General features: G+C 41.4%; 2 protein-coding genes across 3 annotated transcripts; one reads left to right on the forward strand and one right to left on the reverse strand.

Annotated features, from left to right (window-relative positions):
* Positions 1–1,601: 1,601 nt before the first annotated feature.
* LOC308690946 (uncharacterized protein) lies at positions 1,602–120,091 on the reverse strand. Its single transcript, XM_081365746.1, has 21 exons — positions 119,797–120,091; positions 117,614–117,741; positions 116,109–116,460; positions 114,398–116,030; positions 65,501–65,878; positions 57,034–57,459; positions 56,202–56,636; positions 46,666–47,088; positions 45,521–45,943; positions 44,689–45,123; positions 43,525–43,947; positions 18,819–19,241; positions 17,653–18,075; positions 7,509–7,766; positions 7,166–7,420; positions 6,836–7,078; positions 6,425–6,682; positions 5,567–5,869; positions 3,195–3,443; positions 3,030–3,113; positions 1,602–2,730 (listed from the first exon to the last, which is right to left on the reverse strand). The coding sequence occupies exons 3-21, from the start codon at positions 116,440–116,442 to the stop codon at positions 2,664–2,666; spliced, it is 7,473 nt and encodes a 2,490-aa protein (XP_081221872.1). The 5' UTR covers positions 116,443–116,460; positions 117,614–117,741; positions 119,797–120,091; the 3' UTR covers positions 1,602–2,663.
* LOC308690952 (uncharacterized protein) lies at positions 93,116–100,483 on the forward strand. Of its 2 annotated transcripts, XM_081365755.1 has the most exons (6): positions 93,116–99,648; positions 99,753–99,803; positions 99,936–99,980; positions 100,059–100,123; positions 100,217–100,322; positions 100,415–100,483. In XM_081365755.1, the coding sequence occupies exon 1, from the start codon at positions 93,837–93,839 to the stop codon at positions 97,170–97,172; it is 3,336 nt and encodes a 1,111-aa protein (XP_081221881.1). In that variant the 5' UTR covers positions 93,116–93,836; the 3' UTR covers positions 97,173–99,648; positions 99,753–99,803; positions 99,936–99,980; positions 100,059–100,123; positions 100,217–100,322; positions 100,415–100,483. The 2 variants fall into 2 exon arrangements, with proteins under 2 accessions (XP_081221881.1, XP_081221880.1); XM_081365754.1 differs by having other exon boundaries at positions 93,116–100,322.
* Positions 120,092–144,179: the final 24,088 nt, after the last annotated feature.

Here is a 144,179-nt window from a genome sequence, read left to right on the forward strand (position 1 = left end):
TGTTGCATTGTTCAGACTCTCTGCTGGATGGAGCGACATTTGGACAATATGTATCCTAGTATCTGTGACTCAAAAAATAATGATCTAACCATTGGTTTCAAGCATGAACCTCAAAGAGCCCATAGTTGCTCTCAAATGGTGTTTTTTAAAACACTTTATTGTAGTATTTGTTAGTCTAAATAGATGTGTAAACTTACTGTCTGAACTAGAAAATGAGCAGTTGTAAGTCAAACCCTAAACTGACTCCAAATAAGCACAACAAATATTGTTTTATTGGATGGGATTGAACAATCACTCATAACTCCAAAAATACACATAAACCTGAGATTACATAAACACTGGGAAGCAGTAACTAGTTCCTGCAGCTTTTGTATAAGAATGTCAGAGTGCCACACAATCCTTTATACAAATACATCAGAAAACCCAGAATCTGAGAAGCCAGTTTGTGCTGAAACACCTGCTGGGTCTCTGAAAGCAAATGAAGGTTGTAGAAGACTTTAAAAACAAGCCCACAGACGGTCAAAGTGGAGAAGCTGAATAATTCATTGATGAGCCGATCAGGACTCTCTGCTTCTCCAAGAGTTAAACACAGACTCCCAACAAATGATGCTCGAACAAAACCATCAGAGAAACGTTTCAGAATTGAAAACTAGAATTTAGATTAACAACTTTATTTACTGCATTTCATTTGCATTAACTACATTAACTACATATGTTTTACAATTTTCAATATTAGTTAAAGGTTAAAAGCCTGAAGATGAGAGACGTAACTGCTAAAATCATTCACAACATTTTTAAACACACCTTCTTTTGCTTTTTCAGTCTCACACTCAGCTGGAATTACATAGTAGAGTTTTTTCACACTTAAAATTGAAAAACAAAAAGTTATGGACTTCAAAAAAAAACATCAGAAACTTCAAGCGCAAGGAAATCTGTTCTGGTCACACTGAACCAGCTCTTAATGACCTTACGATGTGTTTGATTTAGAGAAAGCTTCTCAATATTGTGTGATTTTCGTAAATGCAAAAGTACTTTGCTGGTGCTGAAGACCAATATCTTGTACATGAAGACAGATAAAATGAGTTAAAATTATGAAAGTGATTTCATAAAATGGCTAATTGACATTTTGAATCGTTCTTCTAATGAAATGAAACTTTTTAAATCTACAGGCTATGATCTGCAGAAATATAAAACAACGTTTCTGCCTCAAAACAAACCTCAGTGAAGTGTAATATATTAGTGAACACGTATGGAAGACACTTCAACAGCTGCTCATCTCTTTCTCAAAGATGTTGAGATGTTTTATGTTCTGTAAGCTCTCAGTCGTCCTACTGAGATTCCCTCATACAGACACATTCAACATCAACTGAAAAACACTGAGATTGTTTCAGTGATGGGAGCCGTTGTTCCAGCATGTCTGTGGAAATGGAATCGTCATGGCAACAGCGATGATCATAAACTCTGAAGAGGAAAACACAAGTGCCCTTATCGTCTCTCCTAATGTGCATCTCGATCAGATCGTCCTCTGTTTCACTAACTTTGAATATTGTTCAAAAGAACTGCTAAAATCAAATAAATATGTTTAAAAAACTAAGTTCAGTAGCTTTAAATTCAGACATTTTTTATTAAAGTCTAGCATTATATTTCAAAATGAACGGATTCTGGATATGACACAAATACAGAAAATGTCAGATTTAATTTCAATCAGTAACAGTTTATTAAAGCTATAAATACAACACAGGATTGAATGCAAAAGTTGTCAAAAATACATCTGAAAACCAGTCAAGTAACAGTGTGACACCTTGTACGTCCTGTTAACATTTGTAATATTATATTTCAACTGTCTCAGTACATAACATTCAGGAAGAACTAGAAGATATAAAATCTAAATTGAGTTTTACTCTCCTAACTGACCAATCGTTTCAGTCGGAGGAATGAGGTGAGTGTGTTTTCCTGAGTAAAACGTCTCTCTTGTATTCTGTCTGCAGTAAACACTAGAGTTCAGGCAGTCAAACGGTTTCTACTCTTCTTCATGATGAAGAGGAGAAGATCAGGTAACCAATGGTGTAAATACATTACTGTATGTCCTTCAGTTTGGATGTTTTCATTATTAATGAGAGGAAAGTCGTGGACTAATGGTTAGAGAGTCGGACTTGTGACACAATGGTTGTGGGTTTGATTCTCAAACCGGCAGGAAATGAGTGAGAGCGAGGCACCTAAACTGTGTGTGTGTGTGTGTATTCACTACTCACTGCTCCTAATGTGTGTGCACTAACTTGGATGTGTTAAATACAGAGGACAGATTCTGAGTATGGGTTACCAAACTGGACCTTTGTGTCACTTCACTTTCTTTCACTTTCACTTTAACAAATCATTGCTGCCCTCTACTGGAAAGACATTGAAATTGAAAATTAAATATATCAAAAGCATCTTTAACATTCACAAAAATATTATGCCAGTATTTCAATTCGCTCTTTTTTTTTTTTAGGTGAAGTGTGAAACATGAATATGGAATAAAATCTGCTGCTAGATTCATCTCTGGGACTCTGATGGGCCGATTCTTCAAAAGTGTTCACACCTGTTACCTTTTCACGAGCCTCATCTCTCTTGATCTGCATTGGTTGTTTCGCCTGCTTGCTGATTCCAGAGAGAGTTTATTATCATCACCAGATCTCAAATCGTGGGTCTGTGAGGAAGAGCTCTCTGGATTCAATTCTGTTGTTAAAGAGCCTAAAGATACAAACACACATTTATATTAGAAACAGCAGCTGAAACAAACACACCATAATGAACAGAAATCAGATTTGTAGACATAAATTTTTCCAATGTTTTAATTTCTTTTTAATGGATGATAAATTGTAGTAGATAGCAAAGGAAAAGCAGAAACAAAATGGCCTCGAATCAAAGAGAAATCACTTCAACTCAGAGATCTGAGTTTTATTTTTGAGCCTCATGTTTGTTGCTACTGTAAGACTTCAGCTCAAATAACTTTGGATGGGAATGTGATTCTGTGACGTTCAGACACACACCTTACTGTCTTTATGTCACTGTTGTGACAGACGATACTGTAGATTCTCTGAGCCCCAGTGTCAGTGATGCTATTGCCACTAAAACTGCAGATCAAACAACCAAATCAGACAAAATGCAAGAATATTACATCAAACTTTATACTTCTTTGTGTCTCAGTCACTCACTCAATGTTTTGTGCTTTGTGGAGGTTTGGCAGCAGCAGATCCAGGCTGGGATCAGTGAGACGGCACTGACTCAGATCCAGTTCAGTCAGTCCTTCAGAATATTCCAGAATCAGCGCCAGACCTCGACAGACCTGCGGCTCCAGAGGAGTCTGACTGAGGTCCACCTCGTCACCCAGAGCTTGAGAAAGAGACACCGCTTCCTCCGGACTCACATGTGCCAGAAACTGAAGCAGCAGAGATTTATCACAGCTGAAACACACAGAGAAAGAGATGATTTACATTTATATTTATTGTAACGACAATGAGAAGAAACCAACCACAGACTAATTTTCTTCCAGAAAATTAATTCAAACTCTCTACTTCCTGCCGAACAAAACAGAAGATTTGTTCAGAACGTCAAATGATCCTCATCACTCTGGCTATTTAAAAGAGCCTCCCCCCAACACTAACTAAATAGCTGGTCAATACTAAGCTTTGTTGCCAAAACGCTGACTGTTTAAGAGAAAGACAGAGACCAAGGTCTCACACAAGAGTCCTCACAAACCAGAGCCATAAATCACCCAGTCTCCAGAAAGTCTGCTAACCAAAGACTTTTATTGGTTAACTTTAAGGAAGAACTGGTCAACGTTTGATAGTTTTGCAAGACGAATCGGTTCAGAGATGATTACTGCTCAGGGCCCTAACAAGAGGTCACATGACCCCTGTGACTAACAGACCCCATCTTGGTCCCATGAGAGATGAACAAAACCTCTTTTCAGTAGGAACTTTCCATGACCTCCGAGCGGGATGTCTAAACTTTACACACCAAAAAGACTGTACCTACCAAAATCCATAAAACTCATTCAAGAACAATTTTCAATGGACTTAAAAACATCATACATCATTCTATGTGTTTCTACAATACATGTGTCCAATTAATATGCTTTAATCCCATATAATTCATGTAATTGTTATAATTATCCGATGTGTGAATGAAAGTGTGTACTGTTTCATATCAACGCTATTTTACGAACACAACTAGCAAGATGGTTGGAATTAAATCGGTGTAAAATGTTTCATATTCTGATAATTAGAAATCCTGCCTAAAACTGTGGCATCTGGTCTTTTAGTTTCATTAGAGAAACCCCCCAGGGAAGACATGATTTATGACTTTGCAAACAAAGCCAGTGTCTAATTGGTCCGCTCTCTTCAGGAGGGGAGACAAACTTTGAGTTAAAAATCTTGGATTCTCTGTTCGCTCTCTCTCTAAGTTCCTCTCTAAGTTCCTCTCTAAGTTGCTCACTAAGTTCGTTCAAAATGTTCTGATACAGAAGACCTCTCAACGAGTGCAGAACAAAGACGGAGACGGCAGACGATGGTTTTAGTAACCATGTAACGTTAACAGACGAGCAGATCAACCCAAATTAAGATCAGATGGGTTAGATTTATTCAAGCCATCTTACTACTCTCGTCTAAATTTTCTTTTCTTTTCTGAGTTATCATTTCCTTTATTTTCCGTTGTGAGTCTCGGTTCTAAGTTAAGTTTTGCGACAAGACTTCGAGCCACGTTTCTTCTGCAAAGCCAGCTTCAGACAAAGACTTTCAATTCATCCGCCAGCACAACACGTGACTGGAACGCCGCAGACCCAGGCACAAGGAGACCACAGCCGACGAACGAACCCGGGGAAACCCTCTGTTACGCAACGAAGGGAATTCCCAAAAAGGAACGCAAAGACAAGCAAGTACCTCCAGACTAAAAGCTGCACTGGTGTATTTATAAATGTAATAACCTGTCTAAGAAACGATAGAAGGGTTCAATTAATGATTGATGGTTCGTTCAGGTCATGTCTAAGTGCATATGGAATCGTGAGATTTCATCCTTTCACTCTTAAACCCACTCTTTCCTCACTCTCTTCCTTTCTGCAACTCGTATGAATGTGTGTGTGTGTGTGTGTGTGTGTGTTTGTGTTAGACATTAGCTGTATGTGTTAGTATATAATCAATAAAGTATTGTTTGTATTTGAAAAGAGATTGCTTGTGTATGTGCTTATCAAATTTATTGTCTTGAACTTCGATTTAAGTTACCTATGCTTTTACCCTTAATTTATTTCTTAATTTATGGTTAGCTGGGGATTATTCTTTCTTGGCCAGGAAGATATTATATTTCCTAGAGTTAATAATTGGTTATGCTTTCTGTTCGTTGGATGAACTGATAAAATGATCATACTTTTGATTCTGCTACAGTAAATTCTGAAAATAATTAAATTATTAATTATTGTTCATAATTCGTTATGAAAAATAATTAATTATATTTATACGTGGGCGTATAAACGCTACATTATATTAGATTTCTGTCTGTTTGTGTATGAATGTAATCTGTTGATGTTTCTCACCAGAGTTTCACAGCATGCAACACTGGGAACAGCTGGTCCATTCCAGCTCTGTTAATCTCACAGTCCTGTAGAATCAGCTGTGTGTGTGTGAGAGCTCTCTGAATGACTGTGGTCATCACACGGCAGTCCTCAGTGGTCAGATGTAGAGTCTCAGAGTGTGTGTTTGTGGTCAGATCCAGAGCAGAACGGCAGGAGAAGTCCAGCTTGTGTTGCAGGACGGAGAGCAGAACTGAGGAAAACTCCTTCTGGACATCAGAGACACTGCAGCAGCGAAGCATCTTCAGTAACAGCAGCCTGTCAACTCTGAACACACACACACACACACACACACACACACACACACACACACACACACACACACACACACACACACACACACACACACACACACACACACACACATCATCAACACTGAACACAGACACACACACAGTTTTTTGCCCTATAAATTACAACTAACAAAATAATTTGTCTTTAACTAGTTGCAAAATAACGCAAGCTTTTATCCACAAGGCTTTTATATCACACAAAATCTGTTGAATGTAACAAACAGGTCGAGAGAAAGAGGAGAAGAGAGAAAAAAGGAGTTTCTCAAATGAAAGGCTGCATATCTCGACTTTCACGTCATTCAACACTGTTGAAGTCTGTTTCCATTTATAGGATCTTTGGATCTTTGATTGCCATTTAGCACTACATTAAGTCAGAATATATGAAGATTTTTAATATTTATAGTTTTTTTTAAACATATTTTTTAATATCAGATACACTAGACTCCAGTGTTTAAAGCTCCAGAAGGACTGGTAAAGGAGGAACGCAGCCTTCGCATTGAGAAGCCTCTCCAGAGAAAAGCAGCGAGACCTAATGTGGGAGACATGTCTGAAGAGAGGCACAATGCTCTCCAGCTCTTCCTCTGGTATGGAGGTCCACAGCAGGTCGAGTGAAACTGCAGTGCAGTGCTGCAGTGTGAAGCGCAGCGCCGCACAGTGGACAGAGTCCAGATCTCTGCTCTGCAGGGTGATGTAGTTCTTCACTGAACTCAACAGACTGAACACACACTCAACAGAGCCGCTCTCATAGATCTCTGTCATTACAGACAGCATGAAGATAGAGCTCATCCTGTACACACACACACACACACACACAAGTCATCATCATCATCATCATCATCTTTATTATCATTTCTTATTCAGTTCCTTTAAATCTTACCATTCATTTAGAGGTTTTATATAATTTCAAAAGTGTTTTTGAATAATTTATTGAACAGCTTACCGTTTAAACTGAATCCTGTTCAGAAATGGCAGAATTTCCCTGATGTTGCACTGAATGTTGCTCTTTCTGAAGTTCACAGTGATTTGTTGAATTCTGTGCTGCAGGAAATAGTGAAGCTCTTCCCAGCTCAAGGAACAGGAAGTCAGATCTCCGCCCACTTTCTGCAGGAAGTGCTGAGTCAGTTCCTCTTCCTGAGCTTCATACACACATTCAACCAGCTTCTGGAGACTCTCTTTAGATGGTCTACACATACAGAATTCAATGTTTTATTTCTATGCCATGATAAATATAAAGTCAAACACTGCTGAAATGTGTCTTATAGTCTTATACCTGAGAATCACTGGGCCCTGGTGACACAGCAGGACACATAGAGAAACAGACGCCATCTTGTATTCAGTCAGGTTCAAACACTGGACAGTCCAGAGTCTCAGAAAGATGGCCAAACTGCTCAGGACTCTGGACCGCTTCCTCTCTGACAGCCGTTCACCATTCAGATCAAGTGTGAGTTCATTAATAGTGACAGGAGTTTGAACCCTCATTGACCTCAACACCTGCACTATTCTCAGCACCATATCACCACTCAGCCTAAACAAAACAATACACACTGTAAATATTAGCAGGAAAATGAATCAAGATCAACATTTGAGATGATTATTAATAATCCTGTCTGTACCTGAGTGTGTGTATGTGTGTGATGTGTCTGAAGAGAAGCCTTGTTCCTCTTAGAGAGATGGCTTTAGGTTTTAGAGAGAGGTTGAGTCTGTCAGAAGAGAAACGTAAGACTCTTCCCACAGACCTGCAGGTTTTACTGGGTAAACTTCCTTCCAGACTGACGGAGGAGCCGAGAACCTCCAACAGTAAAGTCACCAGCTCTGGATTCTCTCTGAGCTGAACCACTTTAACTAAACTTAACAAACACCACTCAGAACAGCTGAAAAATACAATAAATACTTGATTACAATGACATATGACTCATTACACTTGGAAAAATAAATGAACAATGCATTGTATTTCATGTGTAAAAAAATCTCAAGACTCTTAGGGCCAGTTCACACAGAACATGTTTTTCCATTCACTGCGCTACTTGTCTATTGTTTTTCAATTTAATCATGCGCTACACAGAAGTGTTTTGACCGCTGCGCTCGCGTCTCGCACAGACCCCGTTCTAGGAGTGCGTGACTTGGGGGGAATTTCAAAAACTTAAAAACACTCAATTTATGAATCATTGTTTAGTTTTTCTTTTCTTTTTTTTTTCCAAATTCAGAATGATTCACTTCGATTTCTAATGAAATTGTATTAAATACTAGATAAAATGCTTTTTTTTTTTTAAAATACTTTCTATGAAAAATAAACTAATTTGTTTTTGCATGAAAAGACATTTGAGAGGAACTTTAAATATATGTACAGTTCAAGTCACATGATATTTGTTTACATATACAGTAGACCACAAGACAAGTGATCTGAGGGCGCGCACGTGCATCCTGCTGCAGTTCTTAACGAATGCCGTAGCCAAGGCAACATCTAGTGTATATCTATGCACCAGTCTGCGCACACGTCATACAGCAGGATGCGCGCGCGCCGTCAGATCACTTGGACGTGGCTGTGTTACAAGAGGTAAAAACGATATAAATACTGTTCGTTTTCTCACACAAACCGCTCGTTTCGTGTCTTAGGCCATCAATGTGTACTTATGATTAGGGCTGGGCGATAAAACGATAACGATATATATCGAGATAGACACGTAATCAATATCAATAAAAAACGCGTTTGATAAAACGTTCGATAATTTTTTTTTTCTTCGTCGGAAGAAACCAGAGGTCTGGTCAAGCAAGTCTGGTTGCATGAACAAAGGCACTCACTCTCTGGTAACCTAGCAACGTAGGGGGTGACACGCTAACAGCGTGTCCTAAATACACGCGACGCCGCAACACGCGATAAAAGGTATCTTTTCCATGTTAATCAGAGTTCTCTTACGAGAGTACTCTCGTGTTGCGTAAGCTAGCTTACGCTACGGGAAAATCCCTTTTCTCGAGAATACTGAAGCCAAAAAATTATCCTTAATTTTTGCATTAATTTAAAACGCATTGCTGCACAAGCAGACCTAGGCGAGACAGCTCGCGCGCCTATTGGTTGCTCTGCAGCAACTGCTGCAACCTATCGAGGGACTGCCCGTGACGAAGCACCAATGAGGGCGCGGACGCACGTGCACGTCACGTCCCGCCAGAATGGGCGTGGCTTAAGGCTACATAAGCAGAGTCCAGATAGGTTGTTCTTTGATTTTTCCTCTCTTCAGCGAAGTGGTCACATCACATCGCTGTTCTCCGGAGAAGCCTGCGCCGTCGAAAGAGCCTTCAGCGGGACGAGCCATCTGCTTCGCCGGCCATCTTCTCACCGCTTCAGCCGCCGTTCCTGCTGCGCTATCCGGTGCCTATATCCTTTCTATCTTGTATTTGCATTGTGTGTGTTCGCCCCGCGACACAAACCATCTAAAAGAACAGAGGCGTTGTTTCAAATGCCTTTTTTCTCCACGCGGACCACGCGCTTTCCGAGGGCGGCTGCCCGGAATGCGAGGCTATGGCTACATCGACCCTGCGGGCTCGACTAGCCTCCTTGACGTGGACCCCGCCCCTCCGCTTCTCTCTTCTGGGCCGCGCCGTAAAAAGCGCCATTCACAGAGAATGCCGGAGGCCATCCATGAGAGCGCTTGCATGCCGGCTAACTCCCCGTGTGCATCGCTCTCTGAGTCCCCAACCTCAATCACGGATGGTCAGCGCCGGCCTCTGCCACCGCTCCCACCGTGCTCGGCAAAGTTCGACGGGGACAATGCAGAAGAGGATAGACCCGTCCTCTCACATTTCTCAGTCCCCTTAGTTCAGGCAGCGGGAAATGTCATATTGCAGCTGAGCGCGCGGCCAGCTTTCTAAGCTAAAATTAAGATACAATTTATACAAAACGAAATTCACTTTAAAGAAAGGCTTTAAACAGTTGACATTTTCACAAATTCCAGTGTCCTTCCACACCTCCATCCCCAGTTTGCAAGGAAGAAACAAGCCCCACTGTATCCTTGTGCAAAACGTACACATACATAGGATTTGTGGAATTCTGTGTATAATAATCATGGATGTACTGTTTGAAGATTGACAGGGAGAGGACAAGCATAGCCTACTATTAGGACTGTACTTACAGGTTACAAGCGCCACACTGTTTTTTTATTATTTTTTTCATTAAAAAGTTTGAGTACAATCGGTAAAAAAATCTAAAGTTAGGAACAACACAGCCAAAAGTGGGTATTGAGGATCAACTCCTGCATATTGTAGGCTACATTTTAAACACAAGGGTTATTTCAAATAATATCTAAGGAGTACAGCACATTCACAATTAATTTTCTGTGCGAGAATCACAGTTCATTTTCTTCCTCCAAGCACAGAAATGTACACTTAACTTGACTAAAAAAAATTGACTACTGCCATCCACAGAGTAAATGTAATCCCTTGCTGTCTGGTTTAGATTTCGTTCGTGTGAAGATCCATACGCAGCACAAAAGTCCGGCATCATCCATGAATTCGAAGTACAGGCGGAGAAAGCAGCGTTACCTAGCTACTTCCTATGACAAGACCCCTGTTCCAAGATGGCGGCGGTTTTGACGCATGCTTAGAACCCCAAGGCGACATCTAGTGTATATATCTATGTAAATTATACTGCACTCTTCTCCGAGCTCGCGGCCAGCTTTCTTATGTACAGAAAGCGAACCCGCCCCTCGCGCACTCCTGTTCTATGGTGGGGCTCGAGTATCATGAGTGTTTTTAACGTGAGTTCACGCCGGCCCTGCCCCCGCTTGACTCACATGACACTCTCTTATCTGCTCGTGCTAATGAAAGCTTACGTCATTTCTCGACAACTCTTCGCTCTCAGAGTTCCCACAGCAGAGGTGATTGGAGTTTATTTTGCAGCCAACGAGCCCGTTATACAACCCGCTCGCCTGTACCAAAACGGCGTTTTCACGGCAACGCAGATAAATCTCATTCACGGCCCACATCAATAAAACCGGCTCACGCCGCGTGTGTTTTAAATATAGAAAGGTGCCCGCTTTACAGTGCTCACCCCTACTCACAAACACGGGTCGCTCTGTGACACACACTCACTCAGAGCCCCCGTCAATAAACATAAAATGTGTTCTGTGTGCAGAGAACCCATCAATAAACACAAATTGTGTTACGTGTGTGAAGAGCGCGCGCGCCTCAATGAGCGCGCGCTCACTAGCAAACACTGTATGCTATGTACCACACACAGTGACCAGAGCCTGAACACCATTCTCCCTCTAGCTTTAAGCATAAAAGCATGGGAGATATCCCGGGCGTGTCAGATTGGGTACTGAACACTAAAGAACGAGGCTATTCACTGCAGTTTGCTCGCAGACCCCCACGCTTTCGAGCCAGGGTCGAAACCACGGTGAAAGACGAAGTGGAACACCTACTTCGCACCGAGATTGCGAAAAAAAAGGGCCTATAGAAACCGTCCCTCTGACACAGAGCGAGTCAGGTTTCTTTAGCAGGTATTTCCTCATCCCTAAGAAGGATGGCGGTCTCAGACCCATCCTAGATCTCAGACGGTTTAACAAAACCCTCATGCAGAGATCGTTCAAAATGCTCACGACCAGACAAATTCTTGCGCAAATTCGCCCGAGAGACTGGTTTATCTCTGTGGATCTGAAGGACGTCTATTTTCAGATTCAAATAGCGCCCCATCAATTTACAGGATTTGAGTCTCCAAATCAACTGGACCAAGAGCTCACTGTCTCCCAGCCAGAAAAAATCCTTTCTGGGGACAGATTTAGACTCTGTGTCAATGACAGCGTGGCTGACGTCACAGCGCCGCAAATTCAGCGCTCGGCAGCGCTTTTCAAAGTCGGCAGCATTTTTCCTCTCAAGCATTTTCAGAGGATGCTGGGTCTTATGGCTTTGGCCTCGGCAGTGCTTCGACTGGGCTTGCTTTTCATGCGCCCTCTGCAGCATTGGCTGAAAACGCGGGTCTCGCTCCGAGCATGGACCTCCGGCCGCTTTCGCCTCATGGTGATTCAGAACTGTGTCACAGCACTAAATCCCTGGAAGGTGACAGACTGGTATCAGTCAGGAGTGGATCTGGGCATGGCCTCGAGACGGAAAGTAATCTCGACAGACGCCTCCAACTCAGGTTGGGGCGCCCTCTACGAGGGCAGGCCGGTGTTTGGCCTGTGGGCAGCCACAGAAAGGCGCCTACACATAAACTGTCTGGAGATGAAAGCGGTCGAGAATGCCTTGAGATATTTTCTCCCTTTTCTAAAGGACCACAATGTCCTAGTCCGTACGGACAACATGGCTGTGGTGTCTTATATAAACCGTCAGGGCAGTCTCAGGTCATGGAGCCTCCACAAGCTGGCAGAACGCCTTCTTGTATGGGCCCAGCACAACCTGCGCTCGTTAAGAGCATCACATGTTCTGGGTTGCCAAAATATGGGCCCGGACATGCTGTCCAGAGACAATGTTCCCCCCGGGGAATGGTCCCTGCACTCTCAGGTAGTCCAGTTAATATGGGACACCTTCGGCAGAGCGGAAGTCGACCTCTTTGCGACGTCAGAGAACGCGCACTGCCCAATATTCTTCATGAAACACAGGGACGCGCTGGCCCACGACTGGCCCAGCCGCCCGCTCTATGCGTTTCCCCTCGATCGCGCTGCTACCACAGGTAATCAAGCATGTCAGGGAGAGCGAATGCTCTGTGCTCCTCGTGGCACCGTTCTGGAAGAACCAAGTTTGGTTTCCAGAACTGATGCAACTGACGAGCAAGACCCCGTGGCCGATTCCGGTGAGGAAAGATCTCCTCTCCCAGGCCAGAGGCGCGATTTGGCACCCACGCCCCGACCTGTGGGCCCTGCATGTATGGGCCATCAACGGGTACCCGCTGATCTCCCAGCGGCAGTGTTGAACACTATCACTCAGGCTAGAGCACCCTCTACGAGAAGGCTCTACACCTCTAAATGGTCAGTGTTTTCCGGCTGGTGCTCGGCCCGAAACGCAGATCCACAACGCTGTAGCGTTACGGAGATTCTCTCCTTTCTACAAGGGCTGTTGGACGAGGGCAGGTCCCCGTCCACGCTCAAGGTATATGTGGCGGCCATAGCTGCGTTTACGAAACCCTTGCATGGCCGGTCACTGGGAAGGAACGACCTAATTGTCAAGTTCCTGAGAGGAGCTAGGAGGCTAAATCCTCCCCGGCCTCCTCCGGTCCCAGCCTGGGCCCTCTCCACGGTCCTGGATGCCATGAAGGCTGAGCCCTTTGAGCCCCTTCAGTCTGTGGATCTGCGGTATCTTTCCCTTAAGACCGCTTTCCTTTTGGCTCTCGCCTCAGTTAAGCGAGTGGGTGACCTACACGCGCTCTCCGTGAGTGCTACGTACATTGAGTTTGAATTTTCTCTGCCTCGTTAGGGCACTGAGAATATATGTTGAACGGTCTGCTGCTTTCAGACAGTCAGAACAGCTCTTCGTTTCGTTCGGTGGCCGCACTAAAGGGCTAGCCACGTCGAAACAGAGCCTATCCAGGTGGATAGTTGATGGTATTGCTCTAGCTTATAGGTCTAAGGACCTTCGATGCCCTCTGGGCATCAGAGCGCACTCCACCAGGGGCGTGGCCTCCTCGTGGGCATGGTCCTGCGGGGTCTCACTCCATGATATTTGTATGGCGGCAGGCTGGGCCTCCCGGTCTACATTTATAAGGTTTTATAACCTGGAGGTTCCTGCCTTACAGGCTGAACTGCTGTCAGTCTAACATAACATGTTCTGTGCGTTCGAACTCATTTCGACGCAGACTGTTATCAAGCATGTACTGTCACACGGAAACTAGATCGACAGATCAGACTTCCCTGACTGTGATTATACACTCACATCTGTCCCTTCGGCTCAGGTGTCTGACAAGCAGTTATTAATCATTATTAGATTCAGCCCATATATGTCTATCCTGGCTGTTCTACTGTATTAAGCACCCATTCCCCACACTAGAATGGTTATTTTTCCTGGGCCCACCCCCCAGTCGGCCCAGATATTACCACTATTATGTGTGTCCCCGGGCACGTGCCCTTGGAAACATATATGTGGATCCTCTAGCACGCACAGCGTTTTACATTGGGTTCATAATGACATTTATTACACTTTTTTCCATATATAACGTGTAGCATCTGGACTGAATCACGATGACCGATTGAATCACGATGACCTTCAGAAAGCTTTTAACCTCTTTGGACTTCATGTAAATCACAGGTCTAGCGCCGATGAGTCTGGATCCAATTGTCCCCATTGTCACTTTAGTGTCCTGGCAGAGGCTGAACAGAAACACCTTCGTGAGCTTCAAAAAGATCTGAATCAACTCAACTTCCCTCTCACGCCAGTGTAAGACTGAAAATACTGGTCTATGGGACAAAATGGCCCTGCTGGCTAATTAACATTCGACCTCCCCATATACAGCCTGACTTTCTCTCAGAAACAAAGAACTCACACAAGAACATGGTTTAATGTGAATGTTTATCATTGACTTTTATGCTTTTGGTGTCATTTGAAATGTCTCAAAGTGAGTGGTACAGATATCTCATATCCAGATAGATCAAATAAAAGGAAATAAGGTTTATAGAAGTTTAGAGAACTGGTTTAGAGATAAGGCCAGATAAGGCAACCCCCCTTCTGTGGGATAAAAGCCATTTGAGGGTGGTGTCCCCCATCCCCCATATCACCTGGTCAAAGGAGGATAAAGGAAGGTGTGCTGGCTCTCTCGGGTTCTCTTCTCTGGTGGACGCAGACTGGTTAGGTGGTCTCTCTCTCTCTCTCTCTCTCTCTCTCTCTCTCTCTCTCTCTCTCTCTCTCTCTCTCTCTCTCTCTCTCTCTCTCTCTCTCTCTCAGGTACAAGCTGGGTAAGATTCTTTGGTGTAACCATTGTATAATCATGTTCTAGATATTTGAATTGATTGTGGAATTGATCTCTGATATCTGAAATATTAAATTGTTACATGGGATTATTCTAAATGATTTTGACATTGTTCATTTAATGGTTAAAAAGAATAGTCAAACATTCGCTCACTTTTAGTGAGGAGCAGATATTATTAAAACCTTTCATTTATGGAGTCAGATGAATTAACGAGTAAATATATTATTAATATATTGCATTTAACCAACCAATACTTTGCATGAGAAAAGGACAGTAACACGTGATAACCTTCCGCGCTGGTCGGACGCCGGACTTTGGGCCGATTTAGCGCGAGTTTACACCAGGAACGAAAGAACATGTGGCTTGGAAACTAGAGAAACGCACCCAATATACAGAGACATTCTTTCCATTTAACTCATAATTAAGTCATCCCAGAATGTATATGATATATTCCTGTGTGCATGAATGTCCCCAGCTTATATTAGCCTAGTTACAACTTTCTAGTTGTGTTAGTTAAACTCTAAGTGCTTATAGTCAAGAGTAAGAATGTTTCTCTGCTTTGATATCTTCCAGACATTTCTTTCTTGGTATCGAAATATTCCTCTCATTACACCTTAATTAACGATGTATAGTGTGTTACAATAAAATGTATAATACTATTTTTACCATCCTTTGTAGTAAAAATTACCAATTCTGACATCATCATTAAACATGCAGATTGGCTGTCAGAAGGAGACGAAGAAACTCTCTCCCGCCAAACATACTATTGGTCATTTCAGCCAAAATAGGTGTTGACGGATTAATCCTTAAAGGACGGTGACAATAGCTCATTTTCACTCATTCCTTCTTCCCTGTCCGCTCTTTTTCCTGTCCTTCGGATGAGACCACATCTTCTTGATTTTCAGCAACTTTGCTTTCAAGTTAACCTTTTAAACTTCCCACGAACGACGCGCCCTCCGGAAGAACCCAAAGAACACTTCAAGCTCACGAACCACGAGGATACACACACACACACACACACACACACACACACACACACACACACACACACACACACACACACACACACACACACACATGCACCAAAGAATAAGTGCAAGTATTATTTCTAAGACTTTCTAATAATACTTTTTAATAATTTTGCTGGCTCTCAAAGATTAACTCTCTCTTTCTTGCTTTACTTTTCATTATTCTGTATATATGTATTCTTTATTTAAAGTGTAGTTGTATGTGTTTAGTTTCATTTATTAAAAACCATTATACGCTTGATTGTCTCTGTTGCTGCTCACAGATCATAGTCACTGAAATGTTTGATCTTTAGCCACAAGCTTTTATACTGTTGAGTACTTTAGTTAGTAATCTAATAGAACAGAAAAAGTTATTATTTATGGCCAGAAGAATAATCTTTCTTAAGAGTTGATAAGAAGATCGTACTGTCGGTTCTGTGGACGAACATATCAGTCGATTTGAAATTAATTCTGTTACAAGGTATTCTGAAAGCTGATCTAGCCTATCTATATATTCATATTTTTATTATAATCCATTGTAATTAATTATCCATTTATATATTTATAACACATATATACATACAGACCCTTTCCAAAAAATTAGAATATGATGGAAAAGTTTATTTATTTCCATAATTCCATTCAAAACGTTAAACTTCCATAGATTATAGATTCAGGGCCCACAACTTAAACGATTTCAAGTATTTAGTTGCTTATTTGTACATAATTTGGGCTTCCAGCTCATAAAACCCACGAAAACAAGATTTAAATTTTTTTGAATATTACATGAAATCACACACTAATTACACAGTGATACCATGGTCATTGAACCAGGTTTTGGTTCTTTTGGCAGTGTGGGCAGGTGCAAATCCTGCTGGAAAAATGAAGTCAGCATCTCCATAAAGCTTGTCTGCTGAAGGAAGCATGAAGTGCTCTGGAAATGTCCTGGTAGACGGCTGCGTTGAGTGGACAGCACAGTGGACCAACACCAGCCGATGACATGGCTCCCCAAACCAACACAGACTGTGGAAACTTCACACTGGACTTCAAGCATCTTGGATTGTGTGCCTCTCCATTCTTCCTCTAGACTCTGGGACCTTGGTTTCCAAATGAGATGCAAAATTTGCTCTCATCAGAAAAGAGGACTTTGGTCCACTGTGCTTTATTAAATCCAGAGTCAATGCAGCCGTCTACCAGGACATTTTCAGAGCACTTCATGCTGACTTCATTTTCCAGCAGGATTTGCACCTGCCCACACTGCCAAAATAACCAAAACCTGGTTCAATGACCAGGGCATCACTGTGTAATTACTGTGTGATTTCATGTAATATTCAAAAAAATTTAAATCTTGTTTTCGTGGATTTTATGAGCTGGAAGCCCAAATTATGTACAAATAAGCAACTAAATACTTGAAATCGTTTAAGTTGTGGGCCCTGAATCTACTGTATAATATATGGAAGTTTAACGTTTTGAATGGAATTATGGAAATAAATAAACTTTTCCATCATATTCAAATTTTTTGGAAAGGGTATGTACATGTACAAATACATGGGCTATGTATTCCCTTTTTTGGGCGATTTAAATATTTAGGCAATAATAGATTACAACACATTATGATATATATTAGGTTTTATATATATAAAACCTAACCCCTTAATATATAAAAATATTTCCTTTTTGAGCTAATTTGCTACAAATGTTAGTTGAGGTTTCTAGAACCAGTCAGTTTAATTTTCCTGACTATTTATACTCTTAGAATAAGTTTTTTTCAATCAATTTTACACATTTCTGCATCCAAAGGTAAATATAAAACTTTTTTTTTTTTTTTTTACATGTTGAGCAATAGGCTGTACAATATCTTACCTCAGCTGTGAGATGTAGGACAGACACTGAAGGAAACTCTTCATTTTACTCTCTTCCTCTGAACATCCTCTCAGCTCTACTGGTTTCTTCTCTGTCTGGAGTTTCAGCACTTCCAGGAGGACGGAGGTCTTTCTCTGTGAGAGATCTATGATCCAGACATCAGGTAACTGGAAAACTGACTGTAATGCTGGAAGGAAACTCCTGCCTGTTTGAGTCTCATATTTCTTCACATGTGAGCAAAGATCCAGCATGAAATCACACTGTTTAATTCTGTCAGTCTCTTGATAAGGAAAAGATCTGTAGGTGCAGACTGATGATAACAGTTTCAGCATCTGATCTCCTGTCTGTGTCTCAGTCTCTGCTGCTTTAATGAAGAGCCTCAGAAGAAACTTTGCTGCATCACCACTATTCCAATAGTGAAACCTGTTAAAAAAAAAAGTTGTATGTGTAGCAATTCATCTCAAGGGAAATATAAATATTTAAATATAAATTAAATATAATGAATAATTAAGTGTCTGATTGGTCCAGTCGGCACATATGAATAGACATTTCACAGATCTCTGAAGGTCACAGCGTCACACACACCGAATGAGAAGTGCAGCGATGGGTCTTTAAAATTTAAACACATTGTTCTCTGAGTGTACGAACACCGGCAGTGTCACTTGACGTCTGTCCGCGCGCACAGATAAAACACTGTCCATAATCCTGACGCACCAATGAACATAGTTTTTAATTCAATTACATTAAATTTGTCGCAAATTGTTGCTAATGTACAATACTGACTTCACCATGTGCTGAAAGATACATTTAGTTTTGTATTCATAGTTTTACAGCTTGAATAAACTCTAAACATGAATAAAGTCTAAACATATTGGAAAAATGTATAATAAACGTAGCCCTTTCCAATCTTCATTGCCCTGTTGTGCCATTGCTATTAATAAACTAAAGTATAGTATATTAATTGAATTGAAAGAAAAATAGAAAAAGGTTCGGTCACTTTTACAATCTTGTACTGTACATAACGCAAATATGTTATACTTTTGTTGACTTTTAAAATTGAGCTTGTAGGCTTAAAATGTGCGCAGATTCAAACCGATTCAAAATACAGTGAAGTGAAACTGATGGAGAAGTAGGTATAGTAAGTGAATATCCAAAAGTTCAGGTACCTCAGCTGTGAGATGTAGGACAGACACTGAAGGAAACTCTTCATTTCACTCTCTTCCTCTGAACATCTTCTCAGCTCTACTGGTTTCTTCTCTGTCTGGAGTTTCAGCACTTCCAGGAGGACGGAGGTCTTTCTCTGTGAGAGATCTATGATCCAGACATCAGGTAACTGGAAAACTGACTGTAATGCTGGAAGGAAACTCCTGCCTGTTTGAGTCTCATAGTTCTTCACATGTGAGTAAAGATCCAGCAGGAAATCACTCTGTTTAATTCTGTCAGTCTCTTGATAAGGTAAAGATGTGTAGATGCAGACTGATGATAACAGTTTCAGCTTCTGCTCTCCTGTCTGTGTCTCAGTCTCTGCTGCTTTAGTGAAGAGTCTCAGAAGAAATCTGGTTTGAACACTTGCATTCAGATTAGAGAATCTGTAACAAAATGGAAATGAGAAATGTGAATAAATTATCACAGAACTTATTGTACTTATGCTGTGACTAAATAATACACATTAAAATAATGTGTTGTTTGTTTCCTTTTTTCTGTCACGGTTCATGAATGCATTTGTTTCCTGCTTGTCTAGTGTTATGTTGTTATGTGTGTGTGGGTGTGTGTGAGTGGGCGTGACTGGCCATCATAGTCTGATCAGCGGTTCAGCTGATCTCATTCACGGCGCCAGCTGCAGCTAATTCACTCACCTTTAAATACTCACCCATTTCTCATCTTCTTTGTCAGATCGTTGTTTGAGGTTCTCCGTGCTGTGTGTTGTTCTGCTCCTGTTTGGCGTTTCCAGTTTCGCGCTTCGTTGTTCCTGTTCCGTGTCTCTGTGGATTACGTTCTTCGTCTGGATCTATCAAGTCAAGTCAAGTCAAGTCAAGTCAAGTCAAGTCTATTTGTATAGCGCTTTTTACAATGCAGATTGTATCAAAGCAGCTTCACAGTATTAAATTAAAATAATACAACAAGGTTTGTTTCTAGTGGAATTTATTGATTGATAAATTAAATTAAATATCCCCCCCCAAAAAAACCTTGGGAGAACCCAGGCTCAGTCAGGAGCCAGTTCTCCTCTGGTGTTTATGAACTAGAGACCGGAATTAACTGTAAGATTAAAAAATATTATACGAATGCCTGGCTGAAGAGATGCGTCTTTAATCTAGTTTTAAACTGGGAGAGCAAGTCTGAGCAACGAACAGTATCAGGAAGGCTATTCCAGAGTTTTGGAGCTAAATATGAAAATGCTCTCCCTCCTTTGGTGGATCTGGATATCCTAGGTATGACCAAAAGCCTCGAATTTAGTGATCTTAAAGAGCGCGATGGATTATAGGGCGATAGAAGATCCGTTAAATAGACTGGAGCTAAGCCGTTTAGGGCTTTATAAGTCAGTATACCTTGTAGTTAATACGGGACTTTATAGGTAACCAATGTAGTGATGTTAAAATCGGTGTTATATGATCATATTTTCTTGATCTAGTAGGAACTCTAGCAGCTGCATTTTGGACTAACTGTAGCTTGTTTATTGAGGATGCAGGACAACCAGCTAATAAAGCATTACAGTAATCTAGTCACGAGGTCATGAACGCATGAACTAACTTTTCTGCATCAGAAACTGATAGCATATTACGTAGCTTAGCAATGTTTCTAAGGTGGAAAAAGGCTGTTTTTGTAACATATGAAATATGATTTTCAAAAGACAGGTTGCAATCTAGTATAACACCCAGGTCTTTTATTGTAGAGGATAAAGTAACAGGACATCCTACTATGTTAAAGTTGTATTGTGAGAGGTTTTGTGGGTGGTTTTTTGAACCGATGATTAGTACCTCTGTCTTGTCTGGATTTAATAAAAGAAAATTACGCATCATCCAGCCTTTTATATCTTTAACACACTCTGTAAATTTGGATAATTTAGCGTTTTCATCCGGCCGTGATGAAATGTATATTTGAGTGTCATCAGCATAACAATGGAAACTAATTCCATGTTTCCTTATAATATTTCCAAGTGGCATCATATATATTGAGAATAATAGAGGGCCTAACACAGATCCCTGCGGCACTCCATAGTTTACTGGAGTTATGATCGATTTTTCTCCATTTAAATAGACAAAATGGTAGCGGTCAGATAAGTATGATCTGAACCAGCTTAATGCTTGTCCTTGAAAACAAGTATAATTTTGTAGTCGATCTAAGAGTATTGTGTGATCTATAGTATCGAACGCAGCACTAAGATCAAGTAAAACTAATATTGAGATACAGCCTTGGTCAGAAGCTAAAAGTAAATCATTTGTGATTTTAACAAGCGCAGTTTCAGTGCTATGGTGCGGCCTGAAACCAGACTGAAACTTTTCATAGATGTCATTTTCTTGCAAGAAAGAGCCCAGTTGAGCGGACACAACTTTTTCTAATAGTTTAGACATAAATGGAAGATTTGAAATGGGTCTATAATTTGCTAGGTTATTTGGGTCTAATTGTGGTTTCTTAATGAGTGGTTTTATAACTGCCAATTTAAATGTTCTTGGAACATGACCTAAAGATAAAGATGAGTTAATAATATTGAGAAGAGGTTCTTACACTATAGGTAACACTTCTTTCAGTAGTTTAGTTGGTATAGGATCTAATAAACATGTTGTTGTTTTAGATGAAGTGATAAGTTTGACAATATCCAATGTTCTAGAGCAGTAGTTCTCAATTCCAGTCCTCGGGACCCCCTGCTCTGCACATTTTGTATGTCTCCCTTATTTAACACACCTGAACCAGATCATCAGCTCGTTAGGAGAGACTCCATGAACTAAACTGAGTGTGTCAAAAAAGAGAGACATACAAATTGTGGAGAGCAAGGGGTCCCGAGGACTGGAATTGAGAACCACTGTTCTAGAGAGAATGGTGCTCATAGTGCTAGTTAGTTCTTCTAGTTCATCTGTTGGTTTGGGTTCAGGCAGCAGCTGAGACAGATCAAATAAGCAATTTGAGAAATTATCTATGGTGGATGGAAGGATTGTTCTGCCTAATCGATAACGCGGCGCAGCATGACATATTACAGCAGTACGCAATATGCAAGTTACCATGTAATGGTCAGTAACATCATCACTTTGTGGAATGATATCTATATCGGTTGGATCGGTTCCATATGATATAATTAAATCGAGTGTATGATTAAGACGATGAGTGGGACCAGTGACGTTTTGCTTGACCCCAAAGGAGTTTAATAAATCTGTAAACGCAGCCCCTAACGCATCATTTGAATGATCGATTCGAATGATCGAAAATGATCGATCGTATGTTAAAATCTCCAACAATTAATGCTCTATCGACGTTGACCAATAGATCTGAGAGAAAATCTGCAAACTCTTAAGAAATCACCGTAAGGCCCTGGTGGTCTATATACGGTAGCCAAAGCTAGAGATAATAGGGATTTTTTTCTTACATCTGAAAGCGTAACATTTAATACAAGTACTTCAATCGAATTAAACTTGTCACCTATTTTCTGGGTAACATTAAAGGGATAGTTCACCCAAAAATGAAAATTCTGTCAGTAATTACTCACCCTCATGTTGTTCCAACTCCGTAAGACCTTCGTTCATCTTCGGAACACAAATTAAGATATTTTTGATTAAATCTGAGAGTTGTCTAACTCCTCCATAGGCTTCTAAGGGACTGAAACTTGCTGGCCCAGAAAATGTATTAAAGACATCGTTAATATAGTCCAAGTGACTCCAGTGGCTCAATCTTAAGTTTATAAAGCGACGAGAATACTTTTTGTGCGCAAAAACAAACAAAAATAACGACTTTATTCCACTTTTCATTTCCTTCTCTCTGAGCCTCGGGTCTTTGCACGTAGTGTTTAAGCGTAGCGCGTCTGTGTTGCACGTCACCACGTAGGTGGTGGAAGTGGAATAAAGTCGTTATTTTTGTTTGTTTTTGCACACAAAACGTATTCTCGTCGCTTTATAAACTTAAAGGGCACCTATTATGCAAAATTCACTTTTACATGGTGTTTGAACATAAATGTGTGTTGGCAGTGTGTGAGCAAAACCACCCTAGAATGATAAAAATCCACCCAGTAGTTTTTTTACTATCTCAATAAATCATAAGCACTGTCTCAGAACACCCTGTTCTAGATTTTCCTCATTGTGACGTAGAAATGAGCTAAGCCCCACCGACGTGATTTGATTGACATCTGGTTTTGGCATAGACCCCGCCCTCGGTGATCTGCATCCTCCATCAACGACAGCCGGTAATGTCTCCTAAGAAGTGTGTTGTGGGATGTAAGAATGGACATACTAGTCTTCACTGACATCAGAGCCACTGAAAACGCAGCGGATGGATTTTATTTATGAAGAAAAGGCACCACTTAAACTTCCTAAATACGAGATTCATTTTCTGACTGACTGTTTAGTGTTTAGTGAACGAGGGTCAAAGTTAATCCTAGAGTGTGGATCGTTGCCTACAGTTCGCGATCCAACGTCACCTCCAGAAAAAGTAAGTGTATTTTATGATTTTTGAGCAAATAGTCATTTCAATCGATGTCAGCAAGTTCAACAACAAATGCGTCTAAAGCTATTTATTGTCGTCGTCATAGGATGTCTCAACAAACAACGTCAGACAGTTTTATGTCACGTAGGCATTTTTTGCAGCATTTACAAATGTAAATAAATTAAGGTCTGCTCTATCTCCATAGACAGTAGGCTATATAAACGTCTATCTCCCTCCCCTTAAGAAATAAATAAAAAATTCGTTTGTACTTCACAGTAGTGTGTGTGTGTGTGTGTAGTTTAAAAAAATTGCGCGAACGTTATCACAGTTCGTGTGTGTGTGTGTGTGTGTGTGTGTGTGTGTTGCACATCCATAATGGCAAAAGGGATGCGATTAAAACTTTGTAAGTACAGAAATGTATCAAATAACCATTCCGATACGTTTAGTCCATTCTCATTCGTGTTTATTCTGTGCCGGAGTCTCTTCATCATCTAGGTCCAGCAGCAGGGCGGGGATATGCAGCTCATTTACATTTAAAGTGGTACACACAAAACAGCTCTTTTTAAAACAGGCCCCAAAAATGACATTTTCAAATGGTTATAATAAATTAACTGTGGCGTATTTTGTGCTGAAACTTCACAAATGCATTCTGGGGACACCCAAGACCAATATTACATCTTCTAAAAAGGGGCATAATAGGTGCCCTTTAAGATCGAGCCACTGGAGTCACTTGTACTATATTAACGATGTCTCTAATACATTTTCTGGGCCAGCAAGTTTCAGTCCCTTAGAAGCCTATGGAGGAGTTAGACAACTCTCAGATTTAATCAAAAATATCTTAATTTGTGTTCCGAAGATGAACGAAGGTCTTACGGGGTTGGAACAACATGAGGGTAAGTAATTACTGACAGAATTTTCATTTTTGGGTGAACTATCCCTTTAAAGGAGCCGTATGTAAGATTGTGGCCAAAACTGGTACTGCAATCACTTTCAAATTACTGTAGAGCGGTGTATCCCCTCCCCCTCCCCCCTGACTCGGGGTTGCCAGATAGGCTGCAGGATCCAGCATGAACGTTTGTAGCTGCAGCTGTGGTAACTAGAGCTGAGCTGGCAACCCGGATGCCGAAACACTACTGACTTCGTGATTGGTAGATAGGTGGAGGGTGGCGCTTCAGGCCAAAACACAACATGACAACATCAACATCAGTTGAGGGCTGCAACTTCACTTTTTAAATGACAATATCCTGGCCGGACTAACTGTTGTCAGTGATATAAGTATTTGAAATGAACATGATTTCTTAATATCTAGTGACATATCAGGGCCATTTTATGATTAATTGAAATACATTTCTTACATACAGCTCCTTTAAGAACATCTTTATAAATTGTTGCAAAACCACCGCCACGACCAATCAGACGGGGCTCATGCTTATAACAGTACCCTGATGGAGTAGACTCATTAAGACCGAAATAATCATTTGGTTTAAGCCAGGTTTCAGTAAGGCAAAGTACATCGATGCTATTATCTGTGACTATTTCATTTACAATAACTGCCTTAGGTGTGAGTGATCTAATGTTTAGAAGACCTAGCTTTAGAAATTGTTTTTGTTCACTAATAGCGAGATTTTCTGTTTTCATAACAATTAGATTTTTTCTAGATCCTGCAGTAAATTTATTATTTGATCGCACTAAACGAGGAATAGACACAGTTTCTATGCAATGTTCTACACTAGTATTTATATCAATTAAGTTGGCGCAGGAGAGACTGTAATTTGGACTTTTGGTTACTAGTCAAACGGTATTTAACATCTTGGAGATGTTATCAGACAGAAGATCTGCTCCGATTCTACTTGGGTGTAACCCATCAGCACGGAAGAGCCTAGGACGTTCCCAAAACAGATTCCAATTATTTACAAAGAGCAGTTTCTGCTCATTACACCATGACATTAACCATTCATTTAGCACGAATAATCTACTGAACTTTTCATGCCCTTGTCGGTACGTGGGAAGCGGTCCAGACACAATGATCGTTTTTTCAGGCGATGTGCTGCGTACCGTCTCGATCAGATTCCTGAAGTCTTTCTTCAGAACCTCCGTCTGCCGCAGCCTGATATCGTTTACTCCCGCGTGCAACACGGCGGCTCCGTCACGCACGTCACCGTTCAAGATCTCGGGTACCCGCGCGGCGATATCGAAAACAAGAGCACCAGGAAAGCAGTGACTACGCACCTTACTTTTGCCTAACGTAGCGTGGACATGCCGGACGATGGAATCGCCGATGATCACAGCATCGCGTTCCGTTTCACGAAGAGGGGAGAAGCGGTTCTGGGTGGAGATCTCGAAAACCGGGAAGGGCGAAGAGATTCGTGCTCTGGTCCTGGCCCGCGTCTTCCGCCGCGGAACTACCCAGGCTTCGTGGTGGCGTGTCGGAGCCAGAGTGAATGAAGCCATGGCTGATCGTGACCTGGGCGCTCGGGACCAATGCTGAGAAACGCACGGAGTAGACAAGGTAGGGGTCAGCGGATTACTAATGTTACTCACTGATTTGTGTGCATCGGCGCGTGATGTTTCAAGAGCTAAACGCCGGTCTCTCATCGACGCATCGGCACGTGATGTTTCAAGAGCTAAACGCCGGTCTCGCAGCACGGCTTGTTTCTCTAAAAGGTCGCGGATCTGCTTTCCACAGCTTCTAGCTCAGACTGCACTGCGTGCAGCTCGAATGTGTCCTCACCTGCACCAAAAGGTAGACAACATACATCTGATATATTCGCCATTTTAACAGATGGACAGTACGTTAGCAACGACGCTACCAGTGATGCTATCAATATTAATACTAATTTATGACTGAAGTCTTGGATATAATCCGTCTTTTTAGTGGTACGGGTGTAATGTAGACACACGATAAGCGAGAAAATGTTAGTTTGTAAGTGAGTGTGGAGAAGACGCGTTCAGCCGTGATCCACAGGAGTAACCTATAAGAGTATCCAATGTTGGATCACTCTCACCGCCATTCACCAGCGCACTCAACTCACCTTCTCACCAGCACTGTGTTGACCATTGAAGTCCCTGCGCTACCAGCCTACATTCCTTATCGAGACTCTTATATTCTCCATATTCAATAAAGAGTTTACTTGCATTTGCTTCCTGTCTTCTGTCATGACAGAACGATCTGACCCACCAATGGAAACAGCAAGTAATCCATCAGCATCGCTGGAAGCATTTCTTAACAGCAGCATCCGTCGAATGGATTCCCAGGAGAAGAATCTTAACGACACGGGTCGCGCTGTACAGGCTTTGGTGGCGCAGGTGTGCGAGCTCACCCAGCAATTCCAACTCCTGCGAGCTCCCACTGCGCCGCCAACGCCGGCCGTTCCCCCCACACCACCAGAGAGCCTCTCCCAGTCGGAGTCATATTCAGGTGAACCCAGTTACTGCAGAGCTTTTCTAACACGATTCTCCATGCATTTTTCTCTCCAACCCAGGACCTTCAACAGCGAGCGAGCCAAGGTCGGATTTGTCTTGACGCTGCTGACATGGGAGAGCCTCGCTATGGGGAACGGCAGTGTGGGAGAACCAAGATCCATGCTGCGCCTCATTCCAGACACTCTCTGCTGAAATGAAAAGAGTATTCGATCGGGCCGTTGCAGGGAGAGAGGTGGCCAGAATACTTGCAGACCTCCGACAGGGAGAGAGATCGGTTTCTGACTTTTCTATCGACTTCAGGACCTTAGCGGCAGAGTGTCAATGGAACGAGGAGGCGCAGTGGGACATGTTCCTGCATGGGTTGGCTGACCACGTCCAGAGGGAGATCTACGCCCTGGACCTTCCGACATCCCTAAATGGACTGATTGAGTTGGCCCTGAGAGTAGATGCTCGACTGTCCCAAGTCGAGCGACGGGCTCTGCCCAGCCACACTCCTGGGGGAGCTGAGGGTCCACGATTCAGCGGCGGGGACGCGGTCAGCCCCGTCTACGATCATGATCCCATGCAGGTAGGGCGAGCTCGGCTTTCCCGGGAGGAGAAGGAAAGGTGGAGATCCCAGGGCCTCTGCCTCTACTGCGGTGGAGCAGGCCATTATGCTTACAATTGTCCGGTAAATGGCCAAGCCCGATAGTAAGTATGAGGCTACAATCGGGTGGGATCTCTGCCGAGAAGACCTCATCCACATCTACGCTCCTCCCGGTAAGACTGAGATGGTCAAACAACACCCACTACTGTCAGGCACTTCTGGACTCGGGGGCTGAAGGTAATTTCATGGATCACACATTTGCGCACAAACTTCTGATTCCCCTCAAGCCACTCACACACAAGATTGCTGTACAAGCCCTTAATGGTCAAGAACTCCCCACCATTTCATTCACCACTGGAGATATCACCCTCATCACGTCTGGCAACCACTCCGAGATCATCTCTTTTTATATACTGGACTCTCCTCTGGCACCCATCATCCTCGGTCACCCCTGGCTCATCCATCACAACCCTAGAGTGGACAGGCAACTGAGAACTGTCTTGTCGTGGAGTAATAAATGTCATGAGTCTTGTCTTCTGTCTGCCTGTCCGTCTGTTTCGGTCTCTGTGTTTCAGGAGGAAGCAGTGGATTTGTCTAACGTGCCTTGACCTGAAGGAAGTGTTCAGTAAGTCTTGTGCTGCTTCTCTTCCTCCGCATCGTCCCTATGACTGTGCCATAGATTTACTGCCAGATAAGTCTCCGCCTAAAGGCAAGTTATATTCACATTCTGCTCCAGAAAGGGATGCTATGGAGAAATATATTTCTGATTCTCTAGAAACGGGGTTCATCCGCCATTCCTCTTCTCCAGCGGGGGTGGGGTTCTTTTTTGTGGGTGTTACGTTGTCAAGCCTAATGGGATTAGTGTTTGTGCTGCTTTGTGTGGTTGTGTTTCTGTTTCCTCTATAGGTCACGTGACGTCCCGCCGACTGCTGATTGTGGGTGGGGCAACTGCTTTAAAGACGCCTTGTTTGACATCCGCTCTCTCTCTCACTCTCACTTCCGATCCGTTTCAGGTGGCAGACGGAGCGTGCTCCGAGGTGTCTCGTGTGATCGGCCCGTTATGCCTCTTTATGGAGTCTCTCGTGTCGACTTCATGATCGGGTTTCCCAAGCACGGTCCCAGAGGGGAATGCACGTTTGTTAGATTTAGTTTATAACTTTATTTAGAGCTGGTGGTAATTGGTGATGGGTTTTTACGTTATTTAGTTTAGGATTAGTTAGGGTAGCAGTCAGAGGACCCGGAAGACTCACGGAGAACATTGTCTTTTGTTTTCGAACGGGAGGCAGGCAAGTGTTATTTCTCCGGTAGACGTGTGCGCAGGGTTTTCTTTCTGTTTGTTTTGTTACTTTCTTTTACCACCATGCTCTGCTTATGATAAACTTTTCATCATTTAAATAATTTATAAATAAATAATTGATGCACCGTCACTGAATTTCTGTGGTCTTTATATGTTATGATGTTCCATTTCAATTAATTTAATGGGCTCGTAACATATAAATGGGGGCTCGTTTAGCCGGGTGTTGAACCATATTTGTCTTTTTTTTTTTTGCCAATTGTTTTTGAATAAGTCCGATTTTCCCTTTGTGAAAATCTTTTTCTGTGGTGGTCGCACTGCGTGCTGTGAGTGCGCATTAGTTTGTTTTGATCGCCCTTTGCTCTTTTTGTGCCGTAGATTTTCGGTGATTTTTTTTTTTTTTTTTGTGCATTTCCTTGACTTTTCGCTTGTTTAGGGAATTTTGTGTCACTCGCAATGTTTGATTTAGACGTGTTTATTCTTGCTCCCTCAGATGATATTTTGTTAACTGTAACGCGTGATGACCTTGTTAGAATCGCTGGCCACTATAAGCTTGAGGTGAGTGGTAGCCCTTCCAAGGCTGAGCTTCAGGATAAGCTTATTGAAGATTTGCGAGAACTTGGAGTGTTTTGGAAAGTGTCTCCTGATGTATCTACGTCGCCTGATCAGAGTAAACGTCTTTCTATTGACTCTTCACCTTCACCTAGTAAAGCAGCACTAGAATTGAAACGTTTACAGTTAAGAGAAAAGGAAATTGAATGGGAACGCGAAAAAACTAGATTGGAGGCTGATAGACAGACAGCACGAGAGCGAGAAAAAAGAGAACACGAATTGAGATTAAAAAGATCTTGAATTTGTGCAGGCATTACGAATTAAAGAACTTGAGCTGAAGGCCCGTGAGGCTGGTGTTTCATTCAAGCCAGATCAATTTGATATAACTCGTAACATTCGCCTCGTTCCACATTTTAATGAGAGCGAAGTTGATAAGTTTTTTGCACATTTCGAGCGCGTAACGTTGACTTTTAAATGGCCCAAAGAAATTTGGACCATGACGTTGCAATGTGTTTTCACTGGAAAAGCACAGGAAGCTTATTCCTTTACGGTCCGACGTTATTCAGTGGGGGCATTGTTCCAATGTGGCTTGTCATCTAGGAGTTAATCGCACAAAATTTTTGGTTAAGCAACGATTCTGGTGGCCACTTATGGCTCGCGACATTCACAGTTTTGTTTTGGCTTGCTCGGTTTGAGCCACTGGTAAGACTTCCAATCGACCCCCAGATGGGTTACTTCAACCGCTGCCGGTCCCTTCGAGACCCTGGTCCCATATAGCGCTAGATTTTATTACCGCCCTCCCGCCCTCTCAGGGCAACACGGTAGTTTTGACCGTGGTGGACCGGTTCTCGAAGGCGGCCCATTTCATTCCCTTGCCCAAATTACCTTCAGCCAAGGAGACAGCGTTGACCGTCGTAGATCACGTCTTTCGCTTACATGGCCTCCCGACAGACGTGGTTTCCGACAGGGGACCCCAGTTTGTGACCAAATTTTGGCGAGAGTTTTGTAGATTGCTGGGAGCGACTGTCATTCTGTCCTCAGGGTTTCATCCCCAGAGCAATGGTCAAACCGAGAGAGCCAACCAAGATTTGGAAAGAGTGTTGCGATGTTTGGTCTCCAAGAATCCATCCTCATGGAGCCAACAACTGTCAATGGTGGAGTACGCCCACAATGAGCTACCAGTGTCATCTACGGACCCATCTCCGTTCGAGTGTAGTTTAGGGTACCAGCCACCAATTTTTCCCAGTCTGGAATCCGAAGTCACGGTCCCCTCCGCTCACGCCTTCGTCCAGAGGAGTCACCGCACATGGACTAGAGCCCGTGAGACTCTACTCCAAGTGGGGGCGCGCACCAAGGGGGCGCGCCTCCCGTATACGTCGTTGGTCAAAAAGTGTGGCTTTCTACCAAGAACATTCCTGTCCGCTCCGTTTCTAATAAGCTTGCTCCCAAATTCATTGGCCCGTTCACTGTCACCAAGATCATTAGTCCGGTGGCAGTCCGCCTCAATCTTCCTCCAGCGTACAAGAGAATTCATCCCGCCTTTCATGTATCAAAAATAAAGCCCGTGTTTCGTTCTCATATTAATCCCTCCCCCCCACATTTTCCCCCAAATATATTTGAATTAGTATTTACCATCTTACTTTTTTACTTAATTCTTAAAATGTTTAATTATTGAACAACATTATGTGTCCTGAAATGATCAACTTACATTTGAGAATATTTTTCTAAACTCAGCAAAACGTCTCGGGTTACGACTGTAACCCTTGTTCCCTGAGGAGGGAACGAGACACTGCGTCGTTGAAAACGACTCTTTGGGGACGCTCCCTTAGCGTGCGCCTCTGAAGTATGAATGAAACTAATCCAATCCTGATTGGTGTTGCGTCATGACATAACATGTGACGGCATAACCGGATGCATAAAAGTGACGCTGGCGCACACACACATTAGCCTCGCGATGAAGCAAGCTGCTCCTAGGCATCGAGGGGCGTGGCAAGACGACGCAGTGTCTCGTTCCCTCCTCAGGGAACAAGGGTTACAGTCGTAACCCGAGACGTTCCCTTTCGTTAGGGAACTCGCACTGCATCGTTGAAAACGACTCTTTGGGGAACGAATGCCCACTAGGCCACGCACCAAAAAAAAGGCCTGCCCTAGAGTGAAACTGATCTCAGTCACTCAGCTAGGACTAGAGCACACGTGCACCAGGCGTACAAGGGAGGTGCAGACTAAAAAACCTGATAAAAGTGTGCGGGGTAGCCCAACCGGCTGCCTCACAGATCTCCTGGAGGGGCACTTCCGAGAGGAGGGCCCTAGAGGAAGCCATGACTCTAGTAGAATGAGCCCTTACAGCCAAAGGTGGAGGCAAATCGTGAACCTTGTAGACCTACTTATGGTTTGTTTGGCCGGGAGCCCCTTATTAGGTGACCCAAAACACACTACAGTAGGTCCGACCTCCTCCAATTAGAGGACCTCTCAAGGTAATACTCAGAACTCTGACTGGCAGAGCAAGGAACCTCTCCTCTTCTGCTGACACATGTGGTGGAGGATAAAATGCTTGCAGGACCATGGACCTAGCCATGTTAGATTGCACTTAAGGCACATGATTTTTTGTCAAGGTCTCAGATGCAGGATGGCCTTAACTCCGCCCGGGGCAAACCCCAAGCAAGTTGGCATTAATGCCAGGGCTTGGAGATCTCCCAGTCTCTTTAAAGAAATAGCTAAGGGAAAGGCTATCTTGAACGTGAGGTTCTGGGCAAAGCCGACTGAAGGGATTCGAAGGGAGCCAGGGATAGCCTTTCGAGAACCACCACCAGGTACCAGGAAGGAACCCTGGACCTGACTGTCAGTCTCATCCTCCATGTACCATGGAGAAATAGTATGACCAGTTGGTCCCTCCCCAAAGGCCCAACATTCAGTGGTGCATGGAACGCCTCAATGGCAGCCATGTACACCTTACGTGTGGACGGGGAGAGATTCACAGAGAAACGATCTTGAAGAAACTCCAGAACTGAGGCCACTGGGCAGTTAACTGGACCTAAATCATGTTCTCTACACCAAGTGGAAAAACATTCCACTTGAGGCCATATAATCTCTTAGTAGATGGAGCCCTAGAGATAAGTATGGTTTCGACCACCCCAGATGATAGACCAGCATCTAGGTACTGAGCCCCCTCAAAGGCCAGACCCACAATTTCCACAGCTCCGGGCGAGGATGGAATATAGTGCCCTCCGCCTGAGACAACAGATCCCTCCTCAGAGGAATCTGCCATGGCGGAGTTATCAGGAGTAAAAAATAAGACCGAAAACCATACTCGGGCCGGCCAAAACAGGGCTACCAGAAGAAGACTGATGCTCTCCTGACAGACCCTCTCCAGGACACCCGGGAGCAGAGCGATCTGGGGAAAAACGTACAGGCGAAGCCTCAGCCAGGCCTGTACAATGGCATCCAACCCCAGCGGGGCTGGATGAGTGAGGGAGAACCAAAGTGGACAATGGGACGTCCCTCGAGACGCAAACAGATCCACTTCCATTGGTCCAAACCTCTGCCATATCAACTCCACCACCTCTGGATGGAGTCTCCATTCCCTGGGCCTCAGCCCCTGCCTCGACAGGATGTCTGCTCCCTGATTCTGAACCCCCGGGACATATATTGCTCTTATAGATAATATTTTCCCTTGGGACCATAAAATAATCTGATGCACCAATCTGGATAGAGGGCGCGATCTGAGTCCCCCTTGTCGGTTCAGATACGCTACCACTGATGTATTGTCCGAAGGAAGGATGTCTGGGAGGAAGCTCCTCTGAGCCCTTAACACAGCCAACATTTCTAGGAAATTTATATGCCAAGAATGATGATGGTCCTGCCACAGACCCTTGTGTAAGGGGCCTCATGTGAAGAAGGCCCAAAGGAATTATGTTGGATGCTGCTGCCATGAGGCCCAGCAGTCTTTGAAATTGCTTTACAGTGATGGCCTGGCCTAGCTTTATCCTTGACACCATGGCCAGGATGGATTCGATACGTGCGGGAGACATACGTGCCTGCATCGTAACCGAATTCCATACCACGCCCAGAAAAGTAGTTTTCTGAGCTGGTTCCAACGCACCTTTCTTAGTGTTGAGTCTCAACCCCAATTTCTGAATGTGGCCAAGAACGACATCTCGATGCCGAACTGCCATTTCTCGAGACTGGGCCAATATGAGCCAGTCATCGATATAATTCAGAATACGGATGCCCTGAAGCCTCAGTGGAGCCAGAGCTGCATCCATACACTTAGTGAACGTGCGGGGAGAGAGTGCTAGGCCGAACGGAAGAACCCGATATTGGTACGCTTCGCCCCCAAAGCGAACCTCAGGAACCTCCTGTGACATGGAAGGATGGAGACATGAAAATAGGCGTCTTTTAGATCTATCGTGACAAACCATTCCTCGGATCTGATTTGAATCATGATGATGGGAATAGTGAGCATTTTGAACCTGAATCTCCTCAGAGAACGATTCAACTGCCTCAAATCTAAAATCGGCCTCAGCCCGCCATCCTTCTTTGGAACTACAAAGTACCGGCTGTAAAACCCGGACTCCCTGTCTGGTAGGGGAACACTTTCTATGGCCCCTTTATCCAGTAGAGTCTGTACCTCTTGTTCCATAACCCGAGCCTGTTCTGGAACCACTGCAGTCGGTACCACCCCAGCAAACTTAGGAGGTCGGTGACCGAACTGCAGTCTGTACCCATATTTTATAATATTCAGGACCCATATAGATGTATTCGGAAGGCGTAGCCATTCTTCTACAAAATCTACCAAGGGAACCAGCCCCTCGAGACTGACCTCAGGTGTTTTTCGAGCACTATTCTCGACCTCCTGAAGCGGAGGACCGGCAGGAAAAAGTCGAGAAAGATTTTGTGCCCATAATCGGTGCTCTGTTGCAAGCTTTTGGGGCGAACGCCCAGAGGGGAGGCTCTTTCGGTTTCGTTCTCGACATCCTGAAGCGGAGGACCGGCAGGGAATAATCGAAAACAGTTTCCGATGTGCGGACACGAACACTGCCTGGCCACAAGGCTTTTGGGCGGGCACAACAGCGTGCATTCGCTGAAAACCGATGTGTCCCGAAGCGCACTTGACGCTGGATACAAACATCGATTTCCTGAGGGCTCCGCGGAGAAGCGATTCTCGCTTGTCCCTCCACGGGGGGGGGGCAGCCATCTTCGTCTCGTTTTCGATATCCCGAAGCGGAGGACCAGCAGGGAAAAATCGAAAACGATTTTCGACGTTCACTGCTCATCATTTTAATTCCTCAGAATTAAATGCAGCCATAATCACCAGACAATACTGTTTTAATATTTATTTATACGGTCTCGTAATCTACACGCTGCCTCTGCAAATGTGAGATTCAAGCCGTTAAAATATATTTGGCTTTCATCCCTCGAGAAGAAAGTCAACAGGTGCGAGGTTGAAACATCCGACAGCGCACGGATGCAGATATTCCTCAGTGAACACTACCAGCACCCTCAGGAGCTGACTGTGAATGCCTCGCACCCAAACAGTATTATTTCACAGATCGCGTGTGTCCCTTTTATTGCAGACTCGTAATCTACACGCTGCCTCGGCAAACGCGAGATTCGAGTCGTTAACAATATATTTGGCTTTCATCTCTCGAGAAGAAAGTCAACAGGCGCGAGGCTGAAACACCCTCAGGAGCTGACTGTGCATGCCTCGCACCCACACAGAATCTTTATTGCAGAGTAGCCTGCAATCGTACTGTAATCTACGCGCTGCCTCGGTAAACGCGAGATCCGAGCCACTATAGATTCTGTATTGCAATGCAGACTTTTAATCTACGCGCTGCCTCGGTAAACGCGAGATCCGAGCCACTATAGATTCTGTATTGCAATGCAGACTTTTAATCTACGCGCTGCCTCGGCAAATGCGAGATCCCGGTCACAGAATCTTTATTGAAGAGTAGACCCGTAATCTACGCGCTGCCTCGGCAAACGCGAGATCCGAGCCACTAGATTCTATATTGCAATGTAGTGGGACAATTCTTATGGGACAAACAACACCAAATAAGACAGACGGTTTAACAGAGAACGCTTGCTGAAGAGCGAAAGCTAATGTGTGTGTGTGCCAGCGTCACTTTTATACATTCGGCTATGCCGTCACATGTTACGTCATGACGCAACATCAATCAGGATTGGATTAGTTTCATTCATACTTCAGAGGCGCACGCTAAGGGAGCGTCCCCAAAGAGTCGTTTTCAACGACGCAGTGAAAGTTCCCTAACGAAAGGGAACAATGGACTCTGATGGCACTTTTCCACTGCATGGTACGGTACGGCTCGGTTCGGTACGGCACGCTTTGGCACTTTTCCACTGCATGGTACGGTACGGCTCAGTTCGGTACGGCTCACTTATGGCGCATTTCCACTGCATGGTACGGTACGGTACGGCTCGCTTTAAATGGTACCACCTCTGTTGAGGTTCCAAGCGTACCGTACCGATACTAAAATGTGATGTGAAAACACTGAAGATCACTGATTGGTCAGACAGAATCGTCATCGTCACTACCAGTGTCATATATTTGCGACACGAGACCATGCACGAGACAAACCCGCTAGATTTAAATAGCCAGTAGACAACAACCAACGCTGTAGTTTCTTGCAGTTAAAAAGTTTCTTGCAAACTGTTTCTTGCAGTCAGGGGCGGCGCCGGATAATTTTTAACGCATGTGCTGAGGGCACACACACACACATATGTGTGTGTATATATATATATATATATATATATATATATATATATTTTTTTTTACATTTTTTTTTTATTTATTAATAAATGAGCAAAACTTGGCCACAAAATATTTAATATTCAATTATTTTAATGATCACAATTAAAGTTTTAATTTTATTAAATTGAACAAGCGCAAAATTCAGCATTCAATCAAATATTCAAAAAGACTTAATAATAATGTTATTTCTCTCTATAGGCGCGTTTACTACGAATATGGCGATCGTCAACTTCATCTTTGCCATGCACAGACACTGACAGAAAACACTATTTTATAAATAAAAATCAGTGCACGCGTCCCCGGATTTACAAATGCACATCTTGCTTGTTGCACGCACATTATGCTGAAATAACGAGATATTATGTTGAAATAACATTATTATTAAGTATTTTTGAATATTTGATTGAATGCTGAATTTTGCGCTTGTTCAATTTAATAAAATTAGGCCTATATATAGCCTATATATATAGGCTACTATTAATAAATGAGCAAAAATATTTAATATTCAATTATTTTAATGATCACAATTAAAGTTTTAATTTTATTAAAACGCGTGCACTGATTTTTATTTATAAAATAGTATTTTCTGTCAGTGTCTGTGCATGGCAAAGATGAAGTTGACGATCTTAATAATAATGTTATTTCAACATAATATCTCGTTATTTCAGCATAATGTGCGTGCAACAAGCAAGATGTGCATTTGTAAATCCGGGGACGCGTGCACTGATTTTTATTTATAAAATAGTGTTTTCTGTCATTGTCTGTACATGGCAAAGATGAAGTTGACGATCGCCATATTCGTAGTAAACGCGCCTATAGAGAGAAATGCACATAATGGATTACATAAGAGAGTAGCCTATTTCTTTTTGTTTTGAATTATTTAGTTTAAAGACATTTCAAGCTTTGTGTATTTGAGGATGAGATGCGCTCCAGTTAACGTACAATGCAAGTGACCGCTCGGGCGCCTCAATGATTAAATTGTCTATTTTTCTTCATATTTATTCAATCCAGGCAATTGTTTGATGAAAAAATTATAAAAATTAAGATACAATTTATACAAAACGAAATTCACTTTAAATAAAGGCATTATACAAAACAAAACTTAAAGGTGCCCTAGAATGTGAAATTGAATTTATCTTGGCATAGTTAAATAACAAGAGTTCAGTACATGGACATGACATACAGTGAGTCTCAAACACCATAGTTTTCCCTTTCTTATTTAAATCTCGTTTTTGAAAAACACCCCTGAAAAACAGGCGAATCTCCACATAACACCAACTGTGATGCAACAGTTGGGATCATTAATATGTACGCCTCTAAAAATTTGCATATGCCAGCCCATGCTCAGTGCCAGGCGGAACTGCGCAGCCGAATCATCAGAAGTTCTGCAGGTGAAGAAACAAGCGAGGATCATAGGGAAAATGGCAGATCTATCTATAATCTGATACCGCTACAGTTTAATTCGAAGTTGTTAGTTGCTCTGCCCATTTCACCACGGACTGTTTTTCTAACCTGGAACATATATCAAGCAGCCAGGCTTCTCTTGGCGTCTCAAACGGACGAAGGGGGCAATTTCAACTAACGTTATATTCCCGCAAGCGGTAAGTAGTGATTTTATTAACAATAATTTACACTGTGTTATCTAGATCCAGCGCGATATTGTTTTTTCCTCGAGAGACATCGTGGCTTGCAAACGAGCGAACGAAGCATGGCAGTTGCTCAGTGTTTGGATGTACAAATGAACACAAAAGTATTTTTTTAGTTTCTTCATCCGAGCCTCTGGAGAACCAGTGGGTTATGTGAATTTCTGATGTGTAATTGTTCAAGTTCAGACAGATAATCTTTCTCTCAAAGTCGTTCAACACTGTTTATGCATCAGTAGATCGCGTTGCAGTGATAAGATCTTCATTCACGCGATCAACAGGCTGTCATCTGCTCAATGCTGGAATAGATCTAAATACTTAAACTTCTCATGATTCGTTAATCCCGATAGCTGTAATAGTAAAAACGTATAAAAGCTGTAATAGTAAAAGTTTTCCAGATAGCTCTACATGTAATGCCAGATATTTCATATGCAAGCATGTCAGCCAATCACAGCAGAGGGCAACAACACTGAAGTCTCACAGCAGACACGCCCCTTCAAACAGAGTGTTCAATCCAGGGAATGAAATCAGGCTAGGAAATATGCCTTTTATTTCTAAATTATAACAAATTTTGATCTAAAAAACATACTAACATTATAAGGGCACCCCAGGAAACATTATAAAATAATAAAATAATCCATTCTACGGCACCTTTAATGAAGTGGTCAAAATTATGTCTGACTCGCTCCATGTCTCTCTACTCGTGCTGTTCATTTTTAATAATCAACATAGGCAGATGGAAAAAAAGAACAGGGCCCGGTTTCCCAAAGCGTTCTTATCTCTAAGTTGTTCTTAACCTATTCCTTAACCTCTCTCTTAACCTTATGGCACGATTCCCGAAACGTTCGTTCGCTAAGTATAGCTTCTGTAAGTCACACTTTCGTAAGGTTGGTCTGGACCACTCTTAGCTTTACCTTATCACTGTTGCAGGTCTATATGAATATAATTCTGAAGTTTTAATACACCCAGACAGTATTAAATTAGGCTAATTCAAGTGTTTTCATGCAAATGTAAGAGGTAGGACATTAGGACCCAGTAGACACCACCTCAGAGCGCGTCATTGCTCAGCCGGCTATTTAGTGTGACGTAGTCACAGAGCGACAAGCCAAGCTAGCATTCCAGCATAGTGTGTCGGTACAGCGTGGGGAATGAAAGCACCAGGATCGATGGTTCAAACCAGTAGTGATGGCCAGATCGAGGCCTCGTGAAGCAAATGAAACAGTTGAACCAAATGTGCCATATTGTTTCGAGGCTTCGAATCAATCCGACACCCGTCTCAACGGTGACACCTAGTGGTCACTTGCAGGTGTTGATCTGAAACAACCTTGACGAGCCATTAAAAAAAATTTTTTTTTTTTTTTTATTATTATAATTTTCTAATATGTGAAGCTTGTAACCTATAGGCTCCTCACTGTGCATAATGTTATTTTGGTCATGAAAAATGAATATTAATAAAATAAATCAAGCCACAATGTCTCACTTTTTTAGAGATTTTTATTCAAAAAATATTAATTTCTCTGGCCTACTTCTTTTTTTACAGATAATTTCTCCAGCCTTTGAAAAAATCCTCTCACAAGGGACACTTGTTGCTGGCATACAAAGATATTTTTTAGCAAGGACATACAAATGAGGAAAGATTACTGCTCTCTCTTTCCAGTAAGTTAGTGGATCATGAGTTCTGGGCAAATATGCATCGTTGATGTATTTTTTCACTTCCACTGTGGCATCAGCTGCAGTATATTGGGTACTCATATGTAGACCTATAAAATGTATATTCACACAATATTATATTATATTATATTCACATTGAAGCTATTTTTAAAATGATTGGCAGTTGTGATTGGGACATTAGGTTGTAGGCCATTGGGCTATGGACTTTATAAACAGTGTCCCAAAAGGTTGTAATTATATTTCAATTATAATTATATTTCAAACAATGCATACATTGCATAGATGGCCCAGCAGTGTCAGTAGCAGGCCTAGGTAGCCTACAGGGGGAATGCCATCCTCTGCACCCTGCAAAATGGCAGGATGAGTGCTCCTCAAATGGTGCATCATGGATGATGTATTGTTGCAGTAGGCTAGATACCGATCACAATACACACATCTCACTTTATTTGGGGTTTCTAAATGGAAATGCTCCCACACCACAGATGTACGGCATCTCTTCTGGGGAGCCTCCATTTTATCTATCTATCCAAATCAATCTATCTATCTGAATCTATCTATGTATCTAGATATGTATCTATAATCTATGTATCTATATATGTATCTATCTATAACATATGTATTTATATATGTATCTATAATCTATCTATATATGTATCTATCTATAATATGTATTTATATGTATCTGTAATCTATCTATATGTATCTATCTATTAATCTGTCTATATGTATATCTATGTATTAATGTGTCACTATATACTCTGTCTGTCTCTAGCATCAGTCAATGTGTTGTGTAAATTTAAATGTAAGCCTAAATTGCCTATAACTAATCAAATTGCACTATGTCACTATATCACCAAAAATCCGCTACCTCAAAGTCAAACTCCTCTCACAAAAACCCACGAGGTCAAAATGCGTTTATTTCACTTTTATACAGATGTGCGATTGTGTGGTTTGTTCCCGACCGTGTCAATCAAACGCTGATTCGGCGGACCACACCTGATGAAACACTTAGTGAAACACTTCGAGGCTTCGTTTGGTCATAGTCACGTGACATGGGTGTTTCGAATCACGCTTCGGATCAGTGTTTCGACACATCTGCGCTTCGGGATCTCGCAAAGCTTCGGAACGACGGTTTCGCGTCAGCCATCCTTACAAACCAGTGCTTTTGTCATTGCTTGAGGCTGGAGATTGGCCAGTGGACAAAACGGTTGTTCTGGGAAAAACTGTTGCAGGTACCAAGTTAGATTATGAAATGTTGTGAATGATCGTAAAAGCTTGGTATATTGATTTTGTATCTTCTGTCATAGTAACACAGTTTGAGATTGTGGTGAGGATGCATCCTATTCTGTCACGGTAACGCAGTGCGATTGTGGTGAAGACGCATTGTGCAAACATTTGTTTGCTATTCAGGTATGAACATGCCTATAACTATTGATTGTATGTTGTTACAAAAGAAACCTATTTCATGACATTTTATTATTGTTACAGGACGTGTGTCCAGTCACTGTTTTTCCTATTTAGTTTTAGCTATACAAACTGCCTACCATAATTTGTACGACTGTTTGTCGAACGCCCTAGGGGTATGTGAAGAGGGAGAGAGAGGGAGAAGGTTTGGTTTTTTTTTTTATATTGTATGTTTGTTTTTTTTTGTTTGTTTTGTTTTTGTCTTGACTCTCTCTGATAACTCATGTATACATGGTGAGGTTCTTTTAATTGAAATACTTGGGTAATGTGTAGTTTCCTAAAGGGACAAACGCCTGCAGTGTTGTGTATGAAGTGAAGGGGGGATATTGCTGTGAATCACGTGAAATATTTAACTGGGTTGTTTCACCTGTGTATTCTTCTTAAATTATTTATTAAGAGTGACGTGTGGTGTGCTTTATATTCAGACACGTCTCAGGGGGGAAACTCCGTACACACCCTTAACCATTTGGTGTTTTGATTGAGAGAAGTTTCATAAAGTATTACAGTTGTCTTTTAGAATTGTTTGTATAATTGAACCATTGTGAAATAAATAAATGTGTATGTTTTGACACACCAGCTTCCATCTACGTCCTTTAATTAGGGTGGCTTGCGTGCCACCGGGTAGTTCTTTTGAACTGACTATTTTATAATTATGGGTCTTTGATTTAAGTAGTATTGAGAATATATAAGAAAACCCCTGGTGGTTACACAAAGAATAAAATTGTCATTACACTGATTGTTGTTAGATTTTTAATCATATTATTATACAATATTATTAATTTAATTAAAACGCTCTTTTAAAGGCCAGTGAAAGCATAGGCTACTGTCAGTTAAGTCCTATTCGGACGCTAATATTGTCTCTCATGGGCTCGTCCGGTATTTTAATCATTTACAGGGGTAAGTCGGTGATTTTAGTGCCGTCCGAATCCATAATATCAGTGTTTTTCTCACCCAACCCTCGTAAAAATCCCTGGCCAAATCAGTACCTTCTGTTTTTTGACAAACAGGTCGTGTGGTAATTTAATTGCCGTCTGAATCCACATCTCTGAGTTTACAAGAGATTCAAAATTCACGGTTTAAATCCTTTTTGATCACTGCCGAGCACCGTACGCAAGATGTAAACTTTTATTACTGAAATGCTGGAAAGTATTTACAAGAACAATATTTCATCGCAGCTCCACCTCAGCGAACAAAAATGGGAAAGAGAAGAAGGCACGTAAATGTTTGAAAAGGTTATTGTGGCAGCAATATACTGTATGTTACAATTTTAAAATATGTAGGCTAGGCTATTATAGGCTATTATAGTTTGGATTATTTTTTATAATATCCAATAATCATAATAAATTGCAATTTCAACTATTTCTGAAGTGCTTCATTTATAAAGATCACCGCTTTCTCACATAAACAGCCCCTGCACGAGAGAATAATTGATTCTCGAGCCATCGATATTAAACAATTCAGCACCATCGCCACGGACAGCGCCGGGTAACGTCGCACGTAAGAAGGCATATCTTAAGCAGCTTCCTAAGGTATGGTTCGGGGAACACACTTAGGAAAATAAACAACTTTGGTAAGATATATCTTTCGAGCTTTCTTAGCGCGCTAAGAGTGAGCATTATCGGGAAACCGGGCCCATAACATTAACTAAATGCGCTTTTTTAATGGCAGTAGGCTATAGTTTAAAACAGTACATTAGGCCTAGACTCTCTATTTGTAAAGATTGCTGCACATTCATTTAATTCTGAATTTTGCACACACAAGTTGAAAGGCATTTGTTCAAATCAAGTTCACGGATAATTGGGCGTGCATTTATTAATCATTATGATACTAAAATCATAACAAAGTAGGCTATGCTATGTACAAAAAATCAGATGAGCCCAGAATATGAACGCAACGTTTAATTACACGTTAAGAATTTTCCTTCCATATAGTAAACCATTATAAGAACGTTTAATTTAATTTAAAAACATCCACAATGCCGAGAATCAAGAGCACCATCCCCTGTGTTGTGCGTTTGAAATGTGGCGCGTTTACGATGATGTCATGGAGGTAGAGGCGGCAACTATAACGATCAGTCCCACCCAGTTTGAAGCGGTAGGCCTATTAACTGCAATGGAAAAGCAACCGAGCTAAAGTGAACCGAACCGTGCCGTACCGAGTCGAGTCGTACCACGCAGTGGAAAAGCGAAGCGAGCCGAACCGTTCCGCGCCGAGCCGAACCGTACCGAGCCGAACCGTGTCGTACCATGCAGTGGAAAAGCGCCATTATCAATTGATCAATTATAAACTACTCCAAATCATTTTCATCTATTTTCTATGCTGTTAAAAAGTTGTTAATGTCTCAATGATTTGTATTAAAATACTTCATTACATAGCCTACAGTTATATTCAGAGAATAGCATTTCTATTATTTTGATTATACCAGACAATGGAAAAAACTGCTAAAACCAAACAATTAATGGAGAAAAATGTACTTTCAGAATGTAAGTTACACATTTTTTTAAATAGTAATTAGTTTTAAATAGTCAAATTTCTCAAATGTTTCTGAATTTGTCCTTACTGATTGTAATATAGTATTTTACATATAGATGTGTGCATTGAATTGTTTTGTGAATTCAAAACTTTCACTTGCTGTATTACTGTAAAAATCAACATAGTAAATTAGCAATGTATTTCCAAATAACATTCCAATCCAAAAAATACATAAACATTTTTTTTTCTCATCAATGCCTTCCTAAAACATGTTTAATGATAATAATAAAAAAAGAGATAACATCATGAATATCAATGTCTGGGTCTCTGAGGGTTAAATCAACAATCAAAAGCATGTAAGTTCAGGTACCTCAGCTGTGAGATGTAGGACAGACACTGAAGGAAACTCTTCATTTCACTCTCTTCCTCTGAACATCTTCTCAGCTCTACTGGTTTCTTCTCTGTCTGGAGTTTCAGCACTTCCAGGAGGACGGAGGTCTTTCTCTGTGAGAGATCTATGATCCAGACATCAGGTAACTGGAAAACTGACTGTAATGCTGGAAGGAAACTCCTGCCTGTTTGAGTCTCATATTTCTTCACATGTGAGCAAAGATCCAGCATGAAATCACACTGTTTAATTCTGTCAGTCTCTTGATAAGGAAAAGATCTGTAGGTGCAGACTGATGATAACAGTTTCAGCATCTGATCTCCTGTCTGTGTCTCAGTCTCTGCTGCTTTAATGAAGAGCCTCAGAAGAAACTTTGCTGCATCACCACTATTCCAATAGTGAAACCTGTTAAAAAAAATGTTTTATGTGTAGCAATTTATCTCAAGGGAAATATGAATATTTAAATATAAATTAAATATAATGAATAATTGTGTGTCTGATTGGTCCAGTCGGCACATATGAATAGACATTTCACAGAACTCTGAAGGTCACAGCGTCACACACACCGAATGAGAAGTGCAGCGATGGGTCTTTAAAATTTAAACACATTGTTCTCTGAGTGTACGAACACCGGCAGTGTCACTTGACGTCTGTCCGCGCGCACAGATAAAACACTGTTCATAATCCTGACGCTCCACTGAACATAGTTTTTATTTCAATTACATTAAATTTGTCCCAAATTGTTGCTAATGTACATACTGACTTCACCATGTGCTGAAAGATACATTTAGTTTTACATTCATAGTTTTACAGCTTGAATAAAGTCTAAACATGAATAAAGTCTAAACATATTGGAAAAATGTATAATAAACTCAGCCCTTTCCAATCTTCATTGCCCTGTTGTGCCATTGCTATTATTAAACTAAAGTATAGTATATTAATTGAATTGAAAGAAAAATAGAAAAAGGTTCGGTCACTTTTACAATCTTGTACTGTACATAACGCAAATATGTTATACTTTTGTTGACTTTTAAAATTGAGCTTGTAGGCTTAAAATGTGCGCAGATTCAAACCGATTCAAAATACAGTGAAGTGAAACTGATGGAGAAGTAGGTATAGTAAGTGAATATCCAAAAGTTCAGGTACCTCAGCTGTGAGATGTAGGACAGACACTGAAGGAAACTCTTCATTTCACTCTCTTCCTCTGAACATCTTCTCAGCTCTACTGGTTTCTTCTCTGTCTGGAGTTTCAGCACTTCCAGGAGGACGGAGGTCTTTCTCTGTGAGAGATCTATGATCCAGACATCAGGTAACTGGAAAACTGACTGTAATGCTGGAAGGAAACTCCTGCCTGTTTGAGTCTCATAGTTCTTCACATGTGAGCAAAGATCCAGCAGGAAATCACACTGATAAACAGGATCACCCCACTCTTGATCAAAAGGGAAGGTTTTGTAACTGCACACAGACGACAGCAGAGTAGAGAATCTTGTTCCTGTAACTGTGACATTTTCTACAGCAGCAACACTGAGATTCAGCAGAAATTTCACTACAGACTTCATCATTTCTTTATTATCATAGAACCTGATAAAATACAGAGAAATAAAAATCCCGTTAATTTATGACAACATACAGCATTTATAAATCAACTATATAGTGCACAAAAACAAGTATTCTGATAAGTAAAAACATAAAAGCAACAATCATATAAGAGGACAGAATCTAGTGACATTTATTACACTTTTTTCCAAGGTCCATCCATATACAGTCTAACGTTAGTTGAGGTTTATTGAACGAGTCAGTTTAATTTTCCTGAATATTTTCCAGTTTCTCTGTGACCCTTAGAATTACACAATTTTACACATTTCTGCATACAAAAGTCAATACAAAACAATTCATTTTTTTAATGATCCATTTAATACACAAAGACCTACTCCAGCTTTTTTAAACATGTTGAGCGAAAGGCTGTACAATATCTTACCTTAGCTGTGAGATGTAGGACAGACACTGAAGGAAACTCTTCATTTCACTCTCTTCCTCTGAACATCCTCTCAGCTCTACTGGTTTCTTCTCTGTCTGGAGTTTCAGCACTTCCAGGAGGACGGAGGTCTTTCTCTGTGAGAGATCTATGATCCAGACATCAGGTAACTGGAAAACTGACTGTAATGCTGGAAGGAAACTCCTGCCTGTTTGAGTCTCATATTTCTTCACATGTGAGCAAAGATCCAGCAGGAAATCACTCTGTTTAATTCTGTCAGTCTCTTGATAAGGAAAAGATCTGTAGGTGCAGACTGATGATAACAGTTTCAGCATCTGATCTCCTGTCTGTGTCTCAGTCTCTGCTGCTTTAATGAAGAGCCTCAGAAGAAACTTCACTGCAAGACTGAAATTCAAATAGCCAAACCTGCTTCCAAAAGAAAATTAAAATGTTGTATGTTTAGCATTATATTTATTAATGAAATATAATGAATAATTAAGTGTCTGATTGGTCCAGTCGGCATGAATAGACATTTCACAGATCTCTGAAGGTCACAGCGTCACACACACCGAATGAGAAGTGCAGCGATGGGTCTTTAAAATTTAAACACATTGTTCTATGAGTGTACGAACACCGGCAGCGTCACTTGACGTCTGTCCGCGCGCACAGATAAAACACTGTTCATAATCCTGACGCACCAATGAACATAGTTTTTAATTCAATTACATTAAATTTGTCCCAAATTGTTGTTAATGTACATACTGACTTCACCATGTGCTGAAAGATACATTTAGTTTTACATTCATAGTTTTACAGCTTGAATAAACTCTAATCATGAATAAAGTCTAAACATATTGGACAAAATTTATAATAAACGTAGCCCTTTCCAATCTTTCATTTTGCTCTGTTGTGCCATTACTATAGTATATTAATTTCATAAAAAAAAAAAAAAGAAGTTTGTTTACTTTTACAATCTTGTACTGTACATCATATAATGTAAATCTTTTATAGTTTTGTGGACTTCGAAATTGAGCTTGCAGCAAATTGCAGGCATAAAATTTGTGCAGTTTCAAACCCATTAAAAATACAGTGAAGTGAAACTGATGGAGAAGTAGGTATAGTAAGTGAATATCCAAAAGTTCAGGTACCTCAGCTGTGAGATGTAGGACAGACACTGAAGGAAACTCTTCATTTCACTCTCTTCCTCTGAACATCCTCTCAGCTTTACTGGTTTCTTCTCTGTCTGGAGTTTCAGCACTTCCAGGAGGACGGAGGTCTTTCTCTGTGAGAGATCTATGATCCAGACATCAGGTAACTGGAAAACTGACTGAAATGCTGGAAGGAAACTCCTGCCTGTTTGAGTCTCATATTTCTTCACATGTGAACAAAGATCCAGCAGGAAATAACTCTGTTTAATTCTGTCAGTCTCTTGATAAGGTAAAGATGTGTAGATGCAGACTGATGATAACAGTTTCAGCATCTGATCTCCTGTCTGTGTCTCAGTCTCTGCTGCTTTAGTGAAGAGCCTCAGAAGAAATCTGATTTGAACACTTTTATTCAGATTAGAGAATCTGTAACAAAATGGAAATGAGAAATGTGAATAAATAGAGATATCACTGAACTTATTATAGCTGTGACGTGACTAAATAATACAGATTAAAAGAATGTGTTGTTTTTTTCCTGTTTTCAGCTCACATTGTTGTAAACACTTGAGAGCATCAAATTAGTCATTAAATACTGACAGAGTAATTGATACTTTATAATGAATACATTTTCCCCTAATATATTTTTTAAGTATTTACCATCTTACTTTTTTACTTAATTTATAGAGTGTTTAATTATGGAACAACATTATGTGCCCTGAAATGATCAATTTAGATTTAAGACTAATTATTTAAGCTCAGCAAAACAATGGACTCTATTCAATTATTGTCGCAGCACGCAGGTTTGCCTATCCTTTCTGACTGTGTGTGTGTGTGCGCGGTGTCTTTGGTCTGATTGCCTGTCAGTGTTGCCTAGCTACCAACTGCGCTGACAAGCTAATCAGATCGTTACCGTGTCCTATATGTAGTTTTGTGTTTGCCGTTTTCATTGTCAGATGGTTCTGGTGTTCACGACTTGTCACATTGTTCTGTCAGTATTTCTCAAATCTCCAGTTCCTGTATGTTTGATTCCTGCTCGAGTTTGGATTCTCTCTGCTCTGATCATTCTGGGATTCTTCTCTGCGTTGATCAGCGGGTTCCAGCCCATTGCTGTCTCCTCACTGCCAAAACCTGATACCAATCCTGCATCACTGCATCTGGCCTTGCTTATTTTTCCGTTTACCCAATAAACTGTCTATTGCATTCGCAACTGGATCTTGTGTTCTCTCGCCTGACAGTTCTAAACTACTCCAAATAATTTTCATCTATTTACTATGCGCTGTAAAGTCATTAAAGTCTCGATGATTTGTACTCATCTTTCCCTCAGGTAATTTTGACCCGGAAATTTTGTTTTATTTTTATTTTATTTATTTTTTATTGAGTGTTCATCGGAGGGGTCCAAGACCCCAGGACTTTTGTCGCACTAGAACCACGAATAAAAAAAAATCTAATGGATTCAAGGAGTTTTGTGGTTGGAATTAAAAAAAAAGTAATAAATCCTTCCCTCGCGGGTCAATTTGACCCCCATAGCAATGAATGGAATGCGAGGAATGCTTCAGTACACATAGAAAAACATAAAAATGCTCAAAATTAAAACAAAAATGGTACAACTTTACTAAAAAAATATTTTATAATGTCTACATCTGAATGCATACTGAGGAGAAACTGACTTTAGATCCCAGGGGAAACAGCTCATTTACTACAAATAGTGCTATAAGGCCATCTAGAGTCATGAAATATCATGTTATATTATTTTATTTTTCCAAGATTTTTTGAGCTGAATTAAAAGGGTTAGGCATGAAATTGTGAGTTATTTAGAATTTAAGTTGAAAGAATGTGAGGAATGTTCTTAAATGATTAAATTACTATTTATCTATTAACTATAGTAATTTAAAGGTAAATAAAGTTTTTTTAAAAATTGCATTAAAAAAAACGAAGAAAAAGTATAATTTTAGGGCTCGGGGCATTTTGACCCGCAAGGGAAGGATTTGTTACAAAACACGAGAGAAGGATGAGGGTTAAAATACTATATTACATAGCCTACAATTATATTCAGAGAAGAGCATTTCTATTATTTTGATTATACCAGACAATGGAAAAAACTGCTAAAACCAAACAATTCATGGAGAAAAATGTACTTTCAGAATGTAAGTGACAAAAGGAGAAAGATGCTATTTGGTTCAACAGTCATGGACAGATTCTTTACCTTTTATTTTGTTTATTTCATTTTTTTTTTTTTTTTGCAGTTTTTTAAAAAATAGTTCTTAGTTTTAAATAGTCAAATTTCTAAACTTTTCCTGAATTTGTCCTTACTGATTGTAATATAGTATTTTAAGTCAAGTAAAGTCATCTTCATTTACAGTATATTTGTAAGAACTGATTTTCCTGCTAAAACAAAATGCACCCTGCAATAAAGCCATAAAATGCACCCTGGACAGCAGACAGAGGACAAAGGACATCGCCTGTCCAAACTGTCCTTCTTCCTTATCTCTGCATCCCCCTCTCTCTCCCCCTCTCCCTCCTCTTCTCCCTCCTCAAGTCACTGAAAGTAGGCTACATTAAGAATGTCTATATATATGGTGTATCTTGTGAATATGTTGTTTTTCCTTTTCATGTTTGGTATCATTTTAAGTGTCTCAGTGCGATTGGTAAAATGGTCTTAATTTCATTGCAGTCATTGGTTTAATGAGAAAGATTGAGAACTTAGGAGAATCCTGTTTCTCCTCTCTGGGTGATACTGTATCTCTTTAAGATATCTCAAGAAACCAGGTGATACCCCCCTGGGGTAACATGGATTGGCCCAAACAACTCTAAACAACATTTGTATAACCCCTTTTGCTCTGTTCTGGTTTAGGGGTGACTCCGGATAGTCGAAGATTCGATGCTTCGATTGGAGGAGCCTGATTCGACTACCGATCTCACGGTCGAATCTTCGCAGAGGTGTTATCATGCCACTTTGGTTATATGAGGCTGCTCAATGTCTGATTTCACATAGAACTAACTTTTCTGTCAATACGTATTCAGCCTATGATAATGTTGTATATAAAAATGTGCAAAAAAAGAAGCTTTTAATAAATATTTTTTAACGTGCGTGAATAAATCCAAACACCCCGTGACAGATTTAAGTTTCACTTTCAATCCGTGACCGACAGAGGAGCGTCTTCGCGGCAAGGATTTAAATCTTTAAATGTCTGGGATAAGAAAATCTAAAGTGTGGATGGATGTACACCATCAGAAAGGATATTCTCCAAGGCTGGATTTTGCATTAGGAAAACCCTGATCGCACTTCTGCCGGCCAACGTAAACAAGTTTCACGCAAAGACTGGGTTTCACGTAATGTACTTTATCCGCGCGCACAATTTGAAAAGACTCCAACGGACACAGACAGAGTGAAAGACTGGATTTGTTCTCTCGATCAGGTAGGGTACAAGTGATTTCAAAACTTTTGAGCCGGTTCTAATTTGATTTTCGGATGCTGTGAACATTTTTAGCTAAAACGACTGCCTCTCCAGTTTAGCATTTATTGTTAAAAAGACAAAGTTGAAAATTCTGGCTACTATCGTTATTTTAATAATTTCTTTATTTTTATTTTATGTATTAATCTGTCAGGGTTATCTAATCTATCTAACTATTTGTGGCTTGTGTTTTGAATGTTCCCCTGCACTTTAGGCATTTTGCACACATTTGCTCATCTTGTGACTTGATTCTGATTTATTTCTTTTTGTATTTTTATTTATTAGAAAGGTATATTCTGTTCTAATTTAATTTAGTAAATTCATTGTTTATTTTTTCGGTGCATCTATGTTGTGCTGAAGGCTGAGCCTGCTCGCACAGGTAATTTAGCCGATTTAATTTGATTTGCATGTGAAATGTAAATCCTGTCTGCAGTGTGGCTTTTCTGGAGTTATTTACGTTATTTCTTAGTTTTTATTGATCCAAAATGTTTTTATACATTTTCTTCTATATCTTTGTGATTTTCTGTACATCGCGGCTTTGAAATGTTAAAGCCCCGCCCCCATCACATGATTCGACTATTAGTCGACTATAGGCAAGATTTGACGATTCTGATTCGACTATGAAAATCCATAGTCGGGGACACCCCTAGTCTGGTTATTTAAGGCGAGGGGACAGAGCAATCTTTGGGACTCTTTACCAGGAACCCCCATACAGTGATGTTTCAGTGTTTTCCTGTTGGAAAGTCCTGACACACTAGCCTGGGTGCCAGCCCGAACCCCGCCCACAAAATTTTTTGGACGGGAAGTTCGGTCTGGACTTGATCCGTTGAGGAGTAATAGAGCTGGTAAGTCCCGCCCCTTCCGTAAAACCCCGCTGGACCTCAAAGTTGAAAAACCGTCAATGCAAGTGAATGGGAGAAAATAATTATTTTCTGGTCCCGTTTGAATTGTGCCATGAATGTGAACGTTGTCTGTGAATTTTTTATATAACTTTTCGTGTAAAGAATGATACAATTTAGCGGGTAGAAGTTTGATACGGTTAGACTTTGTGTGAGAGCACTTTGTGGACTACAACTCTCGACGCGTTTGAAACGTCAACACCACTAGCACACGGACTAGCTCACGGACATGGGCGGATCTACAGGGGGGCAGGTGCCCCCCCACTCTAGAGCCTTGCCCCTCCCAACTTTGATGATCCAAAAACTGTACTTACAAAAACAACCCACCACTATGTCCAATACATTTACCAAAAGTGAACAATTTAATTTTTAATTTTAAATGTATTATTCGCCCCTCCCCCCTGCCCCTCAAATACTTGCGTCCCTCAAACGTGCAGAGCGGCGTTCGCTCAGTCTGGCTCACACACACAGCAAGTCTGCTGCGGTGCGGTGGTCCTGCAACCCGACTAGACTGAGCTGCCCCTGACAGAGCCTCTGAAGGTGAAGTGAGTTTCCCCAGGTGTAGTTTAAACACACGTTTAACTTAAAGTTACATTTGTAATGAATGTATTGTATGCTAAAGACGATTCAGCATCAGCAAAAACAGCGAGTCTATCACGTTGGCCAAAATCAGCGGTCAAATCGCTCCCTCGTGATTTGTAAGAGCACTCTTCCCTTTGATTAGCCTAATTTTGATTTTAAAGACAAAATCTTGTAAAGACAAGAACAGCTTAATAAAAAATATAAAATATTGAGGGGCAGCGCTAGGGCTGGGCTAAGGGGGCTTAAGCCCCGAATGTTTTTAGTAAAGCCTCGAATATTTTGTTCAATTGTCTTTCTCACAGAGCAAAGCAATTAATCAGAAAAACAAATGTGAATAAGATTACAGCGGCCGCGATTACCTAATCATGAACAGTGCATATTACATTTTTATTTATATTTTTCCCTTTGCATTGAAGGTACTTTTGACGTGCTTTTGCAGCGTTGAGCATTGTAGCCAATCACAGACATGTCTGTTGATCACATCGGCCAATCAGATGCGTTTAAATGAGTCGCTGTGCTGAAGATGTGTTTTGCGCGAGCTCACCGAGTTCACGTTCGCAAACCTGTCATTATTATTGGCAATAAACTTAAGATGCAAATAAGAGATTCACTTGATATTATTATTGATGCTGCTCTGATGCACTACATTACCCAACGCTCTGTTTGTTGTTAGGAAGACTAAAAGTTCAGCGGTCTAGCTCATCAATGTCAAAATGATTAAATAAGTTAACGAATGCCTGGTAAAATGTAAGTAGAATTCTTTATATATATATTTGACTGTTTTACAATAGAAAAGTTCAACTACCGAGACAAGCAACGTATATTTTGGGCTTCGTGTGCACATCTAAACGATCAAATATGTCAAAATGGCTGTCTTGGACATTCACTTAAACAGTTTATTATACAGTTTATGTCTTAAATGGGCGTTAATAGTTGGGAGAAAATATGATGCGTAATAATGATTAGATCTGCATTTGGTCTTAAAGGGGCAGCAGTCTAATAAACATGCTGACAATTGCTCCATTAATGTGAATCAAACAACAACTTTTATAACTTTAATCTTTGATAAACTATGCAGTGTTATTTTAAATCTGACTTTATTAGATGTATTTTTAGCCCATATTACTCCTGAACAGTAATGCCGACATTACTGAAATTAAAGCACTGGGTATATAATTTGTATATTTGTTTAATTGTATACTTTTTTTGTTTGACTATGTGTTTGTACTTTGTTTTTGGTGTCCTATGTCTTCTGAATATAAAACACAAAAGCCTGCACCCTTCTGCATAACATGCATGTTTTATTAGTTTTGTTAAAGCATTGCTTTTTCTTTTGCTATAGATATTTATTTTACATTTCAAAATATAAAGCAATATTAAATGTGTTCATAATAGTTTTTCCCCCTTTTTTTTTTATATAACAAAAATAACCGATATAGAATACTGTTAAAGTACTGGATCGATAAGGAGTATTGGTAAGAGTAGTAATACCGTTAAAACCTTAAAGATACCCATCCCTATTGGCAGCAACGAATTAAAAGTTATGGCCAATTTAACTGTGATTAAATTCAGTATATATACGTCTGCCATATGTTGCCACCCCTCAAAAATTCCTGCCCCCCTCTCGCCACCCCATAAATATTTTTCTAGATCCGCCCCTGCTCACGGATCCCGCTAAACATGGCTGTGTCTTTGGTGCACTTCACCACCTTCTTTCAGGGAGAGGACAAAATCGTTGAAGTTGGTGAAAACCACGGGTAAGTCAACTTTATGGGGTGACGTCACATAGGCGACATGTAGTCTTTCTCGTTATGTCTTTTCCACAACTGCTAGCCGAAGAATCATACCATATACTGTCAAACTCGTAACATGAAAAGTTATATAAAAAATTCACAGACAACATATGTTCACATTCATGGCACAATTCAAACGGGACCAGAAAATAATTATTTTCTCCCATTCACTTGCATTGACGATTTTTCAACTTTGAGGTCCAGCGGGGTTTTGCGGAAGGGGCGGGACTTACCAGCTCTATTATGCTCGGCTCCCAGAAGGCCGAGCCAATCAAATTGCCAGGGCGGGCTTTAATCGATGATGGACAGATGATCTGCGGTTACGTAATCACCCACGGCATCAAAGAGCGCTTGGGTTGAATTAGTTTACAACAAAGATGACTGCCGACAGATGAGAATTGAGATTTCACGAGTTCACACTTACAAATAAGTCAGATAGAATAAATGCGTATATGAGATTTCACACAAATAAGTCAGATAGAATAAATGCGTATATGACGTGCTGTCCGAGGAGAGGGCTGTGGGCTCGGTAGCCATACTCCCCCCGTATTTCTGAGAACAAGCCAAGACAAGAGTGAGGATTCAGGGTGGTGGAGTGGAGGGATGCTGAAAAACTGTCAAGGAGTGTTAGGTAAGTTGACAGAGTGAATATGCTTCCTCATGCTGATAGATAGGGGTAACGTTAGACATGGTATTGTTTGATGACAAGTTGATATTTGATTGATTATTTGTACGTGCTCCTCCCGAACTTTGTTTATGAAACATCATGTGTAGATTCCGCCATCGCGTCTGTTATAGAAGATATCCACAGCGCATTCATTTTAAAAGAGGAACAGAGAGCCGCAACATTTTGTTGGCTGAAAATATGAATGAAGAACATGCGTCATTTACTCCGTTGCTCTGATTGGTTGTAGGTCTATCCAATTGAGTGCAGAGTTGTTGTTTTTTCCTGGTTCGGTTGAGACACGCCCCATAATAAAAGCCCTATGGAGCGGTATCAGACTCACATTCTGACTAGAATATGGGTGCTTCTCAATATCCCTCCTCGTCTCCTCGCTCCTCCGTCCTCCATCCTATGACCCGGAAACCGATCGAGCTCAGCCATCTTGAAGGACATCTCAATTCTCTAAATGCATTGCAAGGAGTCGAGGATCGAGGAGTGAGGAGGCTTCCTGAGGAGTCATAAGCGAGGATACACAGGTGTATCCTATGAGGAAGAGTTTTATGGACTTCAACGTGACGCACGTATAAATTCTCCTCCCCCTTCACATCAGTCACAATCATTTTAATTTATACTTTACCTTTGCAGTTTATATAAACCACACATCTCACATCATATCTAGCTTTATTATTATTTATTATGAATTTCTTAAATAAACAAACTTCAACAACATAAGGGCAGATCCTCTGAGCGCTGCTGATGACGCGATGAAGTGACGCTCACGTGATCAAGTATTCCAATGCATAAAAAAAAGTTACATTCGATTCCTCCATCCTCATTTTCTTTCCTTGCAGTCTTCCCTCGCATCCTACAGGGGGTGGAGCTGAGACGCGAGGAAAGGAAGCGAGGAAAGGAAACGAGGATGCACGAATAAGAAATGAGAAGCACCCTATGAGTATGACGAAGTCAGGCTACTGACACACCACAGTGTGTCTCTGTCAGGAAAACATTACTTACTTTTAGAGTCATCTTTGAGTTAATGATGTCATGTATTTTTCTGAATTGGCTTTTAATCATTTACCTCTGTAATTGGCATGATACATTTTTACCTGACAAATAAATATTACATCTTGATTTATTCTGAAGTTTTCTAAAATCATTATTTTAGTAGACTATGAGGAGGCTGGTGCTACCGCAGCTCTGTGTCCAGGATATGTCAAACTAAAGGCGCATATGAATGGAGCAGAAGGCACGTCATCGGAAGACCTTTTGATTTCTGTCTATCACTGACTTGGCAAGTTGTACGGAAGTGGCTAAATAAACTACACTTTTTTGTATGCGTGAGCAGTAGGCAACCGACTTAAGAGGTAAAAGCAAACCCTGCACCCTCTGATCAAGATCAGACTGGCGAGGCTGTGTCCGAGAGATCCACGTAAACCCGGGGCGTGTGACTCTGTGCGGCATCGGGTCCCTTAGTGAATTAATAACTGAAAGTATGGGATACTCAGAATCAAAGATCTAAATTAATTCATAATCAATATTTATGACTATTTTCTAATCAGAAACACGATCTAAATTTGATTATCATTTGAAATTGGAGTCAGATTAACTATAGAGCTAAAATAATATTAAAACTAAATTCCAATAAATTAAGTGAACTTCACTGTGCTGAAAAGACATACACGCATTAAACCTTCGCCAGGCCGTTGGATTCCGTCGTTGGGCCAATGGATGGTCCTTGCACTTTTAACAATGTAGATTGTTCCAAAGAGGTTTTACATTGATAATAGGACATTAAAGTAACCGCCATTGTTTTGGCTTTATAGCAGCTCTAGAATAAAGTTATTGTCCAGCTAAAGTTAGTTTTGATTGATTCACTTCCGTCGCAACGGTCATTAGTTATTAACTTAGGGGCCACTAACACGACACCGTTTTTACCCACAGATGTGTGCATTGAATTGTGTTGTGAATCCAAAACTTTCACTTGCTGTATTAAAAATCAACATAGTAAATTAGAAATGTTTTTCCAAATTACACCCCAATAAATACATAATATTTTTTTTCTCAAAAATAAATAAATAACCTCACGAATATCAATGATTTCTGTCTATGAGAGTTAAATCAACAATCAAAAGCATGTACGTTCAGGTACCTCAGCTGTGAGATGTAGGACAGACACTGAAGGAAACTCTTCATTTCACTCTCTTCCTCTGAACATCTTCTCATCTCTACTGGTTTCTTCTCTGTCTGGAGTTTCAGCACTTCCAGGAGGACGGAGGTCTTTCTCTGTGAGAGATCTATGATCCAGACATCAGGTAACTGGAAAACTGACTGTAATGCTGGAAGGAAACTCCTGCCTGTTTGAGTCTCATATTTCTTCACATGTGAGCAAAGATCCAGCAGGAAATCACACTGATAAACAGGATCACCCCACTCTTGATCAAAAGGGAAGGTTTTGTAACTGCACACAGACGACAGCAGAGTAGAGAATCTTGTTCCTGTAACTGTGACATTTTCTACAGCAGCAACACTGAGATTCAGCAGAAATTTCACTACAGACTTCATCATTTCTTTATTATCATAGAACCTGATAAAATACAGAGAAATAAAAATCCCGTTAATTTATGACAACATACAGCATTTATAAATCAACTATATAGTGCACAAAAACAAGTATTCTGATAAGTAAAAACATAAAAGCAACAATCATATAAGAGGACAGAATCTAGTGACATTTATTACACTTTTTTCCAAGGTCCATCCATATACAGTCTAACGTTAGTTGAGGTTTATTGAACGAGTCAGTTTAATTTTCCTGAATATTTTCCAGTTTCTCTGTGACCCTTAGAATTACACAATTTTACACATGTCTGCATCCAAAGGTAAATACAAAACAATTCATTTTTTTAATGATCCATTTAATACACAAAGACCTACTCCAGCTTTTTTAAACATGTTGAGCGAAAGGCTGTACAATATCTTACCTTAGCTGTGAGATGTAGGACAGACACTGAAGGAAACTCTTCATTTCACTCTCTTCCTCTGAACATCCTCTCAGCTCTACTGGTTTCTTCTCTGTCTGGAGTTTCAGCACTTCCAGGAGGACGGAGGTCTTTCTCTGTGAGAGATCTATGATCCAGACATCAGGTGACTGGAAAACTGACTGTAATGCTGGAAGGAAACTCCTGCCTGTTTGAGTCTCATAGTTCTTCACATGTGAACAAAGATCCAGCAGAAAATCACTCCATTTAATTCTGTCAGTCCATTGATGAGGAAAAGATCTGTAGGTGCAGACTGATGGTAACAGTTGTTTCAGCTTCTGCTCTCCTGTCTGTGTCTCAGTCTCTGCTGCTTTAGTGAAGAGTCTCAGAAGAAATCTGATTTGAACACTTTTATTCAGATTAGAGAATCTGTAACAAAACGGAAGTGAGAATTGTTAATAAATAGAGATATCACTGAACTTATTGTAGCTATCAACAACAACATTTATTTATAAAGCACATTTAAACACAATATAGATTGATCCAAAGTGCTGTACATAGTACAAAGCAGGTCTACACTATGAAAAACAACAACAACAACAACAATTACAGGTTTCCAAAAGCTATAGAATAAAAATGCGTTTTAAGAGTAGATTTAAAAATGTCCAAAGAGAGACCATTCCAAAGCTTGGGCCCAGCCACAGAAAAGGCCCGATCACCCTTTGATTTGTAGGGACATCCAGACACATTTAAGAGCAAGTGATTGGAAGATCTACAGTAAGTGCCCTAGCAGGACAATATGGCACAATAAGATCACTAATGTACCGTGGTGCACGCCAGACAACACCTTATATACAAACATAAGGATCTTTAAATCAACTCTGAATTTAATGGGAAGCCAGTGAAGGGATGCTAAAACAGGGGAAATATGATCCCTCTTTTTAGACTCAGTCAAAAGTCTTGCGGACGCATTCTTTTTTTCTTTTTTTTTTTATAGATTGGACAAACAAACAGAAAGAAGAAAGGTTTTTAACATACATGACACAAATTTTTTTTTTTTTTTTTTTTTTTTTTAAGTACATACACTATATTACATTCAAATCACATTTATAATCAGTGCATTTAACTGTTGTCCTACCATAACCTTTCACCATGTTTTAGTAAGATTTAGTAAGATTTTCCACAGACTGATAACGGGCTTGTACTGGCTGCAGACTGCTGAGCTGGGATACAGACTGGTAACGGGCTTGTGCTGACTGCAGACTGCTGGGCCGGGACACAGGCTGGTAACTGGATTGTGCTGACTGCAGACTGTTGGGCCGGGACACAGGCTGGTAACTGGATTGTGCTGACTGCGGACTGCTGGGCTGGTCCACAGACTGGTAACGGGCTTGTACTGGCTACAGGCCGCTGATCTAGGACTCAGACTGAGAGCTGGTTTGTGCTGACTGCAGGCCACTGGGCTGGTCCACAGGCTGGTAACGAGCTTGTGCTGACGGCAGACTGCTGGACTGGTCCACAGACTGGTAACGGGCTTGTGCTGACTGCAGGCCGCTGGGCCGGGACACAGACTGGTAACGGGATTGTGCTGACTGCGGACGCATTGTGCTGATTGCGGACGCATTCTGAACAACTTGCAATCGAGATAGTGAAGATTGAGGGAGACCAGAATAAAGAGAGTTGCAATAATCATAGATTCATCTATGACCTGACTAAATAATACAAATTAAAATAATGTGTTGTTTGTTTCCTGTTTTCAGCTCCCATTGTTGTTAAACACTTGAGACAGAGCATCAAATTAGTCATTAAATACTGACACAGTAATTAACACTTTATAATTAATACTTTTTTCCCTAATATATTTTTAAGATGGTAAATATAAGTATTTACGATCTTACTTTTTTACTTAATTCATAAAGTGTTTAATTATGGAACAACATTATGTGCCCTGAAATGATCAACTTACATTCAAGACTAATTATCTAAGCTCAGCAAAACAATGGACTATTCAATTATTGTCACAGTTTGCAGGTTTGCCTATTCTTTCTGACTGTGAGTGTGTGTTTGTGTGTGTGTCTGTGTGTGTGTATTGCCTAGCTACCAACTGCGCTGACGAGATAATCAGATCGTTACCGTGTCCTACATGTAGTCTTGTGTTTGCCGTGTTCATTGTCAGATGGTTCTGGTGTTCACGACTTGTCACCTTGTGTTTGATTCCTGCACGAGTTTGGATTCTCTCCGCTCTGATCGTTCTGGGATTCTTCTCTGCGTTGATCAGCGGGTTCCAGCCCATTGCTGTCTCCTCACTGCCAAAACCCGATACCATTCCTGCATCACTGCATCTGACCATCCTGCCTTGCTTATTTTTCCCTGTTTACCCAATAAACTATTTAATGTATTTATCGTCTCGATTACCAATGTAACCCTCGTTCCCTGAAGGAGGGAACAAAGACTTAGTCGATCGTACCGACTGATGGGATCACGCCAGGGAGCTAGTTGTCTTCGATATAGTATACAAATCAAGCCAAATGAGCTTTGGCAGGTGCGCAATCCACGCCCCACCCTGCAGCGCAGGTATAACAGGGAAGTGGATGCCCCCACCATTCATTTTTTTCGATGAGGAGCCGAGCGGAACCCGGTCAGCGGTGGTCCGGTAATAGTGAAAAGGGGATACATAGCAAGCCGACATGAGCATGCTTGACTCAAGGATGCCCTCTATTTGAAGAGAGCACCTGAGAAGCTACTGGCTCAACACATAAGCTATAAAACATAGCAAACGTATTAGGTGTCACCCAACCCGCAGCTCTACAAACATCTGCCAGCGACACTCCGAGTGGAGTGGGCATGCAACCCTGGGGGACAAGGTACCACCTTGGGTATCGTATGCCAAGATGATGTCATCCACTATCCAGTGGGCCAGCCTTTGCTTAGAGACTGCCTTCCCTTTCTGCAGACCTCCGAAACAGATGAAGAGCTGATCTGAGGTTCTAAAGCTTTGCATTCTGTCCAGATAAGTCCATAAGGCGAGGACTGGACAGAGAAAAGCTAGGGTTAAGTCTGCCTCCTTCAGGGGCAGCGCTTGCAAGTTCACCACTTGATCTCGAAAGGGAGTAGTGGGAACTTTCAGCATATATCCGGGCTGAGGTCTCAGTGTCACCTGAGAGTCAGCCAGCCCGAATTCCAGGCACGATTCGTCTACCGAGAAAGCGTGCAGGTCCCCTACCCTCTTGATAGAAGCCAGAAGAGAACTGTCTTGAGAGAATTTTTAACTCCACTGTCCGCAGGGGCTCAAAGGGAGGTCTCTGAAGTGCTGTTAACACCAGAGATAGGTCCCAAGAGGGTATGGAAGAGATGCGAAGAGAGTTCAACCTCTTTGTTCCTTTAAGGAACCTGACGATCAGATCGTGCTTCCCCAGGAATTTCTCACCAACTGCATCGTGATGTGCGGCAATAGAGGCAACATACACTTTGAGGGAGGAGGGAGACAGCCCTCGCTCCAACCCCTCTTGCAAGAAAGAAAGCACCGATCCGACCGAACAAACTCAGGGGTTTTCTCCGTGAGAAGAACACCAATCGATGAACAGGTTCCACCTCGATGCATAAGCCAGTCTCGTGGAGGGGGCTATAGCAGAGGTGATAGTGTCTACGACAGCTTGTGGTAGACCCCTCAGAACCTCCACTTCCCATCCAGGGACCAGACCTGGAGTCTCCACAGGTCTGGACGTGGGTGCCAAATGGTGCCCTGCCCCTGAGAGAGAAGGTCCTCCCTCAGGGGGATGGGCCAGGGAGGGGCTGAAGAGAGGAGTATGAGTTCGGAGAACCAGGTCCGGTTGGGCCAATAAGGGGCAACTAGCAAGACCTGCTCCTCTTACTCCTTGACTCTGCACAGTAACTGTGGAATTAGGCTCACCGGGGGAAACACATACTTGCGTAGACCCGTCGGCCAGCTGTGTGCCAGTGCATCCACACCGAGAGAGTCCTTGGTTAGTGAATAAAACAACTGGCAGTGGGTCGTTTCTGGACAAACAGGTCTACCTGTGCGGCCCCGAAACAACCCTAGATCAGCTGAACCGACTGGGGGTGGAGTCGCCATTCCGTAGGCTTTATTTGCTGTCGTGAGAGCCTGTTGGCGACATGATTGAGCAGACCTGGAATATGAATGGCACGAAGCGACCTCAGATGCTTCTGACTCTACCAAAGGATGAGACAGGCGAGTTGTGTCAGATGACGTGAACGTGCACCACCTTGCTTGTTGATGTACGACACGGTCATGGTATTGTCCGATCTGACCAGTACATGCTTGCCGAGCAACGGCGTTTTGAGGCGTCTCAAAGCAAGTAGTACCGCTAACAACTAGAGGCAATTGATATGCCAATGTAGCTGAGGATCTGTCCAGCGTCCTGCTACTGCATACCCGTTGTGCGTGGCCCCCCAACCTGTCTTGGAGGCATCTGTGAACACCACCGCATGCCTGGACGCTTGTATCTTGGACACACTGGACCGGAGAAACTGGTCTGACCAAGGTTGGAAGGTTTTCCGGCAAGTTTGAGAAATTGGCCCTCTTTCCACGCCCTCCATGGGACCCAGGCAAGAAGCCAATGCTGAAGTGGTCTCATATGTAACAACCCCAGTGGCATGACTACCACTGTGGAAGCCATATGCCCCAGGAACCTCTGAAAGTATTTCAGTGGAACCACCCTCCTGCTCTTGAACATATCCAAGCAGTTCAGCATCGACTGGGCACGATCCTCCATTAGACGTGCCGTCTGTTTGACCGAGTCCAACTCCATACCGAGAAAAGTGATGCTCTGCCCGGGGGTGAGCTTGCTCTTTTCCCAGTTGACCTGACGACCCAATAGACTGATATGCTGGAGCAGGAAGTCTCTGTGTTCGCACAACTTTTCCCGCAACTGAGCCAGTATCAGACAATCGTCGAGGTAGTTGAGGACACAAACACCCTGTTCTCTCAAGGGAGAAATGGCCGCCTCCGCGAGCTTCGTAAAGACGCAGTGGCAAAGGGTAGGACTTTGTACTCAGGAACGGCCTGTGTCGCGGCAAGATGGAGACGTGAAAGTACGCGTCCTTCAGGTCTACCGCTGTGGACATTGCCATACCGATCGCGCAGGTTGCCACACTTGTGCTCCGAAGAGCCAAGTCGGTTGCCTTACAGAGCTCACCCATGAGCTGACAGTCTGGCCTACCCTTTTGTACGTCCTGGAGTGTTTTAGCCTGAAAAAGCTGCAACAAGGCCAAGGCGTGCATAGAGGCGGTGGCTTGCCCACAGGCTCCATAAGCCGCGTCTGACAAAGCAGACAACGACTCCAGAGCCTGTGAGGGGAAACACGGTTCTCCAGAGCCGGATGTAGCGGCCGCCGGACACAGGTGTGCCAGAACAGACCGCTCCACCGGAGGGATCGCCGTATAACCACTCGTCGCGCCGCACTCAAGGGTAGCGAGGGGGGAGGAGCCATCCTGGTCACTTAAGGCAGAAAAGGGTGCCTTCCATGACCTGGTTAGCTCCCCATGCATTTTGGGAAAGAAAGGTACTGGTACAGAAAGGTACCTGTACAAAGGTACAGAGCCCGACCCGCTCCAAGAAACCAATCATCCAGCCGAGACTGAGCGGGCCCGGGCGGAGGATTCCACTCGAGCCCGACAGCCTTGGCGGCCCGTTTCAGCATAGCTGACGACTGTGGATCTGACTCAGGCCATGCTGTACAACCCAGGGGGGACAGCACGGGAGAATCGTCCCCGACAGTATACAGCTCGCCCTCAAATGTAGTGGTCGGCATCCTATCCCCCTGGTGAGTTTCCAATGGAACGTCTAATTCACCCATTACAGATGAATCAGTGCGCTCAACACTAGAATCCAAAGGTATCGATGTGAAGGAGTTGTGATGAGTCCACAGGGAATAATCTCCGGGCGGAGCCTCAAACACAACTCTGCGATCACCTGACTCACACCACCCGCGAGGGAGTGGCGCAAAATCAGGGACTCTACATTTGTGAGCGAATGAGAGTCTAGATCTCAACACCGAGATATTTTTCACACAGAAAACATGCACCATCCACAAAAGCTGCCTCAGCGTGTTGTACGCCCAAACACGCGACATAGAAATTGTGACCATCACAGAGGGCTAGGGAACGACCACATCCAGCAGCGCACAGGTGGAAAGACATCCTTCGACCGGAGAAGAAAGATGAAAAACTCACCCATGTTTACTTCCTTGAAATAATGCCCTTCACCAGTGCTGGAGCACACAGGGATGTCCGCGGCGACACTGACGGGGAAGCACTCACTTTCCTCGCCCTTAAACCGACCGTCAGCCAACAAACACAAAGGTTGCTGTGAGAACAGCAGTTAAGAAATTCAGAAGCTCGTGATCACCGCTGCCACACGCTGTAACGTCAGCACTGGGAGAGCCTCAAACATAAGTGCCGACACACACAGGCTTGTTATTAAAGTACACTTCCAGAGATATCGACATAACCGATCGCTCCATAGCGAAAAGAATGAATGGTGGGGGCATCCACTTCCCTGTTATACCCGCGCTGCAGGGCGGGGCGTGGATTGCGCACCTGCTAAAGCTCATTTAGCTTGATTTGTATACTATATCGAAGACATCAGGCTCCCTGGCGTGATCCCATCAGTCGGTACGATCAACAGTCGTTGAGAATAGTTCGAAAGTTACCCGACTGAAAGGGAACTAACTTTAGGTCCCAGGGGAAACAGCTCATTTGCTACAAATAGTGCTTTAAGGCCATCTAGAGTCATGAAATATCATGTTACATTATTTTATTTTTCCACACGAGATCGGCAAAGACACCCAATGTAAGATTTTTTGAGCTGAATTAAAAGGGTTAGGCATGAAATTGAGAGTTATTTTTAATTTAAGTTGAAAGAATGTGAGGAATGTGCTTAAATTACTAAATTACTATTTATTAACTATAGTCATTTAAAGGTAAGTAAAACATAAATAAATAAATAAATAAAAAATCTCCCCAAAAATTTGCATTAAAAAATATTATAAAAATTAAATAAAATAAGCTTTCTGGAAAATTCTACTATTTCTTTAAACTTCTGTGCTTGAGCACGAGTAACCACACAAGAGGGAAACACAGACGGAAACTTTTCAGCTAAATCATCATCTTGGGAAGTATTAGGTATGCAAGTCACAATAGGTGTAGGGAAAACTATGCCACCTGCAAGATCATTCCCAAGAATCAAGTCAACACCCTCTACAGGTAACTGTTCACGCACAGCCAAGTTGACTACCCCACTAACAATATCAGATTTCAAGTATGCAATATGAAGTGGCACATTCACACAACGCATCTCAATTCCACGTACCAATACTTCCTGACCAGTAAAAGTAGTGTCAGAAAACGGCAAGACTCCCGCAGATATAAACGATTGAGCTGCCCCCGTATCACACAGAATGGTTACAGGCTTAAATTCTGAATTGAGACTGTACGAGACTGTACCCCTAAACAAAAAAGGCTGATACATCTCTTTATCTGTGTTAGAGTGTACGGAATCAACAAGTGCAACATTTTTAGTCTTAGAAGCACCACTATTCTGCTTCCATGCTCTACAATCCGCAATCAGATGATTTGAATCGAGGCAAAAGAAAAACTCGCTTGTCAGCAGCCCCATTTGATTTACGAGTCATTTAATTTTTAAACGAACGTGCAACACGCTGCACCGAATTTTCCACCTGCATTTTGACAGTCGCACCCAAAGAAAAGACATTCTTGTGTCAACACAAATTTGTCTGCCAAAACTGCAGCATCAGCAAGAGAAGTGACCTTCTGTTCGTTTAAATACACAACAATGTTAGCCAGAATGAGATTCTTATAAGATTCTTTACCTTTTATTTTGTTAAACTAGATTTTTTTATTGCAGTTTTTAAAAAAATAGTTCTTGGTTTTAAATAGTCAAATTTCTAAACTTTTCCTGAATTTGTCTGAATTTGTCCTTACTGATTGTAATATAGTATTTTAAGTCAAGTCAAGTCATCTTCATTTATACAGTATAGCGCTTTTAACAATGTAAATCAATTACATTGATAATAGGAAATTAAAGTAACAGACTGTTTTGGCTTTATAGCAGCTCTAGAATAAAGTTATTGTCCAGCTAAAGTTAGTTTTGATTGATTCACTTCCGTCGCAACGATCATTAGTTTATTAACTTAGGGGCCACTAACACGACACCATTTTTCCATATAGATGTGTGCATTGAATTGTGTTGTGAATCCAAAACTTTCACTTGCTGTATTAAAAATCAACATAGTAAATTAGCAATGTTTTTCCAAATTGCACCCCAATAAATACATAAAATATTTTTTTTCTCATCAATGCCTTCCTAAAACATGTTTAATGATAAAAAATAAATAAATAACATCATGAATATCAATGTCTGGGTCTCTGAGAGTTAAATCAACAATCAAAAGCATGTAAATTCAGGTACCTCAGCTGTGAGATGTAGGACAGACACTGAAGGAAACTCTTCATTTCACTCTCTTCCTCTGAACATCCTCTCAGCTCTACTGGTTTCTTCTCTGTCTGGAGTTTCAGCACTTCCAGGAGGACGGAGGTCTTACTCTGTGAGAGATCTATGATCCAGACATCAGGTGACTGGAAAACTGACTGTAATGCTGGAAGGAAACTCCTGCCTGTTTGAGTCTCATAGTTCTTCACATGTGAGTAAAGATCCAGCAGGAAATCACACAGTTCTGGGTTGTTATTGTGTCTCACGTCAAAAAAGGAGCAATTGCACAGAGATGCTTTATGGAAGAATTCTCGAAAGAATGTGATTTGCTTCAGTGTTTTTTTCCAAATCTTTAATCTGCAACACAGAAATCATATATATCAATAATAATAATAATAATAATAATAATTTTAAATTATAACAAGCAAATTAATAAAGAATTACTATGGCAATAATTATATTGTACTGTAATAATAGACATTTAATAATAATAATAATAATAATACAATTTAAATGTACAGAACATCAGTAAAATTATAATACTAATATTTATGTCTTAATTTTTTTGCTTTCAAATTTTAAACTTTTATTTTGGTGAAGACCTTATAGGCTCTTGTCTGTAGGCTATATAGTTTTCCTCCCATAGAGCATATTATAGAAAAAGCTTAACGTCAATGCAGTAAGACGGTGATATTTAAACTCAGTAGCCAATACACCTTATTGAACATGAAACGCGCTATTGCACGTTAAGCGTTTTATAATGGTTTTCTATGGGTGTTGTTCATAATCTGATGTAATCTGTTTGCCTCTATAAAGTATGCTTTATTAATAAGGTAGGCCTATATTGTGTACTAAATTTGGTGCTTCAATATCACTCTCATTAAGCGTCTTAAATGGGGAAGAACGCTTGATTACGCTGCCGTTGTCTGTTTTAGCAGAATACTGCCATCTAGTGGTAGCAGGTTTTCTCAGATATCTGTGTGTGGATCGTGCAAGGCGAAACCTGCGAAATGAAAGTCTCAAAATCCAAATGAATCAAATAGGATAGACTCAGAAACGAGTCAATGAATGCACGCGTCACCTCATCCACAAATACACATCTTACTTGTTGCATGCACAAATTCTGTTCTACATTAATACAAAATCGAGGTTTTGTATTAACAACTATGTCTCTATTTGTACAAAATGCAGCACATTCATGTGATTTTGGATTTTGCACACACAAGTTGTATTGTATTAGTTTAAATGTAGTGACACACATTTGTGAATTTGTCAAATAGATGGGTAGTTGTGTACACATTAATAATTAGCACCAGGCCTATTCATTTGTAGTTGTTCGTGTGTGGGTTGTGAAATGCTTAAAAACCGAGAAAAGAAAGTCTCAAAAAAATCCAAATGAATCAAATGAGATCGACTCAGAAAAGACGTCAATGAATGCACGCGTGTCACCTGATCCACACATGCACATCTACTTTGTTGCATGCGCAAATTATGATATACTGATACAAAAGAAAACATTTGTATTCACAAAAATGTCTCCATTTGTACAAATAGCTTCACATTCATTCAATTTTGAATTTTGCACACGCAAGTTGAAAGGCATGGATAAAACATTTCTGCAACATGTATCAAGTTCATTGATAAGTGTGCTTGCACGTGTTAATCATTTTGATACTATATTCATCCCATACTGTCATGGTAATCTATAAATCGCTCATATAGGAACTGTTGTGAGATGCACACAGAGTGACTTGCATGTGAAAAGATAGATGCTAAGGGACCGTTCGGTATTTATGGAAGGGGCCACCGGAGGAAAATAGGGGAGGGTCATGTCTTTTTTTTCTTTGTTGAGGGGAGGGTCATCCAACTTTTTTTAGTCTAGGGGGAGGGTCACCCAACTTTTATATTCATTAAAACAGCAACATTTCAAAGTGGCTTGTTTTGTGCTATTTTTTTCCATTTAGCTCCATGTTGATCTCGCGTTATCAGCCCCCCTTCGATATCAGATGGGTCTGAGTCTGACCCAACAAAAATCCAGTTTGGCGCTGTTTGACAGTGCGCGCTTCAGTTCGCGCTTAGAAAAAGTGCATCATGTCAGAACAGAATGCCAAAGAAATGTTTACCCGGCAAAGCTTTAAAGCACGAGCAAATAATGAACTTTTGTTAAGTGCACAGTGTCCTGTGAGTGTAACTCTACCACTGCATTAACATGTGATGTGAACGTAGCCTACGTCGAGTTTAACAGTATTGGGACTGAGGCGCCAGAACTGCTGATAGAATGTGCGCTGTAGGGCAAAACTGCATATTTTAGTTTCCATTCTTATTTAGTTCCCACGATGTGTAAGATGTAGGGCTACCACCAGCCGCGGCGCTACCATTGGGCCCGGGTGGGCATTTAGGTCCGGGCCCACCCATTTTCTATAGCCTATGGTTTTGTACGTTTCTTTATTCGGATCTATTTGCGATAATCGATCAAAATTCTAAACAAACAGTTTACATGCTTCGTCCTTGTTACATTATTCATTAAGATAATAATTAATAAATGCACGCATAATTATCAGTGAACTTGATAAATGTTGCAGATATGTTTTACATGCATGCATAACAAATGCCTTTCAACTTGTGTGTGCAAAATTCAGAATAAAATGAATGTGCAGCAATTTGTACAAATACAGAGTCTGTAGGCCTACTGTCTTGTTACCATTAAATAAGCTCATTTAGTTTCATTTTTGTTAAAATATAATAATGTTATTTTTTCATCTATGTTGATTATGAAATGTGAACCGCACACACGAGTATACGCAATATCGAGAGACATGGAGCGGGTCAGACATGATTTTGACCACTTTTTTAAGTTTTGTTTTGCAGAAAACGATTTTTTTTAAGTGAATTTCGTTTTGTATAAATTGTATCTTAATTTTATTTATTTTTTTTAATCAACCAATTGCCAAATACCAAATATAGCAGACAACACAATCATAGAGGCGCCCGCGTGGTCACTGCACTGCTCGTAAACAGGAGCGCATCTCATCCTAACTTAACGAAACTCAGCATATGCCTCACATACATGAAATATATCTTAAGAAAGCTTGAAATGTCTTTTTAACAATTTAAAACGAAAGGAAATAGGCTACTCTCTGGTTATGTAATGATGTGCATTTCTCTCTATAGGCGTGTTTACTACTACGGAGATGGCGATCGTCAACTTCATCTTTACAGCTGTTGTTGCTGTTAATAAACTAAAAATAATAGGCTTATAATTTTATTAAACAATAAATTAAATGAAATTTTTATTGTATTAAAAAAGCAACAAAAAAATCCTGTTTATCAATATTGTGTGTGTGTGTGTGTGTGTGTGTGTGTGTGTGTGTGTGTGTGTGTGTGTGTGTGTGTGTGTGTGTGTGTGTGTGTGTGTGTGTGTGTGTGTGTGTGTGTGTGTCGAAATAATTTGTCCGCAGCTGCTCAAAAACAAAAACAAAAAAAAGTCAAAAACCCCACTGTCAGTGTTTTGTAAGGAACAGGCAAATAACAATTATGTTCAATATAGCAGGAGACATTTTAATTGTTTAGCCTACTAATAAAACAGTTATTTTTTATGTCAGTGTCGGCTAGACAGATGAAGTTGACGACTCGCGATCTTCGCAGCGCTACCACATCTTTAAATCACTATTAGTAGGCTATTATTTAAGTTAACATAAAATAGACCTACACCACAAAAACTAGTTGAGGATAAATTCGTTAAAATTGGGCGATTCCAGTGAATGGACGTGACATTTGCAGTCAAAACTTAAAATAAAAATTCTCAGAAAATGCATTTATTTGAAACGTCTGAAAGGAGTCAAGACATTAGAAAAATATCAGTCTACACATGCGTTTTATATTTAATATGAGGGAAATACACATGTGACGTGACACCCAAAAAATCTTTAACTTTTAGGTGGCAAAATATTTTTTCAGTAATTCTATAAATTACACTGTGCAAACCAAAATATATATACCCACCGGATGAATAAAGATCGGCCTCCACAGAAAATTACATTTTATATTATTTTTATTTTATTTTTCGTGTTTGCATTTATGTGAAAAAAAAAAAAATGTTACGGACGTGACAGTTCTCCATTACGCACGGACATGACTGCTCTGAAGTGACTTTAAAAATTGCACAGAGACCTCAAACAGAAAGTACAAAGCCTTTCTTTAAAGTGAATTTCGTTTTTTTATTAATTTTATCTTAATTTAAATCAATGTTTCATCTGGATTTAATAAATAAGAAGTAGTCTAAATATAGTAGAAAATAGATAATCATGACACGGAGGCGCGGGCAGTGAACTGGACTCTTGTCTCATAAATGAACCGAAACTCAGCGTAAGGTAGGCTATGCTACTTGCCTCACAGACCTGAGAAATATATAGAAAGCTTGAAATGTCTACTTTTAAACAGAACAATTCAAAACGAAGGAAAACAAACTGCTTTCTGCTTATGAAATGTGCATTTCTCTCTGGCGCATTCTGAGAAGATCGCGACGCATCGTCAACTTCATCTTTGCAGTAGACACAGAAAACACTTGTTTATTAAAAACAATTAAAATGTCTAGCTATATAGCCTATGACATATAATCATTACTTTTGCCGGTTCTTTGTGACAGCTTTTAGATGCTTTATTCGCAACGCCACCCACATGTTGAACGAGTCACACCGCATCAGCACCGAAAACATGATTTTTTTTTTCAAATCTAAAATAAAAAATCGTGATACGAACCGAATCGTTTGGTCTATCGTTACAGCCAGATGAGAAAGCAAGAGTTTATGGTTTAAAAAACAAACAAACAATGGCTATCTGAACATCTTTGCCAAGCGCAAACCAGTACAGAAGTAGGCTAATCAATAAATTATCGGGGAGGGTCATGCCTTTTTTCACAATCATTTTGGAGGGTCATAGAAAAAATTATTGCTGGAGAAGGGAGGGTCATGTCTTTTTTGACAACAGATCTCAAAACTCCTCCGGTGGCCCCTTAAATAAATAACGAACAGTCCCTAAAGTTTGAGCTGACTCATAAATGTATTCTTATACAACAACGTTTCCTCTTCTCAACATGGACTGCGTGTTCCCGGGGGCGGGGTTTATGTAAATTCAAGGGTTGTTGATGTCACTAACCCGGGAGGAATGTCGTGTAGTCCCTACCAGCCTTTTGTTGTAGTCCTTTTCTTTAAAAGCAAATATCTTCCTTTGCTTTGTACTTTGAGCATTGTAACTTTGCAGATGTTGTTTATGCTCAAACAGCAACATTTCACACTAACTAAACTTAGAAAGGGAAATCATACTCAACCACCCCTTTAAAAAATACAATAGTGTGAATCTTATTTCAGCAAATGACCTCCATTGTCTGATCTAAATCCCAGCCAGTTGTGGGGTAGATTTTAACAACTGAACTCTTTGTATTATAAAATTAACTTACAAATCTGTTATTGTTTTGTATATGTCCAAGTGAGTTATATTTGTAGCAGGCAAATGTGGCTGCCAGGTATCAAATTTTGAGAGATCTAGCACAAACATAGCCTGGCAAGCCAGACCTACATCAAGATGTTAGGTCTGGCAACTCACCATAGACATGGCTCGTCCGAGGGGCGGGATAAACGGTAGTCTTTCAAATTCCCTAGGCACGCAATAGGACAGCGTTTCAACCAACCAGAGCGTTTTCCCAACAGCGGAGCTAGTTGATAGATTCAACTTTTGCCATATCTGGCCGGCAAAACTCTGAACACATCTTCTTTTTTTAAAGAATTACTTAAGTGCCGTTCTTTGCTCTTTTCTCAAGGAAAAACTTAACTCCAAGTCCTCCAGAGTCACGGCCAAAGCAGATTCGAAAGACTGTTCGCCAGCAGCAGCCGCCATTCTTTGTTTTCAAGTAGCAGGGAACCGTCGCAAGTTCGCAACTCTGTCGTCATTATGTTAAGCCCAGGCTTATGCTAATCAGGCTTGCAACAATATAATAAAGTAAAAACGAATAAGTAATAAAATACAAACGAGCTGGGCAGCGGGTGAAATAAGTAGCCGGGCAATAAGTAGCCTGCTCCCAATGGCCAGACCTGCCTAACATTTAGCACAGTTATTAACAATAAAAACTATGGCACTTTGAGTGAAAAAAGGTGTTTCTCTGTGTTAGCCTTTTAAACTATATAGACTACTTCTCAACGAGCACGCAGTCGGCTATAAACGATAACGGCAGCCCCCCATCCATCATTTAATTGTGACTTAAAGGGATACTCCACTTTTTTTGGAAATAGGCTCATTTTACAACTCCCCCAGAGTTAAACAGTAATGATATGACACAGCGCCTGCCGCCTGATAATAGGCTACCGAGCTGGGGACTATTATCAGGCGCTGCGTCATATCATTACGCCTGCTGGACCCATGGTACGGCAGCAAAGTTTCTTGATTATTACGCAGGAATGAGAGTATAGTTCCTAGCCATATCAGCCTAGAAAATCGCAACTTTTCATTTTCCGTCGGTTTTAGTACACGATGTAACTACAGAAGAGTCAAAAATATAGAAAAATATAGAAACTCTTTGTTCATTTTTTTGAGAGAGATGCTAATGGTCCTGTCCGGTTCAATTCATTATGCTAAGCTATGCTAAAAGTGGGACCCCCCAGACTCGGAGATCGGCTGAATGGATTTCGAAAACGGTAAAACTCAACTGTTTAACTCTGGGGGAGTTGTAAAATGAGCCTATTTCCAAAAAAAGTGGAGTATCCCTTTAAGAAAAGATCTTTTGAATCATATTGAATATTTTTCCTTTTTTCTTGCATTTTGCGCTGTGGGCTGTACCATAGCACAGGGGGTGGGGGGTGGCTGTTATCATTCATATCCTACTCTGCATGGACGTTGAGAAGTATATAGTTTAAAAGGCTAACACAGCACAGAATACAAGAAAATTACAGAGAGGAAATGGCAATTATTCATTGATAAAATAACCAGGGGCAGAAAAAAATATTTATTAATGGACAATAGCCCCATAATAAACCATGAATTCGCAGTAGTTTGGACTGCAACACTATTATTTACCTCATCTCTGATAAAGGGCTTCTGCATGCAATAGAAAAACCCTACATGCACTTTCCCAACATCTGTATTATTATTCTTAAAAGTAATGGAAATTAAGTTTGCAACAAATGTGTTTTTTGCTGTGGGTTTACGGGGTGGCCTAGAATAGATGAGCATTAAATATTGAAATATGAAAATACATTTCAGATTTCAATATTAATTTAAAAAAATTAAATAATCTTACACCATTAATTAATTAATTAATCGTAACTGCAGTGTAAATACATTCATGCCATTTCTGAACTGCATTAAACTGTGTGATAAATTCAAATTTAGATGCAGCAAATTAAATACCCCCAAAAATATCCCCAACTGAGCAAACCAAAGACAACAGTGGCAAGGAACCGAAAAACTCCAAGTGACCTAATGAAAAAAAAAAAAATACCTTGGGAGAACCCAGGCTCAGTCGGGGGCCAGTTCTCCTCTGGTGTTTATGAACTAGAGACCGGATTTAACTGTAAGATTAAAAATATTATATGAATGCCTGGCTGAAGAGATGCGTCTTTAATCTAGTTTTAAACTGGGAGAGCGAGTCTGAGCAACGAACAGTATCAGGAAGACTATTCCAGAGTTTTGGAGCTAAATATGAAAATGCTCTCCCTCCTTTGGTGGATCTGGATATCCTAGGTATGACCTAAAGCCTCGAATTTAGTGATCTTAAAGAGCGCGATGGATTATAGGGCGATAGAAGATCCGTTAAATAGACTGGAGCTAAGCCATTTAGGGCTTTATAAGTCAGTAGCAATACCTTGTAATTAATACGGGAATTTAACCAATGTAGTGATGTTAAAATCGGTGTTATATGATCATATTTTCTTGATCTAGTAAGCAGAGGTGGAAAGTAACGAATTACATTTACTCGCGTTACTGTAATTGAGTAGTTTTTTTGTGTATTTCTACTTTTTTAAGTAGTTTTTAAAATCAGTCATTTTACTTTTACTTAAGTATGTTTTGTTTAAAGTATTGTAATTCGCTGTATTTTAAATCATATCCGTTACTGAGTAAAAAAAAAAAAAAACATTCAAAAAATGAAATAGCCTACTATGGGTAAAACATCGCGCTCCAGAAACTGCAGCATTGATTGATAGAAGGGCGGGAGAACAGACAAGCAAAAACCACACAAAATATGGTGACGGACAACACAGATTCTTTCACAGACACACACACGTGAGGCGAACCCCTGGTAAGTATGGGGATACTTTGGATATAGAAAAACTAACGTGTGTTTGTCCTCGAGGCCCGAGCATATTCATTTTGCAAAAATTGTGGACGCAAATTGGCTGCAAAAGGAGGAAACACATAGAACATGTTCGGGAACACCATCCCTCCGTGCAGATTAAGATATGTCCCGTTTATAATTTAAGGCCGAAGGATTTCTGTGATGCAGAGGGAATCCCGGTAGCCTGGGAAAACTCAGACAACTTCTGGCAAATTTAGATTTGCTCTACAAGTGCTGCGTTCCAGTCCACTTTTAGACACGCACTTGCGAACTTCCCTAAGCACTTCCCCTCGGGGGAATCCCTGCCGCCATTTTGAAGTGCGTTCCACTTCGTGAAGTGGACGAGGGAAGTTTATATGGACAGACCCTCGTTCCCTCGATTTTGACCGAGGGAGCGAGTCTGCTTCAAATGTACACTTCAGGCACCTATATGTCCCACAATGCAACACGATTGTGACGTCATCGCATATCTCGTCTAATCACCACCACACAGACAACTCTATGATATATTAATTATCATTTTTTTAAATTTAAAACAACCCAAACACACCTATAAACATTTGGATGCTGCATTAAACAAATTCTTAAAGGGAAAAAAATTTAAATAATAAATCAACTCCACAGCTGATTCCAAGTGATCAAGGGCTTAGGACCAGAGACAATTTAGGACGTTCCAATTCAGCCCATTGCAGTTTCCGCCAGTAGTGGGCACTCGCAATGACGTACATCCGAGTGAACGAGACGAAGGGAAGTTAGCAAGTGAAGGGCATGACAATTTTGGACTGGAACGCAGCCAAGTAGTCTGGCAAAGAGCTCATTCAAGTCCATTTCCCCATGCCGAGAAATCGCGGCACCAATCAGAAACGTTGAGGCGGGCTTTACACATGACGATCGCTCTGATTGGTTTTAGGTCTAGCCTATCCAATTGCGCCCAGAGGCATTTGAGCGACGTCCACTCCGACGTCCGTTGGTGAAGCGCACCAACTTTTAAATGCATTATTATATTCAAATTGCAAACACATGAGGACAGTCTCCATTGAAAGACCCACTGGCAGATGAACGTGCTACTACATTTTTTAAAACACATGAAAGTAAAGCTGTACAATAAATCAAATTGCGACATGGTCTGTAGGCTATATATTAAAGCACAAGAGACTGCTATATAAATGTATAATCTGCGTGTCTGTGTGAATCAGTGCGAATGAGATGAGCCGCGACGCGCTAGTACGCGACGCGCTAATGGTGTTTTCAGCATCTCACAAACAAGGACATGAAAACAAGAACATCTCCAGAGCTGCTCTGAGAGAACGCCTAGTGAGCATTTTCATCATTTTATTTGAGAAAAACCTTGTCAAATACACTCTGAAACAGGACTTCACTACAACCCCTCATAATAAAAGTTTGGTTTAACTAACGTTAGAAGAAATGATGACATAAAAATATAACTATTGTGGGCCTACAATAGAATGTACTTCTCATAATAATATTAACAACAACAATAATAATACAATTTATTTAAACATTAATGAATTTTTTTTGTCCATGGTTTAATTGAGTAAATCTGTTTTGCAGCACTTTGCCAAAAAATAAAAGGATAAAAAAATGTGTTAAACTTTTATTTAGTTACCACCGTTTTGGATAATATATTTGTTTTAAATAATAAAAAGAAAAAGGATTTTTCTGAATGAAATACATTTCATAGAAGTCTATTGTTCTTGAACATTTTAATAAATTATTAATGATAAAATAAAATAAGTTGTTAAATGAGTAGTTCACATTAAAATGAAAATTACCCCATCATTTATCAGCCCTGAAACCATCCTAGGTGTAGGCTATATGACTTTCTTCTTTCAGACGAATACAATCGGAGTTATGTTAATAAACACTCTGATGCTTCTGAGCTTTATGATGGCAGTGGATTGCAACCATCAGTTTAAAGCTCAAAAAAGTACGCCGTGCGCAGTCTACTTACACCTAAAATGCAACTTATGCAACTCATGACATCAGAAGTAGTGTAGTGCGCCCTGACGTAGCATAAATATCAGCAGTACGTCGCATTACTTGCATAAGTTCCATATGTTTGTTTGGCCGGAAGCTAGTTATTTTACTTTATAAAGTTTTAAATATGAATATCTTTTTTACACAAACTCATGTTTTGTTTCAGAAGGCCTTTATTAACCCCCCGTTGCTGTGTGGAGCACTTTTATGATGGATGGATGAATGGATAGATTCACTTTTACGAGTTTCAAACTGATGGTTGCAATCCACAGCCATTATCAAGCTAGGAAGCGTCAGGGTGTTTATTAATATTAGAGGCTTCCTTCACCTCTGTACAGATAAAACATTATCAAAATGATTCCAGTCAGCATGGATATTTTTTTTGTATTATGCAGGCCAGACAAGTAATTTGGTGAGGTCAATTTGTAAAGAAAGACTACTCGCATGCACACATTCAAATGCACATAGCCTACCGATAGATTAAACACGTAATACGCATGTGCACGCCGTCAGCGTTTTCACAGATTCACGTTTTTGAAGTTTACACAGAGATGATAGCGTTTTTCAAAAATGTTCAAAGCTTGCACCTTGGAACCTATTTCAAGGTTTACATTCTCAAGCTCCAAACACTGTTGTCGTGCAAATGAACGGCCAGAACACATTAAAGTTTTCTGTTTTCTGTTAAAGCGGTGTCGTGTTAGCGTCCCCTAAGTTAATAACTAATGATCTTTGCAACGGAAGTGAATCAATCAAAAATTAATTAATCAAAAACTAACTTTAGCTGGACAATAACTTTATTCTAGAGCTGCTGTAAAGCCAAAACAATCTCTGGTACTTTAATTTCCTATTATCACCGTAAAGCTGCTTTGAAACAATCTATATTGTTAAAGCACTGTATAAATGAAGGTGACTTGACTTAATATAACTCTGATTGTATTCGTCTGAAAGAAGAATGTCATATAGATGGCTTGAGGGTGAGTAAATCATGGGCTAGTTTCATTTTAAAGTGAACAACTCCTTTAATCTAATTCATAATCAATTATTGAAATTAGTTGATTAGACGTGTTTTATTTAAATTTGAATAAACAAAACAAACAAATGTTTCCAAAAAAACTGTTTTCATCCATTTAACTGTCATTGTAACTGATGATAATAATAACCATAATTTAATAATTCAGTTTTTATATTTAATAATTGTTTAATACCGTAAACCATTATATTTCTGAGTCAGTTATCATACTGTGAAAATCTCATACTGTTACAACCCTACTCAGGGGACTCCCCAACCCACCCCCGCTGTTAAAAAAGTAACTCAGTAACTTTTACTCTGAGTAAATTTTAAATGAGCTACTTTTTACTTTTACTTGAGTAGATTTTTCGACAGGTACTTTTACTTGTACTTAAGTAAAAAAAAATTGTAGTATAGTACTTTTACTTGAGTATAATATTTTATTACTCTTTCCACCTCTGCTAGTAAGAACTCTAGCGGCTGCATTTTGGACTAACTGTAGCTTGTTTATTGAGGATGCAGGACAACCAGCTAATAAAGCATTACAGTAATATCGAGGTCATGAATACATGAACTAACTTTTCTGCATCAGAAACTGATAGCATATTACGTAGCTTAGCAATGTTTCTAAGGTGGAAAAAGGCTGTTTTTGTAACATATGAAATATGATTTTCAAAAGACAGGTTGCAATCTAGTATAACACCCAGGTCTTTTACTGTAGAGGATAAAGTAACAGGACATCCTACTATTTTAAAGTTGTATTGTGAGAGGTTTTGTGGGCGGTTTTTTGAACCGATAAGTAGTACCTCTGTCTTGTCTGGATTTAATAAAAGAAGATTACGCGTCATCCAATCTTTTATATCTTTAACACACTCTGCCAATTTGGATAATTTAGCGTTTTCATCCGGCCGTGATGAAATATATATTTGAGTGTCATCAGCATAACAATGGAAACTAATTCCATGTTTCCTTATAATATTTCCAAGTGGCATCATATATATTGAGAATAATAGAGGGCCTAACACAGATCCCTGCGGCACTCCATAGTTTACTGAAGTTATGATCGATTTTTCTCCATTTAAATAGACAAAATGGTAGCGGTCAGATAAGTATGATCTGAACCAGCTTAATGCTTGTCCTTGAACACCAGTATAATTTTGTAGTCGATCTAAGAGTATTGTGTGATCTATAGTATCGAACGCAGCACTAAGATCAAGTAAAACAAATATTGAGATACAGCCTTGGTCAGAAGCTAAAAGTAAATCATTTGTGATTTTAACGAGCGCAGTTTCAGTGCTATGGTGCGGCCTGAATCCAGACCGAAACTTTTCATAGATGTATTTTTCTTGCAGGAAAGAGCCCAGTTGAGCGGACACAACTTTTTCTAATATTTTAGACATAAATGGAAGATTTGAAATGGGTCTGTAATTTGCTAGGTTATTATGATCTAATTGTGGTTTCTTAATGCGTGGTTTTATAACTGCCAGTTTAAATGTTCTTGGAACATGACCTAAAGATAAAGATGAGTTAATAATATTGAGGAGAGGCTCTTCCACTACAGGTAACACTTCTTTCAGTAGTTTAGTGGGTATAGGATCTAATAGACAAAATAAAGAAGTGTGAAGTCCGCACACTGAAAATTACTGCTCCAAAAGAGTTTATTAAGGCAACGTTTCGACCCTCAGGTCTTCATCAGGCTCAATGTTAATGTAATAGTAAAGACAACTTTCAATAGACACAGGTGATCACCTTAATCAGGCACACCCAAGAACTCATGTGACAAATACAAGTCATGTATGTCATGTGACAAATAAAGCTCATGTGACAAATCCCAGTTACAAAAAAATAATAATATATATATATTTTTTTAAATACATATATGCAAATATACACATAAAATAAATTAAAAAAATAAATAAAATAAAAACATTATAAAAATGGCTTAATATCAAAATCCTCATTCAACCCTAAAGGTGACAAAGTATTTAAGGTATAAATCCAAAAACACTCCCTCTGTAAACTTGCTTTAGAACAATTTTTAACACAAAGATCTGTGGATGTAAAACCTAGTACAGCATGCTTATTGGATTTAGCAAGTATTGTCTTAACTAATAATTTCGTTTTCGGGACGATTTTTATTTACAAGTTAAAGGTACTGCAATGGGTAGTAAAATGGCCCTAATTATGCTTGCTTGTATATGGGAGTTTTTGAAAATGACTTTATTTTAAATGAGTCAAATTCTTTTTTCCCTAAGATCTTGCTTTACAAACGGTATATTGATGATATTTTTATGATTGCTAAGGCCACACCTGCAGAGATGTTGACGTTTTTGAATTATCTTAACTCAAGGACTGAGCATGTGAATTTCACTATGAAATGTGATCCAGTAAGCATTAGTTTTCTTGATGTTCGAGTATATGTGACGGGAAACTCCATACCGATATGTACCGAAAATCAACGGATCGCAATACTATTTTAAGAGGTGATTGTTTCCATCCTAGACCTTTAGTTAAGAGTCTACCTATCAGTCAATTTAAGCGTGTGCGTAGAGTTTGTAGCACGGATGAATCTTACACTCATCAATCTAATGATTTAACTAAAAGATTCTTGAATCGTGGTTACCGTATAGAATGGATCGAAAATGCCAAAAAGAAATTCAACGAGACATCTCAAATGCAGTGTTTGCGAACAAAACATAATAAAACGCAAGTTCTTAATGCTCCCATTTGCACGACGAAGTACTCCGCATTGGGTGCGGATTTTCGTAGAATCCTAAATAAACATTGGCATATGATTTCAAGTGATCCTAAATTATCAGGTGTTTTTAAAAATGGTCCGAAATTAGTCTTTAAACGTCAAAACGATCTTCGTGACTTGCTTGTTAAATCTGAATATCTGTCAGGTAAAAAACAAGGTATTCCAACTCTTTCTCCAGGTAATTGTAGGTGTGGTAAGTGTGCTCAGTGTGCTTTTACACACAAATGTAAATCGTTAAGTCATCCACGGACTGGTCGTGATATTCCGATACGGGGTACCATTACCTGTGCTTCTACTCATGTTATTTATCTAATTCGTTGTCCTTGTGGTCTTGCATACGTGGGTAAAACATTCAGACAATTACGCACTCGTATAAGTGAGCATCGCAGTAACATTCGAACTGGAGATATGTGCAGTCCTATAGCGTCTCATTTTAGACAAGTAGGCCATAACATCAGTGTTTTGCAGTACATTGGTATAGAAAAGGTAACAAAACCCTCAAGAGGAGGAGATTATGAGAAGAAATTATTACAGAGGGAGTGTTTTTGGATTTATACCTTAAATACTTTGTCACCTTTAGGGTTGAATGAGGATTTTGATATTAAGCCATTTTTATAAAAAAATATTTTATTTTATTTTATGTATATATTTGCATATAAGGTTGTTTTTTTTTTTTTTTTGTAACTGGGATTTGTCACATGAGCCGTATTTGTCACATGACATACATGACTTGTATTTGTCACATGAGTTCTTGGGTGTGCCTGATTAAAGCTACACTGTGTGATTTTTACCCCCATATAGCGGCGAAATTGTATATGACTACCCAGTGAAAATTAGTTTCTGTTCCTCTCAATTCCGAGGGCGTTTAAACTCCTACGGTGGCCGTATTATTCCAAGATTAACATGGCTTCCAGTTATCACTTCGTCCATGACAATAATAAACAATACGTCTAAAATGAATAAAACTACAGGACATATGTCAGGAGGTAAACTCACCCTTGGAATCGGCTATCCCAGCATAATCAGATTAGGCTAACGTTACAATGTGTACAAAGTAAAAGCAATTAAAAATAACAAAAATTTACAGTGTCCTTTTTTTTATATAGCTTAAAAAATTGCGCCTTTAAAACTATTCATCACCTTTGATCCGTCGCAGCACTGATTTATGTTACAAGGTAAACAATACTTTTTCACCATTGACGCGAGGATGAAGTTATACTAGAGGTCGTTCTGGCGTTATGCACAACCATGCTATGGTTAGACAAGCAACAATAAAACTTTGAATTTACACAAATTAATTACAACAGGCTGAATTACCTGTCGAGAAGAAAGCAGGCAACCTCGGCGTCCGTTTTAAAATCTTTTCTCCTCATGAGCTCTTTCCATCTGGGAAAAGTTACTCCAATATTGACTATGGTCTTGCTGATTTGTCTGGCGTTGACGTTTTAAAGCTCCAATATGTAGGAATTTTGTAATAAAATTTCCGAAAATAACTTGCACAGTGTGATATATTTCCTCCAGTTGTGTACTTACAATATTTCAAAAGTCTCCAAAGATCTTTTATTTCAGAGAAATTCCGATTTTAAATAACTGGCCGTCCCGGAAAAGAAATGTCGCGCCTCAGTGACGCAATGTCCGCTCTATCCTTTTTTTCCGGTGTAGACCACGTGATCGGATATTCCACCACACAGGATTTTTTTTTTTTTTTTACAACAACTTTATTGAGATTTTTTTTCTTATCACAATAAACAATAAAGACGTCTGACAAAGAATAAAAAAAGAATAAAATAAAAAATATGACCCACCACACCGGAATATCGCATGGTCAAATGCGGAAGTGGTGGTTAAAGCGTTATAGCCATAGACTGTATGGTTATAGCTGTTATGGATCACGAACTCTTTGGCGAGTATTGAAGTGCCAACAAAACGAAAGCGTCCATATTCGGATACACGCGGAGTCACGGACTGTGTGACAAACGGAGGAATAAAACCCGGATAAATATCGGCCAGGCGTTTTCGAGATGGAGAGAGCTGCGCGAATCTTGGACTTGACAGAGACTCTCTCGCGAGTGTATTGATAGACAGGTAAGACATGCAACTGTCAATAATAGCACTTATAAACAAAGTTATATTGCTCTTTGTACTTTGGTAAGGCTTTTTATGACCGAGATTATGTCAGTACAATTAAATACAATCGGATATGATGTTAAAAAAATATATTTAGTCATTACTTGCAAATGTTCGTTCAAATTTACTTTTAGATATTGGTTTGAACACGTTAAACAACACGGCATTAACCATAAAAACGTAAAACTGCACAACATTAACCAAACAAATCATTTGACAAGTAGCTGTATGTTGTAACGGGATAATATAGCATAACATTTCACGTTCCTTGCAGTTCATTAATTATGATGACATAAAATAATACGATCAGACATACAGGTAATACAAAAACGAATAAATTACCTCATCCGTGATCATGATTCATTAATTCCATGTAGATATATCGCTAGATGGTGAAAACGCATTAAAAAACGACATCTCCCATCGTCACCTCCTTCATAGCGTCATCAAGCTTCGCCTTTGTTATTGTTGGAAACTGCGCCCTCTTGTGGTAAAATACCAAAGTCGCATACTGGATCTTTAATTCTCTCTTTCAAATGTGAGTACGCACGCACACACGCACACACACACCACACTATCTTTCAAATCTTCCGGCACTCGCGAGCTCGCGAGTAATCTCCCCCTCGCATTCGTCTCTGTATCGTCTCTGAATTTACAGGCATGTCCCTCTTTGGCTAATGTAGTTTCAAGATGGAGGTGCAACATGGCGACCGGCATTCGAACCCCTCACCCGTATGTACTTTCAATGGCAGATTATAAACTTAAGAGAATACTTTATTACTTGAAAGAAGTAAATATACATTAATGAGCACATATATTTTTGAAAGAACTAAGTGTTTTTTGCTAAGAATCAACTAAAAAAGTTACACAGTGTAGCTTTAAGGTGATCACCTGTGTCTATTTAAAGTTGTCTTTACTATTACATTAACATTGAGCCTGATGAAGACCTGAGGGTCGAAACGTTGCCTTAATAAACTCTTTTGGAGCAGTAATTTTCAGTGTGCGGACTTCACACTTCTTTATTTTGTCTATATCATTTAGTTGTCCTGCACCTGCGCCCAATCTGGGTGTTTGGGATGTGCAAGTCTAGTCTGGGTCTGGGTGTTTAGTCTAGCCACGGTGTTAAATAAAAACCTTGGATTGTTTTGGTTGTTTTCTATTAGTTTGCGGAGGTGCTCAGCCCTTGCCTGCTTTTAGGGCCTTTTTATAACGTGACGTCTTTCCACGCGATTCTAAAGACCTCTAAATTAGTTTGTTTCCATTTACGCTCTAAATTACGGGTTTCTCTCTTTAGAACATGTGTAGTATTGTTGTACCATGGTGCTTTAATTTTCTCTCTGACCTTTTTTAATTGAATGGGTGCAACAATATCCAATGTTCTGGAGAGAATGGTGCTCATAGTGCTAGTCATTTCCTCTAGTTCAGTGGTTCTCATGGTGCCTTCACGTGCTATGGTAATTATGGTAAATACCAAAAGCCGACGTGGAAAATGCACATGAACACCCCCTCATGTGGTATTTTCCACTGGGCAACTCGTAGAATATTTTGATGCACGAGTTGCCGAGATGAGATAACCTTTGACCTTTTCAAAATGGCGGAGAGCAACGCAAGAGTCGTGAATAAGCATTGTACACAACTAAACGTTTTTTTGCTACTGTTAGCGGATAGTTTTTGTAGCCTATACAATGTTGTGTCATTAACAATTGTAATATAATGCGTTAACAACACTCAGTGTCAGTTTTAAAAATACTGTTATGGTTTGGTGTTACCTACCCAGAGCAGATGCTAGCTAGCAGTCAATAGGAGCCTCCTAGTAATGAGCGGTCAGGCAATTTACTCACGTGAATGTATTTTGTCTGTAGTGTACGCCAGCGACACCATGATTTACTGACTTAAGCAATCTAAAATTGTTTAAGGCAAATAACAGGTCTGGATCTGTGAGTCCAATTTTTTTTACCTACATTACGACAACAAAAGCATTTGAACACAACACACTGCTAAAAACCAGTTCACAAGTGGAAAATATCATCTTTTCCACAGCACGTGAAGGCACCATCAATCCTGGTCCTGGGGACCCACAGCTCTGCACAGTTTGTATGTCTCCTCATTTAACACACCTGATTCAGATCATCATCTCGTTAGGAAAGAGCTCTATGAATTGAACTGGGAGTGTCAGATAAAGGAGACATATAAAATGTGCAGAGCTGTGGGTCCCCAGGACCAGGATTGAGAACCACTGCTCTAGTTCATCTGTTTGTTTGGGTTCAGGTAGCAGCTGAGACAGATCAGATAAGCAATTTGAGAAATTATCTATGGTGTAGAGCTGAAACAACTAATCGATTTAATCGATTAAAATCGATTATTAAAATAGTTGTCAACTAATTTAGTCATCGATTAGTTGCTAAATAACTTTTATTTGCCGTAAGCGGCTCATTTCGGGCATATTTTAAATCTGCGGTGACCAAAGTGTGGCAGTAATGAGCCACCGGAGGTTTTACTCAGCCAGTACAGCAGGAGAAGTAGCGAATAGCCAATAGCTGGCCTCGTTTTATGTCACGTGCTTCCCGCACAGCGTCTCTGCAGCATTCAGCGAGATGTCGGAGGCAAGCGGCAGTGGAGTAACTGTACGTTCACACCGCTGCCGACTTGAGCTTCAAAAGTTATCGGAAGTCATTCATTTTCAATGGAAGATCGCTTCTCTCAGAAAAAATAATTAATTGCACAGTCTAACGATCATAGAGTGAAAGTGTATCATTTGCATGTGCTTTTAAGTCCTATCAGTTTAACAGGGCGCGCTTGACAGGGCATATGAACGAGCAGAGCGAGAGAGAGCCCCGGCCGCGCGCGCGCACTCACCCAAGCGCTGTCTTGCTCTCTCTCTCCCTCGCGCATATTAATCAAAATCAATTGATACGCAGATTCTGCAGTACAATGTTGTTTGCAAATGTTTAGTCGTAAAAGCTGATAACATTGCTGTTTAAAGCTTTACAAACATGTTCTGTGATCAGTTTGTCGTTTACCAGTTCATAATTCAGTCTTGCAGCCTAATTATGACTGAATGAGAGAGGGTAAATGTATTTGAAATGCACTTTTTTTTCTAAGTATTCACTGCTCTTTTTCACGCAGCAGTTTTTCTGAGTGTGTCCAATTTTTTTCTGGACAACCTTCTGATGGATTTTACTTTAAATTTTACTTTAAAATGTGAGTTCCATTCAGGTTTCATGCCATTGGCACTTTATTCGAAGGATTGTTTACAATTTCACAGCATAAGCTATAAAGCTGTTTCCCAGGTATAAGCTGTGTGTTTACAGGAAAAAAAATATAAAATGCAATTTACTGCAATTTTTATTCTGTTTTATTCTTATTCTTCGTGAAAATATGTTCTGAAAGATTCCTTAATAAGCTTTGTTCGGGATGTTAAACTACTTTAGTAGCCCTAAGGACAGCCATGGTGTGAACATTATTTGAAATCTCCTTGTGAAATCTGCTAGAGTACGTATGGGTCAGTGTTTTGATTGCAGAAGAGTTCGACAAAGGATTACTAACACATAATAAAACACAACTCCAGGTATGTTTTTGATGAGGATATGACAATGCAAAATGGTTAAAATCTCTAAAAAGTCTATGTTGAATGATAAAGACCCTTTGTTAATAATTTACTTGGGAAAAAAATGGGCAAAACTAAAATATAAGTACATAAACCGATTAATCGATTAATCGTAAAAATAATCGACCGATTAATCGATTATCAAAATAATCGTTAGTTGCAGCCCTACTATGGTGGAAGGAAGGATTGTTCTGCCTGGTCGATAACGCGGTGCAGCATGACATATTACAGCAGTACGTAATATGCAAGTTACCATGTAATGGTCAGTGACATCATCACTTTGTGGAATGATATCTATATCGGTTGGATCGGTTCCATATGATATAATTAAATCGAGTGTATGATTAAAACGATGAGTGGGACCAGTGACATTTTGCTTGACCCCAAAGGAGTTTAATAAATCTGTAAACGCAGCCCCTAACGCAACATTTGAATTATCTACGTGTATGTGAAAATCTCCAACAATTAATGCTTTATCGACGTTGACCAATAGATCTGAGAGAAAATCTGCAAACTCTTTTAGGAAATCAGCATAAGGCCCAGGCGGTCTATATACGGTAGCCAAGGCCAGAGATAATAGGGATTTTTTTCTTACATCTGAGAGCGTAACATTTAGTACAAGTACTTCAAACGAATTAAACTTGTCACCTGTTTTCTGGGTAAGAATATCTCTATAGATTGTTGCAACACCGCCGCCACGACCAATCAGTCGGGGCTCGTGCTTATAACAGTATCCTTGTGGAGTAGACTCATTAAGACCCGAAATAATCATTTGGTTTAAGCCAGGTTTCAGTAAGGCAAAGTACATCGATGCTATTATCTGTGACTATTTAATTTACAATAACTGCCTTAGGTGTGAGTGAACTAATGTTTAGAAGACCTAGCTTTAGAAATTGTTTTTGTTCACTAATAGCGAGATTTTCTGTTTTAATAACAATTCGATTTTTCCTAGATCCTGCAGTAGATTTATTATTTGATCTCACTAAACGAGGAATAGACACAGTTTCTATGCAATGTTCTACACTAGTATTTATATCAATTAAGTTGGTGGCAGCTCAGACTGCACCGCATGCAGCTCGAATGTGTCCTCACCTGCACCAAAAGGTAGATAACATACATCTGATATATTCACCATTTTAACAGATGGACAGTAAGTTAGCAACGACGCTACCAGTGATGCTATCAATATTAATACTAATTTATGACTGAAGTCTTGGATATAATCCGTCTTTTTAGTGGTACGGGTGTAATGTAGATGCACGATAGGCGAGAAAATGTTCGTTTGTAAGTGAGTGTAAAGAAGACATGCTCAGCCGTGACCCACAGGTGAAAACCGGTGTTGAGTCACAAATCGGCTTAACAGTCTGCTCAACAGTCCGCGTTGTAACTATGAGGTTTGTGCAGCAGTGCTTCTAAGTGAGGAAAAGTAGAAAATGTTCGTTGTAAACGCCCACTGCTGTGATTGGCTGCTGGGAGACTTCAGTGTAAACGCTTTTTGAACGTTGACGAATGCGTATGCGTCGCGTCTGAACACGTTGTTGTCTTTGGAGCTCCATCGATTTGATTCATAATTGATTTATAATTCTTGATTTTTCTCTTTAAACTCACTTACAAACCTCAAACCTCATAGTTACAACGCGGACTGTTAAGCAGACGCGTCTCAAGCCTATTAGTGATCCAACAACGGATACTCTTATAGGTTACTCCTGTGGATCATGGCTGAACGCGTCTTCTCCACACTCACTTACAAAAATTTTTCGCCTATCATGCGTCTACTCTACACCCGTACCACTAAAAAAACGGATTATATCCAAGACTTCAGTCATAAATTAGTATTAATATTGATAGCATCACTGGTAGCGTCGTTGCTAACTTACTGTCCATCTGTTAAAATGGCGAATATATCAGATGTAAGTAGTCTACCTTTTGGTGCAGGTGAGGACACATTTGAGCAGCACGCGGTGCAGTCTGAGCTGGAAGCTGTAGAGAAGCAGATCCACAACCTTTTAGTGAGACAAGCCGAGCTGATAGACCGCCGTTTAGCTCTTGAAACATCACGCGCCGATGCACACAAATCAGTGATTAACGTTACTAACCCGCTGACTCCGACCTCGTCTACTCCGTGCGTTTCTCAGCATCGGTCGCGATCAGCCATGGTCTCGTTCACTCCGGCTCCAACACGCCACCACGAATCCTGGGTGGTTCCGCAGCGGAAGACGCGAGTCAGGTCTAGACCAAGACTCTCTCCGGCCCTCCCGGTTTTCGAGATATCCACCCAAAACCGCTTCTCCCCTCTTCGCGAAACAGAACGCTATGCTGTTATTATCGGCGATTCCATCGTTCGGCACGTACACGCTACGTTAGGTAAAAGTAAGGTGCACAGTCACTGCTTTCCTGGTGCTCGTGTTTCTGAAATCGCTGCTCGCGTCCCCGAGATTCTGAACGGTGACAAGCGCGTCGGAACTGTGGTCCTGCACGCGGGAGTGAACGACATCAGGCTGCGCCAGACGGAGGTTCTGAAGAAAGACTTCAGGAATCTGATCGATACGGTACGCAGCACATCGCCTGATATAACGATCATTGTGTCAGGACTGCTTCCCACGTACCGACTAGGACATGAAAAGTTTAGTAGATTATTCGCACTAAATGAATGGTTATTGTCATGGTGCAATGAGCAGAAACTGCTCTTTGTAAATAATTGGAATCTGTTTTGGGAGCGTCCTAGGCTTTTCCGTGCTGATGGCTTACACCCAAACAGATTCCGGGCAGATCTTCTGTCGGATAACATCTCCAAAATGTTAAATACCTTTTGACTAGTAACCAAAAGTCCAAATCATAGTCTCTGCTGCACCAATTTAACTGATATAAATACTAGTGTAGAACATTGCATAGAAACTGTGTATATTCCTCGTTTAGTGCGATCAAATAATAATAAATCTACTGCATGATCTAGGAAAAATCTAATTGTTATTAAAACAGAAAATGTTGCTATTAGTAAACAAAAACAATTTCTAAAGCTAGGTCTTCTAAACATTAGATCACTCACACCTAAGGCAGTTATTGTAAATGAAATAGTCACAGATAATAGCTTAGATGTACTTTGCCTTACTGAAACCTGGCTTAAACCAAATGATTATTTTGGTCTAAATGAGTCTACTCCATCAGGATACTCCTATAAGCAAGAAAATCTCTATAGATTGTTGCAACACCGCCGCCACAACCAATCAGACGGGGCGGCGGTGTTGCAACAATCTATAGAGATTTTCTTAATGTTACTCAGAAAACGGGTTATAAGTTTATTTTGTTTGAAGTACTTGTACTAAATGTTACGCTCTTAGATGTTAGAAAAAAATCCCTATTATCTCTAGCCTTGGCTACCGTATATAGACCGCCAGGACCTTACGCTGATTTCCTAAAAGAGTTTGCAGATTTTCTCTCAGACTTATTAGTCAATGTCGATAAAGCATTAATTGTTGGAGATTTTAACATACACGTAGATAATCAAAATGATGCGTTAGGGGCTGCGTTTACAGATTTATTAAACTCCTTTGGGGTCAAGCAAAACGTTACCGGACCAACTCATCGTTTTAATCATACACTCGATTTAATTATATCACATGGAACCGATCCAACCGATATAGATATCATTCCACAAAGTGATGTCACTGACCATGTTACATGGTAACTTGCATATTACGTACCCCTGTAATATATCATGCTGCGCCGCGTTATCGATCAGGCAGAATAACGCGATGGATGGATCCTTCCATCCACCATAGATAATTTTTCAAATTGCTTATCTGAGCTGTCTCAGCTGCTGCCTGAACCCAAACAAACAGATGAACTTGAGAAATTAACTAGCACTATGAGCACCATTCTCTCTGGAACATTGGATATTGTTGCACCCATTAGACTAAAAAAGGTCAGAGAGAAAAGTAAAGCACCATGGTACAACAATACTACGCGTGTTCTAAAGAGAGAAACCCGTAATTTAGAGCGTAAATGGAAAAACTAATTTAGAGGTCTTTAGAATTGCTTGGAAAGACAGTATATCACATTATAAAAAAAGGCCCTAAAAGCAGCCAGGGCTGAGCACCTCCGCAAACTAATAGAAAATAACCAAAACAACCCTAGGTTTTTATTTAACACCGTGGCTAGACTAACAAATAAACAGATGTCACCTGAACAGAATATCCCGTTACAGTTTAGTAGTAATGATTTCATGAACTTCTTCACTGAGAAAATAGAAAACATCAGAACCACAATTGTAAACGTTCAATCCTCAATCGCGCCTTATAATTCAGCCTCAATTATCACCTCGCAAGAACAATTACAGTGCTTTACAACCATAGAACAAATAGAGTTAAATAAACTTATCACTTCATCTAAAACAACAACATGTTTATTAGATCCTATACCAACTAAACTACTGAAAGAAGTGTTACCTGTAGTGGAAGAGCCTCTCCTCAATATTATTAACTCATCTTTATCTTTAGGTCATATTCCTAGAACATTTAAACTGCCAGTTATAAAACCTCTCATTAAGAAACCACAATTAGACCCACATAATCTAGCAAATTATAGACCCATTTCAAATCTTCCTTTTATGTCTAAAATACTAGAAAAAGTTGTGTCCGCCCAACTGGGCTCTTTCTAACAAGAAAATGACATCTATGAAAAGTTTCAGTCTGGATTCAGACCGCATCATAGCACTGAAACTGCGCTGGTTAAAATCACAAATGATTTACTCTTAGCTTCTGACCAAGGCTGTATCTCAATACTAGTTTTACTTGATCTTAGTGCTGCGTTCGATACTATAGATCACACAATACTCTTAGATCGACTACAAAATTATACTGGTGTTCAAGGACAAGCATGAAGCTGGTTCAGATCATACTTATCTGACCGCTACCATTTTGTCTATTTAAATGGAGAAAAATCGATCATAACTCCAGTAAACTATGGAGTGCCGCAGGGATCTGTGTTAGGCCCGCTATTATTCTCAATATATATGATGCCACTTGGAAACGTTATAAGGAAACATGGAATTAGTTTCCATTGTTATGCTGATGACACTCAATTATATATTTCATCAAGGCCAGATGAAAACGCTAAATTATCCAAACTAACAGAGTGTGTTAAAGATATAAAAGATTGGATGACGCGCAATTTTCTTTTATTAAATCCAGACAAGACAGAGGTACTACTTATCGGTTCAAAAAACTGCACACAAAACCTCTCACTCTACAACTTTAACATAGTAGGATGTCCTGTTACTTTATCCTCTACAGCAGGGGTGGGCAAACTTTTTGGCTCAAGGGCCACACTGGGTTTTAAAATTTGACAGAGGGCCGGCCCAGTAGCAGATTATGAAACACGATCTCATGAAAGTGCGTATCTATACCACGAATTTTATTTCTCGTGCCATTTATATGCCAACAATATTTTTTTTGCGTGCATATGCTGCGCACTGTAAACCCCTTGGTTAGGATTAGGGGTGCGGAGTGCATGCCTATTACACTCCATTAAAGGGATACCCCATTGACTTCCATAGTAGGAAAAAAAAATACTATGGAAGTCAATGGGGTCCATCAACTGTTTGGTTACCGACATTTTTCAAAATATCTTCTTTTGTGTTCAGCAGAAAAAATAAATTCATACAGGTTTGAAACAACTTGAGGGTGAGTAAATGATGACCGAATTTTCATTTTTGGGCGAACTATCCCTTTAAGTGCGTATCATATGCACGCGAAAACTGCGTTTCATAACAACTACAAATACAATTCGTGGTATTCGCACTTTCATGAGATCGGGCTGAGCAAACACATTTACGTTGTGGCAACGTCTGCGCGAAATTCAACAACTGAGAGACGACACTCTGACAATACATTTTTTATGCTAGATATCCCCCATTTAGCATGTTATGTTTTGAGGTTAATTTTTAATTAGTCAGATGTTCGATAATTATAGCCTATACTTTTTAAATATTGTTTATCCTTATTTTTATTTAATGGGCCAAACCGTAAATTAGAAACAAAACACCTAAGTGTACACTTAGAAGAGTAAAAATGACAGAAGGTTACGTTAATTCAACTTTATTAAAACTGCATGGCAATTTGCACTTCCAAAAGTCATACATTTGTGGGAAAAAAAACCCGAAATAAACAAATATACAAATTTATTTTAAGTATAATAAAATAAAACATAAAAAGCAAAGGCAGATCAGAACATTTAATGAACAAAACCGGGTTCTGTAGGCTATGGCAGACAGAGGAGCGTAACGTTAGTCGAAAGCCGGGCGATAAAGGAGGACATCCACAAATCCAGAGTAGCAAAACTAAATAGCAGACAAATCAAAGGAAAAACTAAACATGTGTGCAAGCGGTTACCAAACTTTTTTTTTTCTGTGAGTTTTCAAAAAAAATAAAAATAAAAATAAAGTGCACCAAGTTTATGTTGCTGTCTGTTTGGTTTCCATGGTGACGCGTCTAGCTTGTTACGTGACACACAAGAAGGGTCTGGTTGCAGACTGTGGGCGAGTGGAGCTCCCATAGTGGGAGCTCCACTCACAGACAGGAAATACGTCACCTCCACTTGGAAAATTCGCGGGGTTTTTACATTCCACATACTTCGCTGTGGGGAAATATAAGCGATTTTCTCCCTTTCTATTCAGGTATTAATTCTAATGATTTTTTAAAATATAATGTTGTATAATGTTTGTAGAGTGTGCAGGTGTGAGTATTATATCGATTGCTTGTTAATTTAAATGTTTTAAAGTTCTTTAGTTAAGAGATGCACGAACGCAAATCTCCATTTTGAGCAGTAACGTTAATGGCGCGAGACCACAAGTTATTACGTTAGATAACATTTTAGTGTTGGTGTGTTGTACGTATGTTTGTATTTATTGTTTAATTCTGTTTATTTAGTGCTGATTGTTGATTCACGGGTATTGAGAAGTGTAAATGTGAAGAGAATTTGAGGAATCTAACGTTATGCATTTTCAGTTAAAACAATTAACCCCATTTTTTCGCATAGAAAAAAAACCCTATACAAACTTAAATGGTTGTAATTCAAGAATGCTTTGGAATATAGACATATGGTTGGTCTTGTTTTTAAGAAGACATTTGCCAGATTATTGTAAAGTGAAATAAACTATGAAAGTGAAACAGAAAAAAAGTTATATAAGTTGAGTTGAGTTTATGAAAATATAGAATGTAAAAATATAATTATTTATATTTTATATAATATAATATATATATATATATATATATATATATATATTACAAAATATATTTTACTCTAAAACTGCTAGAAAATTAAAGCCAACAATCTAAACAAGTTGTGTTCCAAATTTTAGGTTGATATCTCAAAAAATGAGCTTTCAGTAAGATTTTATTTGAGCGCAGTACCAAACTTTTTCACTAGATGGACAGCCAGCTTCCTTACTGACCATATAAGGGCGTCTTCATTTTCATATATGTTTTGAGTGATCTGAACCATGTATTTCCATAATTTCATACAATTTATGAAGTATACATCCTATTCAGAAATAGTATGGGTGTTTTGGCAGTATTTGATTTGATTTCAACCTTTAATAAACATAAAAAGAGCACATATGTGCGTTATAGCTCGCTGCCGCTGCGTGTCACATCACAAATCGAGAATCCATAATATTTTTCTTTATATTCTTAACATTTTCAGACCTTTTTTTCTCATAAAATTTAATTGGTGTTATCTTTTGAACTCTTGGCATGAAAACAAACTGAGGTTTCTACCAATCTTTCATGATTTTTCATGTTTATTTCTATTTCAAAATAAAGGCCTAAACACACCTAATGGATATGAAATATTCTTGTTGCAAATTGATAAATTACTGCTCCTCTGTAATTTATTTTAAAAAACAGCCACCAAATATGAAAACTAGAGATTGTAAACTTTCAAATGATAGTTTGTCAATATTACTTTAGGTTTTTACTAAGATATTATTGTTCTAAATATATATGGGCAGACATCCCACCTGTGGTACGGTGACAGTTAACTAACTTTGTACGGTAGCTGCTAACGTTACACGGTTTACAAATCTGAAAGCGCGGATTAGGAACTCGTGGGTACGGTACGGTTTATTAATCCGTAGGCACGATTTGTTAAACTGAGGGAACAGGTTTAAGAATTTGTGAGTACAGTTTATAAACTGAGGGGACGGATTGAGTTTTTTTCTGTTTTTTGACTGTTTTCATTCACGTTTTCTCACTCACTTTCAGAGCTAGGATTAGCATGAAGGATGCAGCAATCTTTACATTTTAAAGGTATGTTGCCACCCTAAAAGTCGAAGGCTTTTTACACGTTTTTTTTGTCCTATTTTTTTGTTCTATTATTCTGTTGTTTTACTTTTTTGTTTCAGGGCAAATTTCAAACAGATGCAGATTACCATGCCGTGCTGTGGGGCATTACCACTGCCCCCACTGTTCACGGACAGTTATACGAAGAGTGGACATGGAAAGACATTTGGTCTTATGTTATAATCAGCTGACCTCACAGTCTATGCAGCCTGACCTGCCTCGTGCCACTCCATCAGCCGAGCCTTACCTGCCTCGTGCCACTCTATCAGCCGAGCCTTACTTGCATCGTGCCACTCCATCAGCCGAGCCTTACCTGCATCGTGCCACTCTATCAGCCGAGCCTTACCTGCCTTGTGCCACTCCATCAGCCGAGCCTTACCTGCAACGTGCCACTCCATCAGCCGAGCCTGACTTGCAACGTGCCACTCCATCAGCCGAGCCTTACCTGCATCGTGCCACTCCATCAGCCGAGCCTTACCTGCAACGTGACACTCCATCAGCCGAGCCTTACCTGCAACGTGACACTCCATCAGCCGAGCCTTACCTGCCTCGTGCCACTCCATCAGCCGAGCCTTACCTGCAACGTGCCACTCTATCAGCCGAGCCTGACCTGCATCGTGCCACTCCATCAGCCGAGCCTTACCTGCAACGTGACACTCCATCAGCCGAGCCTTACCTGCCTCGTGCCACTCCATCAGCCGAGCCTTACCTGCCTCGTGCCACTCCATCAGCCGAGCCTGACCTGCAACGTGCCACTCCATCAGCCGAGCCTTACCTGCAACGTGACACTCCATCAGCCGAGCCTTACCTGCAACGTGACACTCCATCAGCCGAGCCTTACCTGCCTCGTGCCACTCCATCAGCCGAGCCTTACCTGCAACGTGCCACTCTATCAGCCGAGCCTGACCTGCATCGTGCCACTCCATCAGCCGAGCCTTACCTGCAACGTGACACTCCATCAGCCGAGCCTGACTTGCAACGTGCCACTCCATCAGCCGAGCCTTACCTGCAACGTGCCACTCCATCAGCCGAGCCTGACTTGCAACGTGCCACTCCATCAGCCGAGCCTTACCTGCATCGTGCCACTCCATCAGCCGAGCCTTACCTGCAACGTGACACTCCATCAGCCGAGCCTTACCTGCCTCGTGCCACTCCATCAGCCGAGCCTTACCTGCAACGTGACACTCTATCAGCCGAGCCTTACCTGCCTCGTGCCACTCCATCAGCCGAGCCTTACCTGCAACGTGACACTCCATCAGCCGAGCCTTACCTGCCTCGTGCCACTCCATCAGCCGAGCCTTACCTGCAACGTACCACTCTATCAGCCGAGCCTGACCTGCCTCGTGCCACTCCATCAGCCGAGCCTTACCTGCCTCGTGCCACTCCATCAGCCGAGCCTTACCTGCAACGTGCCACTCTATCAGCCGAGCCTGACCTGCATCGTGCCACTCCATCAGCCGAGCCTTACCTGCATCGTGCCACTCCATCAGCCGAGCCTGACTTGCAACGTGCCACTCCATCAGCCGAGCCTTACCTGCATCGTGCCACTCCATCAGCCGAGCCTTACCTGCAACGTGACACTCCATCAGCCGAGCCTTACCTGCAACGTGACACTCCATCAGCCGAGCCTTACCTGCCTCGTGCCACTCCATCAGCCGAGCCTTACCTGCAACGTGCCACTCCATCAGCCGAGCCTTACCTGCCTCGTGCCACTCCATCAGCCGAGCCTTACCTGCAACGTGCCACTCTATCAGCCGAGCCTTACCTGCCTCGTGCCACTCCATCAGCCGAGCCTTACCTGCAACGTGCCACTCTATCAGCCGAGCCTTACCTGCCTCGTGCCACTCCATCAGCCGAGCCTTACCTGCAACGTGACACTCCATCAGCCGAGCCTTACCTGCCTCGTGCCACTCCATCAGCCGAGCCTTACCTGCAACGTGCCACTCCATCAGCCGAGCCTTACCTGCAACGTGCCACTCCATCAGCCGAGCCTGACTTGCAACGTGACACTCCATCAGCCGAGCCTTACCTGCATCGTGCCACTCCATCAGCCGAGCCTTACCTGCAACGTGCCACTCCATCAGCCGAGCCTTACCTGCAACGTGCCACTCTATCAGCCGAGCCTTACCTGCCTCGTGCGACTCCATCAGCCGAGCCTTACCTGCAACGTGCCACTCTATCAGCCGAGCCTTACCTGCCTCGTGCCACTCCATCAGCCGAGCCTTACCTGCAACGTGACACTCCATCAGCCGAGCCTTACCTGCCTCGTGCCACTCCATCAGCCGAGCCTTACCTGCAACGTGCCACTCTATCAGCCGAGCCTGACCTGCCTCGTGCCACTCCATCAGCCGAGCCTTACCTGCCTCGTGCCACTCCATCAGCCGAGCCTTACCTGCAACGTGCCACTCTATCAGCCGAGCCTTACCTGCAACGTGCCACTCCATCAGCCGAGCCTGGGCCATCACAAGACCACTTGTATGCACGGCAACCGGTGCAGGGTGCAGCAGAGGTTTATGGGAAGTCTGTCAGGTGTCCTCATTGCAATCTTAGTCTCCTCAAGAAGAATTATAACACACACCTCTTGAGGAGACATGCTGATTTGTCTCACGACATCACTCAGGCCTGTCATCTGCGGAGTGTTACTGTCGATGAGACAAATGGCATATTTTCTGTGCAAAAAACTGGACATGGGTTTTCTGTGCCAGTCCATGTCCAGAGAAAAACATGGGGAACAATACATCAAGTTAGATGTGAGCTAGAGGAATGTGTGCAGTATCAGTTTTTGGCTCAGCGGAGTGGATTAAGCTACAGTTTGTGCTCTCACATTCGCTCTGTAGACTACTGTAGCGAGATCGCTGCAGAGACATTTCTCGGAGAAGACGTCCTGAGGGATATGATTGCAGCAAAATTTTTTGGAGAGGCAAAAGCTGCTAAATGTGTGAAGAGGCAAAAGGCTGCTTGTGCAGCGCATGTTCCTCTTTGTGTGCCTGTGGACTTTGGTGGTTCTCCATCACAAATATGCCTGTCGATCCATGAGCCAGACATTCATAGTTTTAGCCGACTTGGGAGGACAATGGTCACCTACAACACTCAAAGGAACACCTGGCATTGTCCCTGCACGAAGCCACGGACATCTAGTCCACACATAAACATCTCAAAGTGGCATCTTTTTCAAACCCAAAGAGACCTCTTCAAGTCAGAGGTGCCCACAACACCGAGCTCAGAGGGTTGCAGTCTCCTGGACAACACTGGTATCAAGAGAAGTGTGCAGTACATTTTCAAAGAAAAAAAAATCCCAGAAACACTGCCAAAAGAAGTTACAACACCGAGAATGAAGATTGAATACCCAAAGCAGTTCTTTCCTCTTGAGACAGCGTGCCAGTTATGCCTTGGACATCCTGCACTTGCAGAGGCTGTACTCGTTACCAAAAAAGCTAGGATTGTCAGCATGATGGGCTTGATAGAAAGTAAGTCAAAGAAGCATAGCTAATGTAAAGAGCATTTGTGATCAGTGATGTGATGGGTTGACATCAATGTGATTTGTGTTTCACAGACATTTCAACATACCATAGGATATGTCCACAGTGCAACATGGTGTATAGGTACCAGGAGTGGAAAGATGGTCTTCACAACTTTGATAACCATATTTTTCTCACCCTTGAACTTTGTGTGTTTCTCAGAGAAAATGTTACTGTGAGTATTAATCTTTTCTCCTTAAGATTACTTGGCTATGGGCTATATGTACATGGAACATTACACCGTTTTTATTTATTTTTATTTTGAAGTTTCTATCCTTAAGCAACAAGAACATTTGTCTCTGTCTATCTCAGACGTATTTGTGTTTGCTCCACACTTTAGAACCATGTGTCTGTGTCAAGAGTTGTGAATTCATTGGAGGGGTTAAGAGGAGAGAAGTTTCCACCCAGGACTGTCATACGAAGCACAACTGTGGTGGCTCAGGCATCTTCAGCAACAAGTAAATTGCTTTAACATTAATCATCATACAAAGTCAGTCATGTAATTAATCTTGACCCATGTGACGTAATTGTTTGTTTTGTCTAAAAGTTAAAAACTTCACTGAAATGCATATTCTAGTCATTTAATTGGTTCATAACATCAAATGTTGCTGTACTCAAAACCTTAAGGATCTCAACTCACTCCAGCCGAGCCGAGGTCAACTGAAAGCATAGCTGCACAACCACCCACTGATGAAGCACCAACACAAAGTGAGCACTATGAATATGAGCTGAAATAACTAATGCCTACTAACTGGGAAGAGTTTAATTTTGGGGATAGGTGAATGCTACTTTCAGATCAAATGCAGTGAGATTAATGTATATTAGCACTAATAAGACTAACTGTTTCATTTTTCTTGAAGATGTTGGCCCTTCGCAACATTGTGGGCAGCATTGTGCAACACTTACTGCCATCAGCAACCTCAGGCCCTGCAGAACAATGTGGGCAGCTGGAGGAGATCATCCCCTCCAGGAACAGCTGGTACATAAATGCATAGCTTATTTGACAGAATTTAATTTCTTCTTCTTCCATTGAAGTAATTAAAGGATTTTGTTGATGATATTATTATTATTATGTAATGCTACTTTTAATTTGTCTTACTTGTAGGTCAGCTATGTTCTGGATGAGGGTAGGCCTGCCAATGAAATTCTGGTTAAGGATGGCCCTACATGTTTGACCAGGGAGAACCTGTTATCTTTAGGTCTAAACAGGGAAATGGACTCAGTGGTGAGTGAAAGACTTTGTTGGAATGTTAAAGTACTCAATATGTTTTAATTATTGTATTGTAAATACAGTAAAAAACATTAAATCATATGAACAGGTGGGAAATGCTTGTCTGAGGCTTGTTAAGGAGATAGTCGAGTTACAGGTACGTATACACATGTATAAACGTATATTTTAGAGGGACCTATGTGAGCTCTGTGCAGTACAACAAAGTCAGTTGTCTTTCTGTAGGGGAAAAATGTCTTTATTATGGACCTCCACATCCCCCCAACATGGCTCCCACCCTTGAGTTGTGACCCTCTAGGCAGTCTTCCTGTAAGTACCTACCCATTTGTACAGTCAACCCTCTACGCACACCTTGGCAATAGAATCGTCATTGGCTAGTAATTAAAAATTTGAATTTTCTAATAGTCGCCCAGAGTGAAATTAATTTGCATATGCGAGTGATTTGCTCGCATTGTAGAGGGTTAACAGCAATAATTAAACTGATTTGAATTAACAGCATAACTTGCTTTCTTTTAAGGTCGACTCCACCGAGAAAGATGCACTTATATTCCCGCTGTGGACACAAGGCCATTTTTTGCTATGTGTAAGTAATGCATGCTTTCAAAGAAAGTTTGTCAAGCTATACTGTTGATGTGGAAAAGAAGCATATGAAGATTTCTTTTTACAACGCTTATTGGGATATTACACATGAAAGGTTTACTCATTGCCAAGAAAATTCTCATAGGTGATGATGCCACTCAAAAGAGGAATACTGTTCCTCGATTCGCTGTTTGCACAGTGGGAACAAGGCTTTGGCTACAAGCCCTACCGAGACATATTGAGGTTACAACACAATGATATATTTCGGCAGTCACGTTCCCCTGACTTGCCCACATTAATGCAACTACAATTTTGGCAGTCGTGTTCTTCTGACTTGCCCACGTTTATATACATGTACTCTCGGCAGTCGCGTTCCTTTGACTTGTCAAGGCTGCTTGCACAAACTTCATAGTTATAGTACCTCACGTTCAGAGGATGTAAGCATTGTTGGCATTTCATGTTCAACCAATTTCTTAATTTTATTCTGCATTTCTGAAACGGTTTGTGTTCCCCAGCTGAATTGTACTGTGTGTATTTAAATTGTAAGTATTCTTCGTAACACTGTCTTGATTTTTATCAGGGCTGTTGCACAAAAGCTCATGCCCGGGCCATGGGAAGAACAGTCAGGCCTGGATGTTGAGGTAATAATCATTTGCAATCATTTGCAATGAAAATGCACAAGAACATTGTATAAGGTTGATAGTCATTGTAAATTATTCATAATGGGTGTTCTTTCTTCAAACAGGGGCTACCCCTACAACATTTTGGGATTGACTGTGGATTATTTATGGTTATGGTGAGTTGCCAAGCTTATTTTCAGGATGTTTAGTGATGTCCACACAACATCCATTGTCCATTTTTATTCATCTTGGTTAATTTATGCTCATACAAATGACATGCCAGCATAACAGCCTTTCTGCCTTTACAGTATACCTGGTACATAACTATGGAGGCAGCATTTGATTTCACCAACGTAAGTGCAGTCTTGGTGTTGACAAAGATGTTTAATGTTAATTGTGGTGAATTACATTACAACTGTTCTTATCTTCAGTCTGACATGCCATATCTGAGGAGTTGGTGGTGCAAGGTTTTGCTGGAGAACCTTGAAATTGAGGGGTATGGTTTGTGAAATGAAAAGTAGTACATTAATAGATACTACTGTCAAAGTGGGAAAGCATGATGAACATATTTGGTCAATGTCAATTACAGACATGGTCGAAGATTTGCACATTTTACAGAGGAAGGCAAGAAGATGGGGGATGGGAGTCTGCTGCCTGTCTTTCGTGTCCCTAGGAAAAGGAGACACAGCACTTTGGTAATATTTCAGTAAAAAGTAGTGAAAGTAGCATGTATAAATGTGCAGCTGTTTCTTAAATGATCTGTTTTTCTATGTTTTACTTTTTGAAGGTACCTACACTCCCAGCAAAGATCAAAAGGGTTTCACAGGATGGTGCAGTGGCCACTGACATTTTGCAGGCATGTGTTCATATTCACTTTAATGTTGATGAAATGGCTTGCAATGACTCCATATTAAATCATGTTTCAAATCTACAGTTGCCCGATGACATTCTTCAGAGGATCCTTGTCTTCGTAGTTCTAGAAGACGGCTGCTCTGCAATCCTGAGGCTGGCTCTGGCATGCCAGACATTTAACAACATTGTCAGCCAGGAGCATTTTCAGCAGGAGGCACACTTCAGATGGCTTGATAGTGAGTTTAATAAAAGTGTGGTTGCCCCATCTTGTTTTTTGTCTAAACAATTAGGCTAGGTTAATCTCACTCTTTTCCATTTCCCTAACTTGAAACTTTTTACAGTTAAAGATTTGTTCATTTATTGTCTGAATTGTGTGACTGTCATTGTCATTTGATATTGAACAGGTGTAGTGAATTGGGAAAGACTTTCAAAGAGACACCGGCAAAGCTACAGAAAGCCGTACACCATCTCTAGATGCAGCCGTCTACAATGCAGCCAGCTTTACAAAGACTGTGGGTCTGGCTACCAGGGAAATGGACAACGGGGAGTGCTTGTGGGGTTTTACTCCTCAGATGACAAACCTGGCTACTGTAGCTGGGATTGTTTTTTGGCCGATGGAGGTCTTGAAGAGTGAAGTGTGTGTGTGTGTGTGTGTGTGTGTGTGTGTGTGTGTGTGTGTGTGTGTGTGTGTGCGCGCGCGTGCAATGTGTCTGATGTAACAATTTGTCATTTTGTAGTTCAAATGTGTTGTCAATATATATTTTACCTTTTCTTTAAAAAAAACAATTAAATTAACTGGAAATTATTCTTCATTATTTTACTGTGGTTGATTTGTATGTTATTTTGCTGTAAATACAAAATTCTGATTAATTATTTCATATTTTAAATTTGAACAATTTTACAGTATGGTCCCTTGCAGTTGTGTTGTCAAAATAATTTAAGATTTTTTTTTTTTTTTTTTTTACATAAAAACAATTAACTTAATGTGTGGAAATTATTCTTCATTCTTTTACATTGGTTGATTTGTACATGTTACATGTCTGAAATTATTTTTACTAGTATTATTAAATAATATTAAATATATAATATTATATTTTAAAAAGACATAAAACGTAAAAGCTTAGTATACCGCTTCGATATTTTGCGTGAAGATTAGGTCATTTATACATTTATAATAATCGTTTATCAGGGTGTCCGCGCGGTAGTAAAAGGTAGTAAAAAGAATCTACCAAAATTAAGGCCCTTGAAAGGTAGTAAAAGGTAACAAACGCAATTTGACTTGGTAGTAAATTTTTCATCACCACCTCAATGTATGAGTTTCCATTTTTCGATATATTTTTGAAATGCGATATGGAATTAGACCATATCGCATATATCGATATAGTTCAAACGCGCTGTGATCCTTGCTCCCCGCTTCTCCGCCCCTCCTTTTCCACTCTGCGTGCGTGTTTAGAGCGTTATGTTATGATAGGCGAATCATGACTACTTCAGAAAACCCAGCACAATAGGAACTACCAGGCAGTGACATAAGTGTACGCTGAAATAAAGTCTTTCACCTCAGAAAAACTGACTTTCTTGTCCTGTCAGCCGTTATCCTCGTAGCGCACACTCAATTGCACGCGCAAATGCGGCGGCGCGCGGTGTGTATCGCCTCACTGTATATAAAGTGCAAAAGAAACGTACTCGGTTACTAACGTAACCTCGGTTCTCTCTAGAAGAGGGAACGAGTACTGCGTTTTATCAAAACGCTACGGGAAAAGTCTCTTTTCACGAAACACTGAAGCAAAAAATTATCCTTTAATTTTCATATATGTAAAACGCGTTGCGGCAGCAGCAGTCAGCTATGGCGAGACGGCTTGCTCGCTCATTGGCTGCTCTGCGGCAACTGCTTAAGCCTATCGAGCGAGGCCTGAGATGACATCAGGCCAATGAGGGCGCTTCGCGCCCTCCTCGCCACTTCCCGCCGAAACGGGCGTGGCTTATCTCTATAAAAGGAGCTCGAGAAGGCTGATTCACTTGATTTTGATCGCCGAAGCGAACCAGAGTGAACCGTACGCACGGCAGAGAACGCAGTACTCGTTCCCTCTTCTAGAGAGAACCGAGGTTACGTTAGTAACCGAGTACGTTCTCTTACGAGAGTCCTCTCGTACTGCGTTTTATCAAAACGCTACGGGAACCCCTTGCAAAACGCCGTGCGTGCTGGGATAAAAAGACTGATCACCGGAAGCTATTTCAGGCATACAGTGCATAATCACCAGATTGACTCACACAGAGTCAGGGAATAAGGGTGGGAGCCTTAATTCCCTATACTGTAGCGTCGTAGAATAGACATGTCCACAGACGCAAGTATAACATCACATAGACAGGGTAGGGAACCTGAACTAATGTGGAAAATGTGGGTCTTACACAGTTCTGCCCAAGATAGTCGGTAGCGCATTGCGCATGGGTTTCAGCGGTCTGACTAGACGGCTGAACAGATTACACCGACAAAAGCTTAGCCTGTAAGGCGGGAACCTCTAGGTTATAAAACCTGATAAATGTAGACGGCGAGGCCCAGCCTGCCGCCGTACATATATCCTGTAGGGAAATCCCGCTGGACCAAGCCCACGAAGAAGCAACGCTTCTCGTAGAGTGCGCTCTGACTCCCAACGGGCATGGAATGCCCTTGGCAGTATAAGCCAGCGCTATGGCGTCAACTATCCATCTGGATAGACTTTGTTTCGAAACAGCCATTCCTTTGGAACGTCCGCTGAACGAGACAAAGAGCTGCTCTGTCTGTCTGAAGACAGCAGAGCGGGACATATAAGCTCTTAAAGCCCTAACAGGGCAAAGAAAACTCGAGTCCCCTTCCTCACTCGATGCCGGCAGGGCAGCCAGGGAAATGACCTGAGCCCGAAAAGGCGTGTTGAGGGATTTCGGCACATAGCCGTGCTTAGGTTTGAGTATGACTTTAGAGTCATTAGGACCAAACTCCAAGCACGCCGGGCTCACAGAGAGCGCGTGCAGGTCGCCTATGCGCTTCACTGAAGCGAGAGCCATCAAAAACACCGTTTTGAAAGACAAATGTTTGAGGCTAATAGACTGGATAGGCTCGAAAGGGGCACCTTTCATGGCCGCCAGGACCGTAGAAAGGTCCCACATAGGGACTGAAGGAAGTCTGGGTGGATTCAGTCTCCTAGCTCCCCTGAGGAAGCGGATGACTAAATCATTCCTTCCCAGCGACTGACCCAGCATTGAACCAGAGAACGCTGAAATAGCCGCCACATACACTTTGAGCGTGGAAGGGGATCTGCCCTCATCCAACAGCTCTTGTAGGAAAGAGAGAACCTCCATTATCTCACATTCGAGGGGTGAAAGGCTCCGAGCTGTACACCAGCCGGAGAAAACCGACCACTTCGAAGCATAAAGCCGCCGAGTCGACGTCGCTCTAGCCTGAGTGATGGTATTCACGACTCCCTCTGCGAGACCAACGGGTATCCGTTGAGCGCCCACACATGAGGGGACCACAGTTCCGGGTGTGGGTGCCAAATCGAGCCCCCGGCCTGCGAGAGGAGATCTCTCCTCAACGGCAGTGGCCATGGAGCGATATCTGCCAACTGCATCAGAACTGGGAACCATGTCTGGTTCTCCCAGAACGGAGCTACAAGCAGCACTGGGCATTTTGTTTTCCTGACCCGTTCCAACACCTGTGGCAGGAGGGAGACGGGGGGAAAAGCGTATAACGGGCAGCGCGGCCACCTTCGGGACAGCGCGCTGTCGGTCTTTGAAAAGAACGCGGGGCAGTGCGCGTTTTCGTGGGACGCGAAAAGGTCCACCTCCGCTCTGCCGAATCTCTCCCACAACAGCCGGACTGTTTGTGGGTGTAGAGACCATTCGCCCGGGGGAACATTGTTCCTGGACAGTCTGTCTGGGCCCACATTCTGAAGCCCAGGTACATGCACTGCTCTCAGCGAGCGTAAGTTGTGCTGAGCCCATAATAGGAGGCGTTTCGCCAGCCTGTACAGGGATATGGATTTCAGACCGCCCTGGCAATTTATGTAGGACACCACAGCCATGTTGTCCGAACGGACTATGACGTGTTCGTCCTTGATGTGGGGACAAAAACGCGTCATTGCGTTGTGCACTGCCAGCATTTCTAGGCAGTTTATGTGTTGGAGCTTTTCTCGTTCCGACCACAGGCCGAAGAACGGTCTGCCCTCAAGCAGCGCTCCCCATCCCGAGGTGGATGCGTCTGTCGACACCATCCTCACTCTCGAGGAAGTCCCCAGGCTTACACCTGATCGGTACCAGTCGTCCGCCATCCAAGGCGCCAGGGCTGAAACACAGCTCTGATCGACCTTGAGGCGTAATCGACCGGTCGCCCACGCTCTGCGCGGTACCCGCGCTTTCAACCAGAACTGCAGCGGGCGCATGCGGAGCAAGCCCAGCCGGAGAACTGACGATGCTGAGGCCATGAGACCCAGCATCCTTTGAAACTTCCTGAGCGGGGTGAAAGCGCTGAATGAGCAACACGCGCTGTGGTGACAGCCGCGCTGTCATAGACTGTGAGTCCAGAACGACGCCCAGAAACAAAATCGTTTGACTGGGGTTCAATGAACTCTTTGTCCAGTTGACTGTGATACCAAGATTCTCGAGGTGATCGAGTAAAATGGTTCTGTGCTCCACGAGCTGTGATCGTGATTGAGCTAGGATCAACCAGTCGTCCAAATAGTTCAGCACTGTATACTGGTATGTTTGACCCTCGAAGGCGAATCTCAAGTATCGCCTGTGATGTGACGCTATCTGTATTTGAAAATACGCGTCCTTCAGATCTATCGACATGAACCAGTCTTCTCGGCGAACATGCGCGAGAATTTTGCTGGTTGTGAGCATTTTGAAACTGCGTTTCACTAATACTCTGTTCAGCCGTCTTAGATCCAGTATGGGTCTGATACCGCCGTCCTTTTTGGGGACTAGAAAGTATCTGCTGTATAGCCCCCCTTCGCTTAGAGCTGGGGGAACGCGCTCTATCGCCCCTTTGCTTATCAGTTTTGATATTTCGGCTCGAAGTAGGTGTGCTACTTCCAACGAAACCGTAGTTTCGACGCGCGCTATGAAGTGGGGAGGGCGTCGACAAAACTGTAGCGAGAAGCCTCTCTTTATAATGCCTAGCACCCAGTCCGAAACCCCTGGAAGCGCTGCCCATGCTTCTGCATGGCTGGCTAGGGGCTGGATACGGAGCGCGCTCTGTTCGCCGTGTGACAGAGGCGCTTCGGGGGATAAAAACATAGGCGTTATGCCTGTGGCATTTGAGGCGGGGCGCGCGCTTAATACAGCGGGCGGAACGCTCGTCCTCGACCTTACTACAGTGCTTAGCTGAGTGAGGGAGGACTGAGAAAGTCTCATAGGACTCATGTGAGCGAGTAGATGTGGGCTGGGAGCGGGCACATTTACTGCTTTGGGCGCGGTGTCTGCCTGAGCAGAGCGCGCGCTCACAGGTCTCGTTTTTACAGAGAGCCTGTGATCTATTAGACATAGTGTTCGTGGGCACTGGGAAGCGGGCACTCTCACTATGTTGGAAGCGCAATCGACCTGAGTCGATTTTATGTGCGCGAGCCCTAAGTGTAGGGCTGTGCTTATGTGTAGTGATGGGCACTGAGGAGTGGGCATCGAGACTACATTTATAGCACCATCGGCCGTGGCCGGGCAGAATGCCTGCGCTCGACCCCGCTGCGGTGTTTAACCGAGCAAGGGAGGGCTGGGCGAGTCCCGTAGGACATATAATGGCCGTTAGTAAGTGTGGGCGCGGGAGAGCGGGCACAATTACTGCAATGAGTGCACTGTCTGCCTGAGCAGTGTGAATGCACACAGGTTTCGTCTTTACAGAAACCACAAGGCATGCAGAACATAGTGTTTGTGGGCACTAGGCAGTGGGCACGTTCACTATGTTGTGTGCGTGATCGACCCGAGTCGAATATATGAGCGCGGGCCCTGTGTGAAGGGCTGTGCTAATGTGTAGGGATGGGCACAAGCAGTGGGCATCTTCTGTACACATATAGCATCATCGGCCGTGGCCGGGACTTCGCTCATGGGCTGCAAAAACAAACACGTCTGCAGTTGCCTCTCGGGGAACAAACAGAGTGATTTGCATTCGGCGGCATAAATATTTTCTGCCGGCAGACCCGGGATTCGAACTCGGATCCCCCGCGCGAGAGCCTAATAATCTACCACTGGACCACAGTGAAGATACATAGACAAAGTCAGCGCGAGTATTATCCACACTGGCGTTTGCTTGCAGGCATGTACCACGTGCTCGTGGGCTGCGAAAACAAACACGTCTGCAGTTGCCTCTCGGGGAACAAACAGAGTGATTTGCATTCGGCGGCAAAATATTTTCTGCCGGCAGACCCGGGATTCGAACTCGGATCCCCCGCGCGAGAGTCTAATAATCTACCACTGGACCACAGTGAAGATACATAGACAAAGTCAGCGCGAGTATTATACACGAGTACACACTGGCGTTTGCTTGCAGGCATGCGAGTAAGCACGACATGCAATACTAACATTTTCAGACGCCTGAAATATGCCAGAATGTGAGAGGGGTGGATATCGCCCGGTTTCAGCGGGGCTGAAAACACTCCATTCTACTTTCGCCAGTGACGCACGGGAACCGTAGAAACGGCGTTCGGTTGCAGGCAAGCGGGTACTACGCGCTCGCTGGCTGCAAAATGCATCTCCGAAGTCGCCTTCAGGGGACTGACAGAGCGAAGCATTGGCGGCATAAAAATATATGCCGCTAGACCGGGATTTGAACTCCGGTCTCCCATGCGGAAAACCTATAATTCCGCCACTGAGCCACAGGGGGATATAGGCTTTGAATGTGAGAAGAGTGGATATCGCCCAGTTTCAGCGGGGCTGAAAACACTCCATTCTCCTTTCGCCAGTGACGCACGGGAACCGTAGAAACGGTGTTCGGTTGCAGGCAAGCGGGTACTACGCGCTCGCTGGCTGCAAAATGCATCTCTGCAGTCGCCTTCAGGGGACTGACAGAGTGAAGCATTGGCGTCAACATGTATTCTTCGGCGTTTGCTGGCAGGCAAGCGTGCTATAACAGACTCACTTGCTGCAATAATATTTCCAGTCGCCGAACAGGGAACTGAGAAATATGAGAGAAAAGAGGTGAGACCGACCAACGGTGGGACTGAGAACACTCTTTTCTCCTTCGCCGGTGAATGACGCGTGCGGAGGCAGGGTAGCTTTTCTTGTAACGTAAAGAAAAACTAATCCCGCCGTCCGCTTCCAGGAAGGGCAGTCTCGGAAGGATGCCTGGCGAGTCCTCAGAGTCACCGTAGGCAATTGGCTCGGAGTGAGGGCGTTTCGCCGTCAGCGAGCGCGAGCGCTGCATGAGAAGGCGTCTTGAAAAAGACGCAGCTCTTTTAGGGGTGAGTGTTGCAGCGAACACACACACACAGAAAACAGAGCAATATAGCAATAAAGGATATAGGCGTCGGAAAGCGCAGCAGGTACGGCTGTAGAAGGCGGCGTTGGCCAGCGGCTTCGAGGGCTCGTCCCGCTGAAGTGCTTGCTTCGAACGACGCTTGCTTCCGTGATCCAGCGATGCGTGCGCTTCGCTGAAGAGATTAAAATCAAGTGAATCAGCCTTCTCGAGCTCCTTTTATAGAGATAAGCCACGCCCGTTTCGGCGGGAAGTGGCGAGGAGGGCGCGAAGCGCCCTCATTGGCCTGATGTCATCTCAGGCCTCGCTCGATAGGCTTAAGCAGTTGCCGCAGAGCAGCCAATGAGCGAGCAAGCCGTCTCGCCATAGCTGACTGCTGCTGCCGCAACGCGTTTTACATATATGAAAATTAAAGGATAATTTTTTGCTTCAGTGTTTCGTGAAAAGAGACTTTTCCCGTAGCGTTTTGATAAAACGCAGTACGAGAGGACTCTCGTAAGAGAACTACGAGCATGCAATGCCGTTACGTTGTAAATTACACGAATTAAAAGTAATGCAGGTATGATTTTCTTTCTGTTCACCAGGAGCAGTTTCCATGTTTCATTAACAGTTATTGTTAGTATTGTGTATTCACCATGGTAACAGTCGTTTCCATATTAACCCCAAAATGACAATTTATTTTTCTTTGTGTTATTTTTTATATTTTTAAATGACTAGTGGCTCATACCAACATTGTATTAACAAAAACTAGTTTGGGACTGCTATGTAATAGCTTTAGCATAGGTCTAATATTTATTTATTAGTACTAGTCTTTACTATTAGTCATATTCTTACAATTTATGTTATAAAGGGGGACAGTACTTGTGTGTGTTAACAAATTTTGTGTAAACATGTTATAATTTGCCTATATATATATATATATATATATATATATATATATATATATATATATATATATATATATATAGGCAAATTATAACATGTTAACACACAATTTGTTTATAGGCCTATATATTTAATGTAAACTTTAATAATCATAATTAATAAATCACAATTACAATTCCAAGGGAATAATCAGCAATTATGATTTTTGTCATAATCGCGCAGCCCAAAGGTGAAGAAACCTGTTTATTATTTATTCATTTGATTTTGCAACTGTTCACTGAAATAGCCGGTTTCAGTTAAACTACTTGTGACATGTCATATTTGGCTTTGACTTTGACTGAACATTTGCTCTCAGTTTGCGGAAACAATATTGGGATATATATCGTATATCGATATTCAGCCTAAATATATCGGGATATGACTTTTGGTCCATATCGCCCAGCCCTAAAGGTCAGCTGTCGTCGCACCACCTCAGCAGCAAACCAGTGCCACCAGCACCACCACGGCAGCGATAGCCAGACAGCAGACCTCAGGGCTGAGGTTCTCTGGTGCCTGAACATCGCAGCCAACCATCATTCATATAATTCGAATGAGGGCATTGGGGAATTGTTCGAAAACATGTTCACTGACTCCAATATACCCAAAAGTTTTGCGTGTGGCAAGGATAAAACTAATATGTATGATGGGTGTGACAGTCACACTTATACCTTATAGTAAGTAGTAAGTGGTGCTTTGCATACCCCTCCCACACCCCCCAAAAAAGGGCTTCTGCTTGATGTCGTGTTGGTAGTAAAAAATGTTGTAGAGGTAGTAAAAAAGGTAGTAAAAGGTAGTAAATTCATCTCTATGATTCCTGCATATACCATGTTTATATATCCGCTCGGCGCAGTGGAGGTGACGTATATGCGCTCCGGCGCAGTGGAGGTGACGTATTTCCGCTATTGAGTGGAGCTCCACTCGCCCCGTAAGTCTGCAGCCAGACCCTATTGTGACACACCGCAGCCACAACAGCGCTGAATGAACGATGATCTGCTTTTATGTCATTTTTCCTTTTTTACATTTGTTAGCTATGGCATGAAATATCTGATATTCCGATTGTCAAATATATGCAACGCAATATATATATATAACGCAAAGTATTGCAAGAAAAAGGCAAAATGAATGCGATCTTAAGACAATTTTTTAAATACTCGACGGGCCGGATTAAACAGCCTAACGCGGGCCGTAGTTTGCCCACCCCTGCTCTACAGTAAAAGACCTGGGTGTTATACTAGACTGCAACCTGTCTTTTGAAAATCATATTTCATATGTTACAAAAACAGCCTTTTTCCACCTTAGAAACATTGCTAAGCTACGTAATATGCTATCAGTTTCTGATGCAGAAAAGTTAGTTCATGCATTCATGACCTCGAGACTAGATTACTGTAATGCTTTATTAGCCGGTTGTCCTGCATCCTCAATAAACAAGCTACAGTTAGTCCAAAATGCAGCCGCTAGAGTTCTTACTAGATCAAGAAAATATGATCATATAACACCAATTTTATCATCACTACATTGGTTACCTATAAAGCTCCGTATTAAAGGCACAATATGTATTTTTTTTTGCTTTAAAAATATAAAAAATCACTATATCTATGTTATATATTTTTTTAAAGTTGTGTATTTACATTATCCCGACAGTTCCAATTAACTTCTAAATCCAGAGAAATTAATATTTTAATTCGAAGACACGGACCGTGTCTTTATTTTTTAGTTTTGTCGCCATCAATGCCGTCATATCCGTGTTGTCTCTGGTTTCCGCTCGTGCTGCCATGGCAACCAGAGCTATGAACCAGAGCCCTCTGATAGTAACCAAACTGACGCGGACAACTGTGTAGTTCGCAATGTCTATCTGCACGCTGTTGTTGTTTCGTTCAAACATTATGGACCATGGCAAGCAGACTTTGGATAAAAAAGGAGAACTAAACCGAGAATCAATATCAGCGCGGTGTTTTCGAGATGCCGAGAGCTCCCATAGACAGTATATAAACGAGAGCTCCACGTCCGAGACTTCGACAACTCCTACATGTACTTTATTAAACAGGTGAGCACATTTACATAAAACTAATCAATGTTATATAGTTCAACAATGATAAAATGTTAGAATATGATCTGTATGTTATTCTAATGTTGATCTAGCTTACGGTACTGCTAGTCTCATACAGACAAACTAACGTTAACACATACATTTCAACACATTCAAATGCAGTTTAGAGTGATAGTGTAATGTTAGACCAAGTGAAACAGCGCTGCGTTACCTCACAAGTTTAATTTGTCTAATAAACTGACCTGAGTAGTAATTCTGCGTGTAGTTCGGTAGAATGAAATGTCCATATTCCTTTTATATCCGTGGGACTCGCATCGCGTTTGGAGCTGATAGCTGTCTCTTAGCAATCCCGAACTGCTTCATATCACAGTCATGATAAAAGCATTGATGTATTCAGTCAACTATAAACATTATTAGATCGGTCGGCTTGACGTTGACGACAAAATCCATAATTCTTAGCAAATGTTGCGTCATCAAACTACGCCTTTGTTATTGTAAATAGGTTAGCGACCCCTAGTGGAGAAATAAATCCCATACTGTAAGTTTAATTATAAGGTATTGCTACTGACTTATAAAGCCCTAACCGGCTTAGCTCCAGTCTATTTAACGGATCTTCTATCGCCCTATAATCCATCGTGCTCTTTAAGATCACTAAATTCGAGGCTTTTGGTCATACCTAGGATATCTAGGTCCACCAAAGGAGGGAGAGCATTTTCATATTTAGCTCCAAAACTCTGGAATAGTCTTCCTGATACTGTTCGTTGCTCAGACTCGCTCTCCCAGTTTAAAACTAGATTAAAGACGCATCTCTTCAGCCAGGCATTCATATAATACTTTTAATCTTACAGTTAAATCCGACCTATAGTTCATAAACGCCAGAGGAGAACTGGCCCACGACTGAGCCTGGGTTCTCCCAAGGTTTTTTTTTTTCTCCATTAGGTCACCTGATGGAGTTTTTCGGATCCTTGCCACTGTTGCCTTTGGCTTGCTCAGTTGGGGATATTTGGGGATACCTAATTAATCAATCAACAATACTATCGATCAGCATTACCAAACGTGGACGTTTTACACTAGAAACAAACATTGATGTATTATTTTAATTTAATACTGTGAAGCTGCTTTGATACAATCTGTATTGTGAAAAGCGCTATACAAATAAACTTGACTTGACTTGACTTAAGTGAGTTTAAAGAGAAAAATCCCGGATTATGAATCAAATCGATGGAGTTCCAAACACAACAACGCGTTCAGACGCGACGCATGCGTCTATACAAGTCCTTATAAATTACACACCGAGCTCCACCTGAACCCCACAGATACAAAGCATGCAGCCTTAAATGTGATTCTTTAGTGATTTCATCTGAATCAGGACAGAAAAAGGTTCTGTTTACACCTGGAATTAAGATGCGTTTTGGTCGATGTTACTCATGTTAGTCTTGTGGAGTCGGTCTCTTGGCAGGCTAAAAATCTGAGATGCTGCGTCTCTAAATGTAGTCCAAGAGTTGTTGGTTGACTAGTCAAATATTATGATCCTTCCTTAATAAAGTAGGGGTGTAAAGATACACGTCGTAATTTAGTAAAATTCACAATACTGTAATCACGATACAATTTAAATGTAGTTCTGTCACTGAAACGTAACTTTTTTTCTAACGCAGTAAAAACGCTTTCAATGCTGGCATTCATTGGATCTCTTAAAAGTCGTGCACACAACAACTCTTGCGCTGCTCACTGTTTCCCTTTTCTCCCTCTATAAATGCACTTACATAAGAATAAACCATCTAAAAAACTTTGAATCATCATAATAAAACTACAAATGTGATATGGTGATTTAAATGATGTTTGTGCTTTCAGTGTGATGAGTATGTGCTTCAGATGAACAATGCAATCAATCATCACAGTTGTAAAGGGGACATATCATGCTAAAATCCACTTTTAGCCCTTAAATGCATTTTGTTGTATATTTGGAGTGTTTAGAAGTACAGAAAAGTTGAAATTATTCTCTTCAGGTGCTTCGTTGATATCTTTATATTCTGTTTTGGTCATATTTTTCAACCTGTTCCGATTTTTCTGTTCTCTGCAGCGGAACTGCCAAATAAGGACATTGACTTCCAGCCCAACACTTCGAGCAATCCGCCATTTTTATTTCTCGCTGCAATTTTGTAGTCCAAGCTAAAGGATGCAGAAGTTACGAGAGGGTAAGTTAAAATGTTCGGTTGTTGGATGTAGTAACCCACACGCTTCATTACACCGTCTAATGTAGATGAACTGCCGCGCTTGTGACAGGGCGCATGTTTAACTGAAAGAACGAGCAGAGAGAGAGACCCGGTCTCTCTCTCTCTCTTCGGAGCCAGGCGAAAGTTTAAACAAGACTTCACCGTCTCCAAACTAGACGCTGTCTTGCTCTCTCTCCCTCGCACATATTAATCAAAATAAATCGGCACGGTGGTAAAAGGTCGGAAGACCAAAGTTTCATGTGTAAATACAGTAACACCATTGCGATACATCCATATGAAGACGTTGTTCTGCAGGTTCGTCGTCTTCATTTTCATCTCGCTCCGACTCTGGCTCGAACATGTAAGGCTGGCTGGACAGGTCTTACGTTGTTGACATTTTGTTAATAACGTGTGAATAAAAAGTTTCTGTGCCGCTAGATAATCGTATCTCTGCTATCAAACTACAAAAATGGCCGAACGGGGTGGAGTTGAACCGAGTGTCACCTCTGCAACCTGGAGAGGGGGCGGGGTATGAAGTGTCTCAATTGTATTTAAAGAGACCGCACCAAAACGAGTTGCTCTCAGACGCACATCAGAAAAGGGGTAGAAAAGGGGCCTGTGGAGCTATAATAATGAGGAATTCAGACCCAAGCATTGCAGTTCCGCTTTATATAGACTACAAATGTATGATTTATATGTAAAAAGGAACGATTTAAAAGCATATGTCTCCTTTAAACGTGTCAAAATAAATATTCCCAAACGTTAAGAGGTTAGTTAATACACAAATTTAAATTGTGTCTTCATTTACTCACCCTCATATTCTCGCACATCACACACACATATATACATATATTTGAACGTCTGTTTACACTACAATATGTGTTGATCAGTAATTCTGTTCATCATATAAAGCGATCATGTCTCTTCAGAAGACTAGGATTAAACTGATCGATTGATTATTTTTTTTACAATGCTTTTATGACCTTGTTGGATCTTTTAAGTTTTAGGGAAATGGACTATAGAGGGACAGAAATCTCTCAGGTTTCATAACAAAATGTGATGAATGGAAATATTATGGGTTTAAAACGACACAAGGGTGAGTGCATGATGAAAAAAATTATATTTTAAATATATTATAATAAGTAAATATTAAAAAAGTTATATATAATATCTTATAAATACAGCAAGCTCAGTCTTGGAGTGAAAAAAACTATATTGCGTATGATTTTCACATCCACGATACAATTTCACATTTTTTTTAAAATATCTATATATCGTTTCACCCCTATTCTTTAGTACCTGATTTTGGGTGAGCAGCTGAGCATCATGTTCATTCCTGCGTCAGTCATCTTACAGTCCTCCAGATTCAGATAAACCTCTTTATCTCTGGACTGAGTGATCACGTAAGCCAAAGCACAACACTGATGAGGGTCGAGATCCTCTTCAGGCTCAAGCTGATGGTCCATCTTCTCCAGGAACTTTAAACACGCTTCAGGAGACTGGAGCTCATACAAGCACTGACACACATAGAGGAGATCAAACTCTTCACTTTCACTCTGAGGTTGGAGGAAAGTTTCCAAAAACTTCTCAATGAACCAGTCAGATGTTTTCTTTATCTGATCCTCTGGGAAGAGACATTTGATGAATTTAAAGTTGTGTTCTCCCAGAAGTCCACATAAGAAAGGAAGAACATGTTTCATGTGTTTATACTCTTCAGTCAGACAGAGTTGTAAGACATTCTTAATTTCATCTGGATGTAGAAGAAGCCACAAAGCTGAGAAGAATTCCTGCATTGTGTTGTGGAGAAAAGCACAGTACGTCATTGCAGAGTCTCTTATTGTGATCGTCTTCAGAAAAGTGTGAAAAATGTCTTTCTTAACACTGGTAATATCAAGAAATTTCAGGCACTTTTGCATAGTTGCATTGAATGCACTTTTCATCAAGAAATAAACCTGATCTTTGATCTCTCTCAGGTATTCATCCATTTCCTCATATTTTTTCTTTCCATGTGTCATCACAGCAACGTGGAAAATGTGGATGTACATTTCTGTGACTGTGTTTGGATGGTTGCAAACGTTGTCGTTTTTAAATTGAATAGAGTCTACAATCATGAATGCATACATTGGCACATGGCTGAGACTGAACAGCTCTTGATTCTTCAAAAAAACATCTAGAAGAACAGGATCGTGACCCAACATCTTCTGATAGTAAGCGTTGATAGACACTTCACTGAATCCTTGGACATACACTTTCAGTGTCGGCCAGTCGGAGAAAAGCGGATCATATTCCACCTCTGATCTGCATGTTATTATAATCTTGGCATCAGGCAGGAGCTCGTGCTTCATGATCTTCCATAAGGTGGAATTTTCTTCTAAATCGACTATGCCATCAAATACAATGACAACATTCTCAGAGTTTTCCTCAATATCTTGAAACACGTCCTTTCTGTCTTTTTCCAATGGTTTTAAATATACGTCAAAGAAAAAAGACTCCAAATCGTCAATGCTAGAACTGTGAGCCAAAACACTTTCATCAAAGTAAAACATGTAGTCCAGCTCTCCGTCATCTTTCTCTGCCCACAGACGCAACATTTCCTGGACAACTGTAGTCTTTCCTATTCCAGGTTTGCCTATGAGGAGGATGTTCTTATCTTGGCATCTCAGCAGATCCACAGGTGAAAGTGCTTGTTGCTCAGTAGGAATGTATGCTCTCAGTTTTTTGGGCCGTAGCTTTTTGCATTTTTTGTTTTTCCATTTTATTTTGCATTGAGGAGTTTTCATCACAGAGTCTTTCTCTAAAACGACAGGTATAAAATGAAAGTTTCCTCGTGCCTTGTCAACCGGATATGTACAGCAATGTTCCCTTTGGTCCTTCAGAATCATTTTTGCTTTCTTCTTGAGCGCTGACTGGTAGTTTTGACAGGGCTTTGTACCTAAAACAGCAACAAAAACACAATTTATATTAGAAATATGTTAATTTCACCAAAATGTTTTTTCATTTATCTATTTACCAAATGAATAGCTGGTCTCTTCATCTTCCACTCTTAATGGAAAACAGCTGATCCAGGAGTGTAAATCAGGATGTAATGTCCTCTTCTTAGTGACATCCAAAATCCTGAGTAATTCATAACTGGCCTCTTCCCCTTTTTTAGTGACCCAATCCAATATACACCTGGCTTTATCAAACTCTGTCTTCTCGGCTTTGAGATCACCGACCTCATGGTCATTGAAAACCCTCTGCTGATAAAGATTCTCAATGATCAGAGGAAGGTTCTCCATATGGGTCACCAGGTTACTCCTGGCGTTTTTGAGGAACTCAATTGCAGATTGCCGTGCACACGCCATGCTGCAGGCATTTCAAACCTGAGGTACAAGACAGATTTACTCAAACAACATTACAATTATTAATCAAATTTCCACATTTGAGCAATTTCACACAGGAGTGTACTATAGGAAAAAGTCTTAAAGGGATGGTTTGGAGGAAAATCAACCTAAGGTCCTTTGCACCATGACCTCGAGCCAAACGAAATTAACGAAATTACAAAATACATTTACGAAATACAACCTTGGATCCGTTAGTGCCTGCACTAAGCCATTCGGCTGGGGGAGGGGGTGTTTGGCTCCAGTTCATGGTGCAAAGGACCCTAGGTTGATTTTACTCCGAACCATCCCTTTAAAAAACTAGGTTTATGTGAACTTAATTCTCTGTAATCATACTAAAAGTGCATTGGTTAAAAATAAACTAGGTAAATTGAATTAACATTCTGGAGAGAAAATAATTTAACTTTATCAGATGCCAAAAGCAAACAAAACCTATTGCTAATTTAAACTCACACTGTGCTGTAATACCAAATCATGATTAACCTCTATTTTCATACCAAAATCTCAGATGGCCAATGATTCCTCTTTAATGAATCGTTAAAATATTACTGAACACCATGAGTTTTTAACATGAGAATTAACTATAACACAGAAGCGCAGAGGTCTTTGAGCAAAAAACAAATGCCAGTCACAAATTAAAAGTCTGAAGAAAAAAAAATTCTGATTTTGATATAAGAGAAAGAGGAGCTCCATCCAACACCGGGTCAGAGGTCACCCTTCCAGGACCCCTGTTCCAAGATGGCGGCGGTTTGACGCATTCTTAGAACCCCAAGGCGACATCTAGTGTACAAAACCGAAACCGAAACCAGATCGAAATTTGTTTGTCTCAAGCCATTCATAACTGCAGTCGCCGAATGGGTTTGGTTTAAGTTATTTTATTATTATTCTTATTATTCTTATTATTATTATTCTTATTATTATTCGTTTCACAGCATTCACAAAACAAAATCTTCTGGAAAGAGAATACACGGAGAAGATGGGCTAAGCTTGTTCATGCGACGCGATAACTGACATAAAATGACGCAATGCAGGAAAGCATACGTACAAATACAAAGAACAGAACGAGTTGTTTCTATCAAAAATGCTAAATCAACCTATAAATCAACCTATTATTTTGTACTGGATGAATATTTACCCGCAGCACACTTCAGACAGCACAGGAAACAAGACGGACCTCAGCCGACTTCTTCCTTTGTGTTTTTTGGCGGTTGGCAAACCAGCTTGAGGTGCATTTCCGCCTCCTACTGGGATGGAGTGTGAAGCCTCGATGAAAGAAAGAAAGAAAGAAAGAAAGAAAGAAAGAAAGAAAGAAAGAAAGAAAGAAAGAAAGAAAGAAAGAAAGAAAGAAAGAAAGAAAGAAAGAAAGATCATATCCTTCTAATCAAATCTGTATCTCTTAAATACTTTAGAATAATATCATACACCCTTAAATGTTTCTGTGTTCAAAAATATAAAACATATTGTGTCATAGACTAAATAATTTAGGGGATTTTACATGATTAATTCAGATAAATTCCATTAAACAAATCAAGCCTTAAAAACTAGGCTACTCAAAAATATCATGTGTAATATTGTTATAATTTATAAGAGCACATAATATTTTTACAGTGTTGTGGGGTCCCGTTATCTGCTGAATAAGTCATAGAGTAATATTATTGAATCAATTGTATTACACCCTTTTCTAAAGTCACTCTGAAATGAGCGTAGTAGGTTTTTCCTTTCTATTACATATTTTAATCGGGTTAACATCACTTTCTCTATCATTTTGCATAAATTAGATGTTAAAGCAATTGGTCTATAATTTGATGCTGTTGAGTGATCCTTTCCAGGCTTTGAAATTGGAATTATCACTCCATGTTTCCAAGAGGTATAGGGAGTTTTCCCAACTCCCATATCTTATTAAAAAAACTCTAAAATGTGTTCCCTCTGTACTCTCATACTTTCAGGTTTGTTATTGTTACTAAGCTTCTAAATATTCTGCCTTTTCTTCATTTGTCATAATATATCTACCCTCTTTTATTTAAACTGGGATACTTTTATACATTTGTTAATATCTGGGAACTGTGATTGACAACAAACAAAGCAAAAGTATCGATGTTTGCAATAAGTTTCAACAAAGACTGTTTTTTTGTTAGGAAGACGAAAACTAAGATGTTGCTCTAAGATGATGACTTTATTTTATAAGTTTTTTATTGAATCAGTTTTTTTTTTTTTTTTGTATTGTAGCTTGGTTTGGAAATTTAACTTTGACAAATAGAAATAGGCTAAATACTGTAGTCTTGTTAAGTTTGCAGGAAAAGTCAAATCCAGCCTATTGATATTTATCATAGACAGGTTTTGAATAAGGCACATTCAATTTTACAAAATTGTGATCATCCCATATTTAAAGAATTTCAATTGTTGCCTTCTGGGCATCATTTTAGGGTGCCGGGTGGTAGAACAAAACAATTAAAGTTTTTTTTGTGTGTGTGTGTGTGTGTGTGTGTGTGTGTGTGTGTGTGTGTGTGTGTGTGTGTGTGTGTGTGTGTCGGTGGCTGTTGGTCTATTGGTGTTTTTGTGTTATATATATATATGAAGTATGATGTGTGGGATGTGTTTTTTTTTATGTATTGTCTGTAAGTCTGTTACCTTTTGCTGCAAAACTATGGTTTCCACCAAGGGGGACCGTTACGACCCCTTGGCTCAAGGAGTAGCAACATGAATGAGGAGACCAAACTCTTGTTGAAACAAATTAGAAATTTGAAACAACAAGTATTTAATCAAGAAAACAGACATAACTACATCAAAAAAAAGTTAAATATAAAGATGCAAAACACAACAACATCAAGCCTTGGACTGGAGAGGGTGAGAAAGCCAGCATGACAACCGAACAGTGAGAACTGCAGTGACCAAAACCCAAGCTTTTGACTCCAGAGGGTGAGAAAGCCAGCATCTTATAAGCAGCATGGTTAATCACCGTCAATTCTCATTTCAAAAGAGTGTTCATCCTCTCCTCGTTTCAAGTATATTTCAGCCTCCTTCAATCTATCATTTCGCTCCTGAAATGCTTTTCTTAATCATATCTGTAGAAGTATTCGCTGGTATTCCAGTGATAACTCCTCTCATCCACTTCTTTTCTCCCATACCTTGACTTGTAACCTTTTGCCCTAATATAGTTTTAATCCCTAGAGCAGCCTTTTGTTGTTTGCTGTCTTTGCAAAACATAATTTTCCCATCTCTCAACATATTAGCATTCTCAATATTTCCAACCATTTCCTTCAGCAATTTAGTCAATTTCAAAGGATTCAAATTTACTTGCTTTTTCCGACATAAACTTACTCCTTTCTTCTTCTCAACTTAATGACATTCTCTCATACTTTCGGATCCTGAGGTTTGGCTCCAATCTTTCTTTATTCTTTACTTTTACAGTCCACTTACTACTTTTGTTTCTTTCATTTTCCCCGCCATCTATCTCTTCCTCCATATCTTCCGGACTCTACTCCACTTCCGACCATTTTGACCTCAGTCACAACCCAGAGTTGTCACCGGCTCACCGCCAATCCCCATTGCTGTTGCTCCACCGTCTGATGTGAGTTCCACCTCATTCTACCTGGTGTCTAATAAATAAAAGAGTGGTGCAGGCAGGGATGACGTATTTTTGTAGGCCAAACCCCCGGAAACGAGTTAGCGTTTTAGCACTTCCTGTATATAATCGTCCTGAAGTCAATGGGTTTTTTGAATAGGTCTGCGGTGAACACAAGCTGTCATCCATAGGCTATGTATTATAATTCAGAAGCCAATGGAAAAATCCTATTGGGTTTTTGTCGAGGGAATCAACTGGGTGATGCTAAACAAATCATACTTTCAATCATTTAAACTTAGTTTGCCCCATTACAATGATCATTTTAGAGGTGAATATAGTCCATATTTTAGGTTTTTAAAAATATTATTATGATTACTGTACAAACACAATTGGTCACAAACAATGACGTTTGACTCAGCTTTGTTTAGGGCTCTGAAACTGAAAACTTGATTTACCAAGCCATTTTCTGTGGCAAGTGCTACATTAGAGAGCATTTAGTTATGAGCAGGACCAAACTGAATCCGTGGCCTTTTTCCACATTTTTTGTATTTATTTTATATCAAAATCTGCAGAATAAATATAAATATTGTAATATTGTGTGTTAAACTGAACTATCTTATTCAGCCACTTGTTGGATACATTACAGCCCAACCAGTGAATTTTGACATGCATCTAAGATGACTTACCCGATGAAATAATGTAATCATATTTATTTGATGAAAAAAACTGTGAGACAAATTTTAGTTTTATTAAAAGTGAAAGACACGTGTATGCATGTCTCCTGCATACGTCAAGGCTGAAGGCTTAATACATAAGACAAAAGAATATAAATAAACATATGTGGCTCAGACTAGCATACTTGGATTAATGGTTATAGAGAGCCACCTCATGGTTGATCACATCATCACTGCATCACTCATAAGAGGTGATTATGATTATGAAGAGAATGATGGCATGCCTACACAGATGGGTGGCTCATCCTCTCAAAAATTAAATCACTCTCTGTTGCTTATTTTATATACCGGTACTTAAAAGGATACTCCACTTTAAAATGAAAATTCTGTCATCATACACTCACCCTCATGTTGTTTCAAACCTGTATGAATTTCTTTCTTCTGCTGAACAGAAAGGAAGGTATTTAGAAGAATGTCAGTAACCAGACAGTTTCTGATCTCATTGACTTCCATAGTAGGAAAAAAATATACTATGGAAGTCAATGAGACCAGAAACTGTCTGGTTACTGACATTCTTCTAAATACCTTCCTTTCTGTTCAGCAGAAGAAAGAAATTCATACAGAAATTCATACAACTGACAATATTTTGGTTTGTGAAAAACAGTAAAGATAAGTGGGACTGAGACAATACTGATTTTCAGACTAACCATTTGATAGAGGAATACTGTGAGAAGTAGTTATAATAAAAATAAAGTTCAAATTAATGTTATGAAAACAAGGGTAGGGTATAGAAGAATTAATAAAATACCATGATTTCCCTAAAGGGGGAACTTTAAGTGTCACTAGGCTGACAGCGGTGAGAGACTCAGTGGAAGAGGGAAGTGAAAAACAAAAAGGTTGTTGTATGAGATGTGTTTGGGGGGATTGATTTTGCTACTGTAGAGAGACTGACAAACCCCCCAAGCCAGATTCCCAGTGAACTGCTCTCAGACAGCAAGTGCAGTGAGTTTGCTTCTTTCTTCTCTGAGAAAATCAATAATATCAGAAAGGTGATCAGCACATCCTTGAGTTGCGCTGGGGTCAGACAGATCAGACCACCTGAGAAAGTAGTTACTATGTCTGATTTCAAAGAAATTGATGGCAAAATTTTGGAAGAAACCGTACAGCACCTTAAAACATCAACCTACGCTCTTGACATACTTCCCACATCTTTTTTCAAAAGTGTGTTCAATTCTTGCGCCACTCCTGTTCAACCTGTATATGCTCCCAATGAGCCAAATAATGAGAAAGAACCAAATCTCTTACCACATCTATGCAGACGACACACAGCTCTACCTAGCCCTATCGCCTAACGATTACAGCCCCATTGACTCCCTGTGCCAATGCATTGATAAAGTCAACAGTTGGATGAGCAAAAACCTTCTTTAGTTAAACAAAGACAAAACTGAAGTCATTGCGTTTGGAAACAAAGATGAAGTTCTCAAGGTGAACGCATACTGTACCTTCACTCTAGGGGTCAAACAACTAAACATCAAGTCAGGAATCTTGGTGTGACACTAGAGTCAGACCTTAGTTTCAGTAGTCATGTCAAAGCAATAACTAAATCAGCATACTACCATCTCAAAAATATTCCAATAATTAGATGCTTTGTTTCCAGACAAGACTTTGAGAAACTTGTGCATGCTTTCATCACCAGCAGGGTGGATTATTGTAATGGACTCTTCACTGGCCTTCCCAAAAAGACCATAAGACAGTTGCAGCTCATTCAGAACGCTGCCGCCAGGATTCTGAGCAGAACCAGAAAATATGAACATATCACACCAGTCCTCAGGTCTTTACACTGGCTCCCAGTTACATTTAGGATTGATTTTAAAGTATTATTACTAGTATATAAATCACTCAATGGCCTAGGACCTCAATACATTGCAGATATGCTCACTGAATATAAACCCAACAGATCACTCAGATCATTAGGATCATATCAGCTAGAAATACCAAGGGTTCACTCTAAGCATGGCGAGTCTGCTTTTAGCTATTATGCCAGCCGCAGCTGGAACCAGTTTCCAGAGGAGATCAGATGTGCTCCTACAGTAGTCACATTCAAATCCAGACTCAAAACACATCTGTTTAGCTATGCATTTACTGAATGAGCACTGTGCCAATGTCCGTCCGACTGTTTGTACTGTACTGTATTTTATTTTTATTTTTATAAACTGTTTTAATTTTATTTCTTTTTATTATTTTAATTTCTTCTTTGTAAAGCACTTTGAATTGCCATTGTGTATGAAATGTGCTATATAAATAAACTTGCCTTGCCTACTTGGATTATGGGTGTTAATTAGTATTATTATTATTATCATCTTTTGTTTTGTTTTTTGTTTTTGTTGTTGTTTATTTTCAGTTTGACAACCATTGTGTTTTGAACCTAAAGGGTCTATAATGGTGGTAGTGAAAATAATGGATAATATCTTTCTTAGTTTATTATAAAAGGAATTGGAAATTATAGTTTTATGCATCCTGGTATTTATGATTATAGACAATGTCTATATTTAGGATCTGAGTAGTGACTGTGGGTCTGGCCCATGCTAGGAATACAGCAACAGTGCTTGCTTATTTAGCCCGGCTTCCAGAGAATAAATATGTACTTGTTTTGTATCAGGATGATAATACCAAATTCGGCAAGATGAATAACAGCTGTGTAAGACACACTGTTAAACTTTGCCGTAATTTTACAGTAACTTACCGCAAAAAATCCCAGTAAAATACCACTTATATTATATACGGTTAACTACTGTAATATGCACTGCATTGTGGGTATTTGTAATGAAATTTACAGTAACTTACTGTATATGGAATTTACAGTACTTTACTGTTTACGCAAAAGCAGTAGTGCTACTGTAAATGAAGAAGACAGATTTTTTTTAAGTTTGTATATGCATATTGTATTTATGTTTTAGGCATATTAAAATATCATATGATAATGTTTTATATCCCCCCCCCCCCCCATCTTGTTCTGCAGATGAAAATCATGAATCTGCATTCTCATTTTTAAGCTAATCAAACACTGGATGTTTAAAAGTTAAAAAAAAAAATAAATAAATAAATAAAAACACGTGGATGGAAGGATTTAAAATTAGTTCTTAGTGAGAGACCAGAGTAATTTTTATATTAGCATTTTCTCCAATAACAAATATATATATATTCACAACTGGTTCCCATACAGGCAATATAAATTATATAAATGTATTTTAATTTTATTTTAAATTAATATAAACTTTATATATATATATATATATATATATATATATATATATATATATATATATATATATATATATATAAAAACTTTGCTTACACCTCACAAAATTTAAATTGTTGCAAAGCCCGCGCAACTCTTGGTTGTTAAATGAAATTAATACTTTAATTTGGTAAGGATGCATTAAATTGACTTAAAGTGACAGTAAAAACATTTGTAATGTTACAAAAGCTTTCTATTTCAGATTTAAGTTTGAAGGGCCATAAAGTTACTCAGTGTACCTTTAACGTAATTGTACATTCAGGCAATTAACAGAGTTCCCTAACAAGGGATGTGCAATAAAGCTATACTATTTAAACTAACTTGACTGGTAATAACTGCTGTTGCACAAGTTGATTCCTCGTCTGTCCATGAACAAATTTAGATTAAATAAACCCCACAACTCCAAACTCAACCATTTCTCACACATTTTCTCTGTTTTTTTTTTTTTTTTTTCAGATCAGCCATCAGTGGTTTACCGGTATGGAGGCCAGTCAAGACCAACTGGGATGCTTTTTTTGCGTATTGTCATGATCCCTGCTTTGATTTGTTATGAATTCAATTCTCTTTTTGCATCCTCCTTTTGATTCCAAACTGAACTCAAATGGCACTGCGAATTGGGTAAGAGACAAACATAAATTACTTAATTGGGGAAATTGAGAGATGAAACCATGCTGATGACCTCTGTCTGTGGTGAAGTAGTGAGTTTGACGTGTAATCAGGCCCGGTTCTACGGGGGTGCTTGAGGGTGCTAAGCACCCTCAAATAAAAGTGAAAGCACCCTCAGATGAAAAATTATTAATAGCACACATAAACGAGATTTTGCCGAAAATAAAACACAGACGGATTTCACACTCTTGCCTATAATAGGATAGCCTACACAAAATAAATAAATTAATAAAATTAAACAAATATATTAAATAAATTATTTCGTTATGCTTTCATGTTTAATGCATTGTAGTAGTTGTCCTTTCGTGATCGCGATACGCAAAAGGTGAAGCTGTCTCTTTAATTGCCCACTTTGCTTGCGTGCGTGCTTCCCGCTCAGAAATTTTGTTAGCTGACTTTCTGAGACGGGGCTTTAGGTAACGTAAAAATAAGTGTCGATCCATTTTTAATCATCATGGACATAAGAAAATGGCTCAAGCAAGCCGTTTGAAGGAAGGTTACAGTACTGAATATATTTGGATTAGCTTCTCCTCCGAATCACAACCTGTAAGTATTATTATTAATAATTGTAGCATGCTCAATAAGTATTTTGTGTAACGTTATGTGTGTTGTGTAACGTTAAGCTAGCGCAGCTTCTTGGTCTTTTGCTGTCAATTGTTTTGAACTGCTTGTCGTTGTTATTGGAGTTGTCATAAAGAATATAGCAGCAATACCTTGGTGTAATAACGTTACTGCAGAAGTGCTTTATCAATATGTTTATGCATAACGCTAACAATGAATGACTGATTGGGTGTTGATGTGTTGTCATGGTTGTCATATTGTACAGACCCGGCAGTCAGCGCTAGTGCATTATGGGTAATTGTTTGTTGGGAGTTGATTTATGCGTTATTACAGCAATATGGTTGGGGTTTGTGTTAGTAAAGTTACGTGTGTTTATGTTCAAGTTAGATTGGATGTTCTTGGTACATTTTCTGCCTGGTTATGTAAAAATGTGTCTCTCACCGTCATGGAGAGAGACGTGTGTAAGGCAGTGACTTCAATGAGTGTTCAATTGTCGTTGAAGTTGATTACATCAAAGGTATTACCACAGTGTAGGTAGACTATGTGTTAATGTTTTGCAAAGTGAAGATTGCTGCTTGTTTACATGCTATTCTATAATTTACTGCCAGATCGTATATTGTTTAATTTAACAGCAATTACAGCAGTATTGTTGTATACAACATCCCCAATTTTGAGTTACTATGTTTCAGACTGATGACTGAGCTATTTCCTACGATTATGTAAGCAGCACCCTCACTATATTCAGAAGCACCCTCAGTGATTTGGTTCTAGAACCGGGCCTGCGTGTAATTAAACTCGAGGTTCTGTGGGGTGCGGACTGGATCGATTCCATTCCTAGAGCTTCCGGACAAATCTTTGGGGTGCGGACTGATGGGGCAGTGAACCCCGAGGTTACCCCGTGAGTCAGTCCTAGAGCTTCTCATGTACGATTTTGGGGGGAAATCAGGTTTTTTGGATACGCTGATTTCTTAGGCGTGCCGCAAGAACACCACAGACAGTGTAATCACCATGGGAAAATCTCAGAGTAAAACTGGGAGTTGTGAAAAATATAATACACCGGTGTATTGCCAGATGAGAAGTTAATTTATGTATTATGTTTTTACTCTTTTAACTCATTTTATAACTGTACTGTACATATTTTTAAATTGTTTTTATAACTGTTTTAAAGTGCCCCTATTATGCTATTTACTACTGAATTTTCTCATATTATACATTTGCACATCACCACATTTTTCAAAGATTCTTAAACGGCTCGTCAGATGAATCAATCTCTCTAAATCCCTCCTTTCCACATGCTACTGGCCAGACAGCTCAGTCTGTTGTGATTGGTTTACAGCGTACAGCGCGCATGTCTTAAACAAAAACACCCATTGCCATAACAACATCAGCTGTCCTGAGGCTTCCTACACCGTAAACTAAACACAGTAACGAACAATGACATTGATTTTACCATATCAATCCGAACGCGAGTCCAATAATGAAACTCTGGAAGAACTAGTTATTCAACCTGAACCTCCATCACAAGGACGACTCAAGCAGGACGTTTCTCAGTGATACACTGCATTAATAGACACAGTTATAGATAATCGTGGCCCACAAACTGATTAGCATAGTATTTAAAGGTTTAGTTTCAAGGGTTTGCGCATATGCTTCAGTTATTGTGTGCGAGAGAGATCTCAGGACTGGTAGGAGCAGATTGTGGCGAGCTTTAACGAGAAGCAGTGGGTCCGAAATTTTAGGATGAGCAAGCCAACCTTTGATATGTTGTGTCAACGTTTGTTCACATTCCTCTCCTATGACGACACAACGTTTCGACAGGCCATCCGTCCCTTTGCAGATGCGCATCGGGGTTGCTCTTGTCATTAAACCGCGGAGAAGTAGCCTAATGTCTCAGAAACTCCGATCAGCCTGTTTACATGACAGTCGCATTGGCACATATCCGATTTATATCTGATTTATTTTCACATATGAATGAGGCCTGAAACCGATCTCGAAATATCTGAATGCATGTGTTTTTTTCCAGTTTACACTGTCATAGAACACATCCGATCTGTGTCACATATGAGCAAAAAATCAGAATTGGGTTAAATTTCACTTGTAAACGAGGCCTTAGAGCTGTTACACACTACATGAAAGGTCATTTTCAAAAATCCATAATAGGGGCACTTTAATTTTCCTTGCTTTTATTTTGTGATTATTTTAATTCCTTACTGTGTAAAGCACTTTTAATTGGCAAAGTGTATGACATTTGCTATATGAATAAAACTGCCTTGCCTAATGTTGCATCACAATAAATAAATAAAATGGATGTAATTGATTGTGAGAGTGAATAAAGAATATGCTGATGTACATGGACTCAAGTCGCTTTTTTGGAATTTATTAAATTCAATAGCATTCATGTAAACTATAAATAATAAAATAGTGTAAATGGGCATACTACTGTAAAATGAAATTGCGGTAAGGGCATCTTACTGTAAAATGAAATTACAGTAAGGGCATCTTACTGTAAAATGAAATTGCGGTAAGGGCATTCTTACTGTAAAATGAAATTGCGGTAAGGGCATCATACCGTATAACACATTTACAGTAAGCTACTGTAAAGGGGAACTTACAGTAACTTACTGGCAATAGTGCTGCCAGTAAATTACCGCAAAAATACGATAAAAAGTCTAACAGTGCATGTAAAGACAGCTATGTCAGCAGGTTCTGGAGATCAATAATACTATGTGCTATGTGGGATATTATGTTAATGTTAAGTCCTTGAAGGAAAAATATATTGTCTGTTTTATAAAAAAATTAATCTGACAGAGGAGCATGGGTCAGAAACTTAACATTTTGAAGCAGCCTTTATGAAAAGACCAGATGTGGTGGTATTGGACCCCACATTGGTCTAAAACGGGGGACTGAAGGGGGTGGATTGGAATCCACTGCTGCTTCAATGTATATGTAAGAAGTGATTATAATCAAGGTATTAATCAATATTTTTTCCTTCTAAATATCAAATGAGTTGAATGACTTCTCTGGAGATTTTATTTTGTTATTGAAGTTACCAGTGTGATTACTGAAATTTTCTTTTCATGTATTCTTTTTAATGTCAGTATTTGATATTTGAATGCAGTAACAATGCTTGCCTATTTATCCCGACTTCAAGAAATTAAATAGGGACTGGTTTTGTGTTTGAGAAAGGTCTTCAACGTGTTAAAACAAATAGGGGTCACTAGTTTAAGGGACCATTTGTCAGTTAAAGCCTATATTTTCCATTTAGACTAAAGTGTCCTATCCTGAGAGAAAGAACTTGTCATCTTGATGTTTTGATACGAGACTCTTGTTTATAGTTAGAGCCTGGCCAAATCCAACCTTGGAAAAGATGTGTGTCGGGTGTGTGTGTTAGTCTTCTTGGTTACAGGTTAAGGAACCACTGGCATTGTTGGAGATTGACTGAGTTGTTGTTCGAGACATGCTGGCACCCAGCAACCCAAATCTGAGAACTGGAAGGTCACGACGTGCCTGACTTCATGGTCCGAGTGTCAGCGGCATAATCTATGGAGATATGCTTCCGTCTGTCTGTATATGTGTGAAAAATTACTGTTTATATATATCTTAGCCAATGAGAATCATTCAACCTGAAGCAATGACGTAGCTTAGACCTTGGTGAAGGGTATAACTGCTGTAATCTTTGTAACTGTAAGCGGGGCGGCCTACGAACTCCTGTGTGAGTCTTGAAGCTGACTTCTGCTGATGAAACTGCAAACTATCTTCAGCAAAACTTTTCTTACATTTTTTATAATTCTGACTCCAGGTCTTCTTTCAAACATCTGGTCCTTCGGTCCTAAACTGTTAACCCCTAACAATACTTTATTGTATTTAAAATATATTCCTTTTTTCAATATTACATTGCAAATATACTACACTCTAAAAAGAGATGTGTTAAAAATGACACATGTTGTGTCAGTTTTAACACATAGTGAGTGTGTTCAGGGACAACACATGTTGTGTCAAATTTAACACAATAAATGTGTAAGTCATTTTAACACACAAATTGTGTCATTTTAAAAAATAAAGCGAAAGGGCCAGATGCAAAAATATTAACCGTTTAATCAATAGTCGAGTACAGAATGCATGTGCACACAAAGTACAAGACAATGTTTCAAGCTCAATGACTGGACAGACTCACTGTACTGGACATTATTCAGTTATTCATGCTTCAACTCCTAACTGATAATGCTTTTGACAAAAGTTCATGAATAAATAAAGGGTAACCGAGTTTGCACTTTGAATTTTATTAAAATGAAGCAACTGACAAAATATTATATATAAATAACTTGTATTTCCACTGGCCTGTTTGTCTGAGAACATAGCAAACACTGCATACCATTCACAGTGATGGTGAGTGTCGGCACTCAAAATGATGAGTTGAAAACAACACAACCTGTAAAAAGAGATGTTAAAAATGACACATGTTGTGTAGATTTTAACACATGTAGTGTGTGTGCTCAAGGACAACACATGTTGTGTAGATTTTAACACATGTTGTGTAGATTTTAACACATGTAGTGTGTGTGCTCAAGGACAACACATGTTGTGTAGATTTTAACACATGTAGTGTGTGTGCTCAAGGACAACACATGTTGTGTAGATTTTAACACATGTTGTGTAGATTTTAACACATATTGTGTCAGTTTTAACACATGTAGTAAGTGTGCTAAGGGACAACACATGTTGTGTAGATTTTAACACATGTAGTGTGTGTGCTCAGGGACAACACATGTTGTGTCAGATTTAACACACAACCTGTGTCGATTCTTAACACATCTCTGTGTTTATAAGGACTACACATTTTGTGTTACCTTTAACACAACTAATGTGTTATTCCTCTTACACAGAAGTGTGTTGAAACCTTTTACACACTAATGTGTTGTAGTTACACAACTTGTGTCAGATATGTGTCACATGTGACTGTAGTCGGTGTGTATTTGCCAGAGTTGCTTCCTGTGTTTTTACAACTGAGTGTTTGGATGAACACTGAAACGTTTTGTTAACTTGTGTTTATGTAGTCCAGTGACGTTTAATAAAGAGTTTGTTTGGACATTTTATTAGCTGGATGTTTTAGACATCATGAATCTACATAGACAAGCTCTTATTGAGAATTAACAGAGGTTTAGATGTTGATGTTTCACTGAATGTTTTATTTGAAGTCACCAGAATCGTGATTAATGGCTCCTTTATTTGAGCTCTTGACCCATTACTCTTCTTTTAGTGTTTCTCTGGCTGCTTTAACTGTATTTTAATAAAATACATTTGTTATGGCGAGTGAAAATATGATCAGATGTTTCTTGATGATGTCATAATCAACAAGTGCTGATCTGGTCAAGTTTATGAGTATATGGATGGTGCGCATTTAATTTATTTATGTACTGTTAGTTATAATTATCCTGTGACACAACATCATGCTGTCCAGTAGTGTAGAATAATAAAATAAATGTTTTCTGAAAATTTTAATCAGCAGCAGAAACTAGTCAAACACAGACCTCAAGAATCAGCGTATGAATCTCAACAATGGTGACAAATGAAAAGCTTCATGCCGCAATGCATGCTGGGAGTCATGGATGAGATTTGCACTATTGTGGCACCCAGCATGCATTGCTGCATGAAGCATTTTGTTTGTCACCATTGTTGAGATTCATACGCTGATTCTTGATGTCTGTTTGATACCTTAGACTGTAAAATTTTGTACGAACTGTGTATTTATTAATTAATTTTAAGCTAATCGCATTATGCTAATCTATTATGTATTACAGTCATCTTTCAAATATTAAACTCTGTCTGAGCTTCAGCTGAACAATTTTACATGTTCATGATGATAATATTATCATCTGAGCATATTTTTCTCATGATTATTTCTGCTGTTTCAAATGTGCAAATTAAATACACATTTACAGCAATCAGAGAAAACGTTTCGGTTACTCACGTAACCTCTGTTCTCTCTAGAAGAGAGAACGAGTATTGCGTAGTTGCTACGCTACGGGAAAGCCTTTCTTTCTCGAGATACTGAAGCCAAAAATTATCCTTAATTTTTATAATCTTGTCAACGCAGTGCGGCAGCCTGCAGACCTAGGGCGAGCTACTAGCGTGCCCATTGGCTGCCCTGCGGCAACTGCAGCAGCCTACCGCTGAGCCCTTGGCGTGACGTCACGACCAATGAGCGCGCTTGGCGCGCTTAATGCGTCACAGCCCGCGAAAAGGGGTGTGGCTTAGCGTATATAAACAGGGCTCGGAGGCTGCTTCTCTGGTTTCTGTCGCATGAAGCGAAATGAGCTCGTGGCGCGAGCACGGCGGGCTACGCAATACTCGTTCCCTCTTCTAGAGAGAACAGAGGTTACGTGAGTAACCGAAACGTTCTCTTACGAGAGGTTCTCTCGTATTGCGTAGTTGCTACGCTACGGGAACGCCCTTGTCAACGCCGTGCGCGCCCAGCATCCACTGAATGAGTCCCAGGGAGAGCCCGGGGAACGTGATAGTGGAGAGCCGGGCGGCCCAAAGAGGGCTAGCGCCGTACATAAGCACACACTAGGGGGTTAGGAGCGGCACGGCCGGTCCGAACTGACAATTCCCTGCATAGTGCAGCTCAACCAGTAGAGCTAAATCACACACCGTAGCCCGCGCACAGATAGTGGGCCGGCATACGCGAGACTTAGACTGATAACACTTTCGCCTGCAAGGCGGGAACATCCAGGTTGTAAAACCTAACAAATGTGGAGGGGGAGGCCCAGCCTGCCGCTGCACAAATGTCATGAATGGGAATCCCGCTGGACCACGCCCACGACGAGGCCATGCCTCTGGTGGAGTGAGCTCGAATGCCCAATGGGCACTGCAGGTCTTTAGACGCATAAGCCACAGCAATAGCGTCCACTATCCATCTGGACAGGCTGTGTTTCGAGGCGGCGAGACCCTTGGTGCGCCCACCAAACGAAACAAAGAGCTGATCCGAGCGCCTGAAAGCGGCGGACCGTGAAATGTAGTTTCTCAACGCCCTGACCGGGCAGAGGAGATTACTATCGGCCTCGCTGCCGTGCGTTGGCAGGGCTGAGAGGGAAATGACCTGTGCTCTGAAGGGAGTGCCCAAAATTTTGGGAACGTACCCATGCCTCGGTCTGAGAATGACTTTGGAGTCATTAGGTCCGAACTCGAGGCACGCGGCGTTAATAGATAACGCGTGAAGGTCTCCCACTCGTTTGACTGAAGACAGTGCTATCAGAAAAACGGTTTTGAGCGTGAGGTATTTCATATCCACAGTTTCCAAGGGTTCGAAGGGATGCGCTCTCAGGGCCTCCAAGACCAGAGAAAGATCCCACATAGGAACCGCGGGGGGTCGCGGGGGGTTCATCCTCCTGGCTCCCCTAAGGAAGCGGATGACGAACTCGTTCCTTCCTAATGCGCGGCCCCGCTCTGAAACAGAGAGCGCTGAAATGGCCACAACATAGACTTTGAGCGTGGAGGGGGACCTGCCCGCGTCCAGTAGCTCTTGAAGGAAACACAGTATTCGCGATACCCCACATGTCTGTGGATCGAGCCCCTTAGCAGTGCACCATCTGTTAAACACTGACCATTTCGACATGTAGAGCCGCCTCGTAGAGGGGGCTCTAGATTGTATGATCGTGTTCATGACCCCGTCTGGCAGATCAGCGTGTAATCGTTGAGGCTCCACGCATGCAGAGACCAGCGCTCTGGATGGGGATGCCATATCGAGCCGCGGGCTTGAGAGAGAAGGTCTCTCTTCACCGGTATCGGCCAGGGGGCTGAGTCTGCCAGCTGTATTAGATCCGGGAACCAAGCTTGGTTCTCCCAGCATGGGGCTATGAGGAGCACTGAGTGGCGCGCTTCCCTGATTCTCTCGATGACCTGAGGCAGCAGAGAGACCGGGGGAAAAGCGTACAACGGGCCGCTGGGCCAGGTCTGGGCCAGCGCGTCCTCGTTCTTCGAGAAGAACTCTGGGCAATGAGCGTTGTCTTTTGACGCAAAAAGGTCGACTTTTGCTTTGCCGAAACGGCGCCACAGTGACTGGACTGTTTGAGGGTGTAGAGACCACTCCCCAGGGGGAACGTTGTCCCTGGACAGTCTGTCGGGACCCTCGTTCAGGTGGCCAGGCACATGCGCGGCTCTCAGCGAGCGCAGAGGGTGCTGAGCCCACACGAGGAGGCGTTCCGCCAGGGTGCAGAGCGTCTTTGATCTGACACCGCCCTGGCGATTCACATAGGCCACTACCGATGTATTGTCCGTGCGGACTAGAACATGGTGACCGTGGAGGAATGGGAGGAAGTGTTTGAGCGCTTTCTCGACCGCGAGCATCTCTAGACAGTTTATGTGTAGGAGATTCTCCTGGTCTGACCAGCGGCCATAGACCGGTCTGCCTTCGAAGAGCGCTCCCCAACCTAGGTTGGAAGCGTCTGTCGAGACAACTTTCCGGTGTGAAATCACTCCCATAGTCACTCCCGTGAGATACCATTCGGCTGCCAGCCAGGGCTGCAGGGCTGAAATGCAGCCCTGATTCACTCTGACTCGCAAGCCGCCGGCCGCCCAGGCTCGGTGGGGCACGCGCGCTTTCAGCCAGTGTTGAAGCGGGCGCATGCGCAGTAAGCCCAGCTGGAGCGCTGCTGCAGCTGAGGCCATATGCCCCAAGATACGCTGGAATGTCCTCAGCGGAACCCGGCTGCCTATTTGGAGGGATGCGGCGAGGAGGCGGATGCGGCGCGCGCGCTGCTCCGACAGTCTGGCCGTCATAGCCACCGAGTCCAGTTCTATTCCAAGAAAGGAAATTGACTGACGGGGCGATAGCGAGCTCTTGGTCCAGTTGACCGAGAGACCCAGCTCCTCCAGATGGCTGAGAAGCGCTGTTCTGTGAGACACAAGTTCCGTCTCTGACTGCGCTAGAATAAGCCAATCGTCCAGATAATTCAGTATTCGCATTCCCTGTTTTCTCAGGGGAGCGAGGGCCGTGTCCATGCATTTCGTAAATGTACGGGGTGCCAAAGACAGGCTGAAGGGCAGGACTGTGTACTGATATACTCGACCGTTGAAGGCGAATCTCAAGAATGGCCTGTGACGGGGAGTTATCTGGATCTGAAAGTATGCGTCTTTTAGATCGAGAGAGATAAACCAGTCTCCTGGGCGAATCTGCGCAAGGATTTTTCTGGTTGTGATCATTTTGAACGGCCGTCTCATGAGGGCTTTGTTCAGATGTCTCAGATCTAAAATAGGTCTTAACGCTCCGTCCTTCTTGGGTACGAGGAAGTAGCGGCTGTAAAAGCCCGACTCGCTCAGAGAAGGATGAACCTGTTCTATAGCCCCTTTGCGCAGCAGCTTCGCTATTTCTGCTTGAAGCAGGTGCGCAGCTTCTGAACTCACTCTCGTCTCCGTCTGTGCTGTAAAGCGCGGAGGGCGACGAGCGAATTGAAGCGAATAGCCGTGTTTTATAGTATTCAGCACCCATTCTGACGCGCCCTGAATCGCTTCCCATGCTTTCGCATGCATAGCTAGGGGTCGAATGGTCTCTGGGTTCAGATCGCCGCGCTGCGCGGGATGGGGAACCTGTATCAGAGAGGATGGAGCGGCGTGCGCGCCGCTGGTGCTCGAACACGGGGGCTGGTAAACAGTATTGGCCGACTGAACAGCATTCAGAAGCTCGGTCCCATCGGATGGAGCGTGATTTGCTGTCAAACATCCCAGGCGCGAGAGTGGCGTGGGGATTATAATGTCTAAAAGTGAGTGCGCGTGCTCGTGAGCGGGCGCAGAGTTTACACTTATGACATGGCCAGTGTTTGGGAGCTTTAGAGGGTCTGTGACCCAAGGTAACTGACTGGCAGAGCGAACAGCGGGTAGGTGTGAGCACAAGGTTGTGGGCACATTTTCTACACTTAATACTCGAGCGGCTTGCGTCCGCTTCATGAGAGAGCGCTCTGTGCGCGTTACCATGGGGACCCTGTTTGTGTGAAGCAGTGAGCACATGGGAGTGGGCACATTTTCTACACTTATAATACTCTCGGCCTGAGCCGTTGTTACCCGGGGTAACCGAGTGGCAGAGCGAGTTACGGGTAGATGTGAGCACAGAGTTGTGGGCACATTTACTACACTTAGTACTCGAGCGGTGTGTGACCGCTTTATGAGAGAGCGCTCTGAACGCGTTACCATGGGGACCGTGTTTGTGTGAAGCAGTGAGCACGTGGGAGTGGGCACATTTTCTACACTTACAACACCTTCGGCCGGAGCCGGAAAACCCGAATTTACACTCTTTCTGAGATTTATTTGGGCCGCCGTAAAAACGGCGTTTGTGTGCAGGCGAGCGAGTGGTGTTACTGGCTCGTTGGCTGCGGTGTAAGCTGCTGCAGTAGCCTGTACTGAGGGGACTGACAGAGCTGGGCGTTTTGATGGCGGTCCGGCCGCAGCGGGACTCAGCCATCTTTTCCTCCCTGCGGGTGCTAGGAGGACTTCGCGGGCTCAGACTTCAGCGTTATCTTGGGACGCGGACCCCGGGGGGGCGGCGGTCTGTGACGGCTGTTTGAGCGCGACCTAGGGCGGCCGCCCTGGCGTCACTGCGAAGCAGTTGGTGGCCGAGACGAGCGCTGTGTGGAGCTGCGCGCAGGAGGCTGAGCTTGAGAGCGGCCTGCGGCTGGGCTCGAGCGGCGGGGCAGGAAGAGATTCATAGCCTGCGACGCCTTCTGTACTTCAGAGAAGCGGTCCACAATCCCGCTGACCGCAGGGCCGAAGAGGCCAGTGGGCGAGAGCGGGGCGTTGAGGAAAACAGCGCGTTCTGACTCACTCATATCCGCCAGCGTCAACCATAAGTGTCTGTCGATGACGGTGAGCGCGGCCATAGATCTGCCGATGGCTTGTGCAGCGGTCTTGGTAGCGCGGAGCGAAAGGTCCGTCGCGCTGCGCAGATCTGTTAAGGCTGTGTGATCCGAGCCCTTCTCGTCCAATTCGCGGAGGAGGTCGGCTTGCAGGATCTGGAGAACAGCCATCGAGTGCAGGGCGGAAGCAGCTTGGCCGGAGGCGGCGAATGCGCGGCCGGCGAGAGCTGATGTGGTCCTGCAGGCTTTGGACGGCAGGGCAGACTTTGAGCGCCATCTAGCAGACGGCGGGCAAAGGTGCGTTGCCACCGCTTCCTCAACGGAAGGGGTGCCGGTATATCCTTTCTCGGCGGCCCCGTCCACCTGGGAGAGGGCCGAGGAGACAGATGAGCGGAGTCTAGCGGAGAAGGGCGCGTTCCACGACTTCGATAGCTCCGCGTGGAGCTCGGGCAGGAAGGGTGCTGACCTAGAGGCTGGCGCTTGGCGGCGGCTAGGCAGAAAACACCCGTCGAGTCGGTTCGGCGCGGGCTCCTTGGGTGGGGACCAGTCTAATCCCAGTCGGTCGACCGCTTTGGTGAGGAGGCGGATAAGCTCCGCGTCAACACTGGAGCGGGACCTGCCAGACTCTGGAGTCGAGGAGGCGGAGCGGTGAGAGCCCGACCACTCCTCGCTGTCCGAAGCAAGCAGAGAGCAGCTGTCAGCAGCGTCATCTGCTTCATCCCCTAAGGCGACGGCAGTGCAGGCAGTGGCCGGCCGCTGCGCGTCGGTGAAGGGCGGGGGAGAAGGAGAGAGCGAGGCTCGCGGGAGGGGCTCCGGCGAGCGCTCAGCTATAACCACCGGCTCGGGAGGCCTTTGAGAGCGGCGTTTCTTCTTTCGCGGCCCTGACGAGGCAGCCGGGGAAGGTGGAGGATCATCAAACATGGCGAGTCGAGCCCGCAGGGTCGACATCGGCAAGTCCTCACACTGTTCGCAGCCGCCCGTGGAGAGGGCGCGGGCTGCGTGGTCGAGGCCCAGGCAGAGAGCGCAGACCACGTGGCGGTCTCCGTCGCTGAGCGAGGCTCTGCACGAGCCACAGGATGAGCGAGGCATTTGCAACAACACCTCGCGCTCTTTTAGATGCAAAGTGTGTCGCGGGGCGAACACACACACACATACAACACAGAGCAGTAAAAGGATATATTCGCCGGATAGCGAAGCAGGCAGGGAAAGCTGAAGGCGGCGAAGGCGGCCGGTGTCCTCAGGCTGAGATCCTCGGCGTGCTGGTCGCTTGATTCAACGGCGGCTTCCTCAGAGAGCAGCGATGCGAAGAGCTTCGCTGAAAAGACAGAAATCAGAGAAGCAGCCTCCGAGCCCTGTTTATATACGCTAAGCCACACCCCTTTTCGCGGGCTGTGACGCATTAAGCGCGCCAAGCGCGCTCATTGGTCGTGACGTCACGCCAAGGGCTCAGCGGTAGGCTGCTGCAGTTGCCGCAGGGCAGCCAATGGGCACGCTAGTAGCTCGCCCTAGGTCTGCAGGCTGCCGCACTGCGTTGACAAGATTATAAAAATTAAGGATAATTTTTGGCTTCAGTATCTCGAGAAAGAAAGGCTTTCCCGTAGCGTAGCAACTACGCAATACGAGAGAAGCTCTCGTAAGAGAACTAATGTTAAAGAGTCAAGGGTCAAGAGGTCAAATAAAGCTGACACTAATCACGATTCTGGTGACTTTAAATGAAACATTCAATGAATCGTCAACACCAAAACCTGTTAATTCTCAATAAGAGCTTCTGTAGAGTCTGACAGAAATAAAGTTAATCTGGTTATTAATAACAAGTGAAAGCAGCATTTGAAAAAGACATTGAAAAAGAGGCATGATGTGATTGGCTGCAAAAAAACAACCGTTAATCTTTAAGTTTTCATGAATTAAGATTTAATTTATTTATTTGAATATATTGCTTTATTTATTTTAAAGCATTTTATGGGATACCATATAAAATATACCTATAATTTTCTTTCATAAAAACTGCCCTCCACCCAGTGCTATTCTATCCAGAGTTACATTTTAACACACATTGTGTCAAAATGCCATCAACATCTTGTGTGTTGTTTTTTAACACATCTCATTTTAAAGTGATTCCAGTGTTACATTTTAACACACATAGTGTGTTAAAGATCTACACAACATGTGTCAAAATGCCATCAACACATCTTGTGTGTTGTTTTTTAACACATCTCTTTTTAGAGTGTTTCCAGTGTTACATTTTAACACACATAGTGTTAAAAATCTACACAACATGTGTCAAAATGCCATCAACACATCTTGTGTGTTGTTCTTTAACACATCTCTTTTTAGAGTGTACAAAAACATGTACTATGTTTAAATATAAGTATATTAGCATCATACGTTTACCAATTCTCACAATTCAACTTTTAACACACTTGAAAATAATTGTACTTTAGTATATTTTCAGAAAAATATACTTAAAATGAAAATTCTGTTTATTTTTAAAAGTGTATTTATTTGCACTTTAATTAAAAATATATTTTAGGTATATTTATAACTATGTGCTGAATATTATCATTGTAACAATGCATTGAAAGTATACTTTCAAAATACATTATTAAATATCCTGAAGTTGTAGTATATTTTAAGTTAAATTTTAAAATAATTTTTAAGTTTACTACTTCATGCTTGGAATTCACTTCATTACTTGGACATAAATTGCTTTCAGAAAGTATTAAAGCATATGATAAACATTTTTAAATAAAGTGCAATGTATAGCTAAGTAATATTTGTTTATTAATGTGCATTTGTCATTGAAGACAGTGTACAATTTTGTCCCAAAGGTATCGAGCATACTTATAATACACTTATGGTATATTGCTTGAATGTTTCAAAGACACTCATTACGCGTGTTTATAATGTATATTTATAATGTACTTGTAACACAAATAAAGTGCAATCAAGCATCAACACTTGACAGTTCCTCAAAGTCAGCACAAGGACTGCAAGAATGTGGGGTGTTGTCAACAAATGATGAAAACAGGCGGTCTTATGTAACTCTATTGAGTGATGAGTCATGTGTGATACATCTGGAGAGAGAACATTTCATGTTTGATCAGTCCTTTCTTACGCACATTAAAGAGTATAAAATTAGCACCGTTCCTTCGCCAGCCTCCGGAACTGAGTCATCTTGTTGGCTGTCATCTCCTCCTGTATTAAGGATTTAATATAAAGTTACCTGAAGGAAAAGAACCAAATGCTTTTAAAATCTCAAATATATCTTCTTTGCCTAAATTTCCTACAGTATTTTTAATAACTCTCTTTTCCACCCCTCACTTTTTATTGGAGAATTGTATATGTTTGATAAACATGCACACCAGGTCTTCCAAGATTTATTTATGGCCTTATTTTTCGAATTAGTTATTTGAGCAAAGGATTAAAATGCCTATAATTTTAATTTACACATTTCCACAAAGAGTTGACCAAGCCACCACTTACTTTTAATACAACTTAATAAATGATCAAAAAATAAATAAAAGGACAAACAACTCTGTACCTTTATTGTCCTGACACTTTTTATATGTATTGTCAGCTGCAAATGCTCCACAAATTCGCATGTGTTCCTCAAGAAAACAAATGCAAAGGACAAATGAGGACAAGAAGCAAAGGAGCTTATTGCTTGTGTGTGAGAAACATCTCAGAGATGAGTCATTTCAGCTTTCAGTCTGTTGTTGACATCAAGACTGACCACAACAGACTGGCCCGCCTCTCCTCTATTCCTCGCTGTAGTGCAGTCAAGCCAAAAGACAGTGCTCAAAAAAGCATTATGACATCTTTACAATGGAAAGACAGCATAGAATCTGCCTGAAGAGTTATATATCCTGTGAAAACGGAAAAAATCCCACATTTAAACGGGGATGTATAGTGCTGCTTGAGATGGCATGAAGGCATTTACACAGATTTTAAAATTACCGTTTAATCAAATTCCACTGGTCTCACATTAGTTTGCAAATCAGACTTGTCTCAATGTTTTTGATTCACTAAAGAGAACTGACTGATAAGAATCATTTAATTATGAATCAGACTTCTCTAGTCGCACTGCATGATTCTGATTCACTAAAAAGAACCGGATCATATGAGTTAGCCTATTTATTAGTGAAACAAACTACACTGGATGGGTTGTAGGCTATGCGGTTTTTGGGTAAACCCTGGGAGAACAACTCAATAGAAAGACATTTCTTACCATTATTTTCGCTGTTCACTGAGTTTGACGCTTGTACTGTGACAGGCCCAAAGCTATCCTGTGTATTTTACATTCACAGCAGAAACCCACACTATTAACGATTAAATACAACATGCATTTTGATATTAGGGTGGATATACTTATTAAGGTGTTTATTCTATCTGGCTTTTGTTTTGACAGACCAAACAGTAGTCATGACTAAACTTAATTTCGACGAGCATAACCTTTTAAGACATGCTGAACCGTTGGTACCCTCAATGTGTCACTAGGAGACTGTCACTATGAAGGTGCTGACAACACTTGTCAACCAATCAGAGCACGATAGTGGAACTTTTCAACCAATCAGAGTAATTTCCAAGAACATTTCAGCCAAAAGAGTGCAACAGTGCCCCCTTTTTCATTGGTGCTGGTTCCGGAAGTATTTTCCATTTTCCATTCATTTTTCCCATAGGGATTTTTAAAAAGGTCTTTGTTAAAGGGTTAGTTCACCCAAAAATGAAAATTCTGTCAGTAATTACTCACCCTCATGTTGTTCCAACCCCGTAAGACTTTCGTTCATTTTCGGAGGACAAATTAAGATATTTTTGATGAGATCTGAGAGCTGGCTCACTCCTTCATAGGCTGCTAGGTAATGGATATCTGTCAGCCCAGAAAAGTTAGACATCGATACAATAGTCCAAGTGACTGGCTCAACCTTAAGTTTATCAAGCGACAAGAATACTTTTCACGTAGTGTTTAACAGCGCAGCGCTTCTGGGTTGTACGTCAGAACGTAGGCTCACTATTGGCCAGCATCACACACATCACACACATGACCAGCATCGGTCATAGTGAGCCTACGTTCTGACACAAAAAGTATTCTCGTCGCTTGATAAACTTAAGGTTGAGCCACTGTAGTCACTTGGACTATTTTAACCATGTCTTTACTAACTTGTTGTTTTGTCTTTACTAAATTGTTAGTATTTGCAATGTACTATTGAAAAAGGGAATATATTTCAAAAACAATAAAGTATACTTTTTTTTCACTAGGGTATATATATATACACTGCTCAAAAAAATTAAAGGAACACTTTGAAAACACATCAGATCTCAATGGGGAAAAATATCATGCTGGATATCTATACTAATATGGACTGGGTAATGTGTTATGAACGAAAGGATGCCACATCGTTTGATGGAAATGAAAATGATCAACCTACAGAGGATTGAATTCAAAGACACCCCGGAAATCTAAGTGAAAAAATGATGCAGCAGGCTTGTCAATTTTGCTGAAATTTCATTGCAGCAACTCAGAATGGTACTCAGTAGTTTGTATGGCCCCCACGTGCTTGTATGCATGCCTGACAACGTCGGGGCATGCTCCTAATGAGACGACGGATGGTGTCCTGGGGTATTTCCTCCCAGATCTGGACCAGTGCATCACTGAGCTCCTGGACAGTCTGAGGTGCAACCAGGTGATGTCAGATGGACCGAAACACAATGTCCCAGAGGTGTTCTATTGGACGTAGGTCAGGTGAGCGTGGTGGCCCTTCAATGGTATCATTCCTTCATCCTCCAGGAACTGCCTGCATGCTCTCGCCACATGAGGGTGGGCATTGTTGTGCACCAGGAGGAACCCAGGACCCACTGCACCAGCATAGGGTCTGACAATGGATCCAAGGATTTCATCCCGATACCTAATGGCAGTCAGGGTGCCATTGTCTAGCCTGCAGAGGTCTGTGCGTCCCTCCATGGATATGCCTCCCCAGACCATCACTGACCCACCACCAAACCGGTCATGCTGAACGATGTTACAGGCAGCATAACATTCTCCACGGCTTCTCCAGACCCTTTCCTGTCTGTCACGTGGTCAGGGTGAACCTGCTCTCATTTGTGAAAACCACAGGGCACCAGTGGCGGACCTGCCAATTCTGGTGTTCAATGGGAAATGCCAATCGAGCTCCCTGGTGCTGGGCAGTGAGCACAGGGCCCACTAGAGGACGTCTGGCCCTCAGGCCACCCTCATGAAGTCTGTTTCTGATTGTTTGGTCAGAGACATTCACACCAGTGGCCTGCTGGAGGTCATTTTGTAGGGCTCTGGCAGTGCTCATCATGTTCATCCTCACACAAAGGAGCAGATACCGGTCCTGCTGATGGGTTAAGGACCTTCTATGGCCCTGTCCAGCTCTCCTAGAGTAGCTGTCTGTCTTCCTGGAATCTCCTCCATGCTCTTGAGACTGTGCTGGGAGACACAGCAAACCTTCTGGCAATGGCACGTATTGATGAGCCATCCTGAAGGAGCTGGACTGCCTGCGCAACCTCTGTAGGGTCCAGGTATCGCCTCATGTTACCAGTAGTGACACTGACCCTAGCCAAATGCAAAACTGGTGAAAAACAGTCCAAAAAGATGAGTAGGGAAAAAATGACAGTGGCCTCCACCTGTAAAACCATTCCTGTTTTGGGGGTTGTCTCACTGTTGCCCATCTAGTGCACCTGCTGTTAATTTCATTAACACTAAAGCAGCTGAAACTGATTACCAACCCCCTCTGTTACTTAACTGACCAGATCAATATCCCAGGAGTTTAACTGACTTGATGCTATTCTCTGATTAAAAAGTGTTCCCTTTATTTTTTTGAGCAGTGTATATATGAAGACAACCGTCCAGTCTATCGAAAGGGCCATGGCTAGCTTGGTGTTGTAACGCCACTTATGGCTAAACTTAACAGTGATTAAGGACGCAGACAAGGCTGCCTTCCTCAAACCGATTTCGCCGAACGCTTCACCTCAGCACAGAATTTGTCGCACTTCCTGCCCAAGCGCTACAGCTCTGCAGCTGCTTCAAATCGGCAGAAAAGCGTGCCGACTCGGCAGCCAGTGAAGCTTGTGCCTTCGACCCCTTAGCCCAAATCAGAGCCTGAGCCTCGACAGCGTTCCCGCTCTGCCAAGCGCTTCCCCTTTCCAAAGCGCCAGGGTCCCCGTCCTAAGATAACGCTGGATCCTGTGCCACAGAAGCCGTCCTGATCCTTCAGGAAGGAGGAGGAGGGGGCTAAGTCCCGCCACGGCCGGACCAACGTTTAAGATGTTAACATTGAAGCAAATCCTCTTGCAAGTATGCAATATTAGTGTTTCTCAGTGGATCTGAAAGACGTCTACATTTATATCCAGATAGCGCCCATCACAGACTGTTCTTGAGATTTGCGTTCGAGGGGCTGGCTTACCAGTATACTGTTCTCCGATTCGGACTATCTCTGGCTCTGCGTACTTTCACAAAGTGCATGGACTGGTTTGTATAATTAAAGATTATCCCACTAGATTGTGGATGTGATTGTGCTAGTTTATGCTTTGATGGGCCTCCAGTGCCACATCGGAGTAAAGGCCCAGTCCACCTGAGGCATGGCCTCGTCCTTGGGCTTGGTCAAGTAGAGTATCCATTGGCGACATCTGTGCGGCGGCTGGCTGGTCCTCGCCATCCACCTTCGCCAGATTTTACAACTTGGACATCCCAGCTCTACAAGCACGGGTCCTGTCTGTTTAGCTGGGCTTTGACCTCTATGCGAGCTCAACACACTAGAACTCTTTACCTTGTGGCTCCGACATGGCGGTCTGAGTCCCTTAGTCTCTGACGAGTACCTTGCCCTATCTTGGCCTAAGACACTTGAGGAAAAGGGCCCTGAAGGCAGCAAGGCTAAGGCCATAAAATGGATGTCACTCTGCAATTATAGCACAGCGCTATTGGACTGGGTTCCCAATGCGTCTAGCTACGCAATACAAGTGAACCGTATCAATAGGGAACGTACTCGGTTACTTACGTAACCTCGGTTCTCTGAGATAACTGGAACGAGTATTGGATAGCTGGCCATGCTATCATGCTGCACAACTTGGCGAAATGC

This window comes from Scardinius erythrophthalmus (genome assembly GCF_964197995.2).
Source record: "Scardinius erythrophthalmus genome assembly, chromosome: 1".
NCBI classification, from domain to species: domain Eukaryota; kingdom Metazoa; phylum Chordata; class Actinopteri; order Cypriniformes; family Leuciscidae; genus Scardinius; species Scardinius erythrophthalmus.

What these genes read in the sequence shown, in the direction of transcription:
- LOC308690952 (XM_081365754.1), top strand. Translation starts at nt 93,837, where the DNA reads ATGGAAAGACATTTGGTCTTATGTTATAATCAGCTGACCTCACAGTCT.
- LOC308690946 (XM_081365746.1), bottom strand. Translation starts at nt 116,442, where the DNA reads ATGGCGTGTGCACGGCAATCTGCAATTGAGTTCCTCAAAAACGCCAGG. An exon ending in AGCTGCTCACCCAAAATCAG is followed by an intron (nt 65,879 to 114,397) that starts GTACTAAAGAAT and finishes TCTGTGTTGCAG; the next exon opens with ATTAAAGATTTGGAAAAAAA. An exon ending in AGACATGTCTCCCACATTAG is followed by an intron (nt 5,870 to 6,424) that starts GTCTCGCTGCTT and finishes GTGTGTGTTCAG; the next exon opens with AGTTGACAGGCTGCTGTTAC.